Genomic DNA, 136,889 nt, shown 5'->3' with positions numbered 1-136,889 from the left:
AAGGGGCAAAACACAGTGACAGGAAATCTCAACCCCAGTTCCCAGAATATGCAATGGAAAATTGATTTGGTTACTTCTTCTTTCAGAATTTTGGTTTCCCCCCCCCCTCACTTTTGTTGTGGACACACAGCCAGGCCCTGGGGAGACACATGAAGCCTGGGCTCCATCGAAAGCAGCATGGCCAGCTGCTCAAGAGAGGGGATTCTGCACCTCTGCTCTGCCCTTGTGTGACCCCACCTGGAGCACTGTGTCCATCCAAGGCACTCCCAGCATAAAAAAGGACCTGGAACTGTTGGAGAGGGTCAAGAGAGGGCCACAAAAGTAATCCTGGAGCACTTCTGCTGTGGGGACAGGCTGGGAGAGTTGGGGCTGTGCAGCCTGGAGAAGAGAAGGCTGCAGACAGACCTCAGAGCAGCCTGCCACTACCTGAAGGGGCTGCAGGAGAGCTGGGGAGGGACTTTGGACAAGGGCTGGGAGTGCCAGGCCAAGGGACAGTGGCTTTGAGCTGGGAGAGGGGAGACTGAGAGTGGAGACAAGGAAGAATTTGTTTGCAGTGAGGGTGGGGAGAGACTGGCACAGGTTGCCCAGGGAGGCTGTGGCTGTGCCCTGCCTGGAGGTGTTGAAGGCCAGGCTGGATAAGGCCTTGAGCAAGCTCTGCTGGTGGGAGGAGTCCCTGCCCATGGCACTGGATGATGTTGGACGTCCCTTCCAATCCAACCCATTCCATGACTCAAGCACTGCCCCACGCGCACTGTGCCCTGAGGTGCTGCTATTGGCCTTGCAGGTGCTGGGCTTGTGGCAGGGCAGTGGGCAAAGCAGCAGCAGCAGCTCTCTGCTCCCCCTGAGCCATGGATCTCCCCCCACTGAGCAGCTGGCCAGGCCCTGCCTGCTGGCGGGCATCGAGCCCAGCTCTCCCTGGGCTTCTGCTGGCGCATTTCACCTCTAACTTGGGACAAATCCTGGCACCCCACCCTCATGAGCTGCCAAGGGCTGCTCGAGATAATCTCTTTAAATAGAAGGAGTTGAAGCCTCCACTCTGCTGATGTCACAGGCAGAATTCCTGATGGATTCTGTGAGACCCCAGCCCACCCATGGGCATCCCAGCACCAAAGGGACGAGTCCATCACTGCCTGGCCTGGGATGGGGAGTGTAGGCTGGGGCAGTGATGGCAGGGGTACTCCTATGTGTCCCACAGGGCCATGCCCACCCAGCAGTTGGTGGGATCTGTCCCCAGGTCTGGAATCATGTCCCCCAGATGGCACTGCTCCTGTGGTGCATGGCAGCAATGGCACCACTCTGACAAGCTGCCTTCCATTCTCCCTGTCTGTGACAAGGACACCAGAGACAACAAGCTGTTCCCACAGTGCTCATTAAGATGTCCTGTGCTACAGCCACGGGGCCCCCAGGAGCAGCCAGCAGTGCCTCCTGCCCACGCAGCTGGTGTCATCCTCCAGGCAAAGGGGGACAGTCCTGCGGCCATGGTCAGCTCCCAGCAGCTAAACACTACCTGCAGGGCCTTCTGTCACACTTGTGCCTTGGACAGTTCACAAACAGAAGGGCCCCGGGCCACCCTCAGGGCCAGCACCACCAGACAGCCTCCTGCCTTGCAGGACCACCTGGAGAAGGAGGAAGAATCTTCTGCTCATAACCCTGACCTGAGTTTTGGGGCCACAGGCTGGAGGACACCTCACAGTACAGAAAGTCCTGTGCCCAGAGCTGCTGGCTCCTACTGCTCCTTCTGAGCCCTGGCCTCATCCTCAACCTTTCTCAAAACCTCCCAGCTTGTTCCTCACGGTGGTCCAGCTTCCAGCCCTGCCAGGTCATGTTGTGACCCTCTGTGTGAGCACTGCCTAGCCCTGAGGAACAAATCCTGAAGCTGCCTCAAAGCCTTTCCTTATTTCTCACAGGGAATTTTGATTCTCAGGATCTGAGTGAAGATCAAACCCTCCAACTTCTATGCTGAGGTTGTGGCCATTGAGTTTCTGGATAAGACTGAATTGTGCGGGCAGCACTAGAAGGACAGAGATATAGAAGTCCAAGTAGTTCAAGAGGCAAGAGATAATCAATGGGAGGCCAAACTGCAGCTCCAGCCCTCCATGTCTTGATCAAAGCATAGGAAAATGCAGTGTACTCCTGTGGGGCTCCTACCGGGAAGCATCTCTGCAGAGAAGGACCTCAGGGTGCTGGTAGATAACAGGTTCCCCATGGGCACATTGAGAAGAGTGCATCCAGCAGATCAAGGGAGGTTCTTCCCATCTTCTCTGTCCTGGCAAGGCCACCTCTAGAGTGCTGGGGTCTCCAGTGCAAGAGGGACTGGGAACTGCTGGAGAGAGTCCAGGGCAAGATGCAAAGCTGCTGAGGGGCCTGGGGCAGCTCTGTGAGGAGTAAAGGCTGAGAGCCCTGGGGCTGAGCCTGCAGAGGAGCAGCCCCAGAGGGGAGATGTGCAATGCTCAGCAAGAGCTGAAGGAGCTGTGGGGCGTAAGAGGCTGGGGCCAGACTCTTGTCAGTGGTGTCCAGGGACAAGACAAGGGGCAACAGACTGGCACCCAGGAGGTTCCACCTGAAGAGAAGGAGAAAGTTGTTTGTCGTGAGGGTGCTGGAAGTCCGGAGCAGGCTGCCCAGAGAGGTTGTGGAGTCTCCTTGTGTGGAGAGCTTCCACATTGTGCTGGGCATTGTGCTGCTGGGCAAGCTGCTGCGGGTGCCAAGCTGGAGCAGGGGGGTTGGAATAGATCACCCCCATAGATTCCTTCCAAGCCCACCATGCTGGGATGCTATGAAATTAGGGGGCAGAGCTTGCGCTGTCTGCAGCAGCCTGCTCTGGACCTGCCCTTCCCTGCAGTGGCCAGAGGCTGCGTTGCCAGAGCTTGGCTGGGTCCACCCTGCTCTCCAGGGAAGGAATCTATCTCCATGGACTTTCCTCAGTCTCGGCAATCAAGGAGCTGCAGTGGCTCTGGAAAAGCCATCCCTGGGCTGGGATGCTCCTTGCAGGGCTAGCGAGCACCCCAGGGTGACCTTGGGCAGCTGCAGGCTTGGGCAGGGATGGATGTACCCGGCTGGCTCCAGGGGTCATCAGCCCTCAGAGTTCACATCCAGGGCTTGTCAGCTCACTTGGTCAAGCCCTCCGAAGGCAGCTGTCCCCAGGGGCCACTGAGAGATCCAGACAGGCCATGGGTAAACAAATACTGTGCTTTGCTGATGGATGCAAGCCCAAACCCAGCTCTTGCCAGCAGGAAGGTTCCCCCCCACAGCAGCATGATGCAGACTGGGACAGGCAACAGAAGCTAGGCGCTCTCCTGGGAGGAAGCTGCACATAACCTCACAGATCACAGACTGCCAGGGTGGACCCCAGGGATCATCTGCTCCAACCTTTCTAAGTCACAGCCCGGTTGGAATGAGCTGTCCCAGCACCCTGCCAGGCTGGGACTTCAAACTGCCCCATGCAGGAACTCCACCACTTCCCCTGGGAGGTGATTCCAGTGTCCAACTGCTCTCACTGTGGAACATTTCCTTCTGCAGCCCAATGGGAATGTCCCCAGCAGTCACTTGTCCCCATCCCCCCTTGTCTCTGCCATGGCACTCCTTGTACAAAGGCAGTCCCCATCCTCCTGCTGGCCACTCTGCATGTCCTGCTCCATGGCAGTAAGGTCTGCCCTGAGCCTTCTCTTCTCCAGGCTGCACAGCCTCAGCTCTCAGCCTTTTCTCACAGGCCAGAGGGCTTGCAGGCCTCTGATCCTTCTCCTGGCCCTTCCCTGGACACTTTGCAGCCTGTCCACATCTTTGTTGTGTAGTGGGGATCAAAACTAAACTCCACAATTTCTACTCAGCAGGCAGGAACCAGCTCTGAAGAGGGCCAGACCTGCCGGCACCACAGGCCTGCAGGGCACAGGGCTGCCTCTGGACAGGGGTGGCCCAGCCTTGCCAGGTGAAAGGGAGTGGCAGTGGCATCTAAACCTTCCTCAGCCAGCTCAGGAGCTGTCTGTAAGCACCTCTGCAAGGGGCACCCCACCTGCAGGGCAGGCGCTGCCTCCTCCATGCAGAAGATGGAGAGGAAGCAGCAGCTCCTTTCACTGTGGCAATGGACAGAAAATCTCCCCAGGGCTTTCTGAGCAGAAGCTGTGGCTGTTCTCCATCACTCCAGGAGAAGCAGCTCCTTCTCAGGGCAGCTCCTTCCACAGGGGCACAGCCACAGCAGGATGGGGAGGGAGCTAGGCATGGCCCTGTGAGGAGAGGCTGGGGGAGCTGGGGGTGTGCAGCCTGGAGAAGAGGAGGCTCAGGGCAGAGCTCCCTGCTCTCTACAGCTACCTGAAGGGAGGTCATAGCCAGCTGGGGTTGGTCTCTTCTCCCAGACACCCAGGGACAGAACAAGAGGACACAGCCTCAAGCTGTGCCAGGGCAGGTTCAGGCTGGATGTTAGGAAGAAGTTCTTCACAGCAAGAGAGATTGGCATTGGAATGGGCTGCCAGGGGAGGTGGTGGAGTCCCCATCCCTGGACGTGTTTAAAAGGAGGCTGGATGAGGCACTTGGTGCCAGGGTTTAGTTAACTGGAAGGTGTCAGGTGATAGGATGAGCTCGATAATCTTGGAGGTCTTTTCCAACCTGCTTGTTCTGCGATTATGTGATTCTCCCTAGCCTGGCCCATAGCGTGTGCCTGTGGCGTGGGTGAGGCGCGAGTGTGTGCGCTGCGTGCGGGGGCCGAGCGGTGCTGAGGCCGCTCTGCGGGGCTGCGGCTGCGGGGCTGGGGCTGCGGGGCTGGGCCTGCGGGGCTGAGGCTGCGGGGCTGCGGGGCTGCGGCTGCGGGGCTGGGGCTGCGGGGCTGGGGCTGCGGGGCTGCGGCTGCGGGGCTGCGGCTGCGGGGCCGCGGCTGCGGGGCTGGGGCTGCGGGGCTGAGGCTGCGGGGCTGCGGGGCTGCGGCTGCGGGGCTGCGGCTGCGGGGCTGCGGCTGCGGGGCCGCGGCTGCGGGGCTGCGGGGCTGCGGCTGCGGGGCTGCGGCTGCGGGGCTGCGGCTGCGGGGCCGCGGCTGCGGGGCTGGGGCTGCGGGGCTGAGGCTGCGGGGCTGCAGGGCTGCGGCTGCGGGGCTGCGGCTGCGGGGCTGCGGCTGCGGGGCTGAGGCTGCGGGGCTGCGGGGCTGCGGCTGCGGGGCTGCGGCTGCGGGGCTGCGGCTGCGGGGCCGCGGCTGCGGGGCTGGGGCTGCGGGGCTGAGGCTGCGGGGCTGCGGGGCTGCGGCTGCGGGGCTGGGCCTGCGGGGCTGAGGCTGCGGGGCTGAGGCTGCGGGGCTGCGGGGCTGCGGCTGCGGGGCCGAGGCTGCGAGCGGCGCGGCCGGGCCGAGGTTGGCTCCTGTGCGCCCTACAGGGGGCGCTCGCTGTGGCGCAGGCGCCGCGGGAGCAGGGCCGCGGGCCCGACCCAGGCCTTTTCGCGCCCACCCCGCGCCTGGGCTCTTTGCTTCGAGAAGTAAGAGCCCTTCGACAACAGTATCCTTCTGAGAGCCAACTGAAACCTCCGCAGCCGCCGCTTGAGGCCCTTTCCTCTCTCCCTGCCACTTTTCCTTGGGAGAAGAGTCCAAGCCCCACCTGGCTCCAGCCTCCCCTCAGGGAGCTGCAGAGAGCAGTGAGCTCTGCCCTCAGCCTCCTCTCCTGCACAGTGCACACCCCCAGGCCCCTCAGCTGCTGCTCCCCAGCCCTGCTCTCCAGACCTTCCCTCAGCTTCCCTGCAGTGCCGACTGGTGGGGGGCACACTGCCTGTGCCAGCCCCCTTGGCTGCTCCAGGGGCACAGCAGGCGAGGTGCACACCTTGGCACTGCAGCTGGCAGGGGCAGAGTCCCACTGCAGTGAACATTCTGCCACTTGGAGATGGGATTTTGTCTCTAACCAGGGTGAAAACAGCCCATTTCCAACTGGCCAGCCCTGTGACGTTTGAAGAGTGGCACTGGGGCCAGCTGAAGCCACGCAGGTGTTTGGGTTTTCCTCCCCTCTCTTATCCCGTATTTTTATGAGGGATGCTGGAATGACAAAGTCAGTAGGATACAGAAACAAAGTCCAAACAAGACCTCAAAGCGTGTTTCACCAGCTGGTGCAGAAGCCAAACACCCTGGCATCAGCAGAATGTTTCATTTCAAGGGTTTTGCTAAAGAAATTCAGTCCCTATGGAAAGTTTCCATCGAGATGGATTGGCAGGAGCCCCTGGCAGCCCTGCTGGCAGGGCATAGGCTGTCTCTGCGGGCATGCACAGCACCGGGAGCACAGCAGTGCTGCACAGCTCACCTCTGGACACTCACAGGCACCAGCGACCCTGCTCCTGCATGGCCTCACATTCATCACTGGAACCCCCTGCGGGCTTGCTGTGCAGCTCAGCCTCAGCCCTGCCCACAGCCTTCTGCCTGGTACTCGGCGAAATCTGGAGGGTATGAAGCCACAGAGCCAGAAGCCACCCTCACCTGAACCACTTCAAACTGAAACAGCATCTTAGTGGAGCTTGTTGATCTGCCTTGGATGTCTGCTAGGCCCTGCTCATGGGAAGTATCAGAGGACACAGAGAATTCCAGAATGCCAGCATGGGGGCTTGGAAGGGACCTCTGGAGATCATCCAGTCCAACCACCCTGCTCCAGCAGGGCACCCACAGCAGCTTGCCCAGCAGCACAATGCCCAGCTGGCCTTGGAAGCTCTCCACACAAGGAGACTCCACAACCTCTCTGGGCAGCCTGCTCCAGGCCTCCAGCACCCTCATACCAAACAACTTTCTCCTTCTCTTCAGGTGGAACCTCCTGGGTGCCAGTCTGTGCTCATTGCCCCTTGTCCTGCCCCTAGGCACCACTGACAACAGTCTGACCTCAGCCTTTTGCCCCCCACAGCTCCTTCAGCTCTTCCTGAGCATTGCTCAGCTCCCCTCTGGAGCTGCTCTTTTGCAGGCTCTCAGCCCCAGGGCTCTCAGCCTTTGCTCTTCACAGAGCTGTCCTAGGCCCCTCAGCAGCTTTGCAGCTTGCTCTGGACTCTCTCCAGTATTTCCCTATCTCTTTTTAACTGGTGTCCTCGTTAGGGCAGAGCAGAAGGAGAGGAGAACCTCCCTTGACCTGCTGTCCCCACTCTTCTTAAAGCACCACAGGACACCACTGGCCTTGACCACAAGGAGATGTTTCTGGCTCATGTGAATTTGGTGTCCCTCAGAACTCCCACATCCTTCTCTACAGAGCTGCTTTCCAGCAGGTCATCCCCACCTGTCCTGGTGCAGAGGATGTTCCTCCTCAGGAGTGGGAAGACACCACACACTGTGATGTGCTGAGGTCTCTGAGCACCACCAAGCTACTCCCTCACCATGGCTGCAGAGGCAGCAGCAGACTCTCTGCCAGTGCACTGCTGCCAGACGGAGATGGGCAGGAAGAGCCTCACCATTCCTACAAAACCTCTGAGAGCATCAGAGAATGTTCCCACACCAAGAGCAACCCCAAACCTCAAGTGGCTTCAATGAAAAACCAAAGTCACTCACAAATGGATTGCTGTGGCATGAAACCAGCTGGGGTGTGGGAAGGAGGACCAAGGTCTTCTCCAGTCCTGGCAGAGGGGGGACTTGGCTGGAAGTCCCTCAGCCCCCAGCTGAGCACTGGCATGGCCAGGCCAGTGGGTCTGCATGGGCTGTCCCAGCACAGTTCCACAGCAGGAGGAAAGGAATCAGCACTTGAAGCTGAGCCCAAGGCAGTACCTTAACGAGCAGCCCGCAGGCCAACTTTCCCTTCCACTTAATGACTATTAATTAACCACAGACAATTGAGCAGCTCCAGGAAGACAGGAAAGGCTCCTCCTGGAGCACAACCAGCACTGCGGTCTCCTGGGGCACAGGCAGCTGGGGTCAAGTCTCTGCTGCTTTCCCCTTCCCAGCTGTGACCTGAGCAGTAGGTGGTTGGTAGTGCAGGGTGGTCTGCCTGTGCCTTCCCTCCCAAACTCTGGTGGCCTGTGCAGATAAGGATTCAGCTCCAACTGGTGCATTCCTATGAGACATTTTCCTTTTGATTCATCAACTCTTTCAGGTTTTTGTTTTTTTTCCCCAACAGAACTCTATTGTGATGGAAAATTCCCAGATGACATAGAGGTGAAGCTGCTGCTCACAAGCAGGCTCTAGGCTGTGGCTGTAGGTTGCTCCTCTGCTCTCTCTCTAGCCTTTCATTGCTTGGACACACATCAGGACAGATGCCTTTATCTCCTGCTTCAGCCAAGGTGACACCCAGGAGACCTCCTCTGCTGTGAAGCAGGCAGGTGAATTCAGCAGGGAGATGTGGCCCAGAGCAGTGCAAGCAACTGTACATCCTCTGTGGAGCCGCTGTGGTTGTCCCAGCAGCCTACCCCAGCCTCCCACAGCGCTGGGAGCAGAGTGATGTGCTCAGGCAGGACCCCACCCGAGGGTGTGCTGGGGGCTCTGGGGAAGAGCTGCTGCTCTCACGCCGGGGAGAGCACAGCTCCCAGGAGCATCCATGCCAAGAGTGCACTGATGCTCTCCAGATGCTGCCTCGTCTGCTCACAAAGGCAGAGATTGACACAATAAACAAACTATTTGCAAAATTCCTGCGTGAGGGCAACCCCCCCAGATTAAATGGAAACATGGATACCCCCTGAAAGAGTGCGGGAGGGGGGAGCGTTCCCAGGACCCCATGGTACACCAGTGGGTATGGAAATGGAAAGATGCATGGGACTGAGCCAGCAGTGTGCCCAGGCAGCCGGATGTGAGCCAGCAGTGTGCCCAGGCAGCTGAACATGAGCCAGCAGTGTGCCCAGGCAGCCAAGAAGGCCAGTGGCATCCTGGCTTGGATTAAAAATGCTGTGCCCAGCAGGAGCAGAGAGGGGATTGTCCCCTTGGACTCTGCTCTGGTGAGGCCACATCTCGAGTGTCATGTTCAGTTTTGGGCACTGCAATACAAGAGAGATGTGGAGGTGCTGTAGCAGGCCCAGAGGAGGGCAAGGAAGCTGTGAAGGGCCTGGAGAGTAAATCTGATGAGGAGCGACTGAGGCAGCTGGGAATGAGGAGGCTGAGGGAAGATCTCATTGCTGTCTACAGCTACCTGAAAGGACATTATGGAGAGGCTGCTGCTGGTCTCTTCTCACAGGTAGTTGGAGACAGAACAAGGGGGAATGGCCTCAAACTGAGCCTGGGGAGGTTTAGATCGGACATTAGAAAAAAGTTTTTCACAGAGTGGTCAGGGACTGGAATGAGCTGCCCAGGGAGGTGGCGGAGTCACCCACCCAGGATGTGTTTAAGGGTCATTTGGATGTGGTGCTTGGGGATATGGTTTAAGGTGAACCTTGTAGAGTAGGGTTCTAGGTTTGACTTGGTGCTCCTGAGGGGCTTTGCCAACCTGGGTGTTTCTGTGACTCTGTGATTCTGTGACTGGGATCTCCAGCAGAACAGCTCTCTAGAGAAGACGAAGCTGCCAGTCCACAGCCGCCATTGAACAAGTGTTCAGCAGAGGGGAATGCAACATGGCTGGCTGGGCATGCAGGAAGGGGCACAGAGCTGCTCCTCACCCATCACTCCTGCTACTGTCTATCTTCAAAGGTAAGACAGGAGGCAATGGATGTAAAGTCAGTCACAAGTCATTCCACCTCCACATGAGGAGAAACTTCTTTGGGATGAGGGTGCTGGAGGCCTGGATCAGGCTGCCCAGAGAGGTTATGGAGTCTCCTCTGAAGAGCTTCTGACCCCATCTGCATGTGTTCCTGTGTGACCTGTCCTAAGTGGTCCTGCTTTGCAGTGGGGTTGGACTCAATGAAGTCCCTTCCAACCCCTACCAATCTGTGACTCAAATGGTTCTGTCCCACCTCGTGAGCACCCATTTTGGTGTCAGGTAATTATATCTGCAGCTCTGTGTCCTCAAAGTTCCTAATGATGGAAGGCAATCTTCGAAACCGAGGTTGCTTTCTTTCTGGATTTCAAATAATGGTCCCAAAGCACAGCTCTGAAGGGCCTGGGCACAACAAATCAAAGCACCCAACGTTGTCTGTCCAACTCCAGCCCTAGTGTCATGGAATCGCAGAAGAGTTTGGGTTGGAAAAGCCTTCTAAGAGCATCCAGTCCAAGCAGCAACGCAGCACCACCATGGCCGTTAAACCATGGCCCCAAGTGCCATGGCCACACCTTTACGGAAGACCTTCAGGCATGAGGACTCTGCCACCTCTCTGGGCAGCCTCTGCCAATCCCTGACCACTCTTGCAGCAAAGAAAGTTTTCCTTCTCTCCAACCTAACCCTCCCCTGGCACAATTTGAGGCCAGTTCTTCTCCTCTCACCTGAGGGAGGACCACCTGATTGCAGCTACCTCTCAGGGAGCTGCAGAGAGCAATGAGGTCTTCCTCAGCCTTCTCTTCTGCACACTGCACACCCCCTGGTCCCTCAGCTGCTCCTCCCCAGTCCTATTCTCCAGACCCTTCCCCAGCTTGGTTGTGCTTCTCTGGGCACTCCCCATAATGAGCTTTGTGGCACCAAGTTTTCTTTTTGCTCCTCATTTCCCTTCCTTTGAAGCTTTGGTGGTACCTCCCTGCTCAGACGGCTACAAAACCTCTTCTCATGCTCAGGCTTAGATTGCCTCATGACTGCAATGTCCTACACTTTCAGCAGTGCTCTCCACCCAGGCTTTATTCCCTTGTGGAGTCACTGCTCCTGACAGCCTTTGCTCTGGTTGGTCTGAACAAGGCAAGACCTCGAATGCCACCTGGGTGGCAGACTCCATTCCTCAGTTCTTGGGAGGTGCAATCCTTCCTGTGCTTTGACTGCACTTTCCAGCCTCATGTTCAGCACAGGCTCCTCCAGCTGCCTCCCTCTGCTATGGGAAAAGCATTACTGAAAGTAATTTAGAAGTGTGTCAACTCAGAGCTGCTCTGGGGAAACCCAGCAGCTGCTTCTCTCCAACTGAAACTCCTCTTCACAGAATCAGTTCCAGCATCCCAGCATGGAGGGGCTGGGAGGGACCTCTGCAGATCATCCAGTCCAAGCCCCTGCTCCAGTAGGGCACCCACAGCACAATGCCCAGCTGGCCTTGGAAGCTCTCAACACAAAGAGACTCCACAGCCTCTCTGGCCAGCTTGCTTCAGGCCTCCAGCACCCTCACACCAAAGAAGGTTCTCTTCTTACCATCATGACCACCTGGAAATCATAGAATCACAGGATTGTTTTGGCTGAAAAAAGACCTCTAAGATCATCCAGTCCAACCACTGCCCTAAACTCACCATGGGCATTAAACCCTATTCCAGAGTGCCATGGCCACATGTTTCTTGAGAGGTCCTTTTCTTGTGCTGAGACTGGTAGCAGTGTCTTATAATCACAGAATGGTTTGGGTTAAAGCTCATCCAGCTCCAACCCCCTGCCATGCCCAGGGACACCTCCCACCAGCACAGCTTGCTCAAGGCCTCATCCAACCTGGCCTTCAACACCTCCAGGCAGGAGGCAGCCACAGCCTCCCTGGGCAGCCTGTGCCAAACTCTCTCCACTCTCGCTCTCAACAATCTCTTCCTCATCTCCACTCTCACTCTCCCCTCTCCCACCTCAAAACCATTGTCCCTCATCCTGGCACTTCCAGCCCCTGTCCAAAGTCCCTCCCCAGGTCTCCTGCAGCCCCTTCAGATACTGGTAGGCTGCTCTGAGGTCTCCCTGCAGCCTTCTCTTCTCCAGGCTGCACAGCCCCAACTCTCCCAGCCTGTCCCCACAGCAGAGGTTCTGCAGCCTCTGATCATCTTGGTGGCCTCCTCTGGACCCTCTCCAGCAGCTCCAGGTCCTTGTGCTGGGTTCCCCAGAGCTGGAGGCAGTGCTGCAGCTGAGGTCTGAGCAGAGCAGAGGGGCAGAATCCCCTCTCTGTGCTGCTGCTCTTGTCAGCATCTGAGAGCTGCTGCTAACCAAAGCCTCCAGCTCCAGGCTGCTGGGAGCCTGCAGACAGCCTCTTTGCCAGTGTGGCCTGCACAGGAACAGCTCCAAGGATGATTCAGAAGGGGAGTTTGCATGATCCTGCCCCTCCTCCCCTGAGATGGAGCTTTCACACGACTTAGGTGGGCCACTGCTGTAACTCTTGTCCAGCAGCTGCTCCACTTCTTGCATCAGATAAAGTCCCAAGGACTCGTGTCCAGGACTCACTAACGAGCAGGAGAGAGGAGAGAGGCTTGGGGTTGGCTGCAGGCTGCAGCAGGCTCTGTGGAGGCAGGACAGGCTTCCCTGCAGTTTTTTCTGTCGTTCCCTTGGTTGTGAGGGGGGAAATGGCATCGTCAGCCCTCACCCAGCTCCCACTCTGCTCTTGCCTCTTCCTGCTTTACCACCCTGCAGCCCCCAGGGGAAGTCCCTCAGCCGCCCTGCGCCAACTTTTACTTTGGCAGTTCGGGAGGAAAAATCACAACTGTCTGTGCAAGCCACCAAACCATTCCCTCGGTTTTCATCACTTGAATGAATAAAGAAGAATAAAAAGCAGCAGAGGGAAGCAGGGCTGGGGGCTGGCGGGGGCGCAGAGAGCAAGCAAACATCGTTTAGAGAAGCACGCTGTTATTCCTGGAAGTTGGGCTGTGGAAAGACGATTTACAACGGCTCTGAGGAGCTTTGGCTCTTCATCCCAGCCCCGCTGGGAGCTGCTAACCACAATGGCCAAGCTCCCCCTGCTCACTTCCATAGCGTGAGCTCCAAACCCAAACAGCCCCCACGCCGCTGGGTTCCCATCGCCGGCGCTGGGGCACACGAGGCTGCCTTGTACACAATGGGTAAAACTTGGCAGCCTCACCCAGGCCAGCACAGAAAATTGCCTTCAACTTTTGTTTTCCCTTCCCTTTCTTTTTTTTTTTCCTTCTCTCTCTCTCTCTCTCTTTTTTTTTTTTTTTTTTTTTTTTTTTTTTTTTTTTTGCAAAAGCAAAATATTTTGCAGTTTGTTTCCAATTTGTTTTCTTACAAACCATAAAGGAATTCTTGCTGGTGACACAAGGAGGTTTGGAGGGGAGGAAAGTCAAAGAGCAATCACTGAGAAATAGATTTAAACCCCCCACACCTCCCAGAAAAAAAACAAAACAGACTCAGAAGAAGTTAGTTTCGAATTTGTGCTCCTCACCAAAAAAAATGATGCTGGGGAGAAATGGGGAATTCCTCTTGATGGCTGTGAGGAAGCAGCCCAGCAATGCTCAGCACAGGGCTACCTTTGCTGTGCCCCAAGGCCAGCAGCAGAGCTTGGGTGATGGCCAAGGCTCTGTCCATCCTCCAGCCCGCTGGAAGGATCAGCACTGACACTGGGACTCCTTCGCGCTCCATCCTGCTTCCAGCCCAGTGATAGATGGTGCTGTCCAGTTCCCTCCTCCAAACCTCTCTCTGGCATGGGATCATGCAGCCAGCAGAAAGAAGGAACACAGAACGGATCTGGTTGGAGAACACCTCCAAGCTCATCCAGTCCAACCCTCAACCCAGCGCCGCAGGGTCAACACTAAACCTTAAGCACCAGCTCCACAGGCTGCTTGAACACCCCCAGTGATGGTGACTGCAGCACTGTCCTGAGCAGCCTGTGCCAGTGTCTGAGAACCCTGCCAGGGCAGAAATATTTCCTAAGGTCCATCCTGAGCCTCTCCTGGGGCAGCTTGAAGCCATTTTCTCTTGTCCTGTTGCTTGCCACCGAGGAGCAGAGGCTGCCCCCTCCTCACTGGATGGTTGATTTCAATTCTCTAAACTTCAGGGCTATCTTCTCCTTCCTATGACTACATCTTGGTATCACTCCCTCGGGAGATGAAAGCTTGAAGGGAGACAACAGAGCATCTCTAGCTGTCCTGCCCTGGGTGTCCTGTCCACCTCCATCTGTCCCTGCTGCCTCTGGAAGATCATCCCAGCACCTTCAGGGGTGCTCTAGGCTCTCAGGAGCCAAGCCACCCTGATTTGGATGGAAATCAGGGATGAGAACATTGAGCTGGAAACACTCCTGGCTGCCTTCTCTGGGCAAGCAGGGCAGTGTGGCATTGCTACTGGGGCAGCAGAGTACAGAATCTGGCTTTGCCACTGCTGTAGCCCAGCAGCCTGTGAGACAAACCCAAAGGCTGCTGAGCTCCCCCTCTGGGTTTTCTGTCCTCTGCGTCCCTTCCCTACTTGCTGGAGGGGGAAAGAGATGCCTGAAGAACCTTTGCTGGATGAAAAACATGGAGACAAACTCAACTCCTGCCTTCCCCAGCAGACAAGGGGAGATGCTGTTGTGGGGAGGGGATTGCCCTGGGGCTTTGCTGCCTGGGACACACGAGGTGAGCACAGCAGATGAACCCTGGGGGTGGTCATGTCTTAGTTGCTGTGCAGCCTGACGAGCAGCCACACTCACAGGATCATAGACTCATGATCTTGGTTAGTATGGAAAGGACCTGTAAGATCAAGTCCAGTCACAAACCCAACACTGCCTGGCCTGGTGCTGAACCATGGCCCTCAGCACCACGCCTCTGCCTCTTTCAGATACCTCCAGATGTAAGGATTCAACTACTTTCCCCAGGCACCGGTGGCAAACCTTAGAGGGAGGAACTGTTCCTAATGTCCACTCTGGCCTGCTGCCCACTTCTCCCAGATCCAAGAGGTCTCAGCCCTGGCAGCTCTCAGTCACACTCATGTCCAAGTTAGGCTGTGCTTGGAGCAGTGAGAGCTGTGCTCAGCTCTCCTTTGCTCTGTTGCTGTCCTGGGTGCTCAGCCTGAGCCTGCATCAGTGCAGCTTCCCATAGAGTTGCTGAGCTAAACAGCACAAGGATGGCACCACAGGAAGTGGGCAGCTTTGTTGGGGACATAGCCTGTCACAGAGCTTACTAATTAAAATGAACACCAGAAGATGATACCAGGGGTGGGCCACTGGGTGGGTAAGGAATTGGCTGGGTGGCTGCACTCAGGGTTGCAGATAATGCCTCAATGTCTAAGTGGAGACCAGTAACAAGTGGTGCTCCTCAGGGCTTGGTACTGGGAGCAGTGCTGTCTGGCATCTTTGTCAGCAACATGGGCACTGGGACTGAGGCACCTTTGGCAAGTCTACAGGTGACACAAGCTGTGTGGTGCTGCTGACACATAGGAAGGAAGGATCCATACAGAGAGACCTGGACAGGCTGGAGAGGAGGGCCCAAGCCAACCTCATCAAGTTCAGCAAGGCCAAGGGCAAGGTCCTGCAACTGGGGCAGGGCAATGCCAAGCACAAACCCAGGCTGGGTGAGGCATGGCTGAGAGCAGCCTGGAGGAGAAGGCCTTGGAGGTGTCAGTTGGTGCCAATGTACCCAGCAGCCAGCACAGGTTGCTGGCAGCCCCAGAGCCCAGACCTTACAGCAACCTGGCAGCCATCAGCATTTCTCCTTGGCTATTTGTTTTCTTCTTGTTGTTTGTTGTTTGTTTGCTACTTGGTACTTCCCCAGCTTCTAGAAGGTTGACCTAAAATATGTGTGGCCCAGGCTGGCACTGTTAGGTAAATCATTGTTAATTAGCTCTGCTGCTGTAGTGCTGGGGGTGCTGGTGCCCAGGGGACAGATCAGCAATGCCCTCAAAGAATCACAGAACTGGTTGGGTTGGAAAAGACTTCTGAGATCTTCCAGTCCTACCAGCAACCCAGCACCACCATGGCCACTAAACTATGGCCCCAAGTGCCATGGCTACACCTTTCTGGAGCACCTCCAGGGATGGGGACTCCACCGCCTCCCTAGACAGCCTCTGCCAATCCATGACCATTCTTATAGCAAAGAAATTTTTCCTCATCTCCAATCTAACCCTCCCCTGGCACAATTCCAGGACAGTTCTCCTTCTATCATTTGAAGATTGAGATAAGAGCCCAACCTCCACCTGGCTGCAGCCTCCTCTCAGGGAGCTACAGAGAGCAATGAGCTCTGCCCTCAGCCTCTTCTTCTGCACACTGAAGCCCCCCAGCTCCCTCAGCTGCTCCTCCCCAGTTGTGTTCTCCAGACCCTTCACCACCTTTGTTGCCCTTATCTGGATCTGCTCCAGCCCTTCAGTGTCCTTCTTGGAGTGAGGGACCCAAATCTGAACCCAGGATTCCATCTGTGGCCTCACCAGCACACAGTTCAGGGGCACTGGTGCCCTGGTCCTGGAGGCCACATTATTGCTAATGCACACCAGGCTGCTGGTGCCCCTCTTGCCCACCTGGGCACACCCTGGCTCTGCTTCAGCTGCTGTCCACCAGCATGCCCAGATTCTTTTCTGCCAGGCAATTTCCAGCCACTCTGCCCCAAGCCTGAAGCCTCCCTAGGGTTGTTGCGACCCCAGTGCAGGACCCAGCTCTTGGCTTTGTTAAATCTCATCCCACTGAGCTCAGCCATGGATCCAGCCCGTGCAGATCCCTCTGCAGAGCTTTCCTGCCCTCCAGCAGATCAACACTGCCACCCAATTTAGTGTCATCTGCTAACTGCCTGAGGGTTTGTTGCTCCCCAGCCGGCCCTGGGTGAGCAGAGCTCTGCTGGGACGGATTATTTACCAGAAGGTATTTGGTACATTGCTTTAATAACCAGAAGAGGGTTTGTTTTTTTCAAAGCCTTACAAATATGTTTAAAATCTAAATACAATGAGGCAATGCAACATCAGTTAATAGCTCCAATACTATGCCAAGCCTGAGAATGACAAAAGCTGCCAGCAGGGTGCTAGAAAGCAGGGCTGTGAACCCCAGCGCTCCCCGGCTAAGCAGAAACACATGGGCAGCACTGAGACATTTGTTAACCATTTCCAAGGCAGCAGGACAGGGCCTGGAACCAAGCCTGCTTCCCCTGTGTCATGCAATGGATCACACAATGGGCTGGATTGAAAGGGACCTTCACAAACGTCCAGTTCCAACCCCCTGTCATGGGCAGGGACACCTCCCACCAGCACAGGTTGCTCATCCAGCCTGACCTTGAACACCTCGAGGCAGAAGGCAGCCACAGCCTCCCTGAGCAACCTGTGCCTGTCTCTCCCCACCCTCACTTTCTACAATCTCTTCCTCCTCTCCACTCTCACTCTCTCCTCTCCCAGGTCAAGCCATTGTCCTTTATCCTGGGCCAATGGAACTTCCAGCCCTTGTCCAAAGTCCCACCACAGCTCTCCTGCAGCCCCTTCAGGTGCTGGAAGGGTGCTCTGAAATCTCCCTGGAGCCTTCTCTTCTCCAGGCTGCACAGCTCCAACTCTCCCAGCCTGTCCCCACAGCAGAGGTTCTGCAGCCTCTGATCATCTTGGTGGCCTCCTCTGGCCCCTCTCCAGCAGCTCCAGGTCCTTGTGCTGGGTTCCCCAGAGCTGGAGGCAGTGCCGCAGGTGAGGTCTGAGCAGAGCAGAGGGCAGAATCCCCTCCCTGTGCTGCTGCTCTCCCTGCTCTGGCTGCAGCCCAGTGCCACTGCCTTGCACAGCCATGCAGAGGCATCCCTGGAATTGCAGACTGGTGCAGACTGTAAGGGCTCTCTGGGCTCGTGCACTTAGGATGGATTTTTCCAAATATTATTCTAAGCCATTCAGAGACTGAGAGCTGCTGCAGAGATCTGTGAATGAACAGAGCTCTAGGAGCAGAGCTGGCATGGTCCAGCACAATTTCCTACAGGGCTGTGCATGCCAGGCAGAGATCAGATGGGGCAGAGAGACCCAGCCCCCAGGGCAGCAGTGGTAGGCTGGAGCTGTCCCCGGGCTCAGACATCTTGTGAGGTGTGGTGTGTTCCACTCTGGATCTGGCCCTGGGACTGCTCAGTGTCTCCACCTCAGTGCCATAGAACCACAGAATGACTTCAGGTGGAAGGGAACTTAAAGCTCATCCAGTGTCAACCCCCTGCCATGCCCAGGGACACCTCCCACCAGCACAGCTTGCTCAAGGCTTCATCTGACCTGGCCTTCAACACCTCCAGGGAGGGGACAGCCACAGCCTCCCTGGGCAGCCTGTGCCAGTCTCTCCCCACCCTCACTCTCAATAATCTCTTCCTCATCTCCACTCTCATTCTTCCCTCTCCCAGCTCAAAGCCATTGGCCCTTGTCCTGGCACTCCCAGCCTTGTCCAACAGGTACCGGCAGGCTGCTCTGAGGTCTCCCTGCAGCCTTCTCTTTTGCAGGCTGCACAGCCCCAACTCTCCCAGCCTCTCCCCATAGGAGAACTCCTCCCAGAACTCAGGGCACTGTAGGGACATAGAAGCTGTCCCAGGCAGGCACCCAGATGTGAGTCTCATGTGTACCTACAAGTGAGACTCTGCTGACATGCATGACCACAAGCCTGAACTGCCGTGCAGCTGCTGGGCCAGGGACTGTCACCTCCCACTGCTGCACAGGGTCCTCCAAGGGGAGGCATCAAAGTGCCAGGACTGGGCCCCACCTTAGGGGTGAGGATGCTCACCCCGAGCAAGTCCACATCTTGTCTGAGCCCAGAGGTGATTCCTTGATCAGTGCAGTCACTTCACACCCCTTGGACCTTCACTGCCACGAAGCTGTGGGTTGGGCACTTCCTCATCAGCTCAACTCATTGGCACCAGCCTCTGGGAAGGCACTGACTGAGGGCATGGGGATAGACTCACAGATACACAGACTGGTTTGGGTTTGACCTCTGAAGCTCATCCTGTCCAACCAGGCAGCAGGGACATCCCCAACCAGAGCAGGCTGCTCACAGCCCCATACACCCTGACCTGCACTGGTGCCAGCCATGGGCAGCTCCCACCTCTCTGCCCAGCCTGGGCCAGGCTCTCCCCACCCTCAGGGACAAACATTTCTCCCTTCTTTCCACTCTCAATCTCTCTCTGTCAGTTCAAACCCTCCCACCTTGTCCTGGCACCACAGGCTCTGCTCAAAACTCTGTCCCCAGCTTTCTGCTCAGCCCTTGAAGCACTGCAAGGCCTCCAGAAAGTCTCCCTGGAGCTTCTCTCCGCTAGGCTGCCCAAGCCCAACTCTGCCAGCCTGGCCTCACAGCAGAGTCCTTCCAGCCCTTCCAGCCCTGCCAGCACTGCCAGCACTGCTGTGGCCTCCTCTGGCCCTGCTCCAGCAGGTTCCTGTCTGTGCTGTGCTGAGGACTCCAGAGCTGCCCCAGCACTGCAGGGAGGTCTCAGCAGAGCAGAACAGAGCAGAGGCAGAATCCCCTCCCTGCCCCTGCTGCCCACACTGCTGGGATCAGCCCAGGACAGGCCAGGGCTGGGCTGACAGTGCTTGGTGCCGGCTCATCTCCAGCTTTGCATCTTCTCTCAGTCCATCATCCCCCAGCCTGGACTGATGCTGGAATTTCCCCAGTGAAGGTGCAGGACTCTGCCCCCGGCCTTGTTGATCCTTAGGAGGAACAAAGATTCGCATTCCTCTACAGCCTTCTTCCCACCATGCCCTCACCATCCCCTGCGGCTCTGCGTCTGGTCAGCCCCTGGCTGCCAGTGCTGGTGATGGTGGAGCTGAGAACACAGCCCATGGGTAGGGTCCCACCAGAGGCTGCAGAGGAGCAGGGCACCACTCTGTTTCCCCAGGGAGCAGGGCAGCAGAGTGAGTGAGCCAGCAAAGAGCAGGACGAAGACCTCGGGAAACCTCCAGCAATCCAACCCAGCCCCAGCCTGGGCTTGGTCTCACATAGCCCCAAAGCCCTAATAAACTGTTAATGGGAAGAGCAATCCTATTTATTACAGGAAAACAAGGTTGTGATTACTGCAGGGCTGACATCACCACCACCCCTCGTGCCAGTTTAAACAATATTTGGGGACTTGGTTTGTTTTGTCCCAGTGACAATGACCGTGTGGGAGCCTGTTCTGAGGGCGTGCGAGCATCGGTGCAGCTATGCTCCTCTGGAGTTCAGTCTCTTCTGTAGGAAATTGATGTTTCTGTGCCTAAAATGGAAATTCTCTGCTCTAAACCAGCTTTTAATTGGGGGAAAAAACGATTGCACATCTTTATGTTTCGCCTCACGTTCACAGCTGTGTGCTCATCACGTTGGGTGGGGACACTCATGCCTGCACCTCTCTGCTTGCCAGCCCCTGCTGCTACCTGTGCTAAATCCCCCCCAAACCAACAAAAACAGGGAAGGGAGCAGCCAGTTCACAGCACACGCTTCCACTGGTGTTCCTGCATCCCCTGGTGAGCTCAGTGGTCAGGGGACACCCTGACTGCAGTGAGATCTGTCCCCTCCATGCCTGCCAGCACAGGGCTCTGCCATCCTTGCTGCTGCCCTGTCTAGCCCAAACAGAGACACTGCCGGTGGCCATCTGCCAGCAGAGTGAGGGGCTCTGCTGGCACCAGGACTCTTGACTCCCACCTCCCACATAGAAGAGAGAGGTCCTCCTGCTTCTGCCACCACTCACAGCCTCACTGAGTATCACAGCTGGCATCCCTGCCCCTTCCCACTGAGCTGCCCTCCTCCCCCTACACCTGTGTAGGGAGAGCATGACTCCTCTGGGGCTCTCTCTACCCCATGTCATTCGGCCTTTCTCCTGCTCCAGCCTTTCCCCAGCCCCACACACCCAACCCATGGGGCTGAGACCCTTGGCGGTATGGAGCAGCATCTAGGGACTGCTAGAGGGAAGCTCCAAGCTGGCTGGAGGGCCATTGCTGGGGGCAAGATCCCACCCTGAGCCCATCCCTTTTGTTCTGCAGCAGAGGGGGAGCTGGTGCCAGGAGCAGGGGGATGCATTCTGCAGCACCTCGTGGGCAACACTGTAGGGCAGCCTAACACCCAATCCCTCCATGGCCCTGGACAGTGCTGCAGAGTGATTCTGGCAGAACTCCCCCTGCCTAGCTGTAAGACGAGGAGCCAGACAGCCAGAGACAGGCCTCCTGCCTTTCACCAGCACCTACCTGTCCTCCCAGGCAGATCAGAGCTGGTCTAGACAGCCAGGTCATAAATCTGCTGGCTGCTGCTCTGAGCAGCCTCCCTCCCACCAGCACTGGGGCAGGGGCTGACAGTGTCCAAGAGAGCCTTGTGACTGTCTGAAAGAGCTGGAAAGATCCTGCAGGAGCACACCCCACAGCCTGCCTCCTGGGCACCCAGGAAGCTTCAGCAGCACCCTCAGAAGGGTCCGTGTGCATCTCAGATGCTGTGGGCACCCAGCAGACTTAGGTCAATGTCTACAGAGCATTTCTCTTTCTTTGCAAGTGGCACATCCAAGGGCAGCTCCTTCCCCCAGACCGCGCAAGGCTTTGAATCACATCCTGTCCCTGACTCCTCTGCTGTGCCATGGACCAATCACCTCATGGATGGAAGTTGCCTTGGGGCGCACTGGAGCAAAGACTACTTCGGCGCTCTGGACCTGCGGGCACAGCTGTGGGTTTCAGCACCCTCTCCTGCTCCCCTCTCCCATTCACCTGGCAGCAACCAGCCCTGCCAGGCTCAGCCAGCAGGCGAGAACAAAGGGAAGCAAGCAGGACTGGAGAAGAGCTTGGACGGAGCGAGGCTGAGGAGTCTCCGAGCAAAGCCCAGCACAACACTGCCTGGCGAGCCCTGTCGCTGCTGCGTGTGAGTGGCGGCAGAGCTGGGTCCAAAGTCCCAACGGTCCAGTGGGTTTGGCATCCCCGCGAAGCCTCAGAGCAGCCTAGCGCGGCGGTAAAGGTCGCACACGTCGCAGCTGCAGCCCCGGCTGGCAGGGCGCGGCGGAGGCAGGCAGCGGCGCGGAGCGGCCTCTGCTCGGAGGCGGCAGCTGCGCGCCGGAACGCGCCGCGCGGGGGCCCTGCCGCGGCCTGCGCCGCTCCTCCCTGCTGCTCCCTGCTGCTCCGCACCGCATCGCACTGCACCGCGCCGCCAGGCTGCTGCTCCGCACCGCATCGCACCTTATCGCACCGCGCCGCCAGGCTGCTGCTCACTGCTGCTCCGCACCGCGCCGCGCCGCCCTGCTGCTCCTCAGCCTGGACCACAGCTCTGGCTCACCCCGTTCAGCCAGCCCCGCGCCCGCAGCTCAACCCCACCGCTGCTGCTGACACACTGCCACCAAAACGCGGCCCTCAGCACCACATCCATGCAGCTTTGAAACCCTTATCATAAAATCAACCAGGTTGGAAGAGAGCTCCAAGATCATTAGGTCCAACCTATCACCCAGCCCTGCCCAGTCAACTAAACCATGGCACTAATTGCATCAGCCAAGCTTTTCTTGAACACCTCCAGGGACAGCAACTCCACCCACCTCCCTGGGCAGTCCACCACTGCTCTGGGCAGCCTGTGCCAGTGCCTGGGAACCCTTGCTGGGAAGGAAGTGTGCCTAATATCCAACCTAACCCTCCCCTGGCACAGCTCGAGACTGCTTCCTCTTGTCCTGTCACTTTGGCGTAAGAGCAGCCTAACCCCCACCATGCTGCAGCCTCCTCTCAGGGAGCTGCAGAAAGCAATGAGGTCTGCCCTCAGCCTACTCTTCTCCACACTGAGCACTTCCAGCTGCCTCAGCTGTGCCTTCCCAGCCCTGTTCTTCAGACCTTTCCCCAGCCTCGTTGCCCTTCTCTGAACACACTTTCATGTCTCACCTCTGGAGAAATAGAGCAATTCTACCTATTCCCTGGGAGGAGGCTGGACACAGCTGTCTTGGTCTCCAAGGCCAAGAAAGTGATCTTGTGGCCACAAAACTGATTAAAAAGCACTTGCTGTGGAGCCAGGGTAGCAAGGCAAGAGCAGGAACATCTATACTGGCTGAGGATATTGTGTAGCTGAAGGCACCAAGGGGGAATGACTCCTGGACAGAAGCCCCACAGGATGCAAACCCCTCCCTGGTGGACAGAAGCCACATGAAAGCAGAGGGTGCTCATGGGGAGAGTGGTTGTGTGCCCCTGAGGGGAGGAGATGGCAGAAGTGTGCCAAGTGTATGGCTCTAGCCCAAAGAAAGAGACCTTTGTGAAGGAATGGGAAAGCCCTGGGGTCCTGGGCTGAGAGAAACCCCCAGAGTGGAGCTGCTGCTTGTGCAGTCCTGATGCTGCAGGTGAGAGAGCAGGATGCCATTGTCCCACAGTGCCACCACAGCCAGGCTCCTGTGCCCTCCTGGAGCTTTCAGGAGAGGAGACAAGGGTCCCCGAGAGTGTTGGGGAGAAGAAGAGCCTGGGGGAGCACAGCCTACCCGTGTGGGTGTGCCCACATGAATTCAGCCCTAGAGATGCCTTAGGCTGTGCTGTTATCTCTCAGGACAGGGCATGGGGACTCAGCTCAGGCCGGTTGAAGCCCAAGCACAGGCTGCAGCAAGCGGCAGTGCCTGGGAAGGGGCTCGCAGAGTGCTGAGGGGGAGGCATGGAGCTGGGGTCCTGTGCCCATTCCAGGCTATAAAAGGCTCTTTGCGTGTCAGAAAGAGAATTGACTGCCACTCCTGACAGCTCCTAAGCTCCAGTGTCTCCTAATAAACTCCATATCTTTATGCAAAGGAGTTGCTTCATGTATACAAGATATGCAGAACGCGGGGGCTCGGAGCCAGCCTGAACTTCCAGCCCAAGGAGTGCCTTGGCATGCCGCAGGTCTGCTTCGGGAAGCTGCTGCACTCCCACCACAGGAAGCCTGGCAAAGGGCAGCCTTTCTGAGGGGTCAGAGCTTTCAGGAGTCCTGGACACAGCAGGCTGAGAGCCCACTCCAGGAGCAGAGGGGTGCAAATAGCTCATAGCCTCCAGGGAAGCTCCAGCTGCACATTGTGTGAAGGGAATCCCTGCAGAGTTGCCATTCTGAGAAGTGACTTAAGGGGACTACAGTCTGCTGTCCTCCCTGCCACAGGACAGCACTTCTCCTGTGGAAGGCTACTGGCACCAAAAATCTTAGCCACCACGTCCCTCTTCTTCAGGCATTCCCTGAAGAATGAGAAGTGCCCTAACATATGCAAGCAGGAAGGAAGGAGGAAGGATGAATCCTGGACGCTGGGTTCGCTGCCAGACAGGCTTCCTGGGGCTGTGTCCCTTTTTGTCTCCCTGACCACAGTTATGAGGGGCAGGGACATCCTTCTGCTTTGGATCCTTACAGCTAAGGGCAGAACTGAGCAGGGCAGAGATGCAAGCTGGTGGCCTTTCAGGGGGGAAGCTGAGCTCATGTCTGCCCCAGCTGACGCATCCTGGACACACACAGGAACAAGACCTCATGGTCACAAATTCTGCCAGGGAAGCCACAGGTGTTTCAAGTGCTACCAAGCATCAAGAGCCAGGGGGTCTCTCTCCACCAGCTTGTAGTGTAGAGAACTCCCCAAATGAGAACACCCTGGCAGCAACGTGCCACTGCAGAGGGCAAGGTTATGAGCTTGCCAGAAGAGAAAGCATGCCCTGAGGAGGTCAAACACAAGGCAGAGGTGGCAGGATGGCTGATCCTCCGGGAAGCACATTGATCCCCCTGCTGTGGTGGGTTGAAATTAACCCCCCAAAATAAAATCACCAGACTATCTCAGAAGATTTGCTTGTTTACAGTTCACAGCCAGGCTAGAGGGTTAGTCTTAAGTCACCACACCTGCTGTGACTGAGGACCTCAGGTGGAGCCAGATGCCAGCCACAGTCCTGTCCCTGTCACAGCCCACAAGCAGTGACTGGTGGAATAACCACACAGGCATTGGTGGGTTCCTTTGCTGGCCCTTGAGAAGATCTGAGTGCTCTGGGTGAAGCTGATGGAGAACATTGCCAAAGAGGAGTCAGATGACCAAAGGCTTCATCCCGACTGCTGTGCCACATCTCACTGCTCACTGCCACACAGACCCCCGAAGCTGGAGTCCCATACAGAGCATCTGCTTTCTAAAAAGGCACTGAGTTTCCATCAGACCACACCAAGGCAGAGCAGAGTCCATCCCTGCTGCAGCTGCAGCCCCTCTGTGGTCTCTCACGGCCACACAATGCTCATTCCCACTCTGTAAATGTGCTCCCCTGGTTTCACAGCCCCACTTCTCCTGCAGTGTCCGGTCACTGGGGTGGTTCTGAGCATTTGCCTGTTTGGAAGGTGTTAATCACAGAACACAGAAAGGTAGGGCCCTCTGGAGATCACTGAATACAACCTCCCTGTCAAGGCAGCCTGACCTAAAGAAAGGTCACACAAAAACACTTTCAGGTGGGCCTTGAAAGTCTCCAGAGATGGAGACTCCACCACCTCTCTGGGCAGCCTGATCCAGTCTTCTGTCATCCTTAAATTAAGGAAGTTTCCCCTCATGTTCAGATGGAACTTCTGATTGTCTAGTTTGTGCCTGTCACTGGCCCCATCCTCTTGACACCCACCCTTGAAGTACTGATCAGCATTGATCAGATCCCTCTCAGGCTGCTCTTTTCCAGGCAAAAAGACCCAACTCCCTCAGCCTATCCTCAGCACAGAGATGTTCCAGTCCACTCAGCAGCTTTAACCCTTAATGAACCCATTACTGCAGGCACATCTTCAGGCTTCCCTAGCTCACACAGCTCCACACAACACCCTGGGGCACCTTCTTCAGTACTGAAGTCAATACATGGCTTTTCCCTCAGCAGAAGCATTGGCTCAGGTCAGAGACTGGCATTCCCTCGACAGGGACATTCCCACCAGGCTCCTCCTCAGTGCTGTCATCCCTGTCTGATCTTCCTGACACCAACCCTTTAGATATTTGTAAGCATTGAGAAGATTCCCCCCTTTAATCTCCTCTTCTCCAGCCTAAACAGCCCCAGCTCTCTCAGCCTTAGGTCATTGCAGAAGCTGCCAGCAGCCTGGCACTCGGTGCCCATGGCTGCCTGGACTGCCCTGTACAGGCTGTGCTGGGGTGGAGACAATGTCCAGGGCCAGCAGAACCCACTGGAGCTGTGATGTGCTTGCTGGCAGACGGCAGACAAAAATGTCCTTAAATCCAAAGTCCCCTTGGGAGAATAAACTCTGGGCTGGCTGGGGTCTGCTGCGCTGCCCCACGCTGACCTCTGCTCATGGCCTTGTCCCAGGGCTTCTTGACACCAAAAGGCAATGAAGGAAACCCAGCGTGGAAGAATAAACAGTCTGTGATACCCAATTTGGGCTGCTGGAGACTGGGAAGGGCAGCAACGCTTTGGGTGGATTTCAGAAGGCTTTGGATAATGCATTTGGGGGCACTGGGGTCAGTGGCTCTGGGCGCTGGCCCAGGCGCCAGGGTTAGCCGGTCCCACCCCGGCCCAGGCAGGGAGCTTAGGCAGCAGCTGGCTTTGCCAGTTCAGATGCCAAGTCTGCCTTGAAGGGTGACCCAGCATGGGCAGATCAAAGATGACCTGAAGCTGTGAGAAGTCACACGTGGGGCAGGAGAGAAGCAAGAAGCCGCAGGTGGAGGCTGAAAGCCAGAGCAGCAGCGGGGCTGGGAGCTCTCCCACCCACAGCCACGGAAGGGGCAAGTGGTTCGGCACAGCCCCAGGGGCACAGGACTGAAGATGCTCAGACACTGCTGCAGCACGCCTCCTGGAGCTGCTGAGGGGCTGTCGGCTAACCTGCCTGCTCCCCCAGCAAGCGAGAGGGAAAGCAACGCACGCAGCTCAGAGTTGAGGTAAAGAGCTAAGCCCTTCACAGGCCCCCCAGCCCCCCAGCGCGATGGGCAAGCCGGGCTTGGCTCATCCCGAGGTGGCACACGGGGCGCAGCGCCGGCAAGACCCTCAGCCCAGGCAGCGCCGCCTGCAGAAAGCTTCCCTGCCCAGCACCCTGAGAGGCTCTCTGCTGCAAACCCTTCCAGATAAACCCAACTTATTTAGCTGATAATGTCTAAACAGTTTATCAGCTCTGCGCTCTCGCAGTGCAGCGGGATGGATGTTGTTCTTGGAATTCTGTTTGGTCATAATATTTAGAAGAGGGCTCTGATAGCAAAGATAAGCAGCTCGCCCGCAGCAGATGGCTCGGGAGACGCTCGGCGGAGCCAACATTCTGCAGGGAAGGAATAAACTTGCAATGCAAGTTGTTTGTAAGTGCTGGGAGCTAAATGTCACATGTAAGACTGCACAGACATGCTCTGTCCAAGGTGTTTGAATTTATGGCAGCGAGGATTCAAAGCCAGGGGCCAAACTTGCTTTTAAACTTCCTTAAACAAATGTAAGGGAGGATAAAATACCTCTGGGTCTGCTGTGGGAGCAGGGGTGTGAGCGAGGCGCGTGCAGAGGCACAGCCCCAGCCCTCCCCAGCAGCTCCCTGCCAAGGGCTGTGCCTGCCTCGCTCAGATCCCCTGGCCCCAGCCGCTTCATGAATGACCTCGGCTGCAGCTGGCTCCTCCAGCTCCCCGGGAAAGAGGCACAGGGAGATCACAGAACCACAGCATGGCAGAGGCTGGAAGGCATCTCTGCAGATCATCCAGTCCATCCCCCCTGCCACAGCACAGGGCACACAGGAGCACATCTGGGTGGGTCTGGAAAGTCTGCAGGGATGGGGACTCCACCACCTCCCTGGGCAGCCTGCTCCTGTGCCGAGAACCCTTGCTGGGAAGGAATTGTTCCTAATATCCAACCTGAACCTTCCCTGGCACAACACAGGGATATTTCCTCTTGTCCTGTCACTTGTTCCAACTGCTTGAGGAGCCCAACCCCCACCTGGCTCCAGCCTCTCCTCAAGGAGCTGTGGAGAGCAATGACCTCTGCCCTCAGCCTCCTCTCCTCCACACTGAACCCCCCCAGCTCCCTCAGCTGCTCCTCCCCAACCCTGTTCTCCAGACCCTTACCCAGCTCTGTTGCACTTCACTGGACCTGCTGCAGCCCCTCAATGTCCTTTTTGCAGTAAAGGGCCCAAAAGTGAACCCAGGATTCAAGCTGTGGCCTCACCAGTGCCAGCACAGGGGGACACTCACATGCCTAGACCTGCTGGGCACACTTCTCTGAACGCACTCCAGGATGCTGGTGGCCTTCTTGGCCACTTGAGCACACACTGGCTCATCTTCAGCCAACCCTCAATCAACACTCCTATCTCCTTCTCCACTGAGCACCTCTCTAGACACTCTCCCCCAGGCCTGTAACGTTGCATGGGGTTGTACTGGCCTGAGTGCCACACCTGAGCATGTTGAATCTCACAGCATTGGCCCCAGCCCACCCACCGAGCCTGGCCAGATCAGCAGCCTGTCCCTCACCACACTGCAACCCTGGGGCCAGCATGCACAGAGCAATCTGCTCTGCTGCACTTCACTCTGCTGCTGCTGCAAAGCCTGTACAGGTTGGATTCCAGAGCAGAGGCTGTGGTGAGACATCAATCAGCAGCTGCTTCACAATCTCAGCTGGCTGGAGTAGCTCAGCTGAGAGCCTCTTCTCACAAGGAGCCTCCACAATTCTGAGTGTCCACTCCAGGACTGGTTACTCAGGATTCAGCCAAACATCCAAAAACCTAACAGGTTGAAGCCAAGGAACATTTGGGCTGTCCTGTGCTGGCTGTTTTCAGTCCTCTCCAGTCATCCAGCCTTAACCTACCAGATGCTAAAGAGTCCACAGGTGACACTGTTCTAGAACATCCAGGACAGGGGAGAATGGACTGAAGCTCAAGCAGGGCAGATTTAGCCTCCAGTACCTGAAGGGGCTCCAGGAGAGCTGAGGAGGGACTTTGGACAAACGCTGGGAGTGCCAAGGTGAAGGACAATGGCTTTGAGCTGGGAGAGGGGAGTCTGAGGCTGGAGATGAGAAGGAAATTCCTGACAGTGAGGGTGGGGAGACACTGGCAGAGGTTGCCCAGGGAGGGTTGTGGCTGTCCCCTGCCTGGAGGTGTTTGGATGAGGCTTTGAGCAAGCTGTGCTGGTAGGAGGTGTCCCTGCCTATGGCAGGAGGTGGAACTCTTGAAGGTCTCTTCCAACCCAAACCACTCTTTGAATCTGACTCCCCATGCAGCCAGAGCTGCATGCAGAGCTTTTGCTTCCCAAGAGTCAGCATCCTGCCCCCCCACACCAGTGCTGGGCTTCTTTAAGTGCCTCTCCTAATTGCTTGGATTTATGAGGCCTCTACTGAGATGCTGAAGACAGCCTTTAGAGTCCCTCAGTTCTTGTTCTGTTTAATTCATTCCCGGGCTGCAATTCCAGCTCAGCGTGCGAGGCTCTGCCATTGCCAGCAGAGGCAGATGGAAATCTCTGCCACTCTGTTCCCGTCCCTCTTGTGGTCTCTCTTCACCATTTTTTAACGAGATGTGTCATTGGCAAGTTCCCGAAGCAGCCTGGCACTGGGGCTGGGAGTCTCTCTGGACAGCAATTGCAATCCTCTTGTCCAAAGCAGAGCATCTGCAGTCTGCAGGGGCTTAGTTTTGATGCATGTGGGGAATTTCCTCTCCTCTGATTGCTCAGTGGTAACCTTATTGTGGCCTGCCAGTATCTGAAGGGGGCTACAAGAAAGCTAGGGAGGGACTTTTTAGTGTGTCAGGCAGTGATAGGAGTGGGGGGAATGGATCCAAGCTAGAGGAGGGAGGATTGAGATTGGACATTAGGAAGAAGTTCTTCACCATGAGGGTGCTGAGAGACTGGCACAGATTGCCCAGGGAGGTGGTGGACGCCTCATCCCTGGAGGTCATTAAAGCCAGGCTGGATGTGGCTCTGGGCAACCTGATCTAGCATGAGGTGTCTCTGCCCATGGCAGGGGGGTTGGAACTGGATGGTCCTTGAGGTCCTTTTCAGCCCTGACAATGCTGTGATTCTGTCATCTGTCCTACCACTTTCATCTGCAGGGCTCTTTCTGAGGGGCATATTCAGGCTGAAGGTAAAGTGGTTCATGGCTACAGGTTTGAACTTGGTCTCCACAGCCAAGAAATCATAGAATCATAGAACCAGTCAGGGTTAGAAGGGACCACAAGGATCATCCATTTCCAAACCCCCTGCCATGGGCAGGGACACCTCACACTACATCAGGCTGTCCAGAGCCTCATCCAGCCTGGCCTTAAACACTTCCAGGGATCAGGCTTCAACCATCTGCATATCTACCAAAAGCAACAAGTTTTGTTTACCTCAGGATTGCTGTTTTCACTCTGAGACATCTTCACGGAGCAGCTTCCCTTGAGGCAGACTCCTGGATACACACTCACACAATCACACAGAGCCACAGACTGGCAGGGGCTGGAGAGGACCTCTAGAGATCATTGAGCCCAGCCCTCTGCTGACACAGGTTCTACTGGATCAGGTTGCCCAGGCTGCTGCCACCCGGCTTGGAGCCTCAACCCGGAGTGTCGCTGGCTGCTTTGGAGCACAGGCACAGCAAGGTCAGGGCTGCCCAGGAGCCCCTGCATGGCTGTTCCTCTGGCTGCCTACCTGTTGGCTGGAACATCTAATGTGGACCTTTGCAAGCCATGGCCCTTGCTCCAGGCTGGGCTGCTAAAATCAGCTATGTATTATATGTAGGCCATCCATGATCCTTCTCCAGAACACCTTTGATTACATTGGCAAGAAAGAGTCAAATGGAAGTACGTGGTCAGCTTGCCTCTGGACTGAGAAGCCCTGCAGGGTGGTCCTGTGCCCACTCATGCTCGAGCCTTTTGCACTTCCCCAGACCTTCTGCTGCAGTCCAGCTCAGCTGGTGCCAATAGGTCTATCTCTTCCTCTGCTCCTTCAGCACCCCTGCAAGTCCCCTCCTCAGCTGCAGCTGACACAGGTGGCCAAAGGCTCTTTGGAGACTGATGAGTGACAGTAGCTATGCCATCTAAACTCAGTGCCTCAAGAGGACACTTTCAGGGTCCAGCAGCAGGCCAGGGACCCTGCTCACATTCAGTCTCTGCTGCTCAAGGAACAGCAATTGTGACCTGGAAACCTCAGAGCAATAGAAAAACCAGAAGCAGAGCTCAGCTGCCCCTCCTTGTCCCAAGAGGTTCCCTCCACAGATGGGGTCCTTCAGAGATGTGCCAGCAGCTGTTGCTCTTCACTGAGCTGCAGCCATTGAACAATCCCTCTCTAATTGGCATTGTCTGCTAAAAATAGCCTCGTCCTGCTCAATGAATCAGAGCCAGGAAGACACAGCTCCCCCAGGTCTTGGACTGCCCTCCTGCAGGGCTGAGATTCTGCTGCAGGAGTGCCCAAGCTGCTACTGGCGGCAGGGCCAAGCAGAGTGCTTCACAAGCTGGGGGAGGCTCCTGAGGACCAGGGCTGCACATCTTGCAGGTGCCAGCCCTTTCACCACATGTGGCACAGCTTCCATGGTGATAGGATGTGAGCACCCAGCACAACCTTGCTCCCTCTCTACCCAAGGAGTGCCCCAGGGGTTTGGGTCCATCCTGGGTGGTCATGTACCTCCCTGCATCTCCAACAGTGAAGCACGGGCCTGGGCAACCAGCAGAGAGACACTCCTCTCCCAACGAGGGGAGAAAGGCAGATAGCAAACTTCAAGTGCTGAATTCTCCCAAACTAACTATAAATGGTAAAAACTAAAAGTCTTGCTTTCTCTGGAGGTTTTCAAGCAAAATAACCCCCAGAACGGCAACTTTTCCTGGGATGAGGAAACATTCTTGCATTTCGACATCATCTTGGTCCCTTTTTATCGTAGGGATAAAGTATCCTTTATCTGGACATCATGCATCAGGCGGCAGAGTGAGTCATGGAGTGAATCCATATGAGCTGGGCCCTGCTGAGGACTGGCAGAGCCCGAGTGTCACCCTCACCCTGCATCTCTGCACAGTCTGCTTTGCCTGAAGTGACAGAAGCTGTTGGTGTCACTTCAGAGACACCCCCATGTAGCTGTTGGAGAGCTTGGGCATGGCCCAGATCTCCTGAGTCAACCTGTCTCACACCTACTTCATTCAGCAGAGATGCAAACTTGATGGATCTGCTGCAGCTTTGGTTACAGATGCTGACGTGCAGGCAGGTGGGAGCTGTTGCAGGCTGATGGCTCCAGAGGCCAGGGCTGAGCAGAGTTGCCATCTGAAGCATGGTTGGGCTGCTCAGTGTCAAACACTCAGCAGATTATCTCAGGGCTGCGAGATACCAGGACATGTCTGCAGGGCTGGTACAGGACAAACCCCTGCAGGCTGCGGAGATGTGCTCCAAGTGTAAGTGAGCAGGGAGGGAAGGCCTCATTCTGCATTCCGAGGTCCTGCAGCTGGGTCAGGCCAACCCCAGGCACAAATCCAGGCTGGGTGCAGAGGGGGTTGAGAGCAGCCCTGAAGAAAGAGCCTTGGGGGTGTTGGGTGCTGAGCAGCTCCCCAGTGCCCTCCTGCAGCCCTAAGGCAGCTGTGTGCTGGCTGCAGCCAGAGGAGTGTGGGCAGCAGGGCAGGAGAGGGGATTCTGCTCCTTGGCTCTGCTCTGCTCAGACCTCACCTCCAATCCTGCCTCCAGCTGTGGTGTCCCAAACAGGAGAAGGACACAGAGCTGCTGGAGAGAGTGCAGAGGAGGCCACAAAGATGCTGCAAGGGCTGGAGCAGCTCTGCTGTGAGCACAGGCTGAGGGAGCTGGGGGTGTGCAGCCTGGAGAGGAGACTCTGGGGGACCTTAGAGCTGCCTGCCAGTGCCTGAAGGGATCCTGCAGGAAGGCTGCAGAGGGACTTCTCATCAGGGTGTGTGGAGACAGGCCAATTGTTTGGAGCTCAGGAGGAAGTTCTGCAGTATAAGGGCGGTGAGAGTCTGGCACAGGTTGCCCAGAGAGGCTGTGGCTGCCTCCTGCCTGGAGGTGTCCAAGGCCAGGCTGGATGAGGCCTTGGGCAGCCTGGGCTGGTGGTAGGTGTCGGTGCCCATGGCAGGGAGATTGGAGTAGATGATGTCTGAGGTCCCTTCCAACCTGTGATTCTATGATTCCTTCCTGGATTGCTTCAGACCCATGGTTCAGAGCCACCCTCGGGGGCTGCTGCGTCAAATGTTTGCTCACCTCGTTGCCAGGGGCAGGGACATGTCAGGCCGGCTCTGGAGCGCCGTCTCGGTCAGCCTCTGCCGGCCAGGGTTTAACCGCCCCTCCCTCCGCTGCCGCCGCGCCGCCGGGTTAGGGCTCAAAGGTGGAAGCAGCAGGAAGGGCTTTGCCAGCAGGAGCCGCAGCGGCCCAGGAATGTGACAGGCTTTTTCCATGGCTGCTTCTTCTCAAGCGCGTCCACCGGCAGCGCCGGGCGGTGCAGCCGTGCCTCGGAGCCCCCCGGCGGCGCGGGCAGGGAGCCCTCTGCCAAAGCAGCCGTGCGGGCAGGGAGCCCTCTGCCAAAGCAGCCGTGCGGGCAGGGAGCCCTCTGCCAAAGCAGCGGCGCGGGCAGGGAGCCCTCTGCCAAAGCAGCGGCGCGGGCAGGGAGCCCTCTGCCAAAGCGGCCGTGCGGGCAGGAGCCCTCTGCCAAAGCGGCCGTGCGGGCAGGGAGCCCTCTGCCAAAGCAGCGGCGCGGGCAGGGAGCCCTCTGCCAAAGCAGCGGCGCGGGCAGGGAGCCCTCTGCCAAAGCAGCGGCGCGGGCAGGGAGCCCTCTGCCAAAGCAGCGGCGCGGGCAGGGAGCCCTCTGCCAAAGCAGCCGTGCGGGCAGGGAGCCCTCTGCCAAAGCAGCGGCGCGGGCAGGGAGCCCTCTGCCAAAGCAGCGGCGCGGGCAGGGAGCCCTCTGCCAAAGCGGCCGTGCGGGCAGGAGCCCTCTGCCAAAGCAGCCGTGCGGGCAGGGAGCCCTCTGCCAAAGCAGCGGCGCGGGCAGGGAGCCCTCTGCCAAAGCAGCCGTGCGGGCAGGGAGCCCTCTGCCAAAGCAGCCGCGCGGGCAGGGAGCCCTCTGCCAAAGCAGCGGTGCGGGCAGGGAGCCCTCTGCCAAAGCAGCGGCGCGGGCAGGGAGCCCTCTGCCAAAGCGGCCGTGCGGGCAGGAGCCCTCTGCCAAAGCGGCCGCGCGGGCAGGGAGCCCTCTGCCAAAGCAGCCGCGCGGGCAGGGAGCCCTCTGCCAAAGCAGCGGTGCGGGCAGGGAGCCCTCTGCCAAAGCAGCGGCGCGGGCAGGGAGCCCTCTGCCAAAGCGGCCGTGCGGGCAGGGAGCCCTCTGCCAAAGCGGCCGCGCGGGCAGGGAGCCCTCTGCCAAAGCGGCCGTGCGGGCAGGAGCCCTCTGCCAAAGCGGCCGTGCGGGCAGGAGCCCTCTGCCAAAGCGGCCGTGCGGGCAGGAGCCCTCTGCCAAAGCAGCCGTGCTGGCAGTGCGCCCTGGCGCGGCTGGCAGGGCCGCGGCGTGCCCAGCCCAAGTGCCCCCACATGCTGCTACAACACGGAGCCTTCCCATGCCCGAGGGCAGCCCTGGCGGCCTGTGGCGGCCTGTGGCGGCCTGTGGCGGCCTGTGTGGTAAGGGCAGGTGCTTGTGGGCTGACGCTGCCCCCGCAGACAGGGCCTGCAGCCCGCTCCGGTCAGTGCAGCCTTCAGGAGCTGCATGGATCTGGAGTCACTGTCCCCAGGTAGTCTCCTTCCACCCCCGTGCTCCACACCAGCCCACCTCAGCAGCTGCAGGAGCCGTGGTGCCACAGGAGTGGCAGGAGACCTCAGGCTGAGGCTGGCACGCAAGGGCATGGGAAGAAAGACAGCCCCTGGCAGCTCCTGCCCACACAGCTGACGGCCAGCAGCTTCGGGAGCAGATAAAATGATGCCTTTCAGCTTTGGAGATCTCAGCTGTGCTGTCTGGCCTCATGCTCACCGTGGGACTGGGTGACAGGAGGGAGGCAGCTACCTCACACTCAGTTCTGGCTGCTGGGCAGGAGCCACCTCTCTGAGTGCCTGTGGAGCCCAGCACCAGGCTGGGTGCAGAAGCAGGCACAGTGGTCCCGGCCAGCCCAGACTCCTGGGGCCGGCCCCACGCTGGCCTGGCTTTTGTTTTTAGCCCCTCCTTATCGCTGAGCAGGCAGCTGCCAGCCGCTGCCTCCGGAGCCACGCAGCAGAAACATTGGGCCCTGGCAGAGACTGTGCTGGCAGCACTGCCCCGGGCTGCTCACCAGGGCTGCCTGGGGCTCACTGCCCCCGGCCCTGGGCAGCAGGTGGAGAAGGGCAGCCCCCAGCACAGGCAGCCAGGCTTCCCTGAGCATCCTGGTCCTGGCCACAGGCAGCACATCCCAGAGGGAGACACAGGCTGGGGCTTGCAAGTGCTGGGCGAGAGGCTTGGCACGCAGCCAGGTACCTATGCCCAGCAGCAGCAGAGGAAGAGGCCTCCACTGCTGGCTGAGTGCTGGGATTTGGGCTTGCACATCTTGGGGATTGTGTCCCAGGGGGCTTGCCACACTGTGAGTGTTGTGGCCCTGATTTGGTGCTGTCTCTAGAGCACCTGCTTCAGGTGAACCCTCGGAGGAAGCAGTCCAGCTCAAGCTGGGCACAAAACAGAGAGTGTGGTGATCCACCTGTGGGACTCTCTTTGGGCTCTGATGCACACTCTCTGGAGGACTTGCCCTAAAAAAGACATAGCAAACCCTTCCCCAGGTGAAGGGGAAGTCATCCAGCCATTCCCAGCCACAAGCAAAGCTGTCTCCATAGCCACCGATGATGTGAATTTTCACCCAGCTCAGGGAAGCAGAGCCCCAAGCAGGCAGGCAGAGAGGAGAGGAAGGTCAGGGTCTGCAGCGGGACAAGGCTCATCACTGAGGTGCAGTGGGAGTTTCAGCACAGCACAGGGATGGGAGAGGCAGAAAAGCCAGGCTGTAGCTGGAGCAAACTGAACTCTGCCATCTCCAGGCAGATGACTGCTGCAGCCTGTCTAAAGAGCAGAGGCTAAAGGTGCTCTGAAGAAACCCTGCAGCCTGGGTGATGGAGGGAGGAGATGCAGCATGGAGCTGACCTGGATGACACACAGCTCAGCGGGCAGGAGCTGTGCAAAGTCCCAGAGCACACTGCACAGGGCACTGCTGGCCGTGAGCTTGGAAGGAAGGTAGGATGGGTCTTGTGAGACCCCACCTGAAATGTTCTGGTGCTTCCAACACAAGAAGGACATGGAACTGTTGGAGAGCATCCAGACAAGGCCACAAAGATGATCACAGGGCTGATGAACCTCCCTTGTGGGGACAGGCTGGGACAGTTGGGCCTGTTCAGCCTGGAGAAAAGAAGGCTCCAGGGAGATCTCAGAGCAGCCTTCCAGTGCCTGAAGGGGCTCCAGGAGAGCTGGGGAGGGACTTTGGACAGGGGCTGGGAATGCCAAGACGAGGGACAATGGCTTTGAGCTGGGAGAGGGGAAACTGAGAGTGGAGATGAGGAAGATATTCTTGGCAGTGAAGGTGGGGAGAGACTGGCACAGGATGCCCAGGGAGGTTGTGGGAGCCTCATCCTTAGAATTATTTGAGGCTGGATGAGGTCTTGAGCAAGCTGGGCTGGTGGGAGGTGTCCCTGGGCACTAGCCCAGCCACGGGGAGGTAGGAGCCCACAGTGGGCGTGTGACTCGGTGCGAGTGCCACCCTTGGGATGGCAGTGCCAGGCCTCACTGCCATAGCCACAGCCAGCAGTGGGGAAGGCCATGCTGCAGCGAGGCCCTGGCTTGGTGGCTGCCTCCATGGGCTGGAGTTAAGAGCTGCTGGGCTGATGGACAAGAGCCACGGTGGCAGAACCAGAGAGGCTTCTGGGGCCAAGGCTCCTTCAGCATGGAGTGACTCCACCTCCAAGCAGCAAGGCAGAAGATCTCTAGGCAGAGCAAATCACAGAGTCACAGACTACACTGGGTTGGAAGGAACCCTCAAAGGGCATCTTGTCCAACCCCATGCAGCCAGCAGGGACAGCTCCAACTGCCCAGGGCCACATCAGGAGTGATCACCCCCAATACAGTTTCTAGGCGGCAAAGGGAGTCCCAGGGTGAACAAGAACCCAAACCCTCCTGATGGTCCATGGTACCCAAAGGTGGCAAATAGCAGCTGAGCAGCAGCCAGCAAGTCCCTGACCCCATTCCCTGTCCCATCCTGACCCTTTGTAATTGGCAGCTTTCCACAGCCCTGTCCACTGGGCAAAAGGAAGACTCTGCTGCTGACACAGGAGAACCTCTGCCTCTGCTCCATGGGAGCCAAGAAGTAAAGAGAGGAAGAGAAAGCACACAAAATCTTGCACCTCACAGCATGTCTTATCCTGCCTTCCTCCATGCTCTATGGCTTGGCCATTACACTTCCCTTTCCACCTCTGCAGCGCTGGGCATGAGAGGGGAGAAGGCAAGGAAGCAGAGCAGATGCAGCACATGGATAAGGAAGGCGAGGCTGGGGTGCAGCTGGAGGCTTGGTTCCTCGAGGGACCACTGCAAACTCTACAGGAAGCCTCTCATGCCCTGGCTCAGCTATCAAACATGCACCTCATGGTGAGGAGCCTAGATGTATCCAGGCAGCAGCTGTGCCCCGCCATGGGGTATGTAACCACCCAGAAACCTCAACATGCTGCTCTCTGGGTGCTGAGAGCCCACAAGGCTGCTGCTGGAAAGTGCCCATGCCGTGACCTACAGGATTTTCTTGTGGGATGAGGATGCTGTGTGGGTTTAATGTTTTCTTCACATCACTAAAAGCAGCCCTGTCATCAGTAGTGCTGGAGCTGGAGACAGCTCTGATGGGCCTGGTCCCACAGCAGGAGCCAGGGAGCAAGCAGCAGTCATTTCCCAGCCTCGGTGGGGTGAGCCCTTTCTCAGACAGCTCAGCCTGTCCTTTGGAGCAGCCCTGCAAACCAGAAAGGATCTTTAAATGGTGAGTCTGGAAGGTGCCAGCATCTGACTTGCCTGCTTCTCTTAACTTTTGCCTGCCTGCCAGGCCCCTTGTTGTGCAGACAGGACATATCACTTCTGCTCGCTGCTGCAGGATGGGTTTCCGCCATCAATAACATGCACAGAGCCATATCTCCACCAGTGTCCATCTCCCTCGCTCACAGCTCCCTCCCTTTCAGGTGTGTCGCTGCCAGAAAAGATTTGGGATCTGTGGCAAATGCTCTGTGAGTGCCTTTGGCCTCCTCCACTGATCTCCAGCCCCAGCAAGCGACTGTTTGCTTGCTCAGTGCAAGTTTATCCTGGAAGCCCTCATTGATACTCAGCCACTTTCGTCACTTGAGTCTCTGCAGACCCTCTGCCAGTTCAGGTGGGGTTCTCACTTCTCCCTTTCCCCCCAGCTCTTAGCTTTGTTTGGGCCAAGTCAGAGAGATGCCTGGCTCCCAGCCACACATCAAGAGCTGGTATCAGATCTGGAGCAGTGACTCTCTTTTTTATAGGGATAAGTTTGGCAGCAACTGGTCCACTCGAGCTGACTGCTCACAGCTCTCCCCTCAGCTGCTTTTCTCAGCCATTCACTGCACCAGGAGAGGAGACCGAGCCAGAGGCACCTCCTGGGGAGATTTTGCCCCAGACAACAGTCTTTGACCCCATGTGAGCAGAACAACACTTCGAGTCCTGTACCAGGAGGAGACAATCAGAGCCAGCTTCTGCCCCTCTCCACCTCCTCACAGTCTTCCCTGCTGGCAGTCAGGAGAACGGACTTTCAGCATCTTCACAGGTCTTCAGTGAGCACTTGCAGGTGGCCTCTAACACTTCTGGTGAGATTGTTCTACAGCTCCTTGCCATTCCTGGGGGGTTCCTGGCAAATATCCCCATCAGATATCTCTTGTAAGTTCACCAAGAATATCACAGAAGCATAAAATTATTTTGGCTGGAAGAGACCTTTAAATCCTCAAAACCAACCACTACCCAGCACTGCCAGGGCACCACTAAGCCATGGCCCTCAGAACCACATCTCCACAACTCTGAAGCCCCACGAAGGATGGGGACTGCACCACTGCCCTGGGCAGCCTGGGCCAAGCCTTGCCAACCCTTTTGGGGAAGGAAAAAAAACCCTCACAGTATGCTGTGCTCACACTTGGTCAAGCCCTGGGGTCCTCCAGGCTTGCACTATCCGGCAGAAACATCAGCCATTGACTTGGGTCTCTCTTTCAGCCTGTCCTACTTGTTTGCCATCACTTGTGGACACAGCCCTGCTCATCAGTATGCACTGAGACAACCCACAGGGGACTCTGCTCTGCTCACCTCCGCCAGCCTTCCTGGAGTCACTGCTCTTCCCAAGAAGTCCTCTTGGCTGCTGACATTGTCTCCCTGCCCAGCAAATGCCGAAGCACACAACTGGCTCTTTATGCCACTGATGCTTGAGTGCTCTCAGCTCAGGTCATCGAGTCACAGCAACAATATCTATTAGTCCGAAAGTCCTTAACAATCCTGGTGAAGAAAGTTAGAAGGTGAGAGAAGAGGCAGAACAGCAGGAGACAGGAGAGACCCCTGTGCACTGTGCACTTAGCACAAGGTCTGTATCAAGGTCCTGCAGCTGGGCCATGGCGATCCCAAGGGCAAACCCAGGCTGGGTGAGCAACCCTGCAGAGAAAGACTTGGGAGTGCTGGTGGATGAGGCAGCTGATGTGAGACAGCAATGTATGCTGGGAGACGAAAAAGGCAACCACGTCCTGGGTTGCATCTCCAGCAGGTCAAGGGAGGGGGATTCCAGCTCTCTGCTCTGGTGAGGCCTCCACTGGATCCAACTACATCCAGCTCTGGAGTCACCAATGCAAGAAGGATCTGCTGGAGAGGGTCCGGAAAGAACCCATGAAGATGATGAGATGCTGCAGCACCTCTACTGTGGTGACAGGCTGGGAAAGTTTGGGCTGTGCAGCCTGGAGAAGAGAAGGCTTCAGGGAGACCTTAGAATTGCCTGCCAGTACTTGAAGGGGCCCCAGGACTTTGGACAAGGGCTGGGAGTGCCAGGATGAGGGACAATGGCTTTGAGCTGGGAGAAGAGAGACTGAGTAGTGATGAGGAAGAGATTCTTGGTAGTGAGGGTGGTGGGGAGAGACTGGCACAGGCTGCCCAGGGAGGTTGTGGATATCTCCTGCCTAGAGGTGTTCAAGGCCAGGCTGGATGAGGGCTGGTGGGAAGTGTTCCTGCCCATGGCAAGGGGTTGGAACTAGATGATCTTGAGCATCCCTTCCAACCCAAACTGTTCTGGTATTCTTTGAGCACACCACAGGCTCAGGAGGTTGGACTCTTCTGGATATGACAGAGCAAATGAAATACCACAGCCTGGCCTGCTCAGCTATGAAAGAGCTGCTCTGTTCTGACCTTCAGCCAAGGAGATCAAGCAAATTTACACATCCACTCTTTTGTTCTAAGTGTAGGCCTGGTACTCAGAGCTGAGGCAGTTGGAAGAGCTCAAGAGATGTTCTCTCTGCAGGAACATTCCCTTCACATTTCTCTCTCAGTGTTCCAATTAGATTTTCTTTTTATTAGCGAGAAACCAGACAACATCCACCCAGTGCTGCAGGGCTAAGGGAGCCTCCAGTCTGAATGACTGTGATCTCCCTTGCAAGAGAGAGCTGCTGGCCCCAGCCACACAGCTGAGCAAAGGCAACTCCTGGTTCAGCTCCAGAGAGACCTGCTCAATGCCACGGACATGCAGATAACGCAGATGAGCCTGAAGCCACCTTAAAACACTCCTGACAATCCCTGGAGGGAGCTGGCATTCATGGACACCTTGCAGAGGAAACATAAAATCATGGAATGGTTTGGGTTGGAAAAGCCCTCTAAGATCATCCAGTCCAACCAGTAATGCAGCACCACCATGGCCACTAAACCATGGCCCTAGGTGCCATGGCCACAGGCTTCTTCAACATGTCTAGGCATGGGGATTCCATTCCACCACCTCCCTGGGAAGCCTGTGCCAATCCCTGACCTCTCTTGCAGCAAAGAAATTATTCTTCATCTCCAACCTAACCCTCCCCTGACACAATTTCAGGCCATTTCCTCTCCTGTCATCTGAAGCTAGGGACAAGAGACCAACCCCACCTGACTGCAGCCACGGAAGAATCTGCTGAATGGCTCCACAGTGGCCACCAGTATCAAGCCTGGGATGGCCAAGAGGCCACAGCAGCTGCAGGCAGTGCATCCAGGAAAACAGCTCCCAAAGACACTCAGGTCAGCCCAGCCTGAGGTCCCCCACTCTGCAGTGGTAGGTGAGGAGTGACAGAGCCAGCAGCAGGGTTTGTAGGGGTCTCTTCGTGGGTTGTCTCCGTGGGCGGGGTACCCTGTCCACATGCCCCTGCAGACATGTAGGCACAATTTGATGAGCCAGCCCAGGATTGGCACTTGAAGCAGATTGGTGGCCTTTTATCAGCCCAGCGACAGCACAGTGTCACCCTCCTCCTCCCAGGTGCTCTCAATGGCCAACGAGTGCCCTACTTTGACGTCCCTGGCTGCGCCCGGCCACTGGCCCCAGCCGCCCGCAGCCCGCGGGGGAGCAGAGGGTGCGCAGCCGGCTCTGGGAGGCAGGGGTGCCCGTCACAGCCTGCTGTGCCCGCTCCGCGCTGTGCCCACGAGGGCAGGGAGGCTCCGCCGGCGCGGCTGCCCTGCTCCAGTTCGTGTGCCAGGGTCGCGCAGCCCCGCGGGAAGCCGTGGCTGCGCTGCGCGGAAAGCGATAGCTGCGCTCCGCGGAAAGCCGTGGCTGCGCTGCGCGGAAAGCGGTGGCTGCGCTGCGCGGAAAGCGATAGCTGCACTGCGCGGAAAGCGGTGGCTGCGCTGCGCGGAAAGTCGTGGCTGCGCTGCGCGGAAAGCGGTGGCTGCGCTGCGCGGAAAGCGATAGCTGCGCTCCGCGGAAAGCCGTGGCTGCGCTGCGCGGAAAGCGGTGGCTGCGCTGCGCGGAAAGCGATAGCTGCGCTCCGCGGAAAGCCGTGGCTGCGCTGCGCGGAAAGCGGTGGCTGCGCTCCGCGGAAAGCCGTGGCTGCGCTCCGCGGAAAGCCGTGGCTGCGCTGGCCCCGGGCAGCAGCTGAGCGCTCGTCAGGCTCCGTGCCGCCGCCGCGGGAGCCCGCAGGTGCCCTGCTGCCACCCTGCCCTCCGCAGCGCTATGAGGGCCAATCTGCTGCCTGCCTGGGGGGATGTTCCGCGGCCAGCTGCGCCCTTCCCGTGGGACAGCAGAACTCCAAACCGCAGCGGAGGATGGAGGCTGCAGTGCAAGGCAGGAGCTGGGGCTTCAGCTTGCTGACGGGAAGCAAAGGGCCGAGGCAACCAGCGCTGGCCAAGCCGCTGCCGCCTGCTGAGCCCTGGGCTCAGCGCAGGCAGAGCCTGGGGTCCCCGTGCAGGTCAGGGCGCAGCGAAGGGCTGCCACGGCAGGGTCACACGTGGCCTGGCACCCTGGCACCGTTCATGCCAAGGGCAATTACGTGTCGAGAGGGCATCCAGGGAGCAGAGAGACCCTGTGGTGTGCATGAGGATGGGGATCCTCGTTTGATATGGGCTGCTCCCTTTGCAGCCACCCTGGGAGGTGTTCTAGAGCAGCAACATGGGCTCAGTCACAACTCCTTCCTGGGGTGCTGCCATTCCAAGCCAGCGTTAGGTTAGGAAGTGGAAACCACATCAAGCTGACTCTCAAAGGAAGCTTGGAGTGTTTAATTTTCTTTCCCCTCCAAGTACAACCCCAGAGTTGGACCCTTTAAACAAGGAGCTGGCCATGCTTGTTGTGCTTCAAGCCATTCCGTGGCACTGAAGACATTACTGGGAAGCTGACTGGGAAGGACTTCATCCTTGTCTGTTTGGCAACATCTGCTGTGCCTGCACACAGCTCTCACCTTCCAGGAATCACATCCTGGGGAACAGCAGCAAGAGAGCCAGGCACCACCAGAAACTCATCCAGAGCAAGAGCCAACCCCATCCAGGTGTTTGTCCAAAAAAAAAGAGAAGGGAAGAAGGGAAGAAGGGAAGAAGGGAAGAAGGGAAGAAGGGAAGAAGGGAAGAAAAGAAAGGAAGAAAGGAAGAAAGGAAGAAGGGAAGGAGGGAAGGAGGGAAGGAGGGAAGGAGGGAAGGAGGGAAGGAGGGAAGGAGGGAAGGAGGGAAGGAGGGAAGGAGGGAAGGAGGGAAGGAGGGAAGGAGGGAAGGAGGGAAGGAGGGAAGGAAGGAAGGAAGGAAGGAAGGAAGGAAGGAAGAAAGGAAGGAAGGAAGGAAGGAAGGAAGGAAGGAAGGAAGGAAGGAAGGAAGGAAGGAAGGAAGGAAGGAAGGAAGGAAGGAAGGAAGGAAGGAAGGAGAGAGAAAGATGGGGGAGCTTCTGACTGAGTCAGCTTGAACATCATCACAGAACCACAGTAGTGGGGAGGTTGGAAGAGACCTTTAAGATCACCCAAGTCCAAGGACTCACACAGAGCTCACAATCCCAGCACTGGTATTGAAGCACAGGCCTCAGCACCACATCTCCATGGCTTTTCAATCCCTCCAGGGATGTAGACTCCACCATTGCCCTGGGCAGCCTGGGTCAGTGTTTGACAAACCTTTTGGGGAACAAAATTGTTCCTCATGTCCATCCTAAACCTCTCCTGGGGCAACCGGAGGTTGCTTGTTACTAGGGAGCAGAGCTCAACCCCCACCTGACTACAGCCTCCTCTCAGGGAGCTGCAGAGGGCAGTGATACCTGCCCTCAGCCTCCTTTTCTTCAGGCTGAACACCCCCAGCTCCCTCAGCTGCTCCTCACAAGACTTGTGCTCAAGGCCTTTCACTGTTGTCATTACGCTTCTCTGGACATGCTGCAGCCTCTCAACGTCCTTGGAGTGAGGGACCCAAACCTGAGCCCAATGATCACTTTAATTTATGCTTCTAAAGCTGCCTCACTGTTAGTTTCCTGCTGAAAAGTGCCACTGGTAAACCACTTGCAGTCAGGTGAAGTCACCTGGGTCTAATGCTGACTCCTGCATTCCACAGGACCTACATGCTCCTGCCCAGCACCCTGCTGAACCCAGACAGTGCTGGGCTTTTACTCCCCAGTGCCACCACCCTGTGCCTTCCCATAGTTGGCATGGGGCTGCTGCAGCCCTGGGTGGGGGCTGAGCCCTGACACTGACACCACTGGTGATACAAGTTCAGGGGGACTGGCAGGCATCTCTCCTAGGCACACGTTGAGCTCTTGGTCATCTCAGCATCCAGGGCCAATCAAACTGTGGAACACTTCAACTCTGTGCCTCTATCTGAGCTGGGCAGAGAGGAAGGCTGAGGGCTTGCAGCAGAACGTCTCCACTGCCAGGGAAACCATGCTGACTGCTGTCCTGGAGGATGGCACATGCTCGTGTGCCAGGGAACAGCCCCATGGATAAAACACGGTGGTTTGCCTACTGCTGGCAAGAGGATGGGACCAGACTGCTGTCAGTGGTGCCCAGGGACAGGACAAGGGGCAGTGGGCACAGACTGGAACCCAGGAGGTTCCGCTTGACCATGAGGAGAAAATTGTTTGTTGTGAGGGTGCTGGAGGCCTGGAGCAGGCTGCCCAGAGAGGCTGTGAAGCCTCCTCCTCTCGAGAGCTTCCAAGGCCAGCTGGGCACTCTGCTCCTGGGCAAGCTGCTGTGGTTGTCCCTGCCTTGGCATGGGGAACTGGACTGGATCATCCCAATGTCCTTTATGGTGCCCACCATGCCCACCTCAGCTTTGCCCAAGTCCCACAGTGATGCCTTGTTGCTGGGGATGGAGCCCATCCACACTCATGCTGCGGGGACCTGCTGTCCCTTGACACCATCTAAAGCCACCAGAGCTGGTACACACAGTTGGTCAGAACCTAGCAGCTGTGAAGCATGGTGCCTCCTCGTCTCCACTTGGCATAGTGAGCTGTGAGCTCATCCTATAGAATCCTAGGATGAGTTGGTCTGGAAGGGACATCGTCCACTAGACCTGGCTGCTCCAAGCCCTGCCCTACCTGACCTTGAATATTTCTACTGGTGAGGCCTGCTGTATCTGCCACAACATCCCATGCCATGGTAGCCCTCAGCCCCAGCTACCACGGGAAGGGTGCACAGGGAGAAACATCTGGGCTAGAAATGCCAGAATCTTCCCCCAGGGAGCTCCAAACGCTGGTCCTGGGAGCACAGCGATGCTCGTGGCTGCAGGCAATAAATCCAGCTTTAGTTTCATCCTCCATCCCCTGCCCAGGGCAAAAGGCTCCTTGGGAGTATCACTGCCTGCCATCTGACATCACCAGGGGGATGTTGCAAGGCAAGCTCTGAGTCACTGCAGCAGATAATGGTCTTTGCTGCAGCTCAATCTGGAGGAGAGTTGGCCCCATTAATCAGGCTTGAGAAGGCGATGCCAGAGAGTCTGCCAGAGAGTCTGTCTGGTCTGCTCCCAGAAGAGTTACATGACCCAGGGCTGTGGGGAGAGGGGGAGAGCACCAGCAGGCCTGGATGGAGCCGTGGGGCTTCTCCCAGGAGTGGGACTCATGTGCAATGGCTCTTGCCTAGGGTCAGTCAAAAGCAGGGAGAGCAGTAGCACAGTCTGCCCTCTGCTCTGCTCTGTTCAGACCCCACCTGGAGTGCTGAGTCCAGTTCTGGAGTCCCCAGCACAAGGACCTGGAACTGCTGGTGAGGATTCAGAGGAGGCCACAAAGATGCTCAGAGGCTGGAGAACCTCTGCTGTGGGGACAGGCTGGGAGAGTTGGGGCTGTGCAGCCTGGAGAAGAGAAGGCTGCAGGGAGACCTCAGAGCAGCCTTCCAGTACCTGAAGGGGATGCAGGAGACCTGGGATTGGACTTTGGACAGGGGCTGGGAGTGCCAGGATGAGGGACAATGGCTTTGAGCTGGGAGAGGGGAGAGTGAGCGTGGAGATGAGGAAGAGATTCTTGGTAGTGAGGGTGGGGAGAGACTGGCACAGGCTGCCCAGGGAGGCTGTGGCTGCCTCCTGCCTGGAGATGTTCAAGGCCGGGTTGGATGATGCTCACAGATGAAAGTGCCTGGGCCTGCAGAGGTCAGAGCAGACGGTTCTTCTGTCTTTGAAAGCCATGTAACACAAGGCTGAAGGAGTGACTGCTGAGAAGCCGCCAGGGGCCCTCCTGCCATCTCACCTCCAGAGGCAGTGGGCTAGGGCTGGGGAGGGCAAAGGCTGCAAGAGCTCAGCCTACCCTGGGGTCTGAGCCAGAGGAGGGCTGAGGCAAAGCACAGTGTTCCTCAAGGCTCTGCAACTAGTGTCCTGACCAGGGGGCTGTGCAGACAGAGGCTGTGCTGAGACCTTCTTGCCTGGCTGTAGAATCACAGGCAGGTTTTGCTTGCAAGAGACCTTTAAGATCAACTGAGACCTTTAAGACCTTCAAGTCATCTGGAAATCTCCTCTCTGGGTAGGCAGAGACCCAACCCCATGACTGGAGTGCCCTGTCCACTCTTCTGCTCCGCATGGGTTTCTGTGGGTTTCAGCCAGAGAAGTGCCTGCAGTGTCCTCTCCAGCTGTACCCACCCTCAGCTGCCCACTCCTCAAAGCAGCCTGGTGATCAGCTATGGGGTGTAACCCCTTTGGGCCTGCCCTCTTCCCTGTGTGCACTGTCTGCCATGTGAAGCTGGCAGCAGCCCCAGGGAAGGTGCAGAGGGAGGTCTGGTACCTTCTCTCCAGCTGATCTTCACTCACTTCTCCAGGAATGCCTGAGCTCCCCACCACACACAGAGCAGTTTGGCTGCTGGGCCAGCACACTCTGACCAAGAGTATGCCAGAATCCCAGCATGGTGTGGTTGGAAGGCACCTCTGGAGATCATTCAGTCTGACCTCCTGCTTGAGCAGGGCACCCACAGCAGCTTGCCCAGCAGCACAATGCCCAGCAGGGTTTGGAAACTCTCCAGGGAAGGACACTCCACAACCTCCCTGGGCAGCCTGCTCCGGGCCTCCAGCACCCTCACACCAAACAATTTGCTCCTCCTGCTCAGATGGAACCTGTGCAAGCCTGTGCCCCATTGCCCCTTGTGCTGTCCCTGGGTACCACTGACAAGAGCCTGGCCCCTTCCTGGCACCCACCTTTCAGATGTTCATATACATCAAAGATCTCCCCTCAGGCTGCTCTTCTCCAGACTCAACAGCCCCAGGGCTCCCAGCCTTTTCTCTCAGACAGATGCTTCAAGCTCTTCATCATCCTCACACCACCCCTGGACTCTCTGCAGCAGTTCCCTGTCTCTCTGGAACTGGGGAGCCCAGAACTGGACCCAGGGCTCCAGAGGTGTCCTCAGCCCCTGTTCCCAGTCTCCTGCAGTCACCAGAACTGGGCACCCTTGGCACTGTTACTCTGCACTGAAGACTCTGGGAGCCATTTGTGGGATGAAGAAGTCCTGTCATGGCCTGGGCTAACTCAGGAGGGACACCCCAATTGCAGGCATCCTCTGCGGAACGACTCACAGCCACTGGCTCAAACAATTTTGTCAATGCAGTGTGGCATTTGGGGGGCATTAAAATCCCAATTTCCAAAGGAAATGTGCATTTCCTAGAGAAATAATTGAAGAAAGGGAAGTGGCTTCGCAGTGAGGGCTGAACGACCCCAGAGTGACTGCAGAGCTTCTCACTTCAGCTGCCAAAAGCCAAAAAGCTGCTTGGACTCAACGTCTCAATCCGCAGTTGCCAAAGGAGGGACAATGCCATCCTCATGCTGTTGGGGGCTCAGACAAGCCTCATTTTCTTCTAATTAATATATATATTTTGAAAGGGGGAGGACATAAATAAATAAATAAATGCCCAAACCACAAAAACACTTCATAACCCCAACCTCTTTCAGGAACAATTCCCATTTCCCAGTTGTCTGACCCTGAAGCCGGTGCCAAAACATCGCCCAGAGCCAGTGGTTTGTTTGATTTAACTGCAAAGCAAAATGGCAATAAAGGGAATATTTCAAGTGGAGCTCTGCTCTGAAAATATATCTGCTTCGTTCTGCAAGGGCTCAGCTCCACGGGGCTGAAAGCAATTATGAAGCAAATCAATTGGGAGGAGGAATTTAATCAGAAAAATGTGGATGCTGAGTGGGAATTGTTAAAAAGCATTTTGTGCGCAGCGCCCCAAAACCACAATCCCACACTTGAGAGAGAAGGGAGGAAAGGAAAGAAAAGAGAGGAAAAAAAAAAGAGAAAAAGACAATTCTGGCTTGTGAGGGAAGCGAAGACAACTGTGAAAAATAAGAGACCCAGATAGGACTTGAGAAAGTGGAAAGCAGTAATGAGGGAGAAGTGAGGAGCTGTAGAGAGTTGGTAAGGAAAGGTGAGGGCTGAGGACTAGGTCTGGGCTGCAGCCCTGCAGCTAAGGAGAAGCAATTCTCCCAGCATGGAAGGGATGAATGCAGCTCCAAGGAAGCTTTCGGGTCAGACCTGGCGGGGGGTGGCTGTGCAAGAGCTGTTGACAGCAAGAGAGGACAGCTCAGGTTTGCCTGCACCAGGTACTGGTGAACTTCCAGGTGCTGGAACAGCTTCCTCACTTTGAGGGTGCTGGAGGCCTGGAGCAGGCTGCCCAGGGAGGTTGTGGAGTCTCCTTCTCTGGAGAGCTTCCAAGGCCAGCTGGGCATTGTGCTGTTGGGCAAGCTGCTGTGGGTGCCCTGCTGGAGCAAGGGCTTGGACTGGATGATCACAGAATCACAGACTGGTCTGGGTTGGAAGGGACCTCCAAAGGTCATCCAGTCCAACCCCCAGCAGTCAGCAAGGACACCCTGTCCAGCCTCGCCTTGAATATCTCCAGGGCTGTGGCCTCAACCACCTCCCTGGGCAACCTGCTGCAGTGTTGCACCACTCTCATGGTGCAGAACTTGCTCCTCACATCCAATCTAAATCTCCAATTCCTAATATCCAGTCTAAATCAAATGATCTCCAGAGGTCCCTTCCAGCTGCCTCCACGCTGGGATTCTGTGGTAGGGCTGTCAGCCTGGCATCGGCTCCGGGCAGCCACCTCCCAAAGCTGCTGTGGCAAGCTACAGATTGGAGCAGAAGAAATAGAGAACCATAGGATTGTTTTGGTTGGAAGAGACCCTTAGGATCATTGCTATGATGAATGCTAATTCCTGTGGACTGACGGAAACCAGAGGATGTCAGACTAAGATTCTTCTTTTTCCTGAAATTAGAAGTTTGATTGATAAAATTACTGCTGTGGTGTGAGGCACTTCGAGGGCTGCCAGGCAGCGACTGCCTGGGTGCTGCCTGACAGCTTGATGGAGGAGCTGGAACAATGCACCCCCGACAGGGCACACATTAACTGCATTAAAAGCTGCCTGGGGGGAGGTGTCTGAGCTGGGATCCTAACTGGGAACTCCTCACCCAGCAGGGGTGGATTTAGTGCAGATCCCCAGGGGTCAGCTCTTGGCCCTGAGCTGCCCAACGTTTTTATCAATGATCTGGAAAAAAAAACCCGTAGTGAATCGTCTGGGGTGGAGATTTCTGATGACACGGAGCTGGTGAGGCCAGCAAGCAGAGAAGGAGTCAGAGCTCTGCTGCAAAACGGCCTGAGCTGCTGTGAACCAGCAGCTGGGCACCGGCAGATGGCTGCTATAGCCCAATAGAGGCATCATCCAGGGGCAAGGCTGGTGGGCTACATACCCAAGGCAGGCAGCTGTGCCCTGGGAAGTGGTCACTGTAAGATCTTAGGGAGGCTGGCAGAGCCCAGCTGCCTGTACCCTTCTCACACATGAAGGTGGCCACAGGGCCAGTGCATTCACTGGACCCCAGCCAGAAACGGCACTGCCCTGCATCGGAGTGCCTGTGCCACCCTGCACCTGCTTCTGCTTCTCTGTCCAGCAACTGGAACTCTGTGTCCTCTTGATAGTGAAAGCAGCTCCAGGACGTATAAGGATGCAGAACCAGAGGCTCCACCTTGTGCAGGCCAGAGCATGGGGTGGTTGCAGAAAGAAGTACAGCTGTGGCTACAGATAGCCAGAGGCTTCTTGCTCCATTTCATCAGGCATTTCTGAACCCTTTTGAGCTGCTGGGAGAAGGTGGCTTGCAGAGCAGCCAGGTTGTGGAGAGGTCATTATCCAGAGCATTGCAATGAGGCAGAGGATGAGGGCAGGAGAACCAGCTCCAGAGCTCTGCAGGAGGATTCATAGATTCACAGAATGGTTTGGGCTGGAAGGACCTTAAAACTCATCCAGTTCCAAGCCCCTGCTATGGACAGGGACACCTCCCAGCAGCCCTCATCCAACCTGGCATTGAACACCTCCAGGGACGAGGCAGCCACAACCTCCCTGGGCAGCCTGTGCCAGGCTCTCCCTACCCTCACTCTCAACAATCTCCGGTCTTACTCTCACCTCTCCCAGCTCAAAGCCACTGTCCCTCATCCTGGCACTCCCAACCCTTGTCCAAAGTCCCTCCCCAGCTCTCCTGGAGCCCCTTCAGGTATTGGAAGGCAGCTCTGAGGTCTCCCTGGAGCCTTCTCTTCTCCAGGCTGGACAATTCCAATTCTATTTGCCCTTGATCTGGTTTGCCCAAATCCCATTTCCCACTGCCCACCTGCCTGCAGCCCTAGATGGGGGAGGCAGAAGGAGATGGGCAGGGAACTTCTTGCCCTACCCAGGCAGAGCCCAATCCAAGCCATAGCTCTGGCTGTCGCCACTCCCCTGTGGGGAGAGCAGTTTGGGTTTGCTCTGGCTGCCTGTGTGCCAACATCCAACATGTTTTACAACTGACCTGCAAAGAATGTGTGTCACTGCCGAGGAGACACAGCCCTGCAGGAGACAGAGCACAGCTGCGCTGCTGAGCAGGAGCTCACCCACCAGGCCGGGCGCAGGGGCGAGGCAGGGCTAATTCCAGCCAGCGCCAGCAGCGGCGGCTCCGCTACCTTTGCCAGTGGAAGATCCTTATAAATTCCCTCCTCCTGCCATCCTTCTGCAGAGGGTCAGGAGATGTCCTGACAACAGCAGCGTGCAAATAGCTCGGAACTTGGCCACACGCTGAGCAAACCCTCTGGATAGCTTCAGGAGCAGATTAAAACGCCAGACGGGCGAGCGGGGCTGCGCTTCACATGCGCTCGCTAATTTATGAAGTTTATTCTTAGCAAGCTTGCAGGCTTCAGAAAGTTAAATTTCTCAGTGACAAATGGCAGGGGAGTGGGGCAGGCAGAGCCTGCCCATGGCAGTGGGACAGCCCCGGGGAGCAGACAGCCGCGAGAGCACTGCACGGGTGAAGACCCCCAGCGGAAGAGCCTGCACGGGCTGGATGTTGGCTCCAGGGCACAAGCCCAGGGCTCTTGGCACATCCTACTCTTCTCCTGCTGCCTCCCACTCCAGGCTCAGACATCCCTTATCTCTTCCTCTGGCTGTGTGCTGTGGGTGAGCACCAGGCCTTGGTGTACTCTTTGTGTCCCAGCTTTCAGGAGTCCCTTGTGCTCTAGCAGTGCTTCTCTCGCAGGAGCAGGTCACCTCCTGCACCCGAGGCTGAGCCAGATGCACCTCCTCACCTACCACCTTCCCAAGGGGTTATCCTTCCCCTTTTACCAGGTGCCATGTCCAGGACCTCTCCACCCTTCAACCCCATCTGCTCCCTGTGTGGAGCCTACAGAGGATAGTTTGGGTTGAAAAAGGCCTCTGAGATTGTCCAGTCCAATCTTCAATCCAGCACCACTATGGCCACCAAACCATGTCCCCAGGTGCTTTCTAGAGCACCTCCAGGCATGGGGACTCTGCCACCTCCCTGTGTAGCCTGTGGCAGTGCCTAGGAACTCTTGCTGGGAAGGAATTGCTCCTAATTCCCAACCTAACCCTCCCCTGTTACATCTCGAGGCTGTTCCTCATCAGCTGCACTGATGAGAGTAAGGGATTTGTGCACTTTCTCCATGTCTGCCTCGAACTGTGCTGCTAAAGGGAGGAGAAGATCCTGCTCCTGCAGGAAATCACCATGGTGGGATGAGGACTCACAGCCCTGGGAACCCTGGCTGCTCTGCAGGGTTTGATGGTGGGGCCTGCTGAGACACAGACCTGGAGCCAGCTTGCAGAAAGGAGCCAGAGAAAAGAGCAGTGGCATGGGGGCAGGAAAGCAACAGCACAAGGAATCTGCCAGGCTCAAATGCCATCTACAGGATCATTCCTGACATTTGAACCCCATTCAGTAAAATCTCATCATGATAGGGCTTGGAGGGAGCCCTCCTGATCAACCCCCTGCCAGAGCAGGATCACCTAGGGCTGGTCACACAGGATCACAATGCCCAGGAGGCTTTGGAAGCTCTCCACACAAGGAATCTCCACAAGCTCTCTGCTCCAGGCCTCCATCACCCTCACACCAAACAACTTTCTCCTCCTGCTCAGGTGGAACCTCCTGGGTTCCAGTCTGTGCCCATTGCCCCTTGTGCTGTCCCTGGGCATCACCGACAAGAGTCTGGCCCCAGCCTCTTGCCCCCCACAGCTCCTTCAGCTCTTGCTGAGCATTGCTCAGGTGCCCTCTGGGGCTGCTCTTCTGCAGGCTCTCAGCCCCAGGGCTCTCAGCCTTTGCTCCTCCCAGAGCTGCTCCAGGCCCCTCGGCAGCTTTGCAGCCTCCCCTGGACTCTCTCCAGCAGTTCCCTGTGTCCCTTGCACTGGGGAGCACAGCACCCCACCATCCCTTCACAGCCACTTCTGTCCAGGGTGGGACACCCCAGAAGGACCATGCCAGTTTGCTCAGCATGGTGCAGTACGAGGTGGCTGTGCACAGAGAGGGGCAAGCTGGGGGTGTGGGAGCAGCTGCCAGCCATGGGGGCTGCAGGGGCAGCTCCTGGCTGTGGTGCCAGCGGTGGTGGAGGAGCCTACGAGCTGCTGGCTGAGCACAAGCAAGACCTCACCAGGTTTGTTGTGGGGTCCTCCGAGCTGTGGCTCGCAGCTTTGGCAGCCTTTGCCAGGTCTCTGGAGAGCTGTGCACGGGCCTGCTGCAGGGCAGAACTGAGCCTCTTGTGGGAGGGAAATCTTCCCCAGGAAGGGTTCCTGAGCTGGGAGCAGGTGCCACATGGCACCACCGCCCCCATCTGCTCCAAGTGCCTGCCACTGTCACACCATGAGAGAAGCTGCTGGACCCGTAGCCAGGTCTGCTGCTGCTGCTGCTTAAACAGGGCCCACATGTCCTGTCCAGCAACTGGCTAGGCCATGGCAAACCCTAGGGAATGGTCTGCCCTGACAGGCCTCCTCCTGCCGATCTGCTTTGATTTATCAGTGCAGCCTGCAGAGCAGATAGGGAGCATCATGCACAGACGTGTGCTGGAGCTGGACCCAGCCCAGCTGGCTTCATGTGCTCTGCTCCAGCTCTTCCATCCAATCTGGGGAACCAAACAAGAGCAAGCCAGAGCAAAACACTGCAGGTTCTTGAAGCTGCCTGAAGGTCCTCTGTTCAATCTTTCCCAGGGCAGAGCCACACCAGCTCTGCTGCAGACAGCCCCCAATAACTACTGCATGCAGGCGTGGGACAAGGTGGCATGAGGGATGCTGAGCCCACAGTGACACTGACAGGGAGCAGCAATGGCTTTGCATAGGCTCTAACAGGGCAAGAGAGTCCTTACCAAGGGGATGCAGCAGGTATTAAGAGCCTAACCTAAGTGAGCTCACAGGTGTGTCTCATACAGTAACTGGGAAAGGAGGAGATCAGACAGCCTGGCCACCATTCATGCTGCTAACATGAAACAGGAGGTGCCCCACTGGAGCTCTGAACCTGCCTGGAGGCTGGGTGGTGCTCCCTGAGACACAGTGCCAACATGAGCTCCTCCTAAGTGGAAGATGAGGACCATCACTGGGCACATGCTCAGCACTGGCAACACTGGAGAGTTCTGATGGAGGTGGATGCAGAGCTGTCCTGGCTGCCACATCTGCACTGTGGCTCTCCAAGGGTAGCTCTTGGCACCCCAAGGTCTCCTGCTGCCTGCACTGTGCAGTGCTGGGGCAGATCCAGAGGAGAGCAGGAGCTGGTGGAGGCTGGGGTGCAGTAGGCTGTGGCCAGCAGGAGGGCTGGGTGGGGAAGGCTTCTCGTTTCAGCCTGGATTTCATTTTAGTTCCTTTATCTCCTTCCCAGCTCTGCAAAGGCCTCTCTCGGTCCCGCAGCATGCATCTGCAGCTCGCCATGTGTGTCCCACCGGGTGGCAGCAGGAATGACGATGCACAACGTGCTGGCAGGTGGGCAAACCTCCCAGCGAAGCCGAAGCTGCCGGGAGGTGGCTGTTAGCCATTAGGCAGAGCTCTGCCTGCAGGGGACAAACTTCAACCGTGCCTGATGCACCTCCGGGTGCAGAGTCCCACTGCCAACCTCGCAGGAGAGGCAGCAGAGCCCACACCCAATGCTCAGAGACAGGGCATGGGGGGGGAGCTGGTGGCTGCCACACTCTCAGGATGAGGTCCAGAACTAGGAGGTCCCCAGGGACAGCTGATAAGCCTCTTCCAGCTGTTCCAGCAGTGCCTGCCTGAGCAGGGTGCATTTTTGGCTTGAGGTTGGGACATAAATCAGTATGAGTCAGAGTACCCTGCCCTGGTGCTTTCTCCAGGGCAATGCCAACAGCACCACACTGGTGGCTGCAGGAGGGGCATAGGCTGGTCCTAGGTGCAGTAGCCAGAGAATAGTGAAGATCATTGCACTGAGAAGGTTATCCTGGCTGTGGGATCACCTGCCAAGCAGCAGCGGGTGGAGAGGACAATGCTGAGAGCAGGATTACCCCCGTGCTCCATCGGCCCAGAGAAGCCAGCACCACACACAGCACTACCTGCAGAGCAGGATCCCAGCTGGGCATCTCAACTTCAGTCATTAGCACCTGCTGAGCAGCACCAGCTGGCAGGACAGGAGGCAACCACAGGTCATGTAAGGTCACACACATAAACCCTCAGTCTTGGGGCCATGCAGACACAGGTACTTAGCTAGAAGGTCCCAGAGGAGCATCACCAGATGCTGGATGAATCATTCCCACCTGTGATCCCTCATGGCCACAGATAGCCCTGCGAGCTGGAAGCTGGCAGCAGGCTGTAGGGGTAGAGCAGGCAGAGTCATCACTTGCAGCCTGTTCCCCACCCATGAACCAGTGCTTGGACAAGGCCAGAACTTCTCCCCTTGCCTCCCCCGACTGCATTCCTTGCACTGTGGACTCTGGGACCCGGTCAGAAGGAAGGACAAGGATGGAGGGTCCCTCTCCCTGCCTACCCTGTGAAGCCAACACTCCTGCTGCAAAACATCTGTCCCTGTTTCAAGGCAAGAAGCAGATGAAAGGTTGAGAGCCACTACCTAGGGTGAAGGGCAGCAAAGGATGGGTCACCAGCGAGATGGCAACAGCCCTGCCTCCAGCCTGCAAGGCTGGCAGAGGCTCCTGGGGCCACAGTGACTTGGGAGGAGTGTTTGGAGTCGTGCACCTGAACACCAGTGCCTACACCACCTGTGCAGCTGATGCATGATCTGGGTGATCTCAGAGCAAAGACGCTGCAGGCTCAGCAGGGAAACCTGCTGGCCTTGGATCGGCTCGGCCCAAGCCACGGTGAACCTGGTTCCTGTCCCTTCCAGAAGGGTCCTGTCTGCAGCTCACCACAGCAGTTGTCTCCTGAACAGCAAGGAGCTGGACACCATGTCCCAGAGTGCTCTTTCCCCTTGGAAAGAAGCTGGCAGAAAAGGTGGGCTCTGGGGGGGGGGGGGGGAGTCTGGCAAGTGCAGGAAACTTAAAGGCTGAAGGCTTTTGAGGGGGTGGAGAAGGCCAGGTTGGTTCATGGAGCAGCAAGGGGACAAGGCAGGCTCAGCACTAGTGCCTCTAGTTCTCCTCAAGCACCAAGAGTGGGACAGGTTCTCCACCTCCTTGACCCCTTCTGGGAGCAGCAAACATCCCCAGAGAGCTGCAGCTGGAAGAAAGGTACCAGGGACCGGGGTGGCAGCAGTGGGGAGGTGGTGATTCTGTTTGGAGGTGGAGAGAGCACAGGAGGGCCATCTCCTCCCTCTGCACGGGGGCTGTGCCAGCCCAGGGAGGCCTGTGCTGGCTTCCTCTTGGCTGTCAGGCCACGGGTGCCGCAGCAGCTGTGCCAGGCGTTTAACACCAGCGCAGTGGGCTCGGCCCGGCTGGGCTAGCCTCCAGCCCTGGCTGCCATCAGATGGGAAATGAAAGACCACAGCGACCACCAACCAGCTGCCACTGGCAGCTGCCAGCAGCGCGTTGCCCTCTGCCCACCAAGCCCCGAAGGAGCAGCACGGAGGAGGAGGATGAGGATGGGGAGGAGGCCACGTCCTGGCCCTCCTCGGATGCTCCTGGAGAGCAGGGCCGGCAGGAGCAGCCAGCGTGGAGCTTTCTGCTTGTTACATCCTTTATGAAAAGCTGCTTGGCAAAAATGTGCATTTTCTTTGGCTGCCTTGCACAGGGCTTTGGCAAAACCCCTCCCGTTAGTGTCTCCCCTTGAGAGAACTTTATTGAGTGGAACAAAGTCAGATATTTTTAGCTACCCATTGTTAGCTGAAGAACAAAGCCATAACTAAGATATTTTGTCTCTCGCACTGGAAGGGGCGCATCAGACACATCCATGTACAGTCATATGTGGCTGCCCATTCAGATGGAGCACCAAAGGGGAAGTATTTGTGTCCCGAACGCTCCACACAACACCCACGTTTCCCTTCCCCTCCACGCTGGACCACCGGAGCTCATGGCCAGCACCAGAGAGAGCAGCAGCAGACTTCTGCTGTCCCTCAGGCCACCTGACAAAGGGACATTTAGTGAATCGCAGAGTCACAGACTCACAGAATGTCAGGTTGGGAGGGACCCCAAGGGTCATCTGCTCCAACTTTTCTAGGAGACAGGGTGGTTGCAATGGCACCCAGTTTTCATAGTGTCCGAGGCAGGGAGTCCACCACTTCCCCTGGGAGATGTGAGCTCATACAAACTTAAAAACCTTCACTTTTCCTGCCTTTTGGGTATGTCTCTCTGCTCAGAGCTGAAATGATGTGTTTCACTAGCAGGCAACAGGGAGAAGTCAACCAGGACCCAGCTGGAGCTCAGCAAAGCAGCAGTTGTCATGAACAGCCCCAGAACTTCATCCCTTTTCCACCAAACCATGAGGGCCAGTCTGAGGAGGAGGGAGGTTGCCCACAGGCAGCACTGGGTCCTGCAGCCTGTGAGGACGAGAGGGACCCAGCATAGCCCCGTCCTGGCAGTGCTGCTGCCAGTGCTGCTGCTGTGCTGGAGATCCCAGGGGATGCTCTCAAAAGCATTAACCCCAAAGGAGCAGAGAGCCCCACGTCAGGCTGGCAAAGCCTCCCTCCAGCGCTCACCAAGTGACATCAGCAGGCTCTCACAGGCAGCACTTTGCAATGTGCTCATCTCAAAGAGACAAAGTGGGCCAGAAATGCCCTGGATTTCTGAGCCAGCGCTGCCGGCAGCTTTCTCTAAACAGCCTCTGTGGGTTCTCCATGAGTCATGGAGGAGCTGAATTCAACGCCTGAATATTTGGCACAACCAAGCCATGACCCTCCACAGCTAACGGAGCTGTGACAGTCCCCCTGACACAGCAGGGGCAAGGGCAATAAAAGCAGAGTGTCACCACACAGCCTGACCCACCCAGAGAGGCACCAGGGCTGGAGGGATGGCAGAAACCACCCAAGCACTGTGAGAGCCTTGGGTAGCCTCTCATGGCCCTTCACTGCCACCCTCCCTGCGTGATGCCAACCACGGCATCCTTGACACCCTTCCCTGCCAGCCTCTCCACAGCAGCCAGCACCTGGCTTGCTAAATGCACTTTGTGCCTGCTCCTCAACAGGTGCCATGTTCCATGTGGGTCTGACCATAACAGTCCAAGACCTGCCAGGTTCAAGGGGCCACCAAGGCCCCCCCCAGCCGCTCAGGAGAAGCAGCAGGTGCCACAGCCTGGCCACACTCCTTCTCCTGAGGGTGAGGGTGCCAACACACACCTGAGGAAGCAGCTGGAAGGACAGAAAGACATGAAGTAGGAAATGCAAATTACCTGGGAACTCCTGGGCTGAGCTAGGGTGTCCCGGAGGAGAGGTGGCTTTAGTGACTCCTGGCTTTGCTCCGTGGCTCGGGGAGGCTTTGCCAGGGAGCTGGGGCTGGGTTTATGCACTTGAGGCACAGTAAGAACTGGTTTAAAATAGAGCGCAAGGAGCTGGTGCGGCTGGGATTAGACAAACTCCGCGGCTGCTTTCCCAAAGAGGAATTAACTTCTTGCAGCCCGCGGGGCAGCGCTGGGAGCCCGGGGGGTGACGGGCGGCGGGCAGGGGGGCGGGAGGCTGCGGCCGGGGGCTGCTGGGCTTTGGGGGGGGTTCTTCCCTTGCGCCTTGCCCCGGGCGAGGGCTGCGGAGCGAGAGGAGTCGGGGCTCGGGGTGTCCCCGCTTTGTGCCCCGGGAGGCAGCGGATGGAGGCTGCGGAGGGCCAGGGGGGTCGGACGGCGCGGAGCCCGGGGGATGCCCGGTGCCAGCCCCCCCCGGTGGCTCAGGGCTCGCTGCTCCCCCCACTCCCGGTGCAGCCCGGGACCGCGGGCTCCGCTCAGGCCCCTGCAAGAGTTAAGGAGGAGAAAGAGGAGGAGGAGGAGCCCACTGCCCCGGCACTGCCCCGCAAACTCCGAGGGTACCGGGAGTCTCCTCCGAGAGAGCCCCGAGGCTTCACCCGGCGGGGCCGGACGGGATGGGGTCGTCTGTCTGTAGGGGATGAGGACAGCAGGACTGCAGGGAGGGGACCGCGGAGCTGGACGGGAGGGGAGCAGCGAGACGCTGCACCCTCACACTGCGCACCCTGCACTCCCGCACCCTGCACTCACACAGCACACCCTGCACTCCCGCACCCTGCACCCACACAGCACACCCTGCACTCCCGCACCCTGCACCCACACAGCACACCCTGCACTCCCGCACCCTGCACCCACACAGCACACCCTGCACTCCCGCACCCTGCACCCACACAGCACACCCTGCACTCCCGCACCCTGCACCCTCACCCTGCACCCCGCTGGAGCCGGGAGCTGGGAGCTGAGCTCTGCCTCGGGTGACACCTGGCTTTTGGCACCTCCTGCAGGAACCAGCTGCCCAGGTGTTCATGAACTGGGGCTTGCTACAGCTCATGTTGTAAGTCACAGCTGGCCAGGGCATCCAGAGGTCTGACCAAGGAATGGTTTGGGTTGGAAGGAACCTTTCAAGGTCCTATTTAAAGTGTCACCCCCTGCAGCCAGCAGGGACATCCCCAACCAGAGCAGGCTGCTCACAGCCCCAAACACCCTGACCTGCACTGGTGCCAGCCATGGGGCAGCTTCCACCTCTCTGCCCAGCCTGGGCCAGGCTCTCCCCACCCTCAGGGACAAACTTTTCTTCCTTCTTTCCATTCTCAATCTCCCTTTGTCAGTTCAAACCCTCCCCCCTTGACCTGTCACCACAGGCTCTGCTCAAAACTCTGTCCCCAGCTTTCTGTGGGGGGACACCTCCCTTTTAGGGAGGTGCAGCCTCCTTTTCAGGAAGGCCTCCCCTCAGCCTCCTCTGAAGTCTAAACAACTCCATTTCCCTCAGCTGTTCCTCAAAATCCTCGTGTTCAAGGCTTTTCATCTGCTTGGTTGCTCTTCTTCATACATGCTCCAGCCCCTCAACATTCCTGAGGAGAGGAGGCTCCCAAACTGGAGCCAGGATTTGAAGACATCCAGTCTGAATCTACCCATTTCTACCTTTGCTCCATGCCCTGCCCTGTGGCCCAGGGCAATGAGTGGGTTGATGGCATGGGGCTCTCAACACATGAAGGACGTGGAGCTGCTGGAGAGGGTTCACAGCAGGGCCACAAAGGTGGTCAGAGGGCTGAGGAACCTCTCCTATGAAGACAGACTGGGAGAGTTTGGGCTGCTCAGTCTGGAGAAGAGAAGGCTGCAGAAAGACCTGAAGGGGACCTGCAGACAGGCTGGGGAAGGACTGCTCAGAAGGGCCTGTAGGGGTAGGATGAGAGGCAATGGTTTGGAACTGGAGCAGGGCAGAGTTAGGTTGGACATCAGGAGGATGTTCTGCACAGTGAGGGTGAGGAGAGACTGGCACAGGCTGCTCAGGGAGGTGGCTGAGGCCCATCCCTGCAGACATTTAAGCTCAGCCTTGCTGTGTGCCTGTGCAGCCTGATCTAGCTGGAGGTGTCCCTGCTGCCTGCAGGCGGTTGGACAAGATGCCCTTGGAGGGTCCCTTCCAACCCGATGCCATATGTGGATCTGTGATGGAGGAGTGGCAGATACCACAGTTGGCATCAGGGGAGCATGTGGGTGCTGAAGTCCTAGGTCGTGGTGGTGCTGGTGTCTGCACTGCTCTGCGTGCTCGTGGGTGCTGGTGCTGCTGCTGCTGGTGTGGCTGCACTGCTCTGCGTGTCTGTGGGTGTTGTGGCTTTGCTCAGCATAAGGAGGCTGCAGGTGTCCTGGGAGCTTGCCGGGGGAGCAGGATGCAGAGGCTGGATCCGCACGCAGGCAGGTGCTGGGACGCGACCTGTGGTGCCTGGAGCCGCGCATGGCTGGCTGGGATCCCCCAGCCCCATCTCCCCGCACCAAGGGCCGTGTCAGACAGTTTACTTCAGGCAGGGCGAGGGGGAGGAGGAGGAGGCTGGGGGCAGCGTGGGCGGCAGGGGCTCAGCCCGTGCCTGCGGCGTGTGACACGCGTTCGGTGTCACCCGAGCGCAGCGCTGCGAGCCGCTGAAATATGAGCTGCGGGCGGGCAGGCGCAGCTGGAGCGGCTCAGCCTGCAGCGGCTCAGCCTGCAGCCGCTCAGCCTGCAGCCGGCCCCGCGCAGCAGCCGCCGCCGATCCCGGCACACGTCCGCCGCGCAAGAGCCAGCGGGACCTCGGCCGGCCGGGATCGTCCTGCGGCTGTGGGGTCAGCCCTGGGCGCACTCAGCAGCGCGGGGAGCACCACCCGCATGGGCTGCAGGAGCTCAGCCACAACTGCATAGAGTCATTTTTCTGCACAGCCCTTGCGCCTGCTGGGCTCGGTTTTGGGCCCCTCGCTCCAGGAAGGATCAGGTCCAGAGAAGGGCAACAAAGCTGGGGAAGGATCTGGAGAACAGGGCTGAGGAGGAGTGGCTGAGGGAGCTGGGGGTGTTCAGCCTAGAGGAGGCTGAGGGCAGAGCTCATTGCTCTCTGCAGCTCCCTAAAAGAAGGCTGCAGCCAGGTGAGGGTTGGGCTCTTCTGCTAGGAGCAAATGATAGGACAAGAGGGAATGGTTTTAGGTTGCACCAGGGGAGGTTTAGGTTGGACCTTAGAAGAAACTTCTTCCCTGAAAGGGTTCTCAAAGCCTGGCACAGGCTGCCCAGGGAGGTGGTTGAATACCCATCCTTGGAGGTGTTCAGAAGCTATGCAGAAGTGTTGCTGAGGAACATGGCTCAGCCCCAGCCTTGGTAGAGTTGGAGAGTGGGTGGATTTGATGATCTTATAGAGCTTTTCCAACCAAAAGGATTCTGTGATTCTATGATTCTGTCTTAGAGCTCCTGAGGTACTGGGAAGCTGTGTGCTCGGCACAGGCAGCTCACACTCTTGTTAATGATCCTCTCAGCTCGTTGTTTCTTCCACATCTGCAGCCCAGCCCAGCAGCCAACTTGCTCACGCTGCTTGGGATCCCACAGAGGACTCAGGGGCTGTGGTGTGGCCTCACTGCTGCAGAGGTCACCTCAACCAGGATGCTGGGGCTGGTGTCAGGTGGTCAGATAACCCCCAGGGTGCTTCAAGCACGGCACAAAGAGGCTTGATTGTCAGAGCAGGCGGCCCTGGGTTCTTGCCATTTCTCTCAGCCCTGCCGGCGTGCTCAGAGGGAGGTCCTGGGGTGGAGCTGCCTGTGTGACACCACCCAAGGGGTTGGATGGATTTGTATCGAGTTGTGGGTGGTGTGTGCGTGAGCTGGGGGGTAAGAACTCATGAGGCTTGCAGAGCAGGGCAGTGTGAGCTCTGCAGCAAGATGCTCTGTGAGCAGCACACACGACCCACAACCAACAGTCCCTGCTTCACCCCTTGAGAGCCAGGGCTCCCTAGAGGCTGGATGAGCCACCTGGGCAAAATCTGTGCTGGGGCTGCTTCTCCTGCACTGCTGTCACCTCCTGCTGAGATGCACCCAGCCCCCCAGGGAAGCTTTTTGCCTGCCTGTGATTTAGGGATGGGATAGCCTGGAGCCTGTCCCTGAGATGCTCTAAACAAGATAACCAAAAGCAGAAAATGAAAAAGTATAAGAGAATAAAAAAGATCTCTCAGAAGAGAGACCATGAGCCAGCCATGTGCCCCTGTGACCAAGAAGGCAAATGGTCTGTTGGGGTGCATGAAGAAAATCAGGTCCAGCAGGTCAAAGGAAGTTCTCCTGCCCCTCTGCTCTGCCCTGGTGAGGCCACATCTGGAGTGCTGGGCCCATTTCTGAACTCCACGATTGAAGAAGGACAAGACCTTGATGGAGAGGGTACAGCAAAGGGCTACAAAGCTGCTGAGGGGCCTGGAACATCTCTTGTGAGGAAAGGCTGAGAGCCCTGGGGCTCTTGAGCCTGGAGAAGAGCAGCCCCAAAGGGGATCTGATCAGTGCTCAGCAAGAGCTAAAGGGCAGGGGCAGTGTCAGGGCTGGATGCAGCAGCCATGCCTTAGCATGTGCCATAGGTTCTTCACCCCATGCCCTGCCTATTCTGGGGGCACAAGTCCCTTAGAGGCATAGCCAGCTCTAGGGCTGCAAGGATGATCTGCATCAGGAAGCCTGCTCAAAGCTAACTCTTCCACGTGGGAGTGGGAACTGGGTACCTCCCACACTGATGGCATCTACCTATGCATGGACAGCAAGCTGGGGCAGGGCTTGTCCAAGGGGCAACCTGGAACCTACACAGCCACTTCTCTGGGTGCTCTGAACGGTCTCTTCCAACCACCAGGACCCTGCAGTTGTGAGACAGGGTTGTCAGCAGCCGGAGGGCCCTTGCTGCCCGCTGGGCTGGGGAGCAGGGCGCGGGGCACGGCGGCCGCAGCCGGCAACGCGCTCCCCACGCTATTCTTAGGAAGGGTAAAGTTTATACAAGAAACTGAAGCTTTAAACCCAGGCACCATAAATAGTCTATTTTTCAAGGGCTCCAAGGCAGTTGTAGGCTGAGCGCCAGAGGCAAAATTTGGCAGCTGTCTTTGTTTAATGATTAATTAAAATGAGGTAACAAAACGAGACATATCTATTAACGAGGGTATTTGCAGAGTCAGGGGAGGATTCCAAGTGCCTGATATTTCCCCCCCTCCCCCCCTTCTAATCTTGAAACTTCTCCTTAGGAAAACAAGGCTCTTCCTGTGCCCACCGCGGGCTGGGTAGGTAGGGCTGCACCAGGCCCCCTCGCCCTGGCAGCGGGAGGGGAGCAGCGGGCAGGGGAGGCTTTATCTTTATGGTTCCTCTTCCTCTAAACAAAGGCATCTCTCCGCGGAAAGATTTGTTCCAGCTTGGACATTTTATTAGGACCTTGATGTAAACTTCAATGGAGAGACCCTTGGCTGTGAGAGAGGCAGGAGAGGGGAAGGGCTGCGAGCTGCTTCAGCTGCCTGCCCACGTTTCCCTGGCAATGCCACTCCATGAGGACTCAGACTGGAGCAATGGAGGCAAAGGGGCATTTTCCAGGCTCTTTTCCATGTGTACCAAATGAACGGGGCCAAACCTGTGCCACTCAGCCTGCTTTAGGGCACCCTGGGGGGGTGTGACCAGCCAAGATGACAAGGAGGTTGATGCAGATGGAGGTCTGGGAGACTGGTTCCCACCAGCTCGTCCCGTGGCACTGGGTACATTTCTGGCTCAGGAAAGCCAGGGGAGCACAAACCTACCTAGCCCGGGGGGGGTGTCTGTGGTCAGAGGAGGGTTAAAGTGCACAAAAAGGGCCAGAGGCAGCTCTCGGGGTGGGGAGGAGTGTTCAAAACAGGTTCACCCTCCCCAAGGCTCCATAGACTTAGCCACATGGGAAAGCACCCAAGTATGAGGAAAAGGGAAAAACATCCCAAAATAGTTTAGTCTTGTTTTGTGCACTGAGACGCCCAGACAGGGTGGGAGTTCTGGTTGTGTCTGAGCTAAAAATTGCAGTAAATAGAGCAGTGGCTGCAAAGCTCCATGTGCTGGACAGGCAGGACATGTGCAGCGCCGCCCACCAGGGCGAGGACGTGCTGCCCCGGGGCGCTCCGGGAGGGAGGGGGAGGCGAAGCAGCTCTGTGCCCGGCAGCTGCCCACTGAAGGGTGTCTTCTCCACAGGGTGACAGGGAGAGAGGGGAAGTACTTTGGGATTTTTTCCACTTCCATGGCAATCATCTACCGAGCGGTTCAGCTTCAGCGTCTCCTCACTCTCCCAATGGGTGTTGAAGAAAGGTTTGGCCGTGGCACTTTGGGAGATGGTTGAATGGCCATGGTGGTGTTGGGTTGCTGGTTGGACTGGGTGATCTTGGAGGGATCTTCCAACTGAAACTGTTCTGTCTTTCTAAGTGGCTTCAGACGCAGGCACCATTGTGAGCAGAGATGGAGTCCCACATCCAGGTCTAGGATCATCAAGCCCACCTTGGGGCAAAGTGGGGCTGGTTCTGCCTCACCGGCTGAGGAAAAGAGTGGTCAGGACAGACCTGCTCTGGGTTGCCCTACTCACCCTGCAGTGCTCTGCAGGCACATCCTAGCTGCCAGTGAAATCCCAGGGCCAGCACAGGCCTGGTCTTTGGAGGAGGCAGTAGGGATGAGAGGTGCATCATCCTCTGACCACCAGAGAGGTCCTGGGCATTTGCTCCTTCGGGGTTCTGCTCTGGCATGTGAGAGGGTGGGACAGGGAGTGAGGCAGACTCTGGGTGGAAGAAGGGTTACTGCTCCTGGGGAAACAGTGTCCACAGGGATGCTTTCCGTGGGTACTCACAGCCTGCTTTTGCTGTTAAAGGCTTGCCCTCAGCAAGCACCAGTCTCAGGCTCTGGGACAGGTCTTGGAATGGGTGAGCTGGTGAAAATCCAGCAGCATCCTGGGGTCCTGGGCTGTGTGGAGCTGGCCCAGGGGTCAGAACGGGCTGTGGAGCTGATCCTTGGCAAGGCAGTGCCTCATTTCCTGGGCTTCTGAACTGCAGTTCAACGTCCACAGAAAGGGCCTGCTCCAGGGTTAGGGGACAGGACACCTCATGAGGTCCTGACAGCACAGCTGCTGGATCTGGGTCTGCTCTCCTGGGCTCTCTGAACTGGGGTCTGATCTAGGGATACTGGAGGGCAGCATGTGAGGTGATGGAAGGTGCCAGGGCAGCCAGAGGTTGGAGCAGGCACTGGGGACTCGGAGGGAGCATCCTGGATTTGCAAATGGGGCTGTGCCTGCAGCAGCTGCAAGCACTAAGCAGGGACATGACACAGCAGAGGAGTGAGTGGGGCAGCAGAGGGTGAGTGGGGCAGCAGAGGGTGAGTGGGGCAGCAGAGAGGGGAGTAGGGCAGCAGAGAGATGAGTGGGGCAGTACAGGGTGAGTGGGGCAGCAGAGAGATGAGTGGGGCAGTACAGGGTGAGTGGGGCAGCAGAGAGATGAGTGGGGCAGCAGAGAGGGGAGTAGGGCAGCAGAGAGATGAGTGGGGCAGTACAGGGTGAGTGGGGCAGCAGAGAGATGAGTGGGGCAGCAGAGAGGGGAGTAGGGCAGCAGAGAGATGAGTGGGGCAGTACAGGGTGAGTGGGGCAGCAGAGAGATGAGTGGGGCAGTACAGGGTGAGTGGGGCAGCAGAGAGATGAGTGGGGCAGTACAGGGTGAGTGGGGCAGCAGAGAGATGAGTGGGGCAGTACAGGGTGAGTGGGCCAGCAGAGAGATGAGTGGGGCAGCACAGGGTGAGTGGGGCAGCAGAGAGATGAGTGGGGCAGTACAGGGTGAGTGGGGCAGCAGAGAGATGAGTGGGGCAGTACAGGGTGAGTGGGGCAGCAGAGGGATCAGTGCAGCAGCAGAAGGTCAGTGGGGCAGCAGGGAGACTGCAGGGCAGCATGGAGGGCATCAAGGGAGCCTGAGAGCAGCATGAAGGTGGCAGCAGAGCAACGTGGGGGCAGAATGGGGGCAGTGGAGCAGCCCGAGGAGCAGCAGTGCAGCATGGGGACAGTGGGGCAGCACAGGAGACAGAAGGGCAGCACAAGGGGGTGGCAGAAGTGGGCCAGCACGGAGCCAGCAGAGGAAGGCGGGCGGAGGGCAGGGGCAGTGCTCGGGTGGGCGCAGGGCGCTCGCAGGGGCTGCCCCGTCCCGTCCGGTCCCGCCGTGCCGGGCATGCTCCGCTGGGGCCAGCGCCGCGGGAGCGCGGTGCCACCTAGGGTCGGGCGCGGGATGCTGCAGGGACTGCGGCGCTGGGGCAGGGGACAGCGGGGCTGGGCTGGGGACGCCAGGAGTGGGGCAGGGGACAGCGGGGATGTGGCAGGGAACAGTAGGACTGGGGCAGGGGACAGCCGCCCCCCGCGCAGATCCATCTCCTGGCCGTTACCACCTGTGCTGCACTGGGCGGTGACCCTCACACCAGGACGTTCCTGCTGCCTCCGCCTGGGCATCCCCAGCACAGCACTGGTGGCTCTGGGATGGTCCTAGAGTGTCCCCGAGCCATGCACAACCCCGCAGGTGGGGAAAACAGGACTGCGGGAAAACAAGGCTGCAGCAGGAGATGGAGGTCACCTCATCACAGTGTGCCCCTCCCAGCAGAGCCCTTCCAGCCCTGCCAGCACTGCTTTGGCCTCCTCGGGCCCTGCTCCAACAGATCCCTGTCTGTTCTGTGCTGTGGACACCAGAGCTGACCCCAGCACTGCAGGGGGAGTCTCAGGAGAGCACAGCAGAGGCAGAACCCTCTCCCTGCCCCTGCTGCCCACGCTGCTGGGGATCAGCCCAGGACAATACCCAACGCGTGGTGCCAGCTCGTGTCCAGCTTTTCACCTCGCAGCACCCCTCAGTCCTCTGCAGGGCTGCACTCAGTAACTGTCCTTGGCAAGGGATGGGGCATCAAGTCCCAGTGCTCAGAGTTTGTCTTGGCCCTTGTAGCGTGGGTCTTGCAGGAAGCTCTGGGAGCACATCTGGGGCTGTTTTGGCTCTTGGTCTTCAAGCTGAGGGGACATTTGTCAGCTCTTAAGTGTGTCCCAGACCTGCGTGTAGCCTGCTCCCGAAAGCACACTGGCCACTGTGACGGTGCTGTGGCTGGACACCAGTGAGGACTTCTGCCTGCCCTTAGGTGGATCAGATGAGAGCTGAGAGGTTCCTCCACACTGCCTCTAGCTCTCTCTTGGTCTCAAAAATGATGGAGCCTTACCTGGTGTTATGGGGATGGCATCTGGTCACACAGGCACAGTGCTGTGTAAAGAGTGGTCCGAAGAGCATCCTCTGTCTCATCAGTGCCATCAGGAATTTGGGCCCCCTTACCTTCAAGGACTTCGACTAAAACTCAGGCTAACATCTTAGCATGAGCGTGCAGTGGCCTACCCCATAATAAGTTACTGATTAAGTCACTGTCCCCACACAAGGGAACCTGGTACAGATGCAAGACTTGGTGGGAAGAAACCATCCTGGTACCCCCAGTCTGTACCTGCCACCTCTGATGGAGGCTTCGACTGGTTGAGAGCATCATCTGGGAACCAGAGGGTGGAGCTGCTCTCATCAGAGACTGATGCTTTGGTGTTGCTAAGGAAGCCCTGGACTTGAGTGAACTTTGCTCATTACAATATTATTATAATATCCCAAACACACCTCCTGGCTTCAAGCTACCCACCTCCAGGGCAGGCCATGCCTGGGGCAGGCCTCCTCTGGCCCAGACCACAGCTCAGGCACTCCTCTCTCCCTTACATGGTGGGGGGCATGAGGGGCAGGGAGAGGGGATTTGGGTCAGCAGCAGGGGTGAAATTGAACAGAAGAGGTGTCTCCCTGGCAACAGCTGAGAGCTTCCAGAACAGTGAAAGCTTCAAGAGCTCAGGAGCCGCAAGAACTTCAAGAGCTTCTGCTTGAGCTCTCAACTTAATCTCAGCACTTCACTGCAACAAAAGAGGTCTCTTCCAGCAGCAAGAAGAAAGAAGGCTACATCAACCAGAAGAACAGGAGGAGCAGCAGGACTGGACCTTGGGACTCTCACGTTGTTGGTAGCTATGGGACCTCTTCCCTTTCCCTCACTTTACTTTTGCCCTTTCCCTTCTCACTCTTCTCTATTTCTTATGGCCAAACAAGAAAGTTTCACTGTTGATAGAAGTAAAACCTCTTGGTGTGAGTTGCCTGTGTTTGGCACTTTGAGATCACACCAACGAACCTCCAGAGTCCACTGTTGGACCCTGACATACTGGCACAGCACAGTGTGGTCAGACCCAGGCCAACCCTCTGCTGGGACACTCCCAATCACAGTAGTGAGTGCAGATGTGTCTTGAGAAATGAAAAGCATAAATCTCCCTAAGTCAGAGCCACACTGGGGCTGTTTCCTGTCTGTTTGCCAACTGCCACAGCCTGCAGCTGTTGAGGGAAAAGCTGATGGAGGAAAGGCTGGAGCCAGGCACATGGAAGCCAAGGGCAGCTCTAGAGTGATGGACTAGACAGAAGAGGCTGGAGCAGGAGAGCTCAGTGAAGGCTGTCTGCAGGCCCTGCTACTTGTGGTTGTATTTCAAGGTCTTTGGGAATGTTTGCTTGCTTTCTGGCTCCCTACAACTCTCTGAAAATAGATTGGATCCTGGTAGGAGTTGGTCTCTTCTCCCAAGGACCAAGTGACAGGACAGAGGGAAAAGCTTCAGGTTGTGCCAGGGGAGCTTTAGGCTGGATGCAAGGAACAATTTCTTCCCCAAAAGCATTGCCAAGGCCTGGCCCAAACTGCCCAGGGCAGTGGTGGAGTCCCCTGCCTGGAGGGGTTTCAAAGCCATGGAAATGGCTCTCTGTGGTAAAGGGTTGGACTTGATGATCTGTGAGGTCTCTTCCAACCCTGATGATACTGTGATACTGTGATACTGTGAAATGTGATGCTGAGGGCCATGATTTAGTGGTGACCTGGATCTGATAATCTTAAAGGTCCCTTCCAACCAAACTGCTTCTGTGATTCAATGACTGGTTTACTTAGCACTGATTCTGCAGCCAGTGTCCTGCTCTCAGCCTGGTCTCTCCTACCTGCCTCTCTCAGGGGAGGCTTTTCCCCTTCCCTGCAGCCTGCGGTGCAGCTCAGCCCCAGCTCAATGCCTTGGAGCTGGAAAGCAGCACAGGTATTTCCCAGTGCTCTTTCGGCAGTTCATGGACACCACTGGCACAGAGAGCACACCTGGTCAGAGGTGTTTTTCAGGTGCTGTCCCCCTCTCCCAGGTCAAGTCAGTTAAATGATTCCAAGTTCCCTTCTTGGAGGTGTTCTGGGCCAGGTTGGATGAGGTCTTGAGCAACCTGTGCTGGTGAAAGGTGTCCCTGCCCATGGCAGGGGGTTGGCACTGGATGGTCAAACCATTTCAGTTATTTCAGCAGCTGAAGAACCCCCCACACCAGCAAGTCTGAGCCCTAAAATAGATTTTTTGGTCCCAGATTGGTATAAAAAATGTATTAAGCACCAAAAAACTGCTTTCATATTCCCTGATTATTCAACTTGCCAGAGAGAGGAAAGGAGGTGGCAGTGGAGCAGGCACTTACAGAGCAGCCACCTTGAGGGACTTCAGCTTCTGCTGGGGTGCAACTTGTCATCTACCACAAGGAGCAACTTCTTTAATTTGAGGGTGCAGGAGCCCTGGGGCAGGCTGCCCAGGGAGGCTGTGGAGTCTCCATCTCTAAACCCACCTGGATGTGCTCCCATGTGCCATGCCCCGGGTGACCCTGCCTTGACAGGGCCAGTTGGACTGGACGACCTCCAGAGGTCCCTTCCAAGCCCTACCATTGTGTGTGGGTAGAGGGAGCAGAGCTAAGTGCTGGGAGCCAGCCTGGGCTGCAGGACTGCACCGTGTAAGACCTGCATGCACAGCACCTTGGCCATGCCTTGGAACAAACCTTTGACTTCATCCAGAAGTGGGGGAAACCAGGACCAAACACAGTGCTAATTGGAGCTGTTGTGTGATGAGAGGGGAGTCAGGAGGAGGAGAAGCAGTAAATGGGCTACAGAGTTGAAGAAAGACTGACAGAGCAGATGCGAGCAGGAGGGCTGGACAGGTCCTCACGCCAAGGGCTTGCCTGGAGCACTGGGAAAGGGAGGAGCATTGGCACTGAGAATAAAGGGAGAGTGTTTGGAAAGCAAAGCGTGGAGAAAGATAAGGATTGCCTTTGGAAGTAAGGAAGAAAAGGGATATTGATGGTCGGGGTTGTTTATGTTGGGGTGCTCTGCTTACAGTAACATTGAGTGGTTTTGTCTGAAGCCGAGAGAGCCCCGGGGAGCTCAGACTGGCTCGGAGAGCTCACAAATAAACAGAGCTGTGCCCTGGAGGGCTCAGTGTTTGTAAACAGCCCCTGAGGAGGCTCAGACGGGAGAGGAGTTGGGAAGCAGGGGAAGAGGAGACTGAAGAACCAGAGGGTAATCTGGGGGCAGGGGCACTTTGGGAGGTCCAACCTTCTGCTCAAACCTGGGTCAGGTCTAAGGTTGAATCAGGGTGCCCAAGGCTTTATTCTGCCAGGTCCTGACAATCTCTGAAGAGAGGAACCCTGCAGCCCTGCTGGGCACCTAATGCAGTGCCTCAGCTCTCATCTGGCAGAGAGGACAAAGAACAAATCTGGGCTGGGTGAGGAGTGGCTGACAGCAGCCTAGAGGAGAAGGGCTTGAGCGTGTCAGTTTGTGCCAAAGTGCCCAGCAGCCAGCACTGGTCACTGGCAGCCCAGAGCAGCTGTGTGCTGGCTGCAGCCAGAGCAGGCAGAGCAGCAGCACAGGGAGGGGATTCTGCCCCTCTGCTCTGCTCTGCTCTGCTCTGCTCTGCCCTCACCTGCAGCACTGCCTCCAGCTCTGGGGAACCCAGCACAAGGAGGACCTGGAGCTGCTGGAGAGGGGCCAGAGGAGGCCACCAAGATGATCAGAGGCTGCAGAACCTCTGCTGTGGGGACAGACTGGAAGAGTTGAGGCTGTGCAGGTCTCCACGGAGGCCTCAGAGCAGCCTTCCAGTACCTGAAGGGGGTCCAGAAGAGCTGGGGAGGGGCTTTGGACAAGGGCTGGGAGTGGCAGGATGAGGGAGAATGGCTTTGAGCTGAGAGAGTGGAGATGAGGAAGAGATTGTTGAGAGTGAGGGTGGGGAGAGCCTGGCACAGGCTGCCCAGAGAGGCTGTGGCTGTGCCCTGCCTGGAGGTATTGGTGGGAGGTGTCCCCGGGCATGGCAGGGGGTTGGAACTGAGTGGTCTTGAAGGTCCCTTCCAACTCAAAGCATTTTGGATGCTCCTGTTCCAGTCATGGTTGCAAAGAACCCAATTCACTCTGTGATTCTATGAGGACTCAGCAGGCCACAGGAGATGCCCTTGCCCATAGCATGGCCCACCTGGCCAGGTGCACAGGTTCTTGCTGTGCCACAGCATCATAGAATGCATTGGTTTGTGAGGGACCCTCTGAAGTCATCTTGTTCAAGCCTCCTTGCAGCCAGCAGACATCTCCACCTAGAGCAGGATGCTCAAGGCCACATCAAGTAGGACCTTGAGTGTCTCCAGGGATGAGGCCTCAGACACCTCCCTGGGCAACCTGTTTCAGTGTTCCACCACCCTCGTTGTGCAGAGCTTCCTTCTGATGTCTAACCTAGATCTCTGGTGCTCCAGTATCAAACCACTGCCCCTTGTCCTGTCACCACAGGCCCTTCTAAACAGTCCCTCTCCAGCTCTCCTGTGGCCCCTTCAGGCACTGGAAGGCTGCCCTAAGGTGTCCCTGGAGCCTCCTCTTCTCCATGTTGAACATCCCCAACTCATCCTCTCTTTGTAGGAGAGGTGTTCCAGGGCTCCCATCATCCCCATGGCCTGCTCCAGACCCTGCCCAGCAGTTCTGCGTCCTTCCTGTGCCCTTCCCTGGAGCTGGGCTGGGCACAGTGGCAGGGCAGCTCCCCGGCTGCCTGTGTGCAGGGGCGCCGTGGGGAGGCAGGGTCGAGGCCGTTGCTAGGCGGTTCCGTTGCTAGGCACTTCCGTTGCCAGGCGGTTCCGTTGCCAGGCGGTTCCATTGCCAGGCGGTTCCGTTGCTAGGCGGTTCCGTTGCTAGGCGGTTCCGTTGCCAGGCGGTTCCGTTGCCAGGCGGTTCCGTTGCCAGGCGGTTCCGTTGCTAGGCACTTCCGTTGCCAGGCACTTCCGTTGCTAGGCGGTTCCGTCGCCAGGCGGTTCCGTTGCCAGGCGGTTCCGTTGCCAGGCGGTTCCGTTGCTAGGCACTTCCGTTGCCAGGCGGTTCCGTTGCCAGGCGGTTCCGTCGCCAGGCGGTTCCGTTGCCAGGCGGTTCCGTTGCCGCCGGGCAAGCGCTGATTGGCTAAGCAGGCGCACGTGGCAGCGGACGGTGGCCGGGAGGGGCCGCGGCGCCGCCGCGCAGGGGCGGGCTGTCGGGGGGACGTTCCGGCGTGCCATTGGCTCTGCCGCGTCACGTGGGAGGGGCGCTGTGCGGCCGCCCCGCGGCGGGCGGTGGCGGGGCCGTGGCGCGGATGTGGGCCCTGACGCGGGCGCTGTCGCCGGTGCTCCGCCCGGCGCGGCAGCGGCGGAGTCCTGCGGCGGGCTGGGCCATGGCCGAGGCCTCCGAGGCCTCCTCGGCGGCGCGGCCGGCGCGGCGGCCCAAGGACGTGCCGCGGCATGTCTGGGCCCGGGAGCGGCGGCGGAGCGCGGGCACGGGCCTGGCGGGCCCCAACACCGTGTACGTGCAGGTGGTGGCGGCTGGGAGCCGCGACGCGGGGGCCTCCGTCTACGTCTTCTCCGAGTTCAACCGGTGAGTGCGTGCGCCCGCGGAGGCACCTTGCTGCGGCGGCAGGGGCGCCCCTGGCGGGCCTGCCCTGACTGCCCTCTCTCGCAGGTACCTCTTCAACTGCGGCGAGGGCACGCAGCGAGCCATGCAGGAGCACAAGTGAGTGGGGACCGCTGCGGGGGGCTCGGGGCTGCAGCGGGCGCGGCTCACCTCACCCCCATCTCATCCCTCAGGCTGAAGATCTCCCACCTGGACAGCATCTTCCTCAGCCGAGTGGCCTGGGCCAACGTCGGAGGGCTGCCGGGTGAGTTGGGGGCTGCCGGCTCGTCCGGGTGCTTCCTCTCAAGGCCTAGGCAGTGTTTAGGTCGGAGGTAGTGGCTGTGCAGGCGCCCAGAGGACTTAGCTGTGCAGGGTTAATGGCTGGAGTCCGTTTCCTTCTTTTTTGCTCCTGTGGCTCCCAGGTTGATGTGTGGGGTGTTCTGTGGTGGAGAGGGAAAAAAGCAGAGCCAGAGCCGCTGGGATGGTGCTGTGGTGCTCTGCGGTGCTTCCAGCTGCAGCGTGGGCTCGGCCACAGTGACATTGCATGGAGGAAGAGGCACTGCCTGCACTGCAGCATGGCCGTATCCTCCCAGAACCTTCTGGAATGGCAGACATTGCCACTGTTCGGTTGCCAGCAGGGAGCTGTTTGTGAGTCAGGCGAATTTGAGATCAAAGAGGTTTACAGAGATTTCAGGCCTACTCCTGGCACAGAATCACAGAATGGCAGAGACTGGAAGGGACCTTTTGGTCCAACCCCCCTGCCAGGGTAGGATCACCCAGGGCAGGTCACAGGAACACATCCAGGCTGGCCTTGAAAGTCTCCAGAGACTGCACCACCTCTGGGCACCTGCTCCAGGGCTTTGCCACCCTCACAGTAAAGAAGTTCCTCCTCCCGTTTAGGTTGAGCCTTCTGTGGTCAAGTCTGTGCTCAGTCCCTCTTGTCCTGTCACTGAACCTGGTTGCTTCCAACATGTTCAGTTCAAAAAGTCACCATTTCCTGTGGTGGCAGAAGTGACCTCAGGTGTGATTTTGCTCTTCCAGGCCCAAGTATACCTCTTGTCCTGTCACTGGGGAGCATTGAGAAGAGTCTGGCCCCATCTTCCTGACACCCCTTAGATATTTGTAAGCATTAATAAGTTCCCCTCTCAGCCTCCTCTTGTTCAAGCTCAACAGGTCCAGCTCCCTCAGCCTTTCCCCCTATGGTAGATGTTGCAATCCTCAAAGGGAAAGATCAGGACAGATCACTTGGGATCTTATATGTTAAAGTTCTGGAAATCTCCAGGAAAGGAGGAGGTTAGCAATCTGCTGAGGTAACCTGAGCCAAATTGTGACTGTCAGAATCTGCAGGTACTTTCTTTAACTGCTGGTGTAAGTGGCTTGTTGAGCCTGCCACAAAGCTGAGGCAAGAGAGAATTTGGGTCTGGGTTCAGCTGTGGGCTTGTGGACAGATCTGAGAAGGATCTGCCTTGTGTGAGCTACCAGTGGAGAGTGGAGCTGTGGTTAAGCTGCTTCTCTGCTTTCTTACAGGTATGATTCTCACACTAAAGGCTATAGGGCTTCAGAGATGTGTTTTCCTGGGGCCACCGAAGCTGGTGAGTAGAGGGAGCTCACAGAAGGCAGAGTGAGCCCTTCAAACGTGAAAGCTTTCCTTAGAACCAGGGGAGCTGGTGTCAGAGAACTGAGTCATTGTCCAGCTTTAAAGTGCTGGTGTGAGTTAATGCCAGCCTGAGGGCTCTGCCAGAGGGGCTGCCTTGGCAGAGCAAACCTTTGTAGTTACACACAGAGCAGCATGAGGCTTCTGCTCCTTAAAGCTGTCCTGTCAGCTGTTGCCTCACATTCTGAAGAGGTGTCCTTTGTTCTCCTGTTTGCTCCCTCCTCATTTTCTTTCAACAGAAGCCTCTCTGATCTGCCTAATGTGACCCTTGCCAGCCTAATGCTGTCTAGGCTGAGCATTTCCAATACTCTATTGGTTTTATTGAACTCCAGCTGGTGTGGCTGGGAGGGAGCTCTGGAGATCAGCTAGTCCAGCCCCACTGCTCCAGCAGGGCACCCACAGCAGCTTGCCCAGCAGCACAATGCTCAGCTGGCCTTGGGAGCTCTCCAGAGGAGACTCCACAACCTCTCTGGGAAGCCTGCTCCAGGCGTCCAGCGCACTCACACCAAACAACTTTCTCCTCCTGTTCAGATGGAACCTCCTGGGTTCCTGTTTGTGGTTCCTTCATGTCTGTCACTGCACAACACTGCAGAGTTCTCTTACCCCTCACCCTTTAGGTACTGAGCAGCTTTGAGGTTTGTTTCTGCTTCCGTTGAAGCATTGTTTCCTTACCGTATCTGCTGCACTGCTGGAAAGGATGGGCAGAGTGCTTCTTGACTCTAAATGAGATGGGGCACCTGCCCAGGGCTAGCTGGATGTGTGTTGAGTGTTGGACTTCACTGAGGGTGGCTGTAACTGCTCCCAGTGGAGCTGTCCTTGCATCCTGACACTGTTTCTTTTCCAGCAAAACTATTTGAAAGCAATCCGGCTCTTCCCTGGCCCCCTCAAGAGGATGGATTTAGGTATGTAGGTCATGATGGGAACATGAACTCCTGACCTCTATTTCAGCTGTAGCCAAGCTTGAACAGTAACAACACCAGGATAAGTCTCTTTGGCTTGGATCCACTGCAGGAAAGTTTCAAGCTTTTGTTTTAGTATTCACTGTTCAAAGCATCCCAGAACTGCCTGGAAGGAAAACACTGCTCCCAGCTCTGCCAGCTTTGCTTCTGAAGTTCTCTGAAAGCACTGCCAGTGGCTGCCAGTGAACTTCTTACTTTGCTGTCTGGGCGACTTTTTGGGGGCTTTTCAGAGCTTTAATATTAATTGATCTCTGCAGTGTGGCAGAGAAGAGGGAGGGAGACATTCAGCAGCTTTTGTTTAAGAAAGAAAAAAAAAAAGCTGTTTTCCTGATTAAATTCTTGTGGAGGAAGAATCTTCTGTCCTGAAGTCATTAATGCTGGTTTCTGCTCCTTTCCCAGCTGTGCAGTTGCACACAGAGCCTGAGTACAAGGACGAGACAATGACAGTCCACCAGATACCTCTGATAGGTGAGCATGGAGCGACCTAGGCTGCTGGGAGATGTCCCTGCCCTTGGCAGGGGGTTGGAACTGGATGAGCTTTAGGGTCTCTTCACACCCAACCTATTCTGTGTGAGGCTGGAGTTAGGCAGGAGGAGCACTCCTGGGTAACCGTGCTTGAGCTGGTGAGAGGAGTGGTTCTCTTTGCAAGCCTGAGTCAGCTCTGTGGTTTTCTCAGAAGAAGGATCTCTTTGGAAAGAGCAGGAACCTGCTGAGTCAGGGCCTTGGTCAGTTGCTTTAGGTGTGGGTGTAAAGAATGACAGGTGGAGTGTCACAGGATTGGGCCTTTCTCAGCCAGCTGAGGTTGCTTGCTGCTGGAAACTATGATCATGAGAGCAGAGACACTTGGTTCACTCCAACCCTGTGAATGCTCCAGGCCTGGGGCAAACTGCCCAGTAGAAAAGAGACCTGAGGATGTTGGCCAAGAGCAGCCAAAGAAGAGCCAGCAGTGTGCCCAGATGGGCAAGAAGGCCACCAGCATCCTGGCCTGCATCAGCAGTGGTGTGACCAGCAGGAGCAGGGCAGTGGTGGTGCCCTGTACTGGGCACTGGTGAGGCCACAGCTTGAGCACTAGGTTCAGCTTTGGGTCCCTCACTCTAAGAACACTGAGGTGCTGGAGTGGGTCCAGAGAAGGGCAACAAAGCTGGGGAAGGATCTGGAGAACAGAGCTGGGGAGGAGCAGCTGAGGGAGCTGGTGATTTTCTGTGTGGAGAAGAGGAGGCTGAGGGCAGAGCTCATTGTTCTCAGCTCCCTGAGAGGAGACTGCAGTCAGGTGGGGCTGGGCTCCTCAAGCAGAGGGAACAAGAGGTAGGAGAAGAGGAAACAGCCTCAAGTTGTGCTGGGGAGGGTTAGGTTGGACATGAGGAACACAGTTTCTTTCTGAAAAGGGTTTTGCAGCCCTGACCCAGGCTGCGCAAGGCAATGGTGTGGTCTCCATCCCTGGAGGTATTTCATTGCTGTGGAGATGTGGTGCTGAGGGCCATGGTTTGGTGGTGCCCTGGCAGTGCTGGGTGAGAGTTTGTCACTGCCTCAAATTTCTCTTCCAAGCCGAATGGTTCTGTGACTCAGGAGGCAGATGCCTCCTGGAAGAGGTGACTGGGCGGTGGCAGCAGAGGTCAGCCTGGAAAGAGCTCTGTTTTCTGGTGCAGTTGCAACCTGGCTGTCCTGGAGGAGGGGATGCTGCTCATGCTCTTGTTATCTGTCCCTTTTGACTGAGTGATCTTTGTCTGCTTTGATTGGTTTTGGGACAGGAAAACCTCTAACTGCTGCAAGTGCATTGCCACAGAGCCCTGAAGGATCAAGCCAAGGTGCAAATAGCCCTAAAGAAGACACAAGGCCTGGATCCCCCGGAGCTGCACCACAAAGCTTGGAGGAGGGCAAGGAAAAAGGCAGTCCAAAGAAAACAGGTGAAATACATGGTCTGACTCTTTGTGCTTCAACAAAATCACAGCAGGTTGAAGACAGGGTCCTCTGGGCCTCACTTGCAGACCTCTGCAGAGGAGCTCAGCTGAAGAAGCAGAATGAGCTCTGCTTCTTTGGAAGCTGACTTTAAAGTAATTGAGCCTAGAAAGTAGAAGTATCCTACAAGGACAGGCTGGGGAGAGATGGGGTTGTTCAGCCTGGAGAGAAGAAGGCTCTGGGGAGACCTTAGAGCTGCATTTCAGGGGACTACAAGCAGGCTGCTGAGGGACTGTTCACAAAAGCCTGCAAGGACAGGATGAGGGCAGTGGTTTGAAATGAGAACAGAGCAGATTGAGATTGGATGTGAGGAACAGGTTTTGCACCAGGAGGCTGCTGGAGCACTGCAACAGGTTGCCCAGGGAGGTGGTTGGGGCCCATCCCTGGAGATATTCAAGGTGAGGCTGGACAGGGCTGTGGACAACCTGATCTATGGAGGATGCCCCTGCTGAGTGCAGGGTGTTGGACTGGATGAACTTTGGAGGTCCTTTCCAACCCAACCTATTCTGGGGTTCCTACTTGGGCTGTGATTAATCCCTGTGGTAGTTTGCCTTGTTCACTCCAGCCTCCATAACTTCATTTTGAAGGGGTATTGGGGTTGGTTTGGAGGGTCTTGGGCTTTACTTTTGTGTCTTGTACCTAAAAATGTGGGCTCTGGCCTTAGGTGCTGGTCAGGTTTTGCTGCTCTAGTCCAGGCTGGCTGCTGCTGTTCTGTTTGCGTGGTGTTGGCTTTAAGCAAAGTGTTTGTGCTGGCTGAGTGGTTCTGCTTCCTTCTGCAGGTGACCCACAGGCGTGTGGCAGCAAGCAACCTGACCTGGTCATGGCTTTCCTTTGCAAAGTAAGCTGGGACACTGAGACCTCTGAGTCAGTATAGAGGAAGGAGCTCTGGAGATCATCCAGTCCAGCCCCCTGCCAGGGTCACACAGGAATGCATCCAGGTGGGCATTGAGTCTCTCCAGAGATGGAGACTCCACCAGCTCTCTGGGTAGCCTGTTCCAGTGCTCCACCAGCCTTAAAGCTGTTCCTCCTCATGGTCAGATGGAACCTGTGGTCAGGGTTGGGAGCTGGCTGTAGAGCAGAGTACTGCAGCTGGAGGGTACCTGCAGTGACCACGTGGATGGAGCCAATCTCTTGCAGCAGTAGGACGAGCTACAAACTGCAGCATGAGGAGAAACTTCTTTACAGTGAGGGTGCTGGAGGCCTGGAGCAGGCTGCCCAGAGAGGTTGTGGAGTCTTCTCAGGGGACTTTCAAGGATGCATTTCTGTGCAAACTACACTGGGTGATCCTGCTTTGGCAGGGGGGTTGGACTGCATGTTCTCTAGAGGTCCCTTCCAACCTGGTTGGAAGGCTTCTATGATTCTGTTCTCTGATTCTGTGAACTTGCCTGAGGGCTGCCCAAAGGTAGAGTTGACACTGAGGCATGGTCCAAACAGTGACAGGCTTGAGGCATTGGTCACCTTTTCAGGAATCCCAGTAGGTTGGGGGTTGGAAGGGGATCATCTGGTCCAAGCCCCCTGCCAGAGCAGGGTCACCTGTTCCAGGTTTAACTTTCCCCATAGCCTTGTCTCGCTTCACTGAGAAGATTTAACTGGAGGCAGCATCTTCAAGCAGAGCTTTGAAGGTGTTTTGGGAGCCTGGTTTTCCAAGGTCAGGGTGCCTGCAGCATGAGTGGGAATGTGTCAAAAGCAGCCTTTAGAGGTGTTCTTTATGGAGCAGGCAGTGAAGAGCAGACAGGTTCTGTTCTTGCATCATGTTTACCATGGGGAGTTCTGTCCTGCCTGCTTGGCTAAAGAAGGAAGCAAGAAGCTGCAGCACCTCCAATCCTGCCCTCAGTTTTGGGTCCCTCCAAGGACACTGAGGGGCTGGAGCAGGTTCAGAGAAGGGCAGCAAAGGTGGGGAAGGGTCTGGAGAACAGGGCTGGGGAGGAGCAGGTGAGAGAGCTGGGGGGGGAGTTAGTGTGGAGAAGAGGAGGCTGAGGGCAGACCTCCTTGGTCTCTGCAGCTTCCTGAGAGGTTGCAGTGAGGTAGGGTTGGGTTCTTCTCCCAAGGAACAAGCAATAGGACAAGTTGAAACCCCTGGAGGGGTTTCAAAGCTGTGGAAATGTGGTGCTGAAGGCCGTGGTTCAGTGATGGGTTTGGCAGTGTTTAGTTTATGTTGGACTTGATGAAATCTTTTCCATCAGCTTGGCAGCCAGCAAGTCCATTCAGAGCTTTCTGGGGATAGATTAGAATGGTGGCTGCAGAGGTTGGTGTGTGGCAGTGTGTGGGCCTTGTTTCCTGGCCCACTTTTTGTGTGGCTCACAATTCTTTTGCTTTTTAACTTTTCAGATCCACCCAAAGAAGGGAAAATTCCTGGCAACTAAAGCTCAGGAGATGGGCCTGCCAGTGTGAGTATGAGGTGCCAGGCTGGGCATGGGCAGTGCCTGGCAGGTGGCTGTTGGCAGCTGCTAAAGCTGTGTGTGCCTTGCTTGCAGGGGAACCCCAGCCATCCTGCCCATCATCACGGCCCTCAAGAACGGGGAGAACATCACCTTTGAAGGCAAAGAGGTGAGCTGTGGCTGTGCCTTCTGCTGTGGCTCTGCCACCCCTCTCTAGCCTCCCAAGGGGACAGTCTCTTTCTGCAGAATGTCTTACCTAGCAGCAGCTCCTGGGCTGTGTTTGGTTGGGGTCTGCACACCATTCCTGAGGGCTGCTTTTCTGACTGTTCTTCTCATCCCTGTGGGAAGGTTGGCACAGGGTTTGCTGGCTCTGAGATTTTGCTTCCTTTTCCAGCCCCAAGCTGCTGCTGAATGTGGCTCCAGCCCTGGAATTGTTCCAGGCCAGGTTGGATGGGGCCTTGAGCTACCTGGTCTAGGGGCTCATGGTAGGAGTTTGGAAGTTAGTTGATTTTTGGTGTCCCTTTCAAGCCAAACCATTCCATGACTCTGGGAGCGTTACAGGGGTAGGATCAGGGATGTAGCTCCAAAAGGAGTTCATTTGTGAGCTGGGCTCTGTGGCTGCTGTGTGTCAGAGCTGCTGCATCTCTGCTTTGAGACAGGCCTAGGAGTTAAGCCCTGCCTGGTTTAAACCTGGGCTTTGGATTCCTGTGTAGCTCCCTTCTTGCTCTGTTTGTACCTCCTAGACCAGAAGAAGTTGAGTGGTTCAAGTGTGCAGTGTTCATCTGTGAGACACTGCAGTGAGGGGCACTGCCAGCTCTGATCTTCACCTGAGGACAGGACTGGCAGCCCTTGATGACACAGGAGTGTCACAGAGCCTCTTGTTTGGTTTTGTAAGGCACATTTTGGTACCATCTGAACCTATTGTGGGTACCTAGAAGCTGCTAGAACTCCCTGGCATTAGGTTGTGCTTTGCTCTGAGACCAGGGCTGGGCCTTGTTGTCGGAGAGTGATGGAAACCTGTGTAATGGGGACAGAAAGGGAGCACTGCTGGGGCTGCTGAGCCTGGGCAGGAGGTGCTGGGGGCTGGCTAGCAGGATAGCTGCCACAGGAGGTGGGTGCAGTGATGTGAGAAGGACCAAGTGACTGTGCTGTGGTGTGGTCTCTGTGTGTCTGCCTGCAGCTCTCTCCTGAGGAACTGTGCACCCCTGGTGACCCTGGCCCAGTGTTCCTCGTGCTGGAGTGTCCTCACCAGGGCTTCCTGGATGCCATCTGTGAAAATGAGACCTTCCAAAGGTAGCAGGGCTGGGGGGTCTGGGGAGCAATCCTGCTTTGGCAGGTGGTGTGGACTAGGGGATCTCCAGAGGTCACTCCCAACCTCCAGCTCTGTGTCTGTCACCCTGTCTTTGGGGAAGATGTCTGTGCTGGGCTTTGCCAAAGGGAAGTTCTTGTTCTGTTCCAGGGGGGTGGGTTCTTGTGGCCCACGTCCGAGCTGCTTGGCACTGCTGAGGGGCTAGGGAGGGATGGTAGAGGTGTTCAGAGAGCCCTGGGGACAGGCCAGCACGTGCAGGTTCTGTGGTTATCACAGGCCTGTCTCGTGGGACCTCCAGAGAAGGAGGTGTGCTCGGGTGTCCTGCTGGGGAGCAGCACAGTGCAGGGGCAGCCTGGGCTGTGGGCAGTGTCTCTGTAGGGCTGTGCAGATCACAGGATCAGAGGATGTTAGGGGTTGAAAGGGACCTCTGGAGACCTTGGAGTCCAACCATTGCCAGAGCAGGACCAAAGAATCTAGCACAGGTCACACAGGAACACATCCAGACAGGACTGGGAAGGCTCCAGAGAAAGAGACTCCACAACCTCTGTGGGCAGCCTGTGCCAGGGCTCTGGGACCCTTACTGTCAAGTTCTTCCTCATGCTGAGGTGGAACTTTTTGTGCTGTAGTTTCTGTCCCTTGCCCTTGTCCTGTGCCAGGGCACAAGTGAGCAGAGGCTGTCCCTGTCCTTTCCTTCCTGACCCCCAGCCCTCAGGTATTTGTGGAGATTGCTCAGATCCCCTCTCAGCCTTCTCCTCTGCAGACTAACCAGCCCCAGGGCTCTCATCCTCAGGCAGTGCTCCAGTCCCTGCAGCATCCTTGTAGCCCTCCTTTGGACTCTCCCCAGTAGATTTCTGTCCCTCTTGAACTGAGGAACTCAGAATTGGATGCAGTATTGAGTGCAGTGGTGAGGTGAGGTCTCACCAGGAGAAGAACTGCCCCGGGGAGAGAGAGCAAAAGGTGGGCTTGAGCCTTGTGAAGCCGCCTATCTGCCATGGTAGAGCTCCTGGGCTGTGCAAGATCTGTGGTCTGTCTGGGAGGGGAGGGGACACCTCTGATAGGACCAAGAATGGAGAGGGTAGGAGATGCCAAGGTGATGGTGGAGTGCTTTAGGAAAGACCTTGCTCTCTACCACTCCCCTGACAGGGAGCTGGAGCTGATTGGGGGTTGGTCTCTTCCAAGTAACAAGTGACAGGGCAAGAGGAAATGGCCCTCCCAGAAGGACATTAAGGGGCTGGAGCAGATCCAGAGGACAACAAAGCTGGAAAGGGTCTGGAGTACAGGGCTGGGGAGGAGCAACTGAGGGACCTGAGGCTGTTTAGTGTGGAGAAGAGGAGGCTGAGCGAGATCTCATTGCTCTACAGCTCCCTGAGAGGAGGCTGGAGCCAGGTGGGATTGCTCTCATCTTGCGAGTAACAAGTGGGAAGAGAAGAGGAAATGACCTCAAGTTGCATCAAGGGAGGTTTATGTTGGACATGAGCATGATCTTCATTATTGAAAGGGTTCTCCAAGCCTGGCACAGGCTGCCCAGGGAGGTGGCTGATTCCCTGTCCCTGGAGGGGTTTAGAGGCTGCAGAGCTGTGATGCTGAGGGCCGTGGGTTAGCCCCAGTTAGAGAATGGCTGGAACTTGATCTTAAAGGGCTTTTCCAACCCGAATGATTCTGTGACTGGTCAAAGGGATTCTTTCCTGTCCCAGGTACCAGGAGGGGCTTCCTGAGAACCAGGTGGCCTTGGTTATTCACATGACTCCAGAGTCGGTGCTTCGAGACAGCCGCTACCAGCAGTGGCTGCAGAGGTATGTGGCCTTCTGTTGCCTGGGCTGCTGGCGGCCAGCAGCTTGCCCTGTGCTGCAGGTGCTTTTCCTGCAGCAGAAAGGTGGCCTTGCTGCCTTGATGAGATTCTGAGGCTGTGCACCTGCCTAGCTCTAAGGTGGGGCTGAAACCGTTGTGCACTTCCTTGTCCTCTTGCAGGTTTGGGCCTGGGACCCAGCACTTGGTGCTCAATGAAAACTCCTCTGCAGTGCACAACCCACGCAGCTACAAGATCCAGACACAGCTGAACCTCATCCACCCAGACATCTTCCCTCTGCTCACCACCTACAAGAGCAAGGTAGGCCAGGCCTACCCTAGGCCTCCCCACCTGCTGCCCTTGAATAGTCCAACGTGTTTCAGGTCCCTTGTGCCTGCAGGAGGAAGATGCTGTGTGCAGTGTGCCCATCGTGCGTGGAGAGTGCCTCCTGAAATACCACTTCAGGCCCCAGCAGGAGTGGCAGAGGTGGGTGTGGGTCTTTGGTTTACCAGTTTTGGGGTGTTGGCTCGGAGCATCTTTTCAGTGTGAGCCTGTGGTGAGAGAGGAGGCTGTGCTGACATCGTCTGCAGAGTGAGGAGCTGCAAAGTCTTCTCCAGCCTTTATGATTCTGTGGCTTAGTGGGCATGGTGGTGTTGGGTTGCTGGTGGGGCATGATGATCTTGGAGGTCTTTCCCATTTGTCATTCTATGACAAGGGACAATGGCTTTGAGCTGGGAGGAGGGGAGAGTGAGAGTGGAGATGAGGAAGAGATTGGTGAGAGTGAGGGGAGACTGGTACAGACTGCCCAGGGAGGCTGTGCAGCCTGGAGAAGAGAAGGCTCGAGAGAGACCTCAGAGCAGCCTGCCAGTACCTGAAGGGGCTCCAGGAGAGCTGGGGAGGGACTTTGGACAAGGGCTGGGAGTGCCAGGATGAGGGACAATGGCTTTGAGCTGGGAATGGGGAGACTGAGAGTGGAGATGAGGAAGAGATTGTTGAGAGAGTTGGGATAGACTGGCACAGGCTGCCCAGGGAGGCTGTGGCTGTCCCCTCCCTGGAGGTGTTGAAAGCCAGGCTGGATGAGGCCTTGAGCAGCCTGTGCTGGTGGGAGGTGTCCCTGGGCATGACAGGAGGCTGGAGCTGGATAAGCTTTGAGGTCCCTTCCAACCCAAACCAGTCTAAATCTGTGGCTGTCCTGGGGTGGCTGCCAGGCTCTCAGCTGTGTCTTGAGGGATGTGTTGCTGTCACTGGAAGTCCAGCGCACTGAGATCACCCTGAGCAGTGGGTTGAAGTGCAGCCTCCTGTACGCCTTTGCCCTCGTGCTGTGTACTGAGCTGTGGCTGTGACAGATTTTCTGGGGAGCTCACTGCAAGCTTTACCAAGCCTTTTGGGTCTTCAGAAGGTGTCAGAGCTGGAAGCCCCAGATGGAGAAACGATTGCAGACTTCTCCACTGGTGCTGGCACTGTGGGCAGGAGTGTGAAGCTACTCAGGGAGGGTCTTAAAGGGCAGGGAGCAGGTGGTGTGAGGGGATAGCAGCTGCTGTGGCTCACCTTTCTGCTGGACAGGAGGACCCAAATGCCAAGAGGAGCTTCAGTTTCTCTGCATGCCTGTGTCCCTGCAAATGCCCTGGGACAGCACCAGAGCGCCGGTCCTTTGTGCTTTGGAGTGGTGCCTGAGCCCTTGGAGTGGCTCTTCCACGGTCCCGGTGCTGCCTTGCAGTGCCCTCTAGTGTAGGCAGCTCTGTGAAGGGACACTGCAGGGACCTTGCCGCTGGGATGACTTTTTGTGGTGTGGTTCAGCCCAGCCAGGCCTTCGTGGCACACACCACAGCTGCGTTCCTCGCCATGGAACGTGGGAGAAGCATTTGAGGGACTGGGCACAGAGAATGACGGGAAGGAGTCCAGTGGAGGCTCTGAAGATGCTGAAGGGCCTGGAACATCTGTGTGAGGAGGAAAGGCTGAGACCTGGGGCTGTTGAGCCTGGAAAAGAGCAGCCCCAGAGGGTACCTGATCAGTGTTTGTAAGTATCTGAGGTCTGGATGTGAAGAGTAAGGGGCCAGGCTCTTGTCACAGGTGTTGTGTGGTAACACAAGGGGCAGGCAGTGGACACAAACTGGAACCCAGGAAATTCCATCTCTACGTGAGGAGAAACTTGTTTGGTGTGAGGGTTCTGGAGCCTGGAGCAGGCTGCACAGAATGGTTGTGGAGTCTCCTCTGGACACTTTCAAGTCCCATCTGTGACCTGACCCTGCTTTGGCAGGGGAGCTGGAGTCAATCTCCAGAGGTACCCTCCAACCCCCCCCATCCTGTGGTTCCATGACCCTTTGCTGTGAGGCTGTTTGGCACAGGGGGGTGGCACTGTGCTCTGGAGGGTGCTGTCCTGCCTGGTGCTGCCCTGACCCCAGCTTGTCTTGCAGAGATGCTGTGACTGTCTATGACCAGGAGGCATTTGTTAGTGAGGCATTGGACCTGCCTGACTTCCAGAGCCGTGTGAAGGAGTGCAGAGAGAGCCTCCCTGCTACCCCAGGTAAGGACCAGAGCAACTCGAGGCTCGGGGAGCTCTGCTTTGGAGCCCAGACAGTGCTGGCAACATGCACTGCTCTGCTGCTCAGGAGTCTGGCCTGCTCTCGTGGCCAGGAGGCCAGTGCCATTCTGGGCTGTATTAGAAGGGCAGGCTGGCTGCTGAGGGAGGCAGAAGTGAAGGTGCTGGGTATGCAGAGCCCAGCATCCTGCCTGTAGAGATAAATGGTGCCTGAGTGGGCAGTGTGTGGGTAACAAAGCCTTGTGGTCTCTTTCCTCCAGGGGACGTGGACACTTATCCTGAAATTGTCTTCCTGGGAACAGGATCTGCAATTCCAATGAAGATCCGAAACGTCAGCTCCACGCTGGTGAACACCAGGTACCTCCTGCTGCCACCACACAGCCAGTGGCCACTCCTTGTGCCATCTGCCTCCAGGGCATGCTCAGCATCAACACCAGTATGGGCTGTGCAGACAGAGCAGGCTTGCTGAAGCCTTGGTGGTAGGCCAGGCAGGGGTGCAGAGCACTGAGAGCTTGCTGCCTTACCTCAGCAACGCTCCAGGCCTGGGCCAGAGTGGCTGAAACTGCTCAGCAGAGACAGACCTGGAGTTGCTGATAGACAGAAGCTGAAGATGAGCCAGAGTGTGCCCAGGTGGCCAGGAAGACCTGCATACTGGCCTGGATCAGCAATGGTGTGGGCAGCAGGAGCAGGGCAGGGATTGTCCCCCTGTATCTGCCACTGGTGGGGCCACAGCTTGAGTATTTGGTTCAGGTTTGGACCCCTTACTCCAAGGACACTGAGGGGCTGGAGCAGGTCCAGAGAAGGGCAACAAAGGTGGGGGAGGGTCTGGAGAACAGGGCTGGGGAGGAGCAGCTGAGGGAGCTGGGGGTGTTCAGTGTGGAGAAGAGGTGGCTGAGAGAAGACCTCATTGCTCTCTACAACTCCCTGAAAAGAGGTTGCAGTCAGGTGGGAGTTGGGCACTGCTCCCAGGTAACAATGGCCTGCAGTTACACCAGGGAAGGTTTAGGTTGGATGTGAGGAGAAACTTCTTTGCAAAATGGCTCTCAAAGCCTGGCACAGGCTGCCCAGTGGGGTGGCTGAATCTCCATCCCTAGAGGTGTTTCAGAGCTGTGTAGCTGTGGTGCTGAGGGCCATGGGTTAGCATCAGTCAGGAGAGTTAGAGAATGGTTGGACTTGATGATCCTAAAGGTCTTTTCCAGCCAAAATGCTTTTATGATTCCAACTCAGGAGGCTGTCCTCCCCGAGGGGCCCTGGCCTGAGCTCCTCCAGTGGCTGCTCAGTGTGTTTGTCTCTTGTCTCTGACAGCCCTGCCCGATCCCTGCTGCTGGACTGTGGAGAGGGAACGTTCGGGCAGCTGTGCCGGCACTACGGGGAGCGAGTGGACCAAGTGCTGTGTAACCTGGCAGCTGTCTTCGTGTCTCACATGCACACAGATCACCACTCGGTGCGTGCTGCGGGGCTGCTGTCTGGGCCTGCAGTGACAAGGAGCTGCTTCTCTCTCCCTCTGCTCTGCCCTGCTGACCACATCTGGAATACTGTGTCCAGTTTTGGGCTCCCCAGTTCAAGAGAGACAGGGACCTGCTGGGGAGAGTCCAGGGGAGAGCCATGAGGATGACTGGGGCACTTGAGCATCTCCCCTACGAAGAGAGTCTGAGAGCCCCAGGGCTGATTAGTCTGGAGGGGAGAAGGCTGAGAGGAGATCTGATCAATGCATGCAGCCATCTGAGGGGTTGGGATCAGTGGCTGAGGCTAATCTCTTTTTGCTGGTCAGCAGCGATAGGATAGGGAAAAATGGATACAAACTGGAGCAGAGAAAGTTTCACTTCAGCATGAGGAGAAACTTTGGTGTGAGGTTGCTGGAGGCCTGGAGCAGGCTGCCCAGAGAGATTGTGGAGTCTCATTCTCTGGACACTTTCAAAACCTGCCTGGATGCATTCCTTTGAGAACTACACCAGGGGTTCCTGGCTTGGCAGCAAGGTTGGAGTTGATGATCTCTGGAGGTCCCTTCCAGTATCTAAGGTTCTGTGATTGTGACACAGATTGGCTGCCCTGCTGCTGCAGTTTAATATCCTATCTGTGCTCCTGCTCCCCAGGCACTCTTCTATCTGTGCCTCTCATCCCCTCTTTCTAGTAGGGGCCACTGAAGACTTGTTGGGGTCATCTCAATCCAGTTTTTAGCTGTTTCCAGCCCAACTTCCTTCACTAGGTCACAAAGTCATTGAATGGTTCTGACTGGAAAAGACCTCAGAAGGACCAGGTGGGCTGCTCTAGGTTGGAGCAGGCTGATCAGGGCAGGCTCTTTGCTGCTCTGCTAGCTCATGTCTGCAGACTACACTGGGCCTGAGTTGTTGAGCATACTTTGTGCTTTGTGCCTTCTGTTTGGGAGCAGACCCAGAAGATCTAGGAGGGGTTGAGTGGCTTGTGTGCTGCTGGCCAGAAGCAGTGGCAGTGCTGGGGCAGCTTAGCAGGGTGTGGCTGTTGGGAAAGCAGTAGCTAAGGACTTCTGACAGGGTTTTCCCGAAGTGCAGCTTGCTGTTGTCACTTCCAGCCCAGAAGTGTCTGACTGCATCTTGCTGTCTCCTGGCTTCCCTCTGCAGGGGCTGTTGAACATCCTGCTGGAGAGGCGGAGAGCTTTTGTGAGTAGTGCTGTTGTCTCCCTGCTCTTGGGCTGGCCATGGAGGGGGGAGAGCTGCTGGGTGGTGGGAAGCCGCCAGCCTTTGCCTAGGAGTTTCTGATGTGGTGCACACCCCGTCCTGAGCCTTCCCCCTCCCTGCTATTCCAGGCAGCCCTTGGCCAGGCGTTCAGCCCCCTGTTCCTGGTGGCCCCTGATCAGATCATGCCTTGGCTGTATGAGTACCACAACCACTGTGAGAAGATTCTCGGAGACATCAAGTGAGTGTTGTGTGCAGGGAAGGACCCCTGCTGGCTCTGTACTCGAGGCAAACTGCTGGCATCCATTCCCCACAGCCCTTCACTGCAGGGGGGTCTCTGACTCCTTCCACTGGCTCTGCAGGTTGCTAAGGGGAGGAGAGGGTTTGTTACTCACTTGTGCTACTTAGTGGAGGCTTAGCTTCAGCCTTTCCTTGGGAAAGAGAAGTTGGGTAAGGGAAACAGTATTCGACAGTGGGGAAGAGGAGGGTGGATGAGTTACTGGGCACTGGAGTGGTGAAAGCAAGGGGAGAAGCAGATGGTGCATAAAACTTCTGTCTGTGAAGTGCTGTGGTGAGCAGAAGGAGCAGTGGGGCTGCTTCAGCATCACCTCAGACTTTACTTTGTACTTGTCCTTAGTTCTTTCTTCTCCCCTCCTCACAGAATGATCAGTTCCCAGTCTCTGGTGAAGGGCTGTGAGAACATCAAAGCCAAATGGTCTATCAGCTCTCTGCTGGAGAGCTATGACTTGGCTGAGGTAAGCTGGCAGGCTGCAGGCTCAGTCACTGGAGGTGAGAGGGGACCCAAGTTCTAACACCTCTGTCCTTCTTCAGTTTCAGACTTGTGAAGTCCAGCACTGTAAAAATGCCTTTGCATGTTCCATGGTCCACAAATCTGGCTGGAAAGTTGTGTACTCTGGTGACACAATGCCCTGCAGGGCCTTAGTGCAAATGGGTAGGTGACAAAAATCCTCCTCTCCTGAAGAGCCTCTTGGAGAAAGGTCTTGAGCTGTTAGTATCTGAGGTTGGCACCTCCAAACCCTCAGTGCTCTGCCTGCAGCCCCACGAGGGGCTAAAGGGGGATGAGGGTTCCTGTAGGCAGCTGCCCTGGCCAGCATCCGGCTGCAGATCTCAGCTATGCTTCTGTCCACAGGGAAGGATGCTACCCTGCTGATCCATGAGGCCACGCTGGAGGATGGCATGGAGAAGGAGGCCATAGAGAAGACACACAGGTGGGGGTTGTGCTGCTGCCTGGCACTGGTAGGCAGGCAAGAATGCTTAGCTGGCTTTTGGCCTTGCAGCTGCTGGTGACTTGAGTCCCATGGGTAGTTTTGGTGCTTGGATAGCTCCTTAGCATTAGATAGAGAGAGGTGCAGTAATCTTCACTGCTCTGCTCAGCATCCCCAAGGAGAAGTGGGGGAAGCTTGGCAGGAGATGCTGGGTGCTCTTCAAGCAAACCAGCCCAAAGGAGAGGCCTTCTGCTTGATGGCACTTCAGGGCTATGATGAGGAGGTGGAAGAGTCACCTTGTCCCCACAGCTACCCACACAATTCAAACTGAGCTCTGCCTCCTTGTGATCCCTGAGCTCTACTGCCCAGTGCTCCTCAGCACTGCCCCAGCAGATGGAGGGGCACTGGAGAGCAGCTTCTTGTGTCTGTTGCAGCACCACCTCGCAGGCCATTCGTAGTGGGCTGCAGATGAAGGCAGAGTTCATTATGCTCAACCACTTCAGCCAGAGGTACGCCAAGATCCCGCTCTTCAGCCAGGACTTCAGCGAGAAGGTTGGCATCGCCTTCGACCACATGAGGGTAAGCTGGGGGCTGCTGGCCAGCCCGAGGCAGAGGCCTTGCTTTCATCTGGGGATGGCTGCTTGTGAGTGTGGTGCTCCACTCGCACTGAGGGACCATCTGCTGCTCAGAAGCAGTGTCACTGGGTCACAGTGTGGTAGGGGTTGGAAGGGACCTCTGGAGGTCATCCAGTCCAACTTTCTTGCCAGAGCAGGTCACACAGGAACACAGCTGCGTGGGTTTTGAATGCCTCCAGAGGTGGAGACTCCACAACCTCTCTGGGCAGCCTGCCCCAGCCCTCAGGCACCCTCAACCTCATGTTCAGATGGAACTTCTGATGTTCCACTTGGTGCCTATTACCCCTAGTCCTGTCACTTGGCACCACTGAACACATCCTGCTCCCATCCTCCTGACACCTGTCCTTCAAGTATTGATCAGATCCCCCCCTGGGGCTGCTCTTCTCCAGGCTGAACAGCCCCAGAGCTCTTATCCTTTCCTCAGCACAGAAATGCTCCAGGCCCTTCAGCAGCTTTGTACCTTTTTGCTGTACTCTCTACCAAATCCCTGTCCTCCTTGAACTGGGAAGTCCAAAACTAAACCTAGCACTCTAGATGTGGCCTCACCAGAGCAGTGTAGAGGGGAATGAGAATCTCTCTTAACCTGCTGGCCACACTCTTCTTCCTGTATCCCAGGACCCCACTGGCCTTGGCCACCAGGGCACATTGCTGGCTCGTGGGAACTTGTTGGTCCATCAGCACACCCAGGTCCTGTTCCAGCAAGTCCCTACTCGGCTGTCCTGCTGCAGGAGATTGTTCCTCCCCAGGGCCAGAATCTTACACTTGCCCTTGACCTTCATGAGGTTTCCTCTGCCCGGCTCTGCAGCCTGGCCAGGCAGCACAGCCTGAGGGGTGCCAGTCACTGCACACAGTTTGGATCACCAGACTGGTTGGGGGCACAGGGATACTCCATCCCTCTGCCCAGGTCATTGATGAAGATGTTGAATAAGAATGAATTCACTGGGCTGCAGTGCTGACTCCTGGGCTTGTCCTCCAAAAGGGCCTCTTGCTGCTGGCAGTGGCCATCACCAACAGGGGGAGAGAGTGGCACAGAGAGAGAGAGCTGCTAGTAGCTCCAGAGAGCACTTAAGAACACTGAGTACTTGCCTTGTGTCACCTCTGTGCTGTGCATCTAGCTGCCAGCTGACAACCTCATTTTGCCACCATTTCTGCTCCCTTCTTACCTGCTGTGCTGCTTTAATGGCCTCCTGCAGAAGACATTCAGGAGCCACCGTTGGAGTGTGGTCATAGCAGTCACAGTAACTCATTAATCACAACAACATCCTTGTGAGGAAAATACTAACAGCTGCTGAAGCAGAGCCAAGGTGTGCCTAGGTGGGCAAGAAGGCCACCAGCACCCTGGCCTGCATCAGTAATGATGTGGGGAGCAGGGAAGGGATTGTCCCCCTGTTCCTGGCACTGGTGGGGCCACCCCTTGAGTATTGGGTTCAGTTTTGGGCCCTTCACTCCAATAAGGGCATTGAGGGGCTGGAGCAGGTCCAGAGAACAGGCAGGTTGAGGAGGAGCAGCTGAAGGACCTGTGAGTGTTTAGAAGAGGAGGCTGAGGGCAGACCTCATTGCTCTCTGCAGCTCCCTGAAAGGAGGTTGGAGCTAGGTGGGGATTGGGCTCTTCTGCCAAGAAACAAGTGACAGGAGGGGAGAGGAAACATCCTCAGGTTGCCCTGGGGGAGATTCAGGTTGGACAAGAGGAACGATTTCTTCCCCAGAAGGACTGTCAAGGTTTAGAAGAGGCTGTTTTTGGTCTGGAGGACAGAGACTAAAAATGTCTAGAGGAGGGAGATTTGTTCTTATACATTCCTGTGTTGTGGAATTTAAGGCACAGGCAAGGCCAGATATCAAAAGTGAGGCTGTTCATTAAAGGGTAAAGTGAACGGAACAGAGAAAGAGAGGGGGAGAGAGAAACAAATAGAGAAAGAGAGGAGAAGAGCAGGAACTGTTACCCTACTGCCACACACCCACCCAGGGAGATGCTTTGGTTGGTTGGAGGAAGTCGGAGGAAAGCAGCTGCTGCTTTGGCTTGCAGGAGGTGTCTCCAGGTTCACCTTTGGCTTGTGCTGTCCTTGGCTGGAGGAGAGGAGGGAGAGAGCATCCCTGATGGTTCTCACTTCTCCCGGGGTTCTTATTTTCTTAGAGCAGGCAAAATTTAGGGCACAGCATGGCTGGTGGTGCAGAGAGGGTTCCTGGGTTGCTGTTGCCAGGCTGGATGACCATGGTGATGTTTCCTGTCACTCACTCACACTGGTATAGGCTTAGTGTCTTTTATTCAGACACACCTTAGTCACATTAATGCATCAGCAATTGCCAGGTGTGCTAGCAGTGGGCAGAGCTGACCCAGCAGGCAGGTCGTTTACAACCATCTTGTCTTTGTTGCCCCTTCCACAGGGGTCAGGTGCTGGCAGTGGGCTTCTGCCCCTCACCCCTCTGCCTCTCACTGCTCCAATACACATCTCTGGGCATTCAGGCAAACCACCCAAGGTGTGCTTGCAACACAGCTCCTGAGCAGCTGCTGTGTCCAGGGAGCAAAGGGGATTTTACCTTTGTTGCTTTACATGTACAAGAGAGACAAGAGGCTGCCTAGGGCAGTAGTGGAGTCCCCGTTCCTGGAGGGGGATGTGGTTTGGTGGCGCTCTGGCAGCAATGGGTCAGTGGTTGGACTGGATGGTCTGGGAAGTCTCTTCCAACCAAGACAATTCTGTGATTCTGTAGGAGCTGTGGGCTGAAAGCAAGCCCTGGCTGGCAGTGCCAGTGCAGCTGGCAGTGGCTGGTGGCACTGTGCTCCAAGTAGGCCATGGGGAGGGAGGAGCCCCACAGAGAGCAGTTCTGATGCTGGTGCTTGGCCCTTGCAGGTGCGGTTCGGGGACTTTGCCACCATCCCGAAGCTGATCCCCCCTCTGAAGGCCTTGTTTGCAGATGACATCGTGGAGATGGAGGAGCGGAAGGAGAAGCGGGAGCTGCGGCTGCTGAAGGAGACTGCCATCTTCCTGGAGAGGCTGGCGGCTGGGGAGGACAAGGAGGCAGCCTGCCAGAAACGGAAACAGGCCCAGGAGCACCAACCACTGCCCAGCAAGAAGCTGAAAACGGTCAACTGAGAGCTCTGCTGCCAGGGGTCCTGCTCTCTGCAGGCCCTGGGGGCACCCAGGTCTGTGGGCATTGCAGCCAGAAGGGCTGGCCTCAGGGCCTGGCTTTGCTTGGCCATCACTGGAGCTCCATGGGATGAAGCTACCAAGCAGGAGCGGTGCAGGTCCTTGTGGTGATGCTGTCTGCCCACACAGCTGCTGGCCCTGGCTCTCACTGGCCTGTGTGTCGTTTTCCTCGTCCCTGAAATGATTTTATCCTCTAAGTGGTTGATGAGGCAGCAGCAGCAGTGGCCTTTGTGAGAGGTCAGGCTTGAGAAGTCCCGTGGGGCTGAGAACTTGCCTGAGCAAGGCAAGCAGGCCTCTGGGTGGTGGGGAATGTAACCAGGTAGCAGAACCCAGGTCCCAGGAGGAAATGCCACAGTAACATGGGACCTGATTACTTTGGAGGTTAAATTAGGCGTGTGGATGCTGCTCTGGTCCTGTTTTACTCTGGTTCTCTCTGCTGATTTCTCCAGATCTCCAAAGGGTTGTCCAAGCCCTTTGCTCAGGATCTGAATAAACCACTAAACTGGCTGACCTTAGGTGGCTGTTTCTGCCTCGACACCTTGGTGTAAAGACCAAGATCTCATCTTGCTGCTGTGGCCTTCTGCCTGTTTTTACCTGCCAGCAAAACTACATTTTGCCCCTGAAGAGAGGAGCTTCACTTCTCAGTTCAAGCTGGTAACGACTGGAGGTGGCTTTTGAGGGGCTTCAGACCAGGGAGCAGATTTTCCTGGAGCAGATTCCAGTTGTGGGTGCAGGAGCTGGGAAAGCTGGGGGAGAGGGAGGTCTGTGCTTAAGCAGAGTGTTTTGAAGGCTTCCTGGGGGGCTGCTTTCTGCTAGCCACCTGTTCAGGTGAGCTTGGCATGGCTCCATCCCAGGAGTTCAGAAGTGACTGAAAGGCTCTGAGCCCCCCAGGTTGCCACTCAGCAGATGCCACCAGATTCAAGGCTTTGATTAAGAATGATGGCAAATGAAGACAAAGTCTTTGGTGGATCAGGTGTGCTTTGCTGCTGTGCTTGTCTGCAGTAGACGCTGGGAGCCTGACCCAGCTCTGTGCCGCAGGAAATACTTGCTGGGCTTTAGGAGCCAATTTAGAGGCTAATTTAGTGGGCAGGGGGACAGAGGGGGAGGGAACAGGTGCTGCTGGGACAAGCTCAGGATCCCTGTGCTGCTCCTCTGGAAGTGAAGAGACTTCAGGAGGCAGCGAACAACTTGCCCAAAGGAGTGAAGCAGGTAGAGGTGCTGGAGCCCACCTCAAGGTGGGGGCAGCATGGTCTGGGTGGTGGCCCCGGGCTGCGGGAACGGCAAGCCCGGTGCGGCGAAGCCGCGTCTCTCGGGAGCGCCGGGACCCGCCCTCGGCTCCCCGGCCGGGCCCCGGGGCGGGCCCTCGGGATCCCCCGGGCAACGGCGGCTCCTCCCCGTAAACAGCGCCCGGCGCCGGCGGCATGGCGGAGGCGGCGGTGTCGGAGGCGGCGGTGTCGGAGCCGGGGCCCGAGGCGGGCGCGGAGCGGGTGCTGCGGGCGGCGGCGCGGGGGCTGGGGCTGGCGGCGGGGCGCGGCGCGGCCGGGGCGGCGCTGCAGGGCTTCCTGCGCGGGGCGGCGCCGGCGCTGCTGGCCTGGCGCGGCCCCGACGGGCACCTGGCGCTGGGGCCGCCGCCGCCGCCCGCCCGCCGCAAGGCCCTCTTCTTCCTGCGGGGGCCCGGCCCCGGGGAGCCGCTCTGCGGGGACCTGCCCGCCGACATCCTGCCGCACTTCGCCGCCCTGCTGGAGGAGGTGAGCAGCGGGCAGGCGCGGGCAGAACCGGCAGCAGCGGGCAGAACGGGCAGCAGTGCCCCGCACCCCTCGGGCTGTGCTCAGCCAGTGAGACCTGGGCAGGGGATCCTCGGCAAGGGCAGGGTCCTGCCCTTGGGGAGGGACAACCCTCTGCAGCAGGAGGAGGTGAGGGGGGACCTGCTGGGGAGAAACGGACCTGGGAGCCAGCAAGGTGCCCTCATGGCCAGGAAGGCCAGTGGGGTCCTGGAGCGCATGAAGAGTGTGGCTGCAGGGCAAGGGAGGTTCTTGTTCCCCTCTGCTTTGCCCTGGTGAAGCTGCTTCTGGAGCCCTGGGTGCAGCTCTGGGCTCCCCAGTTCGAGGACAGGGAAGTGCTGGAGAGGGTACAGCAGAGGGGTGCAGAGCTGCTGAGGGGACTGGAACAGCTCCCTTGTGAAGAAGGACTGAGATAATTGGGGGTTTGGCCTGGAGGAGAGCAGCCTGAGTGGGAGCAGGTGTCGGGAGGGTGGGAGCAGGCTGTGTTCAGGGGTGCCCAGTGGCAGGACAAGGGGTAACAGGCACCAGGTGGAACCTCAGAAGTTCCATCTGAACGTGAGGAGGAACTTTCTTACATGTAAGGGTGCTGGAGCTCTGGGACAGGCTGCCCAGACAGGTTGTGGAGTCTCTGATCTCTGAAGACATTCAAAGCCCACCCAGACACGTTCACCTCCTCTGGGTGAACCTGCCTTGACAGGGGGTTTGGACTCCATGTTCTCCACAGATCTCTTCTGACTCCTACCATTCTGTGACACGGTGGTGGCACTGGGCAGCCCTGGTAGTGGTGACCCTGGCAGTCCTGTTGGCCCTAAGTGATGGACCTGGCAGCCCTAAAGGTGGTGGCCCTGTGCAGCCCCAGAGGTCCAGGGTGGCTCTCAGCAGCCTTAGAAATGGTGGCTGCAAGTGGTCCCAGAAGTGGTGTCCCTGGGTAGGCCTGGAGGTGACGTCCCCAGAGGCGGTAGCCCTGTGCACTCGACTGGGAGCCCTACCTCCAGTGGGTACCCCTGAAGCCTAGCCCTGGGGTTGGGCACTGGCTGTGGCACATGGTGACAGGGAAGATGTCCACCCCTGCAAAGGAGCTCCTTGGTTTCCCTCCTGTCTCTGCTGCTGTGCCCATACCCACAGCTCTGCCTTTCACAGCACTTCCTGGCCCATGATGGTCCTTGGGATTCATTGAAACCTCCTAAATTCTGACCTGTGTCTCATGGTGGTGTCTCTGTGGGACCAGGCCATGCCATGGAATCAGAGTGGTAGATGCTGGAGGGAACACTGAGGCTGTCTGGTCCGTTCCCCTGCTGGAGCAGGGTCACCCAGAGCCACCTGCCCAGGACCACCAGCAGATGCCTTTTGAGTGTCTCTAAACATGGCAACTTCACAACCTCCCCGAGTGATGTCTGCCAATGCTTGGTCACCCTCACAGTGTCCTGGTGTTCAGAAGGAGCCTCCTGCAGTCCAGGGCCCCCTTGCCTCAGGTGGGCTTATGTCTTCCCAAAAGGATCTCCCCTGTGTTAGCATCCCGAGCCTGACAGCATCCCCTTGATGTATTCCTGAGGGCTCTTGACCTGGGCTGGTCCTGACAGTGAGGCTGTGGTGAGAAAGCAGAGGAGCTGCTTGATTTGAGCAGCCCTGTGGTGGGGTTGGTGTCTGAAGGAGGTGAGCGGTGGATCGGGTTGCCAACAGCAGCTGCCAGGCTGGTTGCCTTGGTGTCATGCGGCAATGGCTGGTGTGCAGAGGGAGCTTTTGTTCCCGGGTGTTTGATGAGCCCTAGGGGGTTGGCAGCTCCGCAGAGAGGGGTTTGTGTTGCAGCTTCGTGAGTTGAAGGCAGGTAGGGCCCAGTGGGCACTGCCCTCACCATCTGCTGCAGGCACATCTCTGCTCTGATGGCACCACACCTGCAGCGCTGCCTCCAGCTCTGGAGAACCCAGCACGAGAAGGGGCTGCTGGAGAGGGTCCTGAAGAGGCCATGAAGATGAGCAGAGGCTGCAGAACCTCTGCTGTGGGATCAGGCTGGGAGAGTTGGAGCTGTGCAGCCTGGAGAAGAGAAGGCTGCAGACAGACCTCAGAGCAGCCTTCCAGTACCTGAAAGGGCTCCAGGAGAGCTGGGGAGGGACTTTGGACAAGGGCTAGGAGTGCCAGGCCAAGGGACAATGGCTTTTAGCTGTGAGAGGGGAGACTGAGAGTGGAGATGAGGAAGGGATTGTTGGTAGTGAGAGCAGGGAGAGACTGGCACAGGCTGCCCACGGAGGCTGTGGATGTGCCCTGCCTGGAGGTGGCCTTGACCAGCCTGTGCTGGTGTCCCTGAGCATGGCAGGGGCTTGGCACTGGATGAGCTTTGAGGTCCCTTTCAACCCAACCCATTCTGGATATTACTGTTCCAGACACGGTTGCAAAGAACCTTCAGCACCCTGGGACACTGTGCTGGTGGTGCTGGACTCCTTTAGTCCTTTTCCATCTGTTCTCAGCTTCAGCCTCCCCAGCCCAGTTACACAGAGGCTGTTGTTTGTCACCAGGACAACCTGGCTCTGTCAGGCCGTTGCCACAGCCTGCTCTAAGAGTTGCTGCCACAGCTCAGACAAGCCCAGAAGAGCTCAAGCCCAGGCAAGCCCAGCCCAGCCCTGAGACCTCCCACCGTGGGGTCACTGCAGAGCCTGGGAGCTCTCAGCAGCACAGACAAAAATCACCCCTGGTGGGTACAGCTTTGGGCAGTATCCCAGGGGTGGCTGTGCTCCTGACCTGCAGTCCTGCTGCTGTGGAAACCCTGAGTGACTCTCACCCACAGCAGGTCTGAGGAGCTAGCAGAAGATCTCTCTTGCAGCACACCGAGGCTTGCCATAAGGGACACCCCTGGGTTCAAGCTTGCCTTCACCTGCCCACCAGCGCTGCCATGTGGAGCAAGCACCAGGAGGTGTTGTGAGGGCAAGGGGCCGAGCCCATGGAACTGTCTCTAGCTGCAGGGTTGAGAGGCTGGGAGAGCTCGAGGATGGGGCTGCTCACTTTGCTGCTTCCCACCCTTCCCAGTTGCTTGGATTTGGGCAAGAGCAGGGAAATGAGCATATGGTGAGGCCCTTTCATCACCGTCCAGAGCTGTGTTTCAGGATCTGCAGGGCACCTGCAGGCAGGCTGGGGAGGGACTGTTCAGAAGGGCCTGTGGGGCTAGGACACGAGGCAATGGTTTGGAACTGGAGCAGGGCAGAGTTAGGTTGGACATCAGAAGGAAGCTGTGCCCAGTGAGGGTGGGGAGAGCCTGGCACAGGCTGCCCAGGGAGGTGCTTGAGGCTCATCCATGGAGATACTGAAAGTTAAGCTTAATGGGGCCGTGAGCAGCCTGCTCTACTTGGAGGTGTCCCTCCTGCCTGCAGGGGGCTGGCCAAGACGTCCTAGGAGAGCTCCCTTCCAGCCTGATACTCTCTGAGGCCCTGCCCTTCCTCCATGTGAGGCATGGCCCTGCTTGGGCCATCAATGAATATAGGTGTCCAGGCTTGGCCAAGCGAGGCCCTCGGTGCCTGCTGCCTGTCCACCTCCTGCAGCTCTGCTTCCTCCATCTCTCTGCTGTGGCTCCTGCTGCAGGTGATTGTGCCCATCCTGACCAACAAGAACAACCATCAGGGCTGGCCAAAAGTGGTGTCGCAGGACCTCACCCGCCACGTCCACAAGCTCAGGAGCACTGTTTTCAAGGTCCTTGGCCAAGTAAAGGGCAAAACCCTGCTGCCCCTTCCAGCTGGCTCTGAGGGCATTGAGGACATTGATCTGGGCAGTGAGAAATGGTGAGGACCACCTCTGGCTCTCCACTGGGTTTTCTTTTGCTCTTGCCAGTGCTGTGTCTCCTGGGGACTTTTCCTGCCACTCATGGGGAACTCTTCTTGCTCCTTCTTCTCTGCTGCTTGTCCTGACTGCTGGGGAGGGAGTGGGGGATGTGGGCATCATTTTGCACCTTCAGCCTCCTGCAAGCTGGAGAAGCTCATCTATGGGGACAGGCTGAGGGAGTTGAGGCTGTTCAGCTTGGAGAAGAGAAAGCTCCAGGGAGATCTCAGAGCAGCCTTCCAATACCTGAAGGAGTGCCAGGAGAGCTGGGGAAGGACTTTGGACAAGGCCTGAGAGTGCCAGGTCAAGGGACAATGGCTTTGAGCTGGGAGAGGGGAGGTGAGGAAGATTGTTGAGAGTGAAGTTGGGGAGAGGCTGGGAGAGGGGAGATGAGGAAGAGATTGTTGAGAGTGAGGTTGGGGAGAGGCTGGGACAGGTCTTCCAGGGAGGTTGTGGACGTGCCCTGCCTGGAGGCATTCAAGGGCAGGCTGGATGAGGCCTGGAGTGCCCTGGGCTGGTGGGAGGTGCCCAGCTGCCCCTGGGGTCCTTTGCAGCAGACCCAGCTGGGCAATGCACACCGAGCCATGTGGTTTGTTCCTTGCAGCTTGGAGCTGGTAGACAAATCTCTTGTGCGTGCTGCTGAGTCAGCCATCTTGGACTGGAGCTGCCAGATCCAGGAGACACTGAAGAAAGAATCTTTAGAGCCTCTGTTGCAAGGCAGAAACCCCAACCCGAAGGTGGAACTGGAGTTCTGGAAAAGCAGGTACCCCAGGCAGCCTGGCTGGGGCATGCTGCTCACTGGGGCTAGTTCTGCACAGAGGGAGGGAGGGTGGTGCTGCCAGGCAGAGCTGCTGCTTCTGCTTGCTGAGAACCTTCCTGAGGCCCATGTTGAGGTTGAGCTGAGGAGAGTTGCTCCTGAACATGAAGTGGTGCTCACCTGAGAAGTGTCTGGGAGGGCCCTTGGAACTGCCTGCATTTGGCCCAGCCTAGGGCTGCACCTGGAGGAGATGCTCTGGGGAACACTCTTCCCATCACTGCTCCCTGGGCTCCAGCTGCAGCAGTGGGAGCTGGTGGACAGCTGGGAAGGCTACCCCTCAGCTGGCTGCTGCTCACCTGCTGCTGCCAGAGAGCCAGGCAGTGAGATTTCCTCCTGCTCTGTGAAAGCCTTGTGCCATGCTGGCTCAGGCCAAGCCAGGGCAAAGTGTTTCCTGCTGGAGAGATGTCTCCAACAGCTGCAGACTCCTGTTGGCTTCCTTCATCCCTGTCCTGCCAGGGGCACAGCTGCTGTCACACTGGACCACAGCTCTGTCTGTCCTCTAGAGCTGTTCATGCCTCCTTCAGGACCTTCCTTGGCACTCAGTCCCTCTACAGCTGGAGGAACGAGGCTCAGGGCAGGGGTGTGCTGGGGGGGCACAGCTGCTGCTGGCCCAGCATGGGGCTCTGATGTGTCTTGGTTCTACAGGTGTGAGGACCTGGAATGCATTTACCATCAGCTGAGAACCAGGAGGGTCAGGAACATGCTGGGGGTGCTGGAGAGAGTTGAGAGCAGCTATGTCCCAGTCTTCAAGGCCGTGCTCATGGATGTTGAGGCAGGTGAGCTGTTGAGGCAATCTCACCACAGCACTAACTTGTGCCCTTCGCCCATGGCCTGGTGTTCCTGGTTTGAAGCCCAGCAGGGCTGTGCTGACACTGGCCACTGGGAGTCAGCTGGGACCGTGGGGACTGCAGCCTTGTTTCTGGCTGTGCAGTGGAGCTGGGCTGCTTGTACTTGGCCTGGTACTTTTGTTTCCAGGCTGGGACAAGGTCCTGGAGCTCAGGCTGGGTGGGTCTGCTGTGGTAAAGCTTTTGTAGTGATGCAACAGGACTCACCCTAAAGTTCACCAGCTCCTCTGGTGTCAGTCTGCAGGAGCTGAGGTTCAGGGCAGCAGGACAGATCATGGAGTCACAGAGTGGTAGGAATTGGAAGGCACCTCTGGAGACCAAATCCAACCCCCCTGCCAGAGCAGGGCAGGTCACACAGGAATGTATCCAAATGGGTCTTGAAAGTCTCTAGAGAAAGAAACTCCACAGTCTGTCTGGGCAGCCTGCTCCAGGGCCCCAGCACCCTTACACCAAAGGAGTTTCTCCTCAAGCTGAGGTGGAACTTCCTGTGCCTGATTTCTTGCTGCAGCTCTAAGTGAAGCTCAGGACATTCACCTGCACCTGGCACCTCTCAGGAGACACCTGGAGGGTATCGAGGCTGTGGAATTCAGCAAGGTGAAGCCTCTCCTGCTGCCTCTGCTCCACGTGGTGTGTTTAATCTGGGTCAGCTGCAAGAACTACAGCACGCCCATGAAGATAGTTGTGCTGCTCCAGGAGATCTGCAACCTCCTCATTCAGCAGGTCTGTAGCTGTGGTGCCTGCTGGTGCTGAGGGAATTTCTTATGTAGAGGTCCCATCTCTCCTCCCTCCCCCTGTCCTTCCCTGGAATGCTGCTCTTTAGCTTGAGATGCCATAGAGAATGACTGGGGGTGGAAGGGACCTCTGGAAATTGAGTCCACTGCCCCTGCCAGAGTAGGATCACTCAGGCCAGGTCACACAGGAGTGTGTCCAGGTGGCTCTTGAAAGTCTTCAGAGATGGAGACTGCACCACCAATCTGGGCACCTGCTCCAGGGCTCTGCCACCCTCACAGTAAAGAAGTTCCTCCTCCTGTTTAGGTGGAGCCTTCTGTGGTCAAGTCTGTGCTCAGTCCCTCTTGTCCTGTCACTGAACCTGGTTGCTTCAAACGTCTTCAGTGCAAGGAGTCACCATTTCCTGTGGTGGCAGAAGTGACCTCTCAGGTGTGATTTTGCTCTTCCAGGCCCAAGTGTACCTGGCTCCAGAAGACCTTCTGAAAGGGGAGATGGAGGAGAGCCTGAGCAAGGTGCAGACGGTGCTCAGCATCCTGAATGGGTTCAAAGGGGCGTTTGAGGAGAGAAGGGAGCAGCTGCACACCTACTATGAACCAGGCCAGGAAGTGAGGCTGTGGGACTTCCATGCCAGCATGGTGTTTGCCAGGCTGGACAGCTTCCTGAGGAAGCTGCAGATGGTGGAGGTGAGACTCCTGCAAACCTTGGGGAGACCTCTGTAGCTCTGGACTCTCTCACTGGCATCTTCCCTGTCTGCAGCTTCACCTTCCAGCAGGGGCTGGGGCTGCTCTCTTTGCTGGGAGGTCTCCTGCCAGAGCCAGGCTAAGGCCTTCTTTTACTGCCTCCTGCTTGCTGCATTTGTGAGATACATAACTGTGTCCTTCTGGTGGGGTTGGTAGGTGTCCTGTGGGGCTGTGCTGGATGACATCTCAGTCTCCTTTCTCCTCTCAATAGCCTTCACAGCAATTTTGTAGTCGGCATAGAGGCAGCAACAGGTCCCACAGGGCAGGGACATGGTTTGAGGAGCTCTAGGAGCTCTTGGTGCCCAGGATCTGTCTCAGTCCTTCCATTTGTGCCATTCATCTTGAGTCCCAGCAGTGTGCTCAAGGAGGTTCCTTGGCATGGCAGCAAGCTCAGCTACTTGTTCTGACAGCTGCTGTCACCTTGGCTCAGCATCTTTAACTGTCTGTGTCTCCATTGCCTTCAAAGGGTCTCCTGACCACTGCCTTAGACCTGAGGAAGCTGGAGAAGCTGGAGTTCAGTGGAGTTAAAGGGAAGGCCCTGGGCCAGCAGGTGCTGGACATGTATGAGGAGTTCCAGGAGGCCTACAAAGTGTTTGCAGAGCGAACCTACAACTGCCTCGACCTGGCCAACATGGTAGGTGAGACCAGCTCATGGGGATGCCAACAGCAGCTGCACAGCAGCAGCTTCCTCTGCCATGCTGACCTCTTCCCAGCTCCCTCATCACGTATGGCATCGGGTTGGAAACGACCTTCAAAGGGTCAAACCCCCTGCAGGCAGCAAAGACACCTCTGGCTAGAGCAGGCTGCACAGGGACACAGCAAGGCTGAGCTTGAATGTCTCCAGGGGTGGGCCTCAACCACCTCCCTGGGCAGCCTGTGCCAGTCTCTCCCCACCCTCACTGGGCACAACTTCCTCCTGATGTCCAACCTAGCTCTGCTCTGCTCTAGTTCCAAACCATTGCCTCTTGTCCTATCCCCACAGGCCCTTCTGAACAGTCCCTCCCCAGCCTGCCTGTAGCCCCTTCAGGTACTGAAATGCAGCTCTAAGGTCTCCCTGGAGCCTTCTCCAGGCTGCACAGCCCCAACTCTCCAGCTTCTGATCATCTGGGTGGTCTTCTCTGGAGCTGTTCCATCAGGTCCATGTCTCTCTTGTGTTGGGAGTCCCATAGGTGCACACAGCCTTGCAGGTGAGGACTCAGCAGAGCAGAGCTGAGGGGCAGAATCCTCCTGTTAGGATCTGATCTGTCACTGAAGGGCAGAGGGAGCTACTGGCCTGTCTTGCAGAGCTCTGGGGAGTTCCTGCAGATCTTGCTGGTGGCAAGCCTGGGCTTCACCCCTTCCATTCCAGCTCTGTTTGTAGGTGCTGCTTGCTGGTGTGTAGGAGCTGGTCCCACAACCACCTCTCTCTGCTCTGCCTTGATGTCTGGCTCAGCTGCTCCCTGGACATATGTTGGCTCCTGCCTAGAAGGATGCAGAGCATCTCCTGCCCCTAGCTGACTGTCAGCAGTGCTGTTCCCAGCCTTCTGGGCAGTGGGTTCACAGAGGTGTGACCAAGACAGGGCAGAAGGACTGAAGCCTCCCAATGTGTCAAGTTCAGGCTTTGAGTTGGGCTCTTGGAGCTGTAGGGGAACAAACCAAAGGTTCACACTTGAACTTCAAAGGTTTGGTTCCAGCTGGAGCCAGGAAAGCAGTGCCAGAAGCCAGGGGAAAAGGCAGAAACACACAACTGTTGGGGTTGGAAAGGACCTCTGGAGATCACCTAGAACACCTCCCCTGCTTCAGTAGGCCCAGCCAGAGCAAAGCTGTGGTCACCCAGGTTGAGAGTCTGCAAGGCTGAACAGGGACCAAGGGTGGAGACTTCATAGATTCATAGAGTGGCTTGGGCTGGATGAGACCTTCAAGACCATCCTGCTCCAACCCCTGCCACGGGCAGGGACACCTCCCACCAGCACAGGCTGCTCAAGGCCTCATCCAGCCTGGCCTTGAACACCTCTAGGGAGATGATCTCTGATCACATTCTGTGATCCACAACCTCCCTGGGCAGCCTGTGCCAGTGTCCCCCCACTCTCACTCAAGAATCTCCTCCTCATCTCCACTCTCAGTCTCCCCTCACCCAGCTCAAAGCCATTGTCTCTCGGCCTGGCACTCTCAATCTTTGTCAAAAGTCCCTCCCTGGCTTTCTTGTAGGCTCCTTTCAGGTACTGCAGCCTCCTCTACAACCTCTCAGGACAACCTGTGCCAAGTGTCTCCAAACTGCCTCTCTCGTTGCCCCACTGCCAGTCAGCTCATGCCCAAACCCACAGGCTTGTTTTGGCTTGAGACTGGACTGCAGCTGGAGCTCGTCAGGGACATCTGTGGGGTCTCTTGGGTGGTGCTGTGTTTTTTAGGCCACAGCAGGACAGTCCATTCTGCCCCCAGGCTGATGTTAGTACTTGTTAGAAAGCCCTCAGCACCAAAAGATCCATCCTGGAGCGCCAGGATCTTGGCTGTGGGATAATGCAGAAACATCCTCGGGCTCTGTGAGGCTTTGCCATGCTGTAGCAGCTGAAGGTTGCCTGCTTCTTTGGCCAACCTTCCTGGTGACTAAGAGGAGTGACCTCTGGATCAGCAGGCTGCAGGTTCCTTCTCTGAGCACCCCCCTCTCTGCTTTGCCTTGCCACAGGAGTTTGAGCAGGACGCCTTTGCCTTCCAGCAGAAGGTAGAAGACATCGACCTGCGCCTGGGCACTGTCTTCAGCCAGGCCTTCAATGATGCTTCGGACCTGGAGCACACCTTCAAGGTTTGTCTGCTGTGTCCCTGCTCTTCGGTAGGAGGGAAGCAAAGGCTCCTGTGGTTTACCCTGGTGAGCATTGTGCCAGTGCCTGAAGGGGCCTGCAGGAAAGCTGGGCAGGGACTCTGCTCCAGGCTCTCAACCCCTGGGCTCTCAGCCTTGACCCTCGCAGAGCTGCTCCAGACTCCTCAGCATCTCTGGAGCCTCATCTGGACTCACTCCAGCAGTTCCCTGTCTGTGTTGAACTGGGGAACCCAGCACTGGAACTAAGATTCCAGAAGGTGGCCCACTAATAGTAGAGAGGAAAGAGGCTCCTGTGACCTGCTGGCCACACTCTTCTTGATGTGCCTAGGAACCGAGGCTGTGATTTGTTCTCCTTTTCTTTCTCTGCTTCTTCCCTGCCCAGCTGCTGGACATGTTTGGAAGCCTCTTGCAGCGCCCAGCGATCGCTGCAGATGCTGCTGACAAATTCTCTCTCCTGCTCCACATGGTCAGCAGTGCCCTGGACCACGCTCGGCTCCTCTACTCCAGGCACATCAAGGCAGAGCAGGAGCTGGGTGAGCAGCCTGTGCTCAGGGAACTGGTTGGGCAGCAAACTGCATTCACTTGGGGGCAAACAGTTTGCCTTTCTCTAAGGAATCCAAAACTTGCCAAACCCTGAATGTTTTCAGCCTCTACAGATCCTGGTGGATAAGAAATTTTTCCTCCTGTCCAACCTAACCCTCCTCTGGCACAATTTAAGGGCAGTTCCTCTCCTGTTGCCTGATGCTGGAGAAAAAAGACCAATCCTCACCCGACTGCAGCTTCCTGTCAGGGAGCTGCAGAGAGCAATGAGCTCTGCCTTCAACCTCCTCTTCTCGGCACCACACACCCCCTGGTCCCTTAGCTGCTCCTCCCCAGCCCTGGTCCTCAGACCCTTCTTCATCTGTGCTGCCCCAAGCAAAGCCACAAATCCTTTAGGGAAAGTGCTCCTTTTCCACGGAGTGTCCCTGGTGTGTGACTGCCAGTGGGACAAGAGGCTTCTTTCCCCACTTTGTGCTGCCTCAAGCATCCTGTAGGACTTGCAGGCCCCAGGGTGAATTTGTTTGGGCTCCCTTGTGATGCTGTAAAGCAAAGCATGAGAGTGGGGCTTGGCAGGCAGGCTTTGCCCAGCCCTGTCCAGGTCTGTTATTTCCTATGGGTTCAGGCACTGGAGGAGCTGTGTGAGCTCCTGCCAGACTCCAGTGCTGTCTCAATTCCTCCCCAGGCCGTGCCCCCGTGCACAAGAACATGCCACCAGTAGCTGGAGCAGTGTGCTGGGCTCAGGAGCTGCGGGCACGGATCCAGCTGCCTCTGGGTCACTTGAGGAGCCTCCCGCGGCCGTGCGTGTCCCTTCAGCTAAGTGGCTTTGTCACTGTGTCTCTCTGCTCTCGGCACTCTGGGCTGAACCTCAGCCAGGGGACAGCTTGCCAGGCTCTGTGCAAATGCCCAGTGTGAAACTGGGGCCATTTGGTGTACTGGGGACTCCACTATCCCCCAGCATCACTGAGCCCTTCCTCCACCCCAGTACCTGGTTGCTATGCGCAGGTTGCCAGGCAGATATCTGAGACAGGGCACTCTGAGCAGCTTGGGTCGTAGCTTGAGTAGCCTTTATACAGCAGCATGGATTGGGGTGATGGGAGGGGTGGAATCCAAGGTCCCCAAGCAGAGCCCTCCTGCAGCATGCTGCATGCTCCTGGGAGGGCTGAATGCAGCCCCAGAGAGCTGAGCAGGATGCTGACCTTGTCTGTTGTGCCACCAGCTGCCTGGACCCTGCTGAAGAAAGAAGGGTGCTGGAGAAGTATGAAGGACTGATCCAGCTGCTGGACAGGTAGGTGATAGCTCAGGCAAGGCTGTACCTGTCCTACTCAAAGCCATCTGCCAGCACCTTTACTAGCCCAGGGCTTCCAATATCTCCTGCTAAGCCAGAGGGAATTTTCTGATGAGAGAGGAGGAGGAAAGCTGGAACCCCACCATGGCCAGCAAACCATGTCCCCAGGTGCCATGGCCACACCATTCAGCGATGGGGACTGCACCACCTTCCCAGGCAGCCTGTGCCAATCTCTGACCACTCTTGTAGCAAAGAAATTTTCCCTCCAGGCTAAGCCTCCCCTGGTGCTTAATGCCTTGGTCTGTCTGGGATGCCTTGAAATGAGTGGAGCAAGGACTGTGACCCTGGCAGAGAGGCTGGAATGAGACCTGTTTGGTGGCCCTGCAGCCACTCTGCTGGATGGCGAAGCTGCTGTGGCAGAAAGCCAGGGCTGAGGAGAAGCCTCAATCCCCTCCTGCCCATCCACAGAGTATTTGCAGGGCTGTCCTGTCTCTGTGTCACAGTTTGGAGTGGGATTCATTGCCCCTGTAAAATCTGAGCTGCTTGCTCCAGAGTCTCTTGGGAAGAGCCAACTCGGAGATGTCCTTTCAGGGCCTACTCTTCAGGAGCTAAGCTGGCTGCTGGCTGCTGCAGGGCAGTGGATTTCCTGTTGATTAAAGTTCTGGTGCAGCCTTTCAGAAGGGCTCCAAGCAGCAGATATTCTGAAGAGCTGCAGCATCATTTTAGTCCTGGGTGACTTCAGAGGTGGTGTTTTCTGAGTGGCACTTCCCAAAGTGCTCAGGTGGCAGCATGATACAGGAGAAGCTTTGTAGCCTGGCTGGTTGGGACTGTCCTGACCATGGCCTGTGAGAGCCAGAGATTCACAGAATGGTTTGGGTTGGAAGGGACCTTCAAGATTATTGAGTTCCAAGCACACCTCCCACCAGCCCACGTTGCACAAAGCCTCATCCAGCCTGGCCTTGACCACCCAAGGGAGGTTGTGGATCACATTCTGTGATTCTGTGGTTCTGTGATCCACAACCTCCCTGAGCAACCTGCTCCAGACATACCAGAGCCCTCTTCAGCTCTCTGAGTTGCCGTCCCCGGTGGTGTCTCTGAGCTCTCCAAAGCTGCATTGCCCTGGGGCCGAAGGGCTCCCTGCAGTCCCTCTGTAAGAAGTGAGGCCAGCAGCATCAGTGCTTGGTGCCTGCTCTGGCTGAGGCACCTGTCCTGCCCACACTTTGGAAATGCCCAGGAGCTGCTGCTCTCTTCCTTTGAGTGAGATGCTTCTGAAAGGCTCTTTCAAAGTCTGAGTCCTCTGCTAGCAATGCTGCTTGAGAGAGCTTTGCCCTCCTGGCTTGGTGCTGCCGCTGGTTTTGGAGTGGCTGCTTTTGAGGCCATCTCGTGTGTGGAGATGATGTGGATGTTCTTGTTCCCAGGTCTCAGGAGTGGCCTTGGCTTTCATGTGGCTGTGGGCCTTGGTCTGCTGCCTTGGTAGCTCAGCTCCACAGATGTGTTTTACTTCTGGCAGGTATCAGGAACAGCTCTACAGGGACTGGTCCCAGGCAGTCTCTGAGCAATCCCAGCACAGCCTCACTCAGCCTCTCCTCCGTCGAGATCCAGACACCAAACTGCTGGCAGTGAATTTTGACCCACAGGTAAGACCCCTGTGGCCTCCCTGCCTGCAGGCAGGGCCCTGAGCTGTGCCCCAGTGCACAGCAGCTCTGCTGGCACTGCTGCTGGATCTTTGCTGGCTCCATGGAAGCCCTGCTGTGATGGGCAGTTTGCCATCCCCTCTGAGGGCTCTGTCTCCTGGTAAAGCACCACGAGTGCAGCTCCAGCACAGCCAGTTCTTGTTCCAGGCGGTGGCAGAAAGTCCCTGAGTAGTCAGATGTGTAACTGGTGCCAGAGCAGATTTGGTACTGGCACAGGCAGCGTTTGGGCAGCATCTACAGGGGCAGGCTGGGAGACTCAGGGCTGTGCAGCCTGCAGAAGAGAAGGCTCAGGAAGACCTCAGAGCAGCCTCCCAGCACCCGAAGGGGCTCCAGGAGAGCTGAGGAAGGACTTTGGACAAGGGGTGGGAGTGCCAGGATGAGGGACAATGGCTTTGAGGTGGGAGAGGGGAGAGTGAGAGTGGAGATGAGGAAGAGATTCTTTGCAGTGAGGGTGGGGAGAGACTGGCACAGGCTGCCCAGGGAGGCTGTGGATGTGCCCTGCCTGGAGGTGTTGAAGGCCAGGCTGGATGAGGGCTTGAGGAAGCTGTGCTGGTGGGAGATGTCTCTGCCCATGGCTGGGGCTTGGAGCTCAATGAGCTTGAAGGTCCCTTTCAATCCAAACTATGCTGTGATCCTAAGATCTACAGAGCTGGGTTCATGTTTTATGTACCTGAAGTTTGAGCTTCCTGGAAGGGTACAAAAGGCCCAGGAGAGCTCTGCTTTGTTCCTCCAACATTTGTGGCTTTGAATTTCCCTTCTTGTGGCCCTGGAGGCTTACAGTAAGTTTGAGATCTTTTCTCTGTCTCCAGCATGGGGAGAACTGTCCCTCCACCTCCCTCATCCTGATTCAATATCCCCACTCAGTCGAGTCCCATCATAACTCAGCCATGCACTGGTGGTTTTGGTTGGGCTAGGAGAAGGCTCCAGCATAGGTCTTTGGTGGAAGGTAGCCACAGGAGGATTTGAGTCCCTGGGTTTGAGGCCATGGCTGCTTTTATTTTTCACACCCAGCACAGCAGCAGACCTGGAGCCATCTTAGCTTTCACTTAGATAACAACTGCTGAGCTCTGCTGCAGTCAGGTTACTACTGAAAGACTCTTCTGAGCACAGCTGAGAGGACCAGAGGTCATCCTGGCTTTTAGAGGCTGCACAGCTTGCTGGCTGGGGAGCTCACAGAGATCTCTTGGATGTGGCTGGGAGGAAAACCAGAGGCAAAGATCAGTGGGAGAGGGATGGGGTGGCCTAGGAGGTGTCCAGGCCCTTTTCAGAGCATGCAGCTTTGTGGCCAAGGCAGCAGTGAGCCTTGAGGAGCTCTGAGCTGCCTGGAGAGGGTCTGCCAGGTGAGTAGGGAGGCCTGTCCCGTGCTGAGCTCTCTGCCTTGCCCCCCCAGCTGGTTTCAGTGCTGAGGGAGGTGAGATACCTGTCTGGCAGCCAGCTGGGAGCCATCCCACCCACCGCGGCAGAGATCTATTCCTGCAAGGACTCCTACCGGCAGATGGTGGCCAGCCTGGAGCTGATGGTGAACAGATACAACAAGGTCCTGCAGACAGTGCTGGAGGTCGAGTACCCTCTGATCCAGGGGCAGCTGCAGGAAATCGACCTGAAGCTGAGAGCAGCAGAAGAAACCCTGAACTGGAAGACAGAGGGTGAGCTGGCCCTGAGCTGAGGCAAGGAGCACGGACACTTGGGGCTCACCAGCTTCCTCCTGTGCCCAACCTCCATCAGCTGCTTCCCAGCTGCAGCTGCCAGCAGAGCCACTAGGGAGATGAGAGGCAGCCCCAGCCTGCCTGCCCCTTGCCATGCTCCATTGATCTGCTGGGGTTGTCAGAGGATCCTGCTCCCTCCCAGGTTCTGGGGAGAAGAGGCTGCCCTGTGGGCAGTGCCACCCAGGAGATGGCCAGACTGGGGGTTGCAAGAGCCGACAAGGTGGGCTTGGAGCATGTGCACCCTGTGCCAGCCCTAGGGATCTGTTGTGTGGCTGTGTGCTTGTGTCACCAGCTGTGCAGCCCTTGGCCTAACCATCTGGCACTGGGCTGGACCGGGACAGGGTTGTTTAGCCTGGAGACAAAAGGCTGAGGGGAGAGCTTCTGGCTCTCTGCAGCTCCTGAAAGGAGACTGCAGTGAGGTGAAGTCAGATCCTTCTCCCAAGGAATAAGTGACAGGATAAGAGAAAGCAAACTCAAGTTGCCCCAGGGGAGGTTTAGGTTGGACATGAGGAACAATTTCATCCCTAAAAGGGTCGTCAAGGCCTGGCCCAGGCTGCCCAGGGCAGTGTTGGAGTGCTCATCCCTGGAGGGCTTTCAAACCATGGAGACGTGGTGCTGAGGGTCCTGGGTTAGTGATGCCCTGGCAGGGCTGAGTTAAGGGCTGGACTGGGTGATTTGGAAGGTCTCTCCCAAGCTAAGTCATTCCATCAGCCTGTGCCTTGTCCCAGTCAGAGTGAGAGGCTCCTCATTGGCTTGTCCAGCAGGATGAACCCATCCTGTGCACCAAGGCTTCAGGGGGATTTAAGCAGTAACCTTGCTTGGTCATCAGAGCCAGGGGAGGCAGTTTGTGTCCTCTTGGTGAAGACAAGCTGCTCCCAGGGGGGATGTCCATAATTCTGTCAGCAGGCTTGAGCTGTCCTCTCTGGGAACACACAGGGCAGAAGGCCTCATGCTGAAAACCTCTTTCTCCCTTGCACAGTGAAGGGATTTTCCTGCAGGTGAAGCCCAGCTTCATCGAAGTGCAGCCCCTGGCAGAACCTGGAGCTGGCACAGCCTTGCTGGAGGGCAGTGGCTGATGGTGTCAGGGACTCTCAGCCTGTGCTATTCATCCTCCCCAGGCTGCTTTCTCCAGTAGCAGTCAGTGGGAGGTCAAACCTGGGCAGAGGGAGGTGGGAACCTTCAGACACCCCTGGTGTGGTGGCAGCCCCAGCAGAAGACAGAGGCTTTGGCTGGCCGTGGCTTGCTGGGGCAGGAGGGAGCTGGCAGTGGCTCTGTTAGTGCAGCTCTGAAAAGGAGGTGTCCATTGTTGCCTTGCCCACCAGGTGCCCAGGCTCACATCTCCGTGGTGATGGATGACATTCATGACCTTGAGCAGAGGACACAGAGAGCCAGACACAACGTGGAGGAGATGCAGACCATCATGCAGTCGTGGGTGGCACCCATATTTGAGAGGAAAGATTCCAAACAAGACTCCCTGCTGAGCCTTGAGGACTGCCAGGGCCATCTGGAAAGATGCTACAGCCTGGTCAGAGAGTCAGGGCAGAGGATTCACTCACTGCTGAAGGTAAGGGGAGACCTTTCACAGGGCTCTGATGGCTTTTCATAGGCTCTGTGTGTCCCTCTCCTCTGATCACAATGTGCAGAGCTGCTTCAGAGCTGTTCTCCTGTCTCTCTGCTCTGTGCTGGTGAGGTCTTACACTGAGCCATGAGTCCAGCTCTGGGCTCCCCAGCTCAAGAAGCACAAAGAGACTGGAGAGAGTCCAGCACAGAGCCACTGAGGTATTGAAAGCACTGGAACAGCTCTCCACGGAGGAGAGGCTGAAAAGCTGGGGCTGGGTAGCCTGGGGAAGAGGAGGCTGAGAGGGAGCTCATCAATGCCTTCAAATACCTAAGGGGGGGCTACCAGGAGGGTGGGGCCAGACTCTGCTCAGTGGTGCCCAGGGACAGGACAAGAGGTACTGGGCATAAGCTTGAGCATAGGAAGTTCCATCTGAACGCAAGGAGGAACTTCTTGACTTTGAAGTGGCAGGGCCCTGGAGCAGGCTGCCCAGAGAGATGGTGGAGTCTCCACTGGAGACTTTCAAGGCCTGTCTGGATGTGTTCCTGTGAGCCTTGCCCTGGGTGTCCCTGCTCTGGCAGAGGGTGGGACTCTTCAGGGTCCCTTCCAGGCCTCTACCGTTCTGTGATCCTGTAATTCACCTTAAAATTATCTGTCTTGCCTCCTTTGACAATCACTCCCAGAGTTCCTGGGGGAGCTGCTGTGGCTGTGTGCTGCTGGGCACTGCCGGGCACCCAGCTTGGGCAGGAACGGCAGCAGCTGCAGCCCAGACGGGAGCCTGGCTCCCAGGCTTGGCTGCTGCGGAGCCACTAGAGGGGACTCGTGCCTAGGCTTTGGGATGCTGCTGGGAAAATCCCCCTGAAATGCTTCCCTGGAAACAGATCTGCAGCTGCTTGGGGCTGGGCTGTCTGCTGCAGCCTTCTCCTCCCGCTGTGGGGCAGGAAGTGATGCTGATGGTCCAGAGAGAAGCTGGCAGGAGCAGAGCTGCTGGCCAGAAACTCAGTGCTTTCCAGTGCTTGAGAGTCCTCTTTGCAGGCCAGGAGAAAGCCCAAAGCTCTGCTCCTCACCTGCCTGGGGTGAGGAGTTGTGTATCAGGTCCTGTACGCCTGTGCCTGGAGTGAGATGGATTTTAGATCCAGTGCTCCTCTGAGGGACTACTAAGATCTCCCCAAAGCCTTCTCTTTTCCAGGCTGAACAACCCCAGCTCTCTCAGCCTGTCCACAGGTGCTCCAGCACTGTGAGCATCTTTGTGCCTCCTCTGGGCCCTCTCCAGCAGGTCTAGGTCCTTCTCGTGTTGTCTGTATCTGCCCCCAGCCCTGCAGTGAGGTCTCCCCAGAGCAGAGCAGAGGGGCAGGATCTCCTCTCTCCATCTCTGCCCACACTGCTTTGGATGCAGCCCAGGCTGCCCTTGGCCTTCTGGGCTGCCAGTGCCATTGCTGGCTCCTGTCCAGCTTCTCCCCCACCAGCAGTACCTATCTGTCTAGTTTCCTCCTCCGTGAGGCTGGTGCCCATGTGTCCGCTGGCATCGGTCCTTGGCTGTGGGCAGCTCTCTTGTAGGACAGGCTCAGCCCTGCTGTATTTGAAGGCATCTTCTTTTTCTTCCAGGAAAACCAGAGCCTCTTACTTGCAGACCCAGCATCTGACATCTGGAAGGCCTATGTAGATTACTTGGACGAGATAGTCCTGGATGGATTCTTCACTGCCATTGAGTGCTCGCTCAAGTACCTCCTGCAGAACACAGGTGCCTGCTGCTTCCTCTTCCCTGACTCCCTTGCCTGGCTCTGCTTTGTGCTCCCCCTCACACTGAAGATCTGCCCTCTTCTTCCTGGCTTTCTGCTCTGCCTGCTGCACTGTGCACAGCAAGAGCAAAGGGAATCTCTAGGCAGGATGGGAGGCTCCATCCCCACCTCTGGAGCAAAGCACTGCTCAGGGGGAGGCATGGAGACAGCCATACACCTTTAGCAGGAGTTAATGGACAGAGCACTGAGGCATCAGCCACCTCCTTCCTCCCATGCACACAGCTTCAGGGTCACCCAAGCTGTCTGTTGTGGAGAGTCTCAAAAGCTGCTTCTGCTGATGAAGGCAAAAGCTTCTTGGTGGTGGCACAATGTCTCTTTGCTCCCCTGGGAAACAATCCTGGCATCTCTGCTCTTCATTTCCAGATCCCGAGGCAGGGCTTCCTCCTCTCTTTGAAGTGCAGCTGGATTTGGTGGTGCCAGAGTTGGTTTTTCATCCTCCCTTGGACCCTGGCACAAACGATGGCTTCTATGACATGATAGAAAGTCTGCTCAATGACATCTACAGGATCTCCTCGCTGGTGCCCAGGCTGGCCGAGCACAGTGGCTTCCTCCACTACCAGGTATGTGCCGTGGAGCAACCTCGTGCTGCATGGCAGCCAGGAGGTGCCAGGCTGCTGCCAGGTCACTGCTGTGTCCTCTCCTCCCCAGGATTCTCTGTTCAGTCTGGAGAGGAGAAGGCTCTGAGGCAACCTTATTGTGGCCTTTCAGTACCTTAAGGGGGCTACAAGAAAGCTGGGGAGGGACTTTTTAGGACTTCAGGGAGTGATAGGACTGGGGGGAATGGCACAAAGCTGGAAATGGGTAGATTCAGACTGGGTGTTAGGAAGAAGTTGTTCAGCACGAGGGTGGTGAGAGCCTGGAAGGGGTTGCCCAGGGAGGTGGTGGAAGCCTCATCCCTGAAGGTGTTAAGGCCAGGCTGGACGAGGCTCTGGCCAGCCTGATGTCGCGTGGGGTGTCCGTGCCCAGGTCAGGGGGTTGGGGCTGGATGGTCCTTGGGGTGCCCTCCAGTGCTGGGTGTCTGTGTGGCTGCAGGACGACATGGAGGCCATGGCTGGCCTGGCCGAGCTGCGGCAGCAGCTGCTGGGCCGCGTGCAGGCGGTGCTGGCAGCCTGCGGCGAGTACCGCGGCAGCCTCCAGCGCTACGCCAGCCTCTGCGGGGAGGACAGGAGGGAGGCCTGCAGGCACTTCCTGCGCCACGGCCTGCCGGAGGCGCAGGCGGAGGACGGGAGCCCGGAGGCGCCGCCCAGCCTGCAGCAGTTCAAGCAGCAGATCGACTCCTACGAGAGGATCTCCGAGGAGGTGAACCACATCCAGCCCCTCAGCGTCTTCCAGGGCTGGCTGAGGGTCGATGCTCGACCCTTCAAGGCGTCCCTGCTGAACGTGGTGCGGAGGTGGAGCCTGGTGTTCAAGCAGCACCTCGTGGACCACGTCACACACAGGTGAGAGCTGTTCCTGCCTCCTCTCCCTGCTCCTCTGCTTTGGCTCTCTTGGCCTTATCATTTCGCACCACTAACCAAGAGGCTGGCACAAGAGAGGAGAAGGAGTCTGCACCTCTGCCTGGGATTGCCCAGGTCCTGTGCCTGGGGCAGGGCAGTGCCAAACACAAACCCAGGCTGAGAGCAGCCTGGAGGAGAAGGCCTTGCGGGTAGCAGTTGGTGCCCCTTGTGCTGTCCCTGGGCACCGCTGACAAGATCCTGACCCCAGCCTCTTGCCCCCCACAGCTCCTTCAGCTCTTGCTGAGCATTGCTCAGATGCCCTCTGGGGCTGCTCTTCTGCAGGCTCTCAGCCTTTGCTCTTTACAGAGCTGCTCCAGGCCTCTCAGCAGCTTCAGAACCTGCACTGAAGAGCTCACAAACAAATCAAACACTTCCAGAGAAGTGTTGACAGCTTCTAGCAGTGAAGGCAGCTGAGTGGGGTGGTTGATGTGATCTCTTGAGTCCTCAGCTCCATCATTCTGTTAGGTAATTTCTGCACAGGGAGGCTTTTTGTGTGGTTAGAACATTTAGGGCTCTTAGGAAGACTCCCTGACTCAGCAGCTTAGCTGTCGTTAGGTGAAGTGTTTAAGGAAACACTTTGGCCCAGCAGCATCCACAGCACTTAAGTGGGCACTCAGAAAGACTTCTGAGAAGAGGAGAGTGGCTGGAAAGGACCAGAGCTGCAGGAGTCCATTTGTGCCTCTGCTGGCAGCGCCCAGGAGCTGGTGAGATTAAGAGCAGGGTAGGGAAACATTTCCCAGATGTTCTCCTTGTCTCTGGTGATTAATAGCTCAGGCACTTGGAGAAGTAAGCTCACACCTTTGCATTTCAAGTCCCTGGGTGTTTTGTTTCCTCCCATCAGTCGTTGTTGCTTTTTGTTTTGTCCCCCACATCCACCTGCAGCAGTGGAAAGGAAGCAGCATGTGAGGGGCAGCTCCTGACTGCTGCAGCTCTGCAGCCTCCCAGCTGCATTTCAGGCTCTTGTGTTGGAAGACGCAACTTGAAAACTGTCCTTGCAAACTACCCCTCCCAGGCTCCCAGGTCTCTGCTATCCTCCTGATTAGACACCTTTGCTCAAAACAAAAACCACTGTCAAGGGCCAGGTCTGTGCTGGCCACCAGGGCAGTGCCAGAGGCTCTCCATGGAGCCTTTTGCTTCCCACAGGGAAGAGAGGGAAGGAGGCAGAGATACTGATGGGGTAGGAAAGAAACTGAGCCAGCTGGGCTGGAGAGAAGAACAATGCCATGGGCTAGAGACACAGAGAAACAAAGCAGTGTAGAACCCAGCCCCTGATGGCACCACTGGCACCACTGCTGCTGGGGGCAGGCACTGGGCAAGGCCCAGCCTGGACTCAGCAGCAGGTGGGAACTGGATTCAGGAGCTTGGTTCTGGCAGTGGATTCAGGAGCAGACGGATGTGACTGGGAGTCAGAAGAGACAGAGTCCTGCTGGGCCATTGGCCAGGGAAGCAGAGGCTTGAGCCTGGGGATCCCTCAGCTTGCTCCTGAAGATGCCCTCCATGGGCTGCAATCCTTTATTGGGCAGTTGAGGGTCCCCTGTCCTGGCTGCTCCTTCCCACAGCTGCCACCTCTGCCTTCCTGCCCCCGAAGGTGTGGCACAAGCTGTGGCAGTGCCCTTGGTGTGTCCAAGAGCCAGTCCAAGGCGGAGGCTTTCTGCATCCCAGCCCTTGTCAGGAAGTGTCCCCATCAGCTCCTGCCTGCTAGCAGCAGCCCCTGGCTATGCCAAGCTGCCCTGAAGTGCAGAAAGTGCCTCAGAGAGCACAGCCTGAGCTGAGCAGGATGGGTTCTGCCTCAGCTCACACCTGGACATGCATTTACCTGTTCCTTGGGGGAGCTGTACCTCATCAGTGGTTCCTTTGAACATGACTTGAGGTTCTGATGCCCTAAGTGTTGCCATGCACTGGGCAGGGTTAGCCAGGCCCTTTGCCTCTCCCTTGCCGTCAGCTGCCTGGCCTGAGCCTGATGATTACTGCAGTTGGAGCTGCTCTCATTCTCTGCTTTCCTGCTCTGTGCTCTACAGCTTGGCTGACCTGGACGAGTTCATCCAAACTGCTGACAAGGGCTTGAGCAGAAAGGTTGAGAAAGGAGATTATAATGGCTTGGTGGAGGTCATGGGGCACCTCCTGGCTGTTAAAGAAAGGCAGAGTGTCACTGAGGCCATGTTTGAGCCCCTGAAGCAAACTGTTGAGCTGCTGAAGTCCTATGAGCAACCACTGCCAGAGGAGGTCTACAAGCAGCTGGAGGTGAGTGAAAACATGTGGTGGGCACCGGCTGGTTCAGTGACAGATTCCTAGATTCACAGAATGGCTTGGGATGGAAGGGACCTTCAACATTGACCAGTGCCAACCCCCTGCCATGCCCAGGGACACTTCCCACCAGCACAGGCTGCCCAAGGCCTCGTCCAGCCTGGCCTTCAACACCTCCGGAGAGGACACATCCACAGTCTCCCTGGGCAACCTGTGCCAGTCTCTCCCCAACCTCACTACCAAGAATCAATTCCTCATCTCCACTCTCAGTCTCAAAGTCCCACCTCAAAGCCATTGTCCCTCATCCTGGCACTCCCAGCCCTTGTCCAGAGTCCCTCCCCAGCTCTCCTGGAGCCCCTTCAGGTACTGGTAGGCTGCTCTGAGGTCTCCCTGGAGCCTTCTCTTTTGCAGGCTGCACAGCCCCAACTCTGCCAGCCTGTCCTCACAGCAGAGGTTCTGCAGCCTCTGATCATTTTGGTGGCCTCCTCCTCTGGGCCTGCTCCAGGTCCTTCCTGTGTGGGCTCTATATCTGGCTCCAGCCCAGCAGCTGAGGTCTGAGCAGAGCAGAGGGGCAGGATCTCCTCTCTCCATCTCTTCCCATGCTGCTGTGGATGCAGCCCAGGCTACCCTTGGCCTTCTGGGCTGACCGTGCCCACTGCTGGCTCCGACATAGCAAATATCAGGCAGCAACTGAACTGAACTGGACAGCAGCCAGCACTGAAATTTTGCTTGCAGGAGCTGCCAGAGAGGTGGACCAAGACGCAGAAGCTGGCCCTGGCCGTGAAGCAGCAGGTGGCTCCCCTGCAGGCCAGCGAGATGGCAGCAGTGCGCCAGAGCTGCGCTGCCTTCGACGCCCAGCAGCAGCGGTTCCAGGAGCGCTTCCGCAGGGAAGCACCGTTCAGGTAGGGCACAGTTGTGCTGCAGGACACAGCTGTGTGGGGCCAACACGGAGCTGAGCAGAGAGAGGGAACAGTCCCCTGTGGGGACAGGCTGGGAGAATTGAGGCTCTGAAGCCTGGAAAAGAAAAGGCTGCAGGGAGACCTCAGAGCAGCCTTCCAGTGCCTGAAGGGGCTCCAGGAGAGCTGGGGAGGGACTTCAGACAAGGGCTGGGAGTGCCAGGATGAGGGACGATGGCTTTGAGCTGAGAGAGGAGAGACTGGGAGTGGAGATGAGGAAGAGATTCTTTGCAGTGAGGATGGGGAGAGACTGGCAAAGGCTGCCCAGGGAGGCTGTGGCTGTGCCCTGCCTGGAGGTGTTGAAGGCCAGGCTGGCTGAGGCCTTGAGCAGCCTGTGCTGGTGGGAGGTGTCCCTGGGCATGACAGGGGCTTGTCACTGGATGTTGTTGAAAGTCCCTTCCAACCCAACCCGTTCTGTGAATCTATGAATCCAGAGTGTCCATGGGTCCCCTGTGTTCATTCCTTGTCTGCTCTGCCTGGTCTGTGTTGTCCTCTGAGCACTGCCCAGTGTCAGCAAGGTGCTGAGTGAACAGGATCTGTCACTTTAAGGTGATGGTGCCCCTGGGCTGGGCACAGCTCAAATCCTGGGTTCAGTTTTGGGTCCCTCACTGCAAGAAGGACATTGAGGGGCTGGAGCAGGTCCAGAGAAGGGCACAAAGCTAGGGAAGGGTCTGGAGAACAGGGATGGAGAGCAGCAGCTGAGGGAGCTGGGGGTGTTCAGCCTGAAGAAGAGGAGGCTGAGGGCAGAGCTCATTGCTCTCTGCAGCTCCCTGAGAGGAGGCTGCAGTCAGGTGGGGGTTGGGCTCTGCTCCCTAGGATCAGATGAAAGAAGTAGAGGAAATGGATTGAAATTGTGCCAGGAGAGGGCTAGGTTGGAGAGGAGGAAAATTTTCTTTGGTGTGAGAGTGGTCAGGGATTGGCAGAGGCTGCCCAGGGAGGTGGTGGAATCCTCATGCCTGGAGGTATTGAAGAAAAGTGTGGCCATGGCACTTGGGGACACGGTCTGATGGCCGTGGTTGGACTGGGTGATCCTGGACTTTCAAGTGGTGTTGGCAGTGCCACGTGGCTGTGCCATCAGTGTGCAGTGCACAGCTTTCATCTCTGCTATGTCTCACCAAGGCACTCATTGGTTTCTGTTTTTAGAAGCTGATTATGGTGTCACTGATCAAGAACAAACACTTCTGTCTAGGTTTGACACCCAGAAGCCTTATCAGCTGCTGGATGCGAAGCAGGTGGAGATTAAAGCCATGGAAGCAGCCATGGCCTCCCTCCAGGAAGCAGCTGGGCTCTTTGAAGTCCTGGTGCCGGAGTACAAGCAGCTGAAGCAGTGCAGGAGGGAGTTGTGTCTTCTCAAAGAGCTGTGGGACATGATTTCCCTTGTCAGCACGAGCCTGGATGCCTGGCAGACCACCAGATGGGTGGCAATCAACGTGGAGAACATGGATCTGGAGTGCAGGAAGTTTGCCAGGGAAATTAGGAATTTGGATAAGGAGATGAGGGCCTGGGATGCTTTCACGGGGCTGGACAGCAAGGTGAGGAACATGCTGACGGCCCTGCGAGCTGTGGCAGAGCTGCAGAGCCCTGCCATCAGGGAAAGGCACTGGGGGCAGCTGATGCAGCTGACAGGGGTGAGCTTCCTGATGGACTCCAACACCACCCTGGCTGACCTCCTGAAGCTCAACCTGCACAACTTTGAGGATGAGGTCCGTGGCATCGTGGACAAAGCCGTGCGAGAAATGAGCATGGAGAAGGTCCTGAAGGAGCTGCGGCTGACTTGGAGCTCCATGGAGTTCCAGTATGAGCCTCACCCCAGGACTGGCGTCCCCCTGCTGAAGGCTGATGAGGAGCTCATCGAAACCTTAGAGGACAACCAGGTGCAGCTGCAGAACCTGCTGACGTCCAAGTACATGGCCTTCTTCCTGCAGGAGGTGGCCGCCTGGCAGCAGAGGCTGGGCACTGCCGACGCTGCCATCGGCCTCTGGCTGGAGGTGCAGCGCACCTGGGCTCACCTGGAGAGCATCTTCATGGGCTCAGAAGATATCCGGACACAGCTGCCCCAGGTAGGGACCCCAGGCCTGCCTGCTCCTCTTGGCAGAGTGTTGAGCAGGAGCCTCCATGGAGCAGGACCAGGCCATGGGTAACGCCAGGTGCCCAGAGTGGAATGCACTGGATTGGAAGGGACCCTTCAAGGTCACCTTGGCTAACCCCCTGCACAAACCAGGGACACTTCCAGCTAGAGCAGGTTGCTCATGGCCTCATTAAGCTTGACCTTGAATGTCTCCAGGGATGGGCCTCAACCACCTCCCTGGGCAGCCTCTCCCCACCCTCACTGGGCACAACTTCCTCCTGCTGTCCAACCTAACTCTGCCCTGCTCCAGTTCCAAACCATTGCGTCTTGTCCTATCCCCACAGGCCCTTCTGAACAGTCCCTCCCCAGCCTGTCAGTAGGGTCCCTTCAGGTACTGAAATGCAGCTCAAAGGTCACCCTGGAGCCTTCTCTTCTACAGGCTGCACAGCCCCAACACTCCCAGCCTGAAAAGTCCTTCAAATCAGAGCTCTTCCCCTTCTGCCTTCCTGGGTCAGAGGCTCCCTCAGAGCTATGGTGGTTTCCCTGCTGCCCCAGGAGTTTGTTGTGCTGTGAGTGGTGCCTGAGCCACACTGAGAGTCTGATTCCTCCCCTCCACTGCTGTGTCACAGACCCAGAGCTCCCAGAGCATGACCTGTTGGCTCCTGCAGTGCTGAGGCATGTCCTTGCTCTCTTCAGAGGGAAGGGGACTGGGATGGTCACTCAGACATTGCAAACTGGCATACCAGAGCTGGCACCAAGCAGCTCTGCAGCATCCCCTTCTCTGCCCACAGTGCTGGGGCAGGGGGAGAGCAGCTGTTCACCTGCTGCTTTGGGCATTCTTGTCATGAGTGACCTCCTGGGGCTGCCCTGGGGTCCAGCTTCCAGTCTGCTTCCAGGTTCCCTTCATTATGAACAAAACCTTCTAAGCTCTTCCTTGGCCCTGCTGGGCCACTCACTGGGCAATTCTGGAATCTCAGACTGGAGGGGCTGGAAGGGGCCTCTGATGATCATCCAGTCCCAGCCTCTGCTCTAGCAGGGCACCCACAGCATCTTGCCCAGCAGCACAATGCCCAGCTGGCCTTGGGAGCTCTCCACACAAGGAGACTCCATAACCTCTCACTGAACTCCCAAGAGGCATTCGCCTCATATAGGAGCAGTTCCTGCTGCTGTGGCCAGAGAGGCTTAGTTCTGCACCTGGCCACTGGGCAGGAGGAGCTGTGAGGAGCACTTCAAAGGGGAGGTCAGTCTCGTGAGAGTGGTTGGTGCTAGGCATTGCCTTCTGCATGGATGACTTGACCCAGGGCCTGTCTGGGATACTGCTTTGAAGCACATGGCTGGAAGAGCCCTTCTGAGCTGCTGGACAGGAGGCCCTCTGCAGAGGCTCTTTGCCCTCAGCCCAAAGGCACTGCCTGCAGGGTGGGAGCTCAGCACACATGCACCTCTCACCCTTGCTCTGCTCCTTGTGTTGCCCTGCAGGACTCCAAACGCTTTGAGGACATCGATGTGGACTTCAAGGCATTGGCCTACGAAGCCCAGAGAACCCCGAACGTCATCGAGGCCACCAACAGGCCAGGCCTGTCCCAGGCTCTGGAGGACATCCAGAGCAGGTAGGGGGACTTCAGAAATCTTAGGGGTTTGGCAGAGACTCTGAGGAGTTTAACCTGTGCTCCAGGAATTCTTCCCTCTCCTTTCCCTCCCTCACAACCCCTGCAGTGGGATCTGGCAGGTTCCTGCCTCAGGCTGAGCAGTGCTGTGCCCAGGCAGCAGCAGGGCATTCCCTGGGTCCAGCAGCCTGTGGCCCTGCTGCACCCCAGAGCAGTGGCTGCAGGCCCTGTTGGCAGCTCAGGCAGGGACACCTGCAGCAGGGCTGAGCCCTTGCATGTCCACCTCCAAGAGGTACTGGAAAGAGGCTCTCCGGGTGGTGCCCCAAGAGGGCCATGCTCCTCATATGAGCTCCTCCAGCTGGAGCACACTGCAGAGTGGATCTGGGAGCTGTGCCAGTCACAACCCATTTCAAACAGCTTTCTTCTGGTTCTGATCAGCTGGAGTCCATGTTCCTCGTGGCCTTGCTGTTGCTAACCACGTTGTTGGCATCAGAGCACCAGGAGATTCATTTCAGATCCGAGCAAGCAAATCCCCTTCTAGGCTTCACAAACACTAAAAGCTGAGCAGATATGAATCAGACTTCAAAATGTGGCTTCTTGGAACAAAACCAGAGATGGAAGCTTCCACCCTGTGACTGCTGGGAGCTGATCTAAGGCAGGAACTTAGGCTGAAAACCCTTCCTGGCCTCTTGTTCCACCCTGTCGCTGGCTTCTGCTGCCCTTGGGCTGTTTGGCCCTGGCAGCAGATGAGATCAGAGAGTCACAGAATAGGCTGGGTAGGGAGTGACCTCCAGAGGTCATGCGTCTAACCCCCTCCAGCAAGCAGGGAGCAAGCCCCAGCTCAGGTTCCTGGGTTACTGTGCTTCTGTTGGTAGCAGTGGGAGCTGCAGGACCTTGCACCTCAGTCCTGGCACTGAGGACTAAATGGTGGCTTTTAGCCAGCTGGCAATACCCAGCTCTTGCATGCCAAGTGCAGCATTTGGGACTGATAGGAATGATCTTGAGTTGGGGGTCTGCCATGCAACAACACTCAAAAGATCATAAAGGATCAAGGGCTTGCAGCCCTTGGACTGGGAGTGCCAGGCCAAAGGACAATGGCTTTGAGCTGGGAGAGGGGAGAGTGAGAGTGGAGAGGAGGAAGAGTTTGTTGAGAGTGAGGGTGGGGAGAGACTGGCACAGATTGCCCAAGGAGGCTGTGGATGTGCCCTGCCTGGAGGTGTTGAAGGCCAGGCTGGCTGAGGCCTTGAGCAAGCTGTGCTGGTGGTAGGTGTCCCTGGGCATGGCCAGACATTGGCACTGGATGATGTTGATGAAAGGAGCTGCCAACAGGGAATGCAGCCACTGCTCTGGATGATGTTGAAGGTCCCTTCCAACCCAACCCATTCTGTGAATGAATGATTCTATGAGACTGGTAAATGAATTGGACAGAGATCCTCTTCCTGACAGCCTGCAAAGCTTTAAAACCTCTCCCTGTGTTTGACTGGAATGAAACCATCCCTGGAGATACAGCAATGGCAACTGTTTGAAACTAGAGAAGCAGAGATTTAGGTTGGACATCAGGAAGGAATTCTTTACTACGGGGGTGGTGGAACACTGAGCAGGTTGCTCAGGAAGGTGGTGGAGGCACCATCCCTGGAGTTATACAGGGGCAGGCTGGATGGGGCTGAGCAGCCTGCTCCAGGTGGGTATGTCCTGGCTTACTGAAGGGGGTTGGACTGGATCACCTCTAAAGATCTCTTCCACCCCAGTGCCTTCTGTGATTCTGTGATTCCAGATGCTGCAGAGGAGCAGGCCCTGTGCTCAGCTCATGGCTAGGGCAGTCTGTAGCACAAAACAGGAGAGGACATCTCCCCTCCTGCCCCAGGCTCTGCTCACCTGCTTTGTCTCCACAGGCTGTCTCTGTGTGAGAAGGCTTTGGCTGAGTATTTGGAGGTGAAGAGGCTGGCCTTCCCCAGGTTCTACTTCATTTCTTCTGCAGATTTACTGGATATCCTTTCCAATGGCACCAACCCACAGCTGGTGAGCCTTGTTCTGCAGCCCCTTTGTCACTGCTGTCATGTGGAAGATGCTGTCTTGGGATTCTTCTGTAGCTTGAGTGCTTTGTGTGCCTCCTCCCTTGGCCTGGTGACAGCTCTTTCCCATCTGCCTTCATTTGTCATCTCTGAAGGGCAACACCTGCACTGCCTGCTGCCTGAGCTCACCCTGCTGCTGTTTGCAGATGGTCCTGCAGGCACTGCCCAGAGCAGAGAGAGATTTTGGATGCCATGAAGACAGTGGGTTTGTGTCTGCTGGGCTGCAGGCAGGTGGGAGGGATTCATCTCTCTTGAGAGGGAAGAGGTCAGAGGATCTGGTGCTGCAGCATTAGGGATGATAATCAGTGGGCCAGGAGACACTGGCCACTGCCTGGCAATGCTCTGCTCTGGCTGGGGGCTGGAATCCAGCACTGGACTGTGCCATGGAAAGCCAATCCAGATGTCCACAGCAAGTGGAGAGTGTTGGAGAAGGAATTAATTCCTTACCCAATTCCATCTTGCAGAAGTGAGTGAGCTCTGAGAAGAGCTCTCCCTCACTGCAAAGATGTCCACATGCATCCAAGGGGATGGCCAAGGGGATGCTCTGTCACCCTGAGGGTGCCTGCACCGTGCATGGTGATCTCCACTCTGCTGGGGCTGCCTCAGGCACTTTGGTTATCCAATTCCTTTGCAGGTGCAGCGCCACCTGCCCAAACTCTTTGACAACTTGGCCAAGGTGCAATTCCAGCTGGATTCTGAGCAGAAGCCAACCAAGGTTGGCCTGGGAATGTACAGTGGAGAGGAGGAGTTCGTCAGCTTCAGCCAGCCCTGCGACTGCAGCGGGCAGGTGGGAGGGCAGTTTACCTGTCATGGCATGGCTTGGGTGGGAAGGGACCTTCAAAGCTCCTCCAGTTCCACCCCCTGCAGCCAGCAGGGACATCCCCAACCAAAGCAGGCTGCTCACAGCCCCACACAACCTGACCTGCAGTGGTGCCAGCCATGGGGCAGCTCCCACCTCTCTGCCCAGCCTGGGCCAGGCTCTCCCTACTCTCAGAGTCAAACATTTCTCCCTTCTCTCCACTCTCAATCTCCCACTGAGTCCAAACCAACCCTCCTTGTCCTGGCACAACAGTCCCTGCTATCAAAACTGTCCAGTCTGCTCTGCTACTCCTTGTATGGCCAAGATGGCTTAGAGCTTAGGGTGAGAAAGGAAATGCAGTGCAGTTTAATTTCTCCTCACACCACTTCCCCTGTTCCCACTCATTTAGCTGGGCTGTAGATGTCAGAGTGAACTGTGGGAGGAAGCTCTGTGGCCTTCTTTTAACTCCCTCCCCCTGCAGGTCGAGGTCTGGCTGACCCAGCTGCTGGGCTGCATGAGGGCCACGGTGAGGGCCCAGCTGGCTGAAGCGGTGGTGACTTATGAGGAGAAGCCGAGGGAGCAGTGGCTCTTTGACTACCCTGCCCAGGTACTGCCTCCACTCCTCACCTCCCTGCAGCTGCCCTGGGAAAGGCAGCTCTGGGCTTCTCCTCCACTTCTGGTCTTCCCCTCTTCCAGTGATGGCCTCCTGCTGTGGATGGGGATGGTTCTGGCCTCCACTGTGCCATCCAGAAGGGAGGAAGGATGAGTTGTCCTTTACCCTGGCAGTCTCCTGACGGAGTTTCCAGGCTGAGCTCCATGCTCTGATAGGGCTCTTGGGGGAATATGTGCTTTTTTGGCTTACAGGGCTTGGGGCCTTGGGCTGTGCCTGCTGCACCCATGGGTTGTGGATGGTCTCTGCACCCCGAGAAGTGAGAGCTGCAGGAGGAAAACAAAGTGTTGGGTCCTAGTGAGGTCAAAGAGCCCCTCAGATACAGCTCTGGCAGCCTCCTGGCCTCCTCTGCTGCTGTGCTGAGCATGTGAAAGGTGCTGGATTACTGAGGGGGATCTGCTGAAGGTGTCTGCTCTTGACCTGAGGCTCTGCCTGAACCTCACGGGGCAGATCCTTCCTGTCCTGCCTGCTGTGGTGTGACAGAACATGTCCTTGCACGGGCACTTCATCCTCCAGCTGCCAGCCAGCAGGAGGCTCTGCTGCTCTCCCCTCTCTCTAGGTGGCGCTCACCTGCAGCCAGATCTGGTGGACGACCGAGGTCGGCATTGCCTTCTCCAGGGTGGAGGAAGGCTACGAGAACGCCGTGAAGGAGTACCACAAGAAGCAGGTGGCCCAGCTGAACGCCCTGGTCACCATGCTGCTGGGGCAGCTCTCCCGGGGGGACAGGCAGAAGGTCATGACCATCTGCACCATCGACGTGCACGCCCGCGACGTGGTGGCCAAGATGATCGCGCAGAAGGTTGGTGGCAGGAGGCCACGAGGCTGGCCCAGTAGCAGACCTCTGCCTGAATTTACTTCTACACTGCTTGTGGTGAGGGGGCAGAAGACCCCCATGAGCCTGAAGGGCTGCTCTGTACTGTGGTCCTGCAGGACCTAGGGGTTTGTTGTACCAGCCACACACTGGGAGTAAGGGTGACCCTGTGCTGGTGGGTGATGGAGTTGTGTTGGGAGGTGCTGGATGCAGGCTCAGTAATGACTACACAGAATCCCAGCATGGGCAGGATTGGAAGGGACATCTGGAGGTCATCCAGTCCCACCCTCTGCTCAAGCAGGGCACCCACAGCAGCTTGCCCAGCAGCACAATGCCCAGCTGGTCTTGGAAGCTCTCCACACAAGGAGACTCCACAACCTCTCTGGGCAGCCTGCTCCAGGCCTCCAGCACCCTCACAACAAACAGGTTTCTCCTCCTGCTCAGATGGAACCTCCTGGGTTCCAGTCTGTGCCCACTGCCCCTTGTGCTTTTCCTGGGCACCACTGACAAGAGTCTGGCCCCAGCCTCTTGCCCCCCACAGCTCCTTCAGCTCTTGCTGAGCATTGCTCAGCTCCCCTCTGGGGCTGCTCTTCTGCAGGCTCTCAGCCCCAGGGCTCTCAGCCTTTGCTCCTCCCAGAGCTGCTCCAGGCCCCTCGGCAGCTTTGCAACCTCCCCTGGACTCTCTCTAACAGATCCGTGTCCCTCTTGAACTGGGGATCTCAGAACTGGACTCAGCACTCCAGATGTGGCCTCACTAGGACAGGGTAGAGGGGCAGGAGAACATTGCCAGATCTGCTGGCTGCACTCTTCTCTTTATGAAGAAAGAAAAAGCATTCAGGCTCTTCTTGGGGGACCTCCCTTGATCTGGTGTGGGACCTTTGGGCACAGCTCTCCAATGCTGCTCCCCTGTCCCTGAAACTGCAAAGTACCCAGCCCTGCGGGTGGGTGGGAGGGAAGGTGCCCTGAGTGTGTTGGGTTGTGATGCTGTCCTCATCTGTGGCCTGCTGGAGGAGCCAGGCTGCTCACAGGCTTTCTGCCCACAGGGCTCAGCTGGCATTGGTGGTTCAGTGTGTGTTGGAGCAGGTCATGTCCTGGGCCTGCCTGCTGGCTGTGGGCAGTGCTGCCCACGGCTGTCCTTGTGCCTCACTCCCCAGCCCTGCCAAGACATCTAGAGAAGAGGCAAGAGGCTCTTCATGAGCTGCTGCTTCCTCGTCAAGAGCCTTCTTGTGCTGCTCTCTTGAGTAGTCTCCTTCTCTCTCAGCAGACCATGGACCAGGGAGGTGACTTTTCCCAGCAGCTGGCAGGGAGGTGACCTTTCTTTCCACAGCTGCCTGCCCGCCCCTGATGACAACCTCCCAGCAGCTTTGGTGCCCGAGGTGCCCGGCTCTGCCCTGAGGGTGCTTCTGGCTCTGCTGCAGGTGGACAATGCCCAGGCGTTCATCTGGCTGTCCCAGCTGCGACACAGATGGGCAGATGAGGAGGGGCACTGCTATGCCAACATCTGTGATGCCCAGTTCCTGTACTCCTACGAGTACCTTGGCAACACCCCTCGGCTGGTGATCACTCCCCTGACGGACAGGTGAGGCTGGCAGCAGCAGCACAGCTGGGCTCTGCCACACGGGGAGAGAATCCTGGAGTCAGGAATTGGGTTGGGTTGGAAGGGACCTACAACATCATCCAGTGCCAACCCCCTGCCATGGAGACACCTCCCACCAGCCCGAGTTGCTCAAGGCCTCATCCAGCCTGACCTTGGGCAACCTGTGCCAGTCTCTCCCTACCCTCACTCTCAAGAATTTCTTCCTCACCTCCAGGCCCAATCTCCCCTCTGCCAGCTCCAAGCCAACCCCTCTGCAGGCCCTGGGGACACTTCCAACTAGAGCAGGTTGCTCAGGCTTTTGTCAAGCCTGACCCTGGATGTCTCCAGGGATGGGGCCTCAGCTACTGCTCTGGGCAACTCCCTGCCCCCTGTGTGCCTGCTGGGCTGTTTTGCAGTGACCTGCTGGGCCAAGTCTCAGCCTCTTTGCTCTTTCCCTTTCTGCTTGGCTGTGGCAGGTGCTACATCACCCTGACCCAGTCGCTGCACCTGACCATGAGTGGAGCACCTGCAGGGCCTGCAGGCACTGGCAAGACAGAGACCACCAAAGACCTGGGGCGAGCCTTGGGCACCATGGTCTACGTCTTCAACTGCTCTGAGCAGATGGACTACAAGGTACTGCTGGGGGAGCCTGAGGGGGGAGTGGGAGGCAGCTGAGTTCACCCTGAGCCATCACCTCCCCTCAAAGCCCTGCTGCTCTTCTCTCTACTCCCTTCTCTTTCCACTGAACTTCTTTTCCACCTCCTCCTTTTTCTTCTCTAAGACCTGCCAAGGTTCTTCAGTAGGCAGAGACTCAAACCATCCTCTCTGCCTCATTAAGCCTTCCCCTTCCCTTCTGGGGTCATATTCCACATGAAATGCTTCCAACATTTTGGTCTGTTCTGTTGAGACCAGAGCTCTGCTGATATTTCAGCCCTGGTTGGTTGATCTTGGCATACACACTTGGAAAGGGATCTGTGCTGCTCTCCTTGGGATGCTTTCCCAGAGCAAGGCCAAAATTCACAGAATCTCAGAATGCACCAAGTATGAAGGGACCTTCCAAGGGCATCTTGCCCAGTCCCCTGCAGGCAGTAGGGACACCTCTAGCTAGAGTAGGATGCTCATGACCCCATTAACCTGGACCTTGTCCAGGGGTGAGACCTCCACCACCTCTCTGGGCAGTCTGTGACAGTCTTTCCCCTCCCTCGCTGTGCAAAACTTCCTCCTGATGTCCAACATAACTCTGCCCTGATCCCGTTCCAAACTGTTGCCTCTTGGTCTACCCTCACAGGCCCTTCCACACAGTCTGTGCTGAGCCTTCAGCCACTGCAGAGTGCTGAAGGCTCTCTGCTAGGCTGGGACAGGGAAAGGATCTCTGGAGATCATCTAATACAGTTCCTCTGCTGAAGCAGGGTCCTGGATTCATGGAATGGTTTGGGTGGAGCGGACTCTCAACATCATCCAGTTCCAACCCCCTGCCATGCCCAGGGACACCTCCCACCAGCACAGGCTGCTCAAGGCCTCAGCCAGCCTGGCTTTGAACACCTTCAGGCAGGGCACATCCACAGCCTCCCTGGGCAACCTGTGCCAGTCTCTCCCCACCCTCACTCTCAAGAATCTCTTCCTCACCTCCACTCTCAGTCTCTCCTCTCCCAGCTCAAAGCCATTGTCCCTCATCCTGGCACTCCCAACCATTGCCCAAAGTCCCTCCCCAGCTCTCCTAGAGCCCCTTCACAGTCAGCCAGGGCAGGCTGCCCAGGCTCACAATGCCCATGCAGGCTTGGAATCCCTGCTGGGATGAGTCCTCTCTGCCAGGCTGCACAGCACTGTGCTTGTGATGGCCTCAGATCCTATTTCCCTTAGCCTGTGGGCTTTGCCAGGGAGTGTGGGCTCTGCCAGGGAGTGGGGTAGCAGTGGAAGGATCACAGGAGTGCAGGCAGCAACCCAGGTGACAAACAGTGCAGAGCTGTCACTGCTGTCCCTGAGCTGTGCCTGCTGCCCCTGTCTGCTTCTCTGACTCCCGCCAGAGGCTCCCAGGAGCTGTCAGTATTCAGGCTGGGCAGTGCGGGTCACTTTTGGGCTGCAGTTGGTTGCATTGCTGATTTCCCTCTTTAATTGTTGTTTTTTTTTCCCTTTCTTTTTCAGTCCTGTGGAAACATTTACAAAGGCCTTGCCCAGACAGGAGCCTGGGGCTGTTTTGATGAATTTAACAGGATCTCCGTTGAGGTCCTGTCTGTGGTTGCTGTGCAGGTGAGTGGAGAAATGCTAGGAGATAGCTACAGCAAGGGCAGAGCTGGGTAGACCTGCAGTCAAGAAGGCCACCACCATCCTGGCCTGGACCAGCAAAGGTGTGACCAGCAGGATCAGGGCAGGGATTATGCCCCATGTATTAGGTACTGGTAAGGACACAACTCAAGTATTGAGTTCAGTTTTGGGCCCCTCTCTCCAAGAAGGACATTAAGGGGCTGGGCATGTCCAGAGAAGGGCAACAAAGCTGGGGAAGGGTCTGGAGAACAGAGCTGGGGAGGAGCAGCTGAGGGAGCTGGAGGTGATCAGTGTGGAGAAGAGGAGGCTGAAGGCAGAGCTCATTGCTCTCTGCAGCTGCCTGAGAGGAGTTGGAGCCAGGTGGGAGTTGGGCTCTGCTCCCTAGACTCAGGTGACAGAAGGGGAGAAAATAGCCTGAAATTGTCCCTGAAAAATTTATTTGGTGCAAGAGTGGTCAGAGATTAGAACAGGTTGCCCAGGGAGGCTGTGGATGCCAGCTCCCAGAGGTGTTCAAGGCCAGGCTGGATGAGGCCTTGAGCAACCTGGGCTGGTGGGAGGTGTCACTGCCTATAGCAGGCTGCTCAAGGCCTCATCCTACCTGGCCTTCAACACCTCCAGGCAGGGCACATCCACAGTTCCCTGTGCAGCCTGTGCCAGTCTCTCCCCACCCTCACTGCCAAGAATCTCTTCTTCATCTCCACTCTCAGTCTCCCCTCTCCCAGCTCAAAGCCACTGTCCCTCGTCCTGGCACTACCAGCCCTTGTCCAAAGTCCCTCCCCAGCTCTCCTGGATCCCCTTCAGGTACTGGAAGGCTGCTCTGAGGTCTCCCTGCAGCCTTCAATGAGAAAAAGGCTGCAACCAGGCAAATGCAGAACCTGAGGCAGTTAGAGAAGGCTTTAGGGGAAGTGGTGCAGCTTCTGCCTTTGGGGTTGTTTTAAGTATCTGATGTCCCCAAATCTCTAAAAGCAGGATTGAGAGAGCAGTTGGTAGCTGTGCTGAGGCCAGCTTTACTGGGACATGCTCCTGTCCCGGGCCTGGTTAGGCAAGGAGAGCAGGCCTGGGGAGGGGGTTGGGCTGTTGTGAGGAGTAGTGGTGTGTGGGGAGAGGTGAAGGTGACCAGAGGGATGTCCTGCTGGGTCACACTTCTGGGGCTGAGGCACTGCCATGGCCCTAAGCTCCTCATCCAGATGGCTTTTAAAACCCTCCAGGGCTGGGGACTCCAGCACTGCCCTGGGCAGCCTAGGTCAGTGCCCAGGGAGCCTTGTGGTAAAGCAAATGTATATTCTCCAATGTAAACCTCCCCTGGTACAACTTGAGGCCATTTGCCTTTGTCCTGTCACTTGTTGCCTAGGAGCAGAGCCCAACTCCCACCTGGCTCCAACTCCTCTCAGGGAGCTGCAGAAAGCAATGAGGTCTGTCTGTCCTCAGCCTCCTCTTCTCCACACTGCACTCCCCCAGCTTCCTCAGCTGCTCCTCCCCAGCCCTGTTCTCCCTCCAGACCCTTCCCCAGTTTTGTTGCCCTTCTCTGGGCCTGCTCCATCCCCCTCACTGTCCTTGTTGGAGTGAAGGAGACCTAGGCTGAGCCCAGGACTCGAGGTGTCCTCAGCAGTGCCCAGCAGAGAGGGCACTGCTTTAGGTGCTGGCTGTGGATGCCTGCGCAGCGCTGTTCCCCCTTTCATGTGCCTGCCCCCTGCTGCACTGGGCAGCTGGAGCAGGTGTTGTAGCCTTTGGTGGGGGTTCTACTGGGAGGTGTGCTGAGATATGTCCCACAGGTGATGTCTAAAGCCAAGGTGAGATGCAGGCAACTTTGAAGGCATTTGCTGCTCCAGAGCTGCTCTTTCTGAGCTGTGCACCACAGTGACTCCTGGACAGAAGGTGCCAAGTCCTTGCAGCGCCTTTGCAGTTTGCCTGCCCAGCCTCTGCAGCTGTCCTTGCTGCTGTCTCAGGCTTTGATTGTGGTGGGAGGTTGCTGTGGCCACCCAGAGTTACTCTAAACAGTGCCTTGAGCTTTTTCTGGTCAGTAAAACCCCAGCACAGAGCAATGCTTCGCCCATTGCCTGCAGGCCAGGCGTGAGGTCCTGCTGTGCCCTTCCTGAGCCAGCCCCAAGCCTTGTGCCTCTGTCCTGGTTCCTAGGTGAAGAGTGTGCAGGATGCTATAAGGGAGAAGAAGAAATCCTTCAGTTTCCTTGGAGAAGACATCAGGCTGGTACCCTCAGTAGGCATCTTCATCACCATGAACCCAGGCTACGCAGGGAGAACAGAGCTCCCCGAGAACCTGAAAGCTCTCTTCAGGTGAGGCCAGCTCAAAGTTTCTGGCTTGTGTAAGACTTGGCACAGGTTGTTTTTTGGGAACCTGCAGACTTGGGAATTCACCTGTCCTGGGGATTCCTGCACCTGGGCTGGGGCAATGCCAAACACAAATCCAGACAGGGCAGAGAATGGAGAGAGCAGTGCTGAGGGCAAGGATTTGGGAGTGCTGCAGGAGAAGCCCAACATGAGCCAGCACCAAGTGCTGCCAGCCCAGCCCATCCTGGGCTGATCCCAGCAGTGTGGGCAGGAGGAGCAGGGAGGGGATTCTGCCCCTCTGCTCTGCTCTACTGAGACCTCCCTGCAGTGCTGGGGTGACTCTGGAGTCCTCAGCACAACACTGACAGGGACCTGCTGGAGCAGGGCCAGAGGAGGCCACAGCAGTACTGGCAGGGCTGGAAGGGCTGTGCTGAGGCTAGGCTGGCAGAGTTGGGCAGCCTGGAGAAGAGAATCTCCAGGGAGACCTTAGAGCAGCCTTCTAGTACCCGAAGGGGCTACAGAAGAGCTGGGGAGGGACTTTTGAGATATGGAGTGACAGGATGAGGGACAGTGGCTTCAAACTGGAAGAAGATGGATTTAGATCTGACATTAGAAACTGAAGTGCTGAAGGCCAGGATGGATTGGGTCTTGAATGATCTATTCTAGTATGAGGTGTCCCTGCCCATGGCAGAGGGGCTGGAACTAGATGAAGTCACTTCCAAGCCAACCCAGTCCATGGGTCTCTGTCTCCCAGATAGTTTCAGTCTTGCCCAGCATGCCTGGCTCTGGGAATGTGCAGGCTGGGCAAAGGAGCTATGACCCCTGCCATGGGAAAGGCAGAGTGGCAGCTACCTCAGAGAAGACCTGAAAGATAAAGCTGCAGATCCACTGCCCTCAAGGCCTGTAGTGATGAAAGAGTTGTCCTGCAGTCTCCTCTTGCCTCTCTTCCTAGGCCATGTGCCATGGTGGTGCCAGACTTTGAGCTGATCTGTGAAATCATGTTGGTGGCTGAGGGCTTCATCGGGGCACGGACACTGGCCAGGAAGTTCATTACTCTCTACCAACTCTGCAAGGAGCTGCTGTCCAAGCAGGTGAGCCTGCCTCGGTGGGGATGGGTGCTGCAGTGCTGCCTGCTGATCTCCTGGGGCTCTGCTGCTCGAGCAGCTCTGTGGCCAAAGCTTCACAGCTTTGCCTTAGCGACTGCGCTTGCAGCAGCAGCTGGGAGAGCTGGGGAGCTTGTGATCATCACAGCAATGGCTTCATGGAGCTGCTTTCCTGCAGAGCCCCTGAGCAGCTGTGCTACCAGGCACAGTCCAGACTAGGGCTTGTCCTGCTGGAAAGCAGCCCTATGGAGAAGGGCCTTGCAGTCCTAGTAAACAGCAAGTTCTCCACAGGACAGCAATGGGCCCTTGTGGCCAGGAGGGCCAGTGGAGACTGAGAGCTCTGGGGCTGTTTGGGACAGAGAAGAGAAGGCTGGGAAGGGATCTGATCAGTGCTTATAAACCTCTGAGGGGTGGGGGGCAAATAGAAAGGGACAGGCTCTTTTTGGTGGTGCCCAGTGATAGGACAAGGAGCAGTGGACCCAAACTGGAACCCAGGGAGATATAGCTCATCATGAGGAGAAACTTCTTTGGTGTGAGGGTGCTGGAGCCCTGGAGCAGGCTGCCCAGAGAGGCTGTGGAGTCTCCTCCTCTGGAGACCTTCAAAACCCATCTGGATGTGTCTCTGTGTCTCTGCCCTGGGTGCCCCTGCTCTGGCAGGGGAGTTGGACCAGATGATCTCCCCTAACATGCTATGATTCTGTGATTGCTAGGAGAGATTTTTTTCAGTGAACCCAAATGTGTTTGGGGCAGTGCTCAGTGACCCTTTGCTTTCCAGTCTCTTGGTTCCCATTGTTGCCACGGCCTGCCAGGGGGTTTTGATGTCTCTGAGTTTGATGTCTCTGAGAACGGAACTCTCTGAGTTCAGTTCCCTGTCCTGTCACTGGTGCCCAAGTGGAGTCACTTCCAGTGTAGTGCTCTGATCACTCCTGGCTTCCCTTGGCATCACTTACATACAACAAAGTTGTGCCCAGATAGAAAACCTGATCTTGACTAAGCCAGCATGAGATGCTGTCTTGGCACAGAAACCTCCTGCTGTGGCCTGGAGGTCTTGGTGGCAGCTGTGGCCTCCTGCCCTGAGCAGGCTGTGCTCTGGAAGGTCTCAACAGGGCAGAAGGATAAAGAGTTGCTTGTTGGCTTCAAAACTCATGCCTTTCTGACATCCTTTTTGCAAGGTCCTGGAATGATGCCAGGGGAGGTTTAGATTGGAGATGAGGAAAAAAATCTTTTCTGCAAGAGTGGTTAAGGACTGGCACAGGCTGCCCAGGGAGGTGGTGAAGTCCCCATGCCTGGAGCTGCTGAAGAAAGTTGTGTGATCATGGCACTTGAGGCCGTGATGGTGTTGGGTTGAAGATTGGACTGGATGACCTCAGAGAATGGTTTGGGTTGGAGAAGCTCTCTAATTCTGTGTTTCCTTACTGGTTCCTCCTTGGTGGACTGCCCCTGGGACATGGCTGCTCACCTTGTGGTGGGCAGGATAGGGAAACTCGGGCACCTGTGGCCTCCTACGGACTAACAAACCTCTCACCTTGGTAGCTGCTGCAGCTGCAGGGCTCTGTCTTGGCCTTGCTTTGGGTGCTTTAGCATTCAGGTGAATAAAACTGCTGAGGTCTCTGGAGTTCAGGTCCTGCTGCTGCCTTTCTGCCAGCACACTGGTGGCATGGTACTGATGGTCCCACACTGCTGGTGTGGCACTGATGTGCACACAGCGGTGGTCACACAGTGGTGGTCACACGGTGGTGATCACACACTGATGGTCACACAGTGGTCACACACTGATGGTGATGTGGTGGTCACACAGTGGTGGTCACACAGTGGTGGTCACACAGTGGTGGTCACACACTGATGGTCACGCTGATGGTCACACAGTGGTCACACACTGATGGTGACACAGTGGTGGTCACACAGTGGTGGTCACACACTGATGGTCACACACTGATGGTGATGTGGTGGTCACACAGTGGTGGTCACACACTGATGGTGACACAGTGGTGGTCACACAGTGGTGGTCACACAGTGATGGTCACACACTGATGGTGATGTGGTGGTCACACAGTGGTGGTCGCACAGTGGTGGTCATGCCCTAAATTGTTTGACTCTTTGACCCTATCCTTGATGGGAGTCTCCCCTGCTGAGCTGTCAGTCCAGTGTGTCAGGCTGGTGGAGGCCCGTGGCCACAAGTCAGCCCCCAGATGGAGATGTCTTTGGCCTGCTGGCTTGCCTGGCAGCGCCAGCTGCTGGCACCTGGTGCTCTGCAGCCAGCGTGCCGCCAGCGCTCTGGGTTTGCCCGCACAGGACCACTACGACTGGGGGCTGCGTGCCATCAAGTCCGTGCTGGTTGTGGCCGGGGCCCTGAGGAGAGCCGACCCGGAGCGCCCCGAGGAGCAGGTCCTGATGCGCTCTCTGCGTGACTTCAACGTGCCCAAGATCGTCAGTGACGACCTGCCGGTGTTCATGGGGCTCCTCGGGGACCTCTTCCCCGCGCTGGAGGTGCCGCGCAAGCGCGACCTGAGCTTCGAGGCCTTGGCGAGGCAGGCGGTGCTGGACCTCCAGCTGCAGCCTGAGGACAACTTTGTGCTCAAAGTAAGAGCAAATGATCTGCTGCTGTGCCTGCATCAAGCACTTGGAACTGTCAGAACAGGTCCAGAGGAGGCCAGGAAGGGACCTGCAGGCAGGCTGGGGAGGGACTGCTCAGAAGGGCCTGTGGGGATAGGATGAGAGGCAATGGTTTGGAGCTGGAGCAGGGCAGTTAGGTTGGACATCAGGAGGAAGTTGTGCCCAGTGAGGGTGGGGAGAGACTGGCACAGGCTGCCCAGGGAGGTGGTTGTAGCCCACCCTGGAGATATTCAGGATCAGCCTTGCTGTGTCCCCGTGCAGCCTGCTCTAGCTGGAGCTGTCCCTGCTGCATGTAGGGATTTAGACAAGATGCCCTTGGACGGTCCCTTCCAACCTGATGGATTCTTTCATTGACTCTCTGATTCTGTGAAGACAATCAGGGGCTGGAGCACCTCTCCTAAGACAGGCTGAGAGAGCAGGGCTTGTTCAGCCTAAATGGAAGAAGGCTTTGGGGACACCTTAGAGCAGCCTTCCCAGAGGGCTACAGAAGAGCTGGCAAGAGGACATTTCACAAGGGTGTGGAGAGACAGGACAAGAGGCAATGGCTTCGACCTAGAAACAGCTGGGTTGAGATGAGCCATGAGGAGGAAATTCTTCACAGGGAGGGTGGTGAGGCACTGCAGTAGGATGCCCAGAAAAGTCGTGGAGGCTCCAAGCCTGGTCACAGGGCCTTGAGCAGCCTTGTCTGGTGGGAGCTGTCCTTGCCCATGGCAGGGGTGGGTGGAACTAAGTGATCTGTGGGGTCCCTTCCAGCCCAAACTATTGAGTGATTCTATGATTCCCCAGCACCACTCTGTCATTTGGGTTTGCTGTTGGCTTTGCTTCTCCAAGAGAGCCCTGCAGAATATTGTCCCTGCAGGCAGGTGCTGGTGGAGGACATGCAGATGCTGGCTCTGATGCAGGTGCACCCTCCCTTAAAGCCAGCACGGGCTCAGGCTCACAGTTCACAAAGGAGCGAACTCCTGTAGGCTGCTGGCAGCAGGGTGCCAAGGGCAAAGCCTTGCTGGCTGGTGCCTCTGGGGGGCAGATGGTGTTGGGGGTTTGTCTGAAGGCTCAGGACTTCCCCCATGGCGATCGGTGTGGCTGGACCAACCTGGGCATTGAATCCATGTGTGTCTCTGCGCCTCGCCTTTCTAAAGAGGAGGTCGAGGGGGAGCTGTGTGGTAGAGCTGGGCCTCAGCTGGGTGCCTGTGTCTAACTGGGGGGTCTGCCCCAGGTGGTGCAGCTGGAGGAGCTGCTGAGTGTCCGGCACTCTGTCTTCGTGGTGGGCAGCGCGGGCACGGGCAAGTCGCAGGTGCTGAGATCCCTCAACAGGACCTACCAGATCATGAAGAGACGTCCAGTCTGGGCAGACCTCAACCCCAAGGCTGTCACCAACGATGAGCTGTTCGGCATCATTAACCCATCCACGAGAGAGTGGAAAGATGGTAAATGTCTTCTCCTGCCTTACTCTGTGGGTGAAGGAGGCTGTTGGCAGAGTCCTCCCTGAGCAGCAGCAGCAGAATGGTTGCTTGCTGGGAGATCCCAGGGGGATGGACTGTCCTGTGGTGAGCAGCAGGGACAGGCAGTTCTGGCTCATGGTGGGTTGGAGGGGAGAAGAGAAGATCTTGTTATAAAATCATCTTTGGCCCAGAGTCCAGCACAGGTGAGCTGCCACCCACCTCCCCCAGCCTCCACCACCGACCTTTCCTGAGCCCTGCTCTGCTCCAGAGCCAGGGCTGACTTCTTTTTAGTTGCAATTAGGAACCCTAAATCCAAATGACAGAGGGATGTGGGGATGCAGAATGAACTCTGCAGGCAGGCTGCAGCCATGACTGGAGACTGAGGATTGTGGCCTCACCAGTGCCCAGCACAGGGGCACAATCCCTGCCCTGCTCCTGCTGGCCATGCCATTGCTGCTCCAGGCCAGGCTCTGGTGCCCTTCTTGCCCACCTGGACACACCCTGGCTCATCTTCAGCCAGCTG

General features: G+C 57.0%; 4 protein-coding genes across 4 annotated transcripts; 3 read left to right on the top strand and 1 right to left on the bottom strand.

Annotated features, from left to right (window-relative positions):
• Window positions 1–4,625: 4,625 nt before the first annotated feature.
• On the bottom strand, window positions 4,626–32,733 carry LOC135179803 (proline-rich protein 2-like). Its single transcript, XM_064151838.1, has 2 exons — window positions 32,540–32,733; window positions 4,626–5,457 (listed from the first exon to the last, which is right to left on the bottom strand). The coding sequence occupies exons 1-2, from the start codon at window positions 32,731–32,733 to the stop codon at window positions 4,626–4,628; spliced, it is 1,026 nt and encodes a 341-aa protein (XP_064007908.1).
• Window positions 32,734–71,942: 39,209 nt separating this feature from the next.
• On the top strand, window positions 71,943–92,782 carry ELAC2 (elaC ribonuclease Z 2). Its single transcript, XM_064151166.1, has 24 exons — window positions 71,943–72,024; window positions 72,109–72,159; window positions 72,234–72,304; window positions 73,567–73,631; window positions 74,538–74,595; window positions 75,052–75,120; window positions 76,401–76,556; window positions 77,388–77,446; window positions 78,937–78,995; window positions 79,083–79,155; window positions 80,167–80,279; window positions 81,990–82,088; window positions 82,264–82,402; window positions 82,482–82,567; window positions 84,496–84,605; window positions 84,881–84,977; window positions 85,926–86,064; window positions 87,218–87,256; window positions 87,403–87,512; window positions 87,933–88,026; window positions 88,103–88,223; window positions 88,422–88,500; window positions 88,932–89,076; window positions 91,979–92,782. Exons 2-24 carry the CDS (start codon window positions 72,146–72,148, stop codon window positions 92,219–92,221), a joined length of 2,238 nt encoding a protein of 745 aa, XP_064007236.1. The 5' UTR covers window positions 71,943–72,024; window positions 72,109–72,145; the 3' UTR covers window positions 92,222–92,782.
• A 914-nt stretch (window positions 92,783–93,696) lies between these two features.
• On the top strand, window positions 93,697–108,967 carry LOC135179801 (dynein axonemal heavy chain 9-like). The gene is made up of 13 exons (XM_064151837.1): window positions 93,697–94,188; window positions 97,624–97,820; window positions 98,462–98,620; window positions 99,320–99,450; window positions 100,028–100,239; window positions 100,698–100,931; window positions 101,455–101,622; window positions 103,651–103,767; window positions 104,165–104,315; window positions 105,005–105,119; window positions 105,539–105,607; window positions 107,118–107,244; window positions 108,692–108,967. The coding sequence occupies exons 1-13, from the start codon at window positions 93,697–93,699 to the stop codon at window positions 108,965–108,967; spliced, it is 2,448 nt and encodes an 815-aa protein (XP_064007907.1).
• Window positions 108,968–110,355: 1,388 nt separating this feature from the next.
• Window positions 110,356–136,617, top strand: LOC135179800 (dynein axonemal heavy chain 9-like). The gene is made up of 20 exons (XM_064151836.1): window positions 110,356–110,571; window positions 112,171–112,306; window positions 112,728–112,924; window positions 113,397–113,803; window positions 115,879–116,101; window positions 116,840–117,006; window positions 118,250–119,120; window positions 120,605–120,735; window positions 122,625–122,751; window positions 123,439–123,591; window positions 124,085–124,210; window positions 124,833–125,072; window positions 126,503–126,663; window positions 127,137–127,293; window positions 128,803–128,907; window positions 131,057–131,214; window positions 132,161–132,299; window positions 134,604–134,891; window positions 136,141–136,351; window positions 136,595–136,617. The coding sequence occupies exons 1-20, from the start codon at window positions 110,356–110,358 to the stop codon at window positions 136,615–136,617; spliced, it is 4,236 nt and encodes a 1,411-aa protein (XP_064007906.1).
• Window positions 136,618–136,889: the final 272 nt, after the last annotated feature.

Source organism: Pogoniulus pusillus, chromosome 11, assembly GCF_015220805.1.
Source record: "Pogoniulus pusillus isolate bPogPus1 chromosome 11, bPogPus1.pri, whole genome shotgun sequence".
Lineage (NCBI taxonomy): Eukaryota > Metazoa > Chordata > Aves > Piciformes > Lybiidae > Pogoniulus > Pogoniulus pusillus.
The sequence above is the reverse complement of the archived record's forward strand: the minus strand, read 5'-3'. Positions and strand labels throughout refer to the sequence as shown.

What these genes read in the sequence shown, in the direction of transcription:
- LOC135179803 (XM_064151838.1), bottom strand. Translation starts at nt 32,733, where the DNA reads ATGGAAAAAGCCTGTCACATTCCTGGGCCGCTGCGGCTCCTGCTGGCA. An exon ending in TCCCTGCCCCTGGCAACGAG is followed by an intron (nt 5,458 to 32,539) that starts GTGAGCAAACAT and finishes CTGTTGTCGAAG; the next exon opens with GGCTCTTACTTCTCGAAGCA.
- ELAC2 (XM_064151166.1), top strand. An exon ending in CCACCAGATACCTCTGATAG is followed by an intron (nt 75,121 to 76,400) that starts GTGAGCATGGAG and finishes GTTTTGGGACAG; the next exon opens with GAAAACCTCTAACTGCTGCA. An exon ending in TACCAGCAGTGGCTGCAGAG is followed by an intron (nt 82,089 to 82,263) that starts GTATGTGGCCTT and finishes GTCCTCTTGCAG; the next exon opens with GTTTGGGCCTGGGACCCAGC.
- LOC135179801 (XM_064151837.1), top strand. Translation starts at nt 93,697, where the DNA reads ATGGCGGAGGCGGCGGTGTCGGAGGCGGCGGTGTCGGAGCCGGGGCCC. An exon ending in CTGGAGTTCTGGAAAAGCAG is followed by an intron (nt 98,621 to 99,319) that starts GTACCCCAGGCA and finishes TTGGTTCTACAG; the next exon opens with GTGTGAGGACCTGGAATGCA. An exon ending in GGAAGCTGCAGATGGTGGAG is followed by an intron (nt 100,932 to 101,454) that starts GTGAGACTCCTG and finishes TTGCCTTCAAAG; the next exon opens with GGTCTCCTGACCACTGCCTT.
- LOC135179800 (XM_064151836.1), top strand. Translation starts at nt 110,356, where the DNA reads ATGGATGACATTCATGACCTTGAGCAGAGGACACAGAGAGCCAGACAC. An exon ending in ATCACTCCCCTGACGGACAG is followed by an intron (nt 126,664 to 127,136) that starts GTGAGGCTGGCA and finishes TGGCTGTGGCAG; the next exon opens with GTGCTACATCACCCTGACCC. An exon ending in CACGAGAGAGTGGAAAGATG is followed by an intron (nt 136,352 to 136,594) that starts GTAAATGTCTTC and finishes CACCTCCCCCAG; the next exon opens with CCTCCACCACCGACCTTTCC.